This window comes from Crinia signifera, chromosome 11, assembly GCF_055691185.1.
Source record: "Crinia signifera chromosome 11, ASM5569118v1, whole genome shotgun sequence".
Taxonomy (NCBI): Eukaryota; Metazoa; Chordata; class Amphibia; order Anura; family Myobatrachidae; genus Crinia; species Crinia signifera.
In genome coordinates, this window is record NC_139227.1 from 55,826,417 (window position 1) to 55,948,312 (window position 121,896).

Consider the following 121,896-nt stretch of genomic DNA (forward strand, 5'->3'; position numbering starts at 1 on the left):
CCATGCTGCCCCACACCAATAGTAAGTGACTTGAAAAAAAATGAAGGGGGGCATTGGTGTCGGGCAGCATGATTATGTTCATGCTGCCCATCGATGGTGATTTGCACCATCGGTGGGCGGCATGAGCATTACCATGCTGCCCCACACCCATAGTATGTGACATTGAAAAAATGAAGGGGGCATTGGTGTCGGGCAGCATGATTATGTTCATGCTGCCCATCGATGGTGATTTGCACCATCGGTGGGCGGCATGAGCATTACCATGCTGCCCCACACCAATAGTATGTGACATTGAAAAAATGAAGGGGGCATTGGTGTCGGGCAGCATGATTATGTTCATGCTGCCCATCGATGGTGATTTGCACCATCGGTGGGCGGCATGAGCATTACCATGCTGCCCCACACCAATAGTATGTGACATTGAAAAAATGAAGGGGGCATTGGTGTCAGGCAGCATGATTATGTTCATGCTGCCCATCGATGGTGATTTGCACCATCGGTGGGCGGCATGAGCATTACCATGCTGCCCCACGCCAATAGTATGTGGGCTCAATATAAATGAAGGGGGCATTGGTGTCGGGGTGGCAGGGGCCGCACGGCCGTCTTGTGCCCCCACACCCCTGGCAGGAGCGGGGCACTAGCGGCTGCTGCCGCTAGATTATCCTGCCCCTACAAAGATGACCCCTGCTACATCTGTATATACACTATATACACTTTTATTCCCTTCCAGAAGGACTTCCCACAACCCATGTCAATCATAAATGAATTTAAATAGAGGGTAAAAAAAATCTAGTCAAAATTGCTAGCAATTTTCAGGGAAAATTGCTGGTCCCTCTGAAAAACTGGAAACTGAGCAATATATTGCTGAGAAATATATTGCGGAGATATATTGCAAGTACACTGAGCAATATATTACTCAGCAATATATTGCAAGCAATATATTGCTAGCAATATATCTCCCCCGTGTGTACACACCATATCACTAATCCTTGTTTCTATTGTGTTTGTTTGTCTATTATGTTTTTAGCCTCGGCTCTATATAATGTATTTATTGCACTACTGTTGGCATAGAGATAGAGATGTTTTTATGTATATTTTTAATAGAGTTTAGTATTTTTGAATTTTTGTACTTTTATATTTATGTACTAGCTGACCTGCCCGGCGTTGCCCGGGAAAACCTTGGGGTTTTTTTATTTCCAAAATTGCTGAAACATGTCATCTTACAATATGCTGTGCCAAAGACCTAAGATTGTAATTTGTTATAGATTCCACCATAATGTTAGAATGTGTTTGCATTGATACTCAATGATGGCAATGAAATCAGGTGTGGTGTTGTTGTTTGAAACACAATGCTCCTGAGTTGATAACTTGTATGTGTTGATGAATTCCACATCCACTCCTGAGATTTAGCACCTATGACATTCCTTCCAACATCTGAGGGTCAGAAATTGGTACAAAATCAGAAAGGGACGTGGCCACACCTCCATTTCTATACTTTCAATGGTACAGTTTCTAGGGTGTGTAATTACAGGCGCTGAGTGCGTGGAGACCGGGGTGGGCATTACTTACCGTGCCATAATTAATAAAAAATTCACCGCTCCCTGCCAGTGCCGCTCCCCTCACCGATCCTGCCTGCAACAGTCTCTGAGGTCTGGAGATCTGTAAAGCACATGCACCGGGCATCTCTACCAAACAGTGGGGCAGCCACTGAGTGTGGGAGCAGGTCCGCGGGCCTGGCCACATGACATCATGACGCGATGCACGCTAACCGCACCACTGCAGAGCACCACTGGGAACGGGTGCAATGGGCCAAATTCTTCCCTACACCCACGGGCCAATACACCGATCCAGCCATCGCAATCATAAATGGGTGCATTGATAATGTTTGGAGTGTAATAAGTTGAAGAATAAGACTGAGATAAAGATTTGCCATGTTAAAGTGTACAATTTACTTGATAAATTGTGAAAAAATATATACGTGTAAATAGAAGTACAATTAAAAAATGACAGTAGGATTATAAAATAAGTTCTGATTCAAACTGATAATTGTTTGGATGGGGGTGGGTTTCGAAACAAATCTATAGGTGGGGGGGTATGGATATTGTGGGCATAATTGGTGTTTGGTACACCTACAGGGGGTCCTCAATTGATGGGATTTTCAGTACAGTGTCACCATAGCGGGATTCCCAATTGGGGTCCAGGTGGTCTTTTAGGGACCCTTTACAATCCCATAGGTCTCTCCTCCTTGAGCCTACGGTCTCCCTTAATGATAGTCAATCACTGAGGGAGACCGTAGGCTCCAGGAGAAGAGACCAACGGGATTGTAAAGGGACCCCTAAAAGACCACCTGAACCCCAATTGGAAATACCCCTATGGTGACACTGAAGTGAAAATTTCTCATCAACTGGGGACCCCCTGTGGGTGTATAAAACACTAATTATGCCCACAATATCCATACCCCCTCCACCTATAGATTTGTTTTGCAACCCATCCCATCCAAACAATTATCAGTTTGAATCAGAATTTATTTTTTAATTCTACTTTCATTTCTTGATTGTACTTCTATGTACACATATTTATTTCACGATTTATTGAGTAAATTGTACACTGTAATGTGACAAATCTTCATCTCAGTCTTATTCTTCAACTTCTTACACTCATAACTTCAAACAAATACATGCAGCGTTCATGCCCATCGACCAAACATTATCTATGAACCAAAAGAGTCTGGGAAACCCTTAAGGCAGAGCAGTGCCTAACATCCAACTGACTAACAGGGTGAGTGCAGTGTACCCACTTTGTATTGATCAACGGGTGCATTGGCCAGGACAAAGATTTCTCAGTGCAACTGGCCGGGGTGCGCAGAGATGGATATGGGGAAAAAAGAAAAGCTGGTACATTAGGTACAGTTTTTATTAGCCGGTACAGACTGTTAAATAAATGGCAAGTTAATTTTTTTTTTTTTTATAAATTCTTTATTTTTGTTTTATAAACATAATATAGTCCACATACATTGTAGTAATGTCACAACATCGTTTCCATTACTTAATAACAGTAGAAATATTGACAGCTAAAAACATAGCTTTTTACAAATCTGGTTGTGGAAGAAAAACAAACTAATGACCCTGAAACTGAGGTCCAAAACAGACACAGATGCATGGTCAGATTTTCTGACAGACATTAACTTAAACGGGGAAGACAAGGGTATAGAGGGGGAGGAAGGGGTGTGTTGGGGGTAATTTTTAATGTACTGAAGCATAGTCTTTTGGCGAGAGCATTAGGTTAATGTGTTTTTATCTTTTTTTGGCTAAGAGGGTGAAAAAGCGATGTAGGTCGTGGAGGTCTTAAATTCCAGCCAACTAAACCAGGTTGAGGTAAAGTCTGAGTGTTTCTCCAGAGCTGCAAAGTAGATGTCCTCCATACTCATATAGAAATCTATACGTTGGAAACACTCCCATATTGTTGGTGGTTCAGTGGAGCGCCAATGTACTGGAATGACCGCTCTCGCAGCAATGTTTAGATGTTTCAAGAGAGATTTTTTGTATCTTGCTAGGGGGATGTTGGAATGAGAAAGCAACCAGAAGTCAGGGCCTTGTGGGACTGGGAATTCTAGTATTTCTGCGGACAGTTCTCTAATTTTGTTCCAAAATGGGGGTGATTAATGGGCAATCCCACCAGGTATGTATTAGTGTGCCTTTATCTTTACCGCACCTCCAGCAAAGGGGGGAGACAGAGGGATAGCATTTGTGCAATAGAGACGCGCATCTATACCAGCGTGTCAGTAGTTTATATTGTGTTTCTACTACTTCTAGGCTAGTGGAGCAGCGAGCCATTTTTTCACAGTGAGTTTCCCATTTAATTTTTATGCCGCGGTGTGTTAGGTCTTTGTCCCATGCATCACAGAGTGAAGGTTTGTCAGGGAAGTGTCCATGTATAAGGATTTTGTAGATGCCTGATATTACATGGGTGGGTGGTACCACCTGACCGCACATGGATTCAAAAGGCGTGAGACTCTTATGTGGATCAATCCACTCCCTCTGGGAGAGAATAAAATGTCTCAGTTGAAGGTAAAACCAATAATCGTTTGCGTGTATATACTCATTGTCTTGAATTTACCATCAAGGTTTTGATTTTACCATCTGCAGTCAAGTGGTTCACTCTAGTCACCCCAGCTTTTTTCCATCTCGAGGCCACCCCGCCCGCGAGGCCCGGTGGAAACAATGGGTTGTCAAATATGGGTCTAAGTGGTGTTTTTCCCGAGGATATCCCTGGCTTGTGGCGAACTGTCCTCCATAATGCAAGGGTGGTTCCTACTGTGGGGTGTATGATTCGTTTAATTTTGGGGGTCCATGGTATTGAGAACAGGCTAAGATCTGTGGAGGATGTTTCTATGTTGACCCATTGTTGCTTGCAGGGGCCAGGGCGGGACCACTCCAAGACCCTGTGTAAGACTGTGGCTTGGTAGTACGCTGATATCATAGGTAGTTGTTGGCCACCGTTTGATTTATGGCGAGACAGATGTGTATGTTTGAATCTAGGCTTACGCCCACCCCACACAAAATGGCTTATGGCTTTATGGGCTTCTGATAGGAATTGGGGAGAAAGTTTCAGTGGGATGGTTTGGAATAGATATAGTATTCTCGGCAATATGTTCATTTTTACTATATTAATGCGGCCTAGCCAAGGAAATCTCTGTGTGAGCCAGTGTGTCATTTCTTGTTTAAATTTACGGAGAAGGGGGGTGTGGTTAATTGCGACCATCTTGTCAAGTTGTTTGGGAATCAAGATACCTAAGTATTTGATGTGGGAGGGTTGCCAGACAAACGGGAATGACCCCGACAATAATGAAACTGTAGCGGCAGGGAGTGTGATGTTCAGCGCCATGTATTTTGAGTAATTAATTTTAAAGTTGGAAAGATTACCAAAGTACGTGAACTCTGCCATAAGGTTGGGAAGAGAGACAACCGGGTTGGTAATAGCCGCCAGTAGGTCGTCCGCAAAAAGGGCTAAGCGGTAATCGACCTTGTTGACTTGTAGGCCCGTTATGTCGGTGTTATTTCTAATTGCCCTTGCTAAAGCCTCCATACATAGTACAAATATCAATGGCGAGAGCGGACACCCGTGGCGAGTACCATTGGATATCTGTATCGGCTCAGAAAAAATTCCATTAACTCTTACTTGAGCTGAGGGAGACCTATATAGCGAGAGTACTTTTTGTAAGAAGGTATGTCCTAGCCCTAGCCACCTGAGGATAGCCTCCATAAAATCCCAGTCTACTCGATCGAAGGCCTTCTCTGCATCTGTGGAGAGAAGCATCATAGGGGTGTTTGTTGTTTGTGCATGTGCTATTAAATCAATGACTTTAATAGTATTATCTTTCGCCTCTCTGTTCGGGACAAACCCAACCTGGTCTGAGTGGATGACTCCTGGCAACAAAGGTCCAAGACGGTTGGCCATGAGTTTCGCAAACAGTTTCACGTCTACATTTAGAAGAGAGATTGGCCTGTAACTAGATGGGAGTGTTGGGTCTTTCCCTTCCTTAGGTATTACAGTTATATGGGCTCCAAGAGATTGGGAACAGAAAGGATTTTCTAAGGAGATAGTGTTACATGTTTGGAGAAGGAGGGGTGCAAGTTTGTCTTGGAAGGCTTTATAGTAAGTTACTGGAAAGCCGTCGGGGCCTGGGCTTTTGCCATTGGGTGTCGATTTTAGTACCCGCAAGAGTTCGTCTTCTGTAAAAGGAGTTTCTAGGGCCTGTATAGTGTCGGCAGAAAGGGAAGGAAAGTTAATTTTGTCTAGGTATCTCTGTATCTCCTGTTTGTGTGCTATCTGTGTGGAGGGTGTGCGTTTTGAGGTTAGATTATATAGATCAGAATAGTATGCCTGAAAAATCTTTGCCATTTCAGTTTCAGTGGCATGTAGTTTACCATTTACATCTTTAAGTTTGGTGATGTATGTGGAGGATTTTTGGGCTCTCAAAGCACACGCCAAGAGTCTACCTGGCTTGTTGCCCCATCTGTGAAATGTGTGGCGACATTTACGGAAGGCTCTACGTGTGCCGTCACTGAGCAGGCTGTTGAGTGCTTGTCTGGCTTTTTGAAGGTCAGCAAAAGTGTCTGAGGCAAGTGTATTTTTATGTGTAAGTTCTAGTTGCTTGATTTGTTCTATTAAGGCATTTTTACATTCTGCTTTTCGTTTCTTCAAACATGTGCCTAATTGGATACACTTGCCTCTTATGACACATTTATGAGCCTCCCACAATGTGACTGGCGAGATGTCATCTGTTTTGTTTAATTTGATATAGTCATCTATCGCTTCTATAATCTGGGTTCGAGAGTCATTATCTCTGAGGAGCTGTTCGTTGAGCCTCCAGTTCCACTGTTTGGGTGGTGGGTGTCTGAGGGAGAGTGTAAGGGTGATGGGAGCATGGTCTGATGTTACTATTTGGCCGATGGTTGCATCGAGCAACAGCTCAAGGTGGGCATGACTCACACAGTGTTACACTTCTGTCCCGGACCCGCCGGGACAGACAGTGTAGACGAGTGCCGGGGGAGACGTTAGCGGCGTCGCACAGCAACGCCCCTGGCTTCCGTCCCCACGGCATCGTCAGCAGGCATCGGGGCGTTGCCGGGCAACGTCCCCGAGCGTCTCCGTCGGCGTGCCGGCGCGCTGAGGTCATGCGCCCGGCAGTGCGGCGCACGTCAGCGTCAGCGGGGATTTTGAATAAAGAGCCGGCGTCTGCCCAGGACAGACGCCGGTTATAGCTTTTGCACCTCAGGGTCTCAAGTGTTCCTGGTTCCCGCTTGCCCACTGCTCCTGGTTCCTGTGTCCAGTCGTCCTGTGTCCTGTCGTTCATTCCCAGCCGTGTCCTCCGTTCCGTCTCTTGTCCTCCTGGTGTCCGTGCGTTGTCCAAGCTGTCCGTACCCTGGTTCCCGCTGCCGTTGTCTCCTCGGAGCACAGATAAGTGGGGTTTATTCCCAGACTGCCCCTTACTTGTATCTTTATTCTTATGAAACACCTCTGTGTATTGTTACACCTGTTTGGTATAGGTTTGTGTTACATCTCTACGTATTGTTACGTTTACCCAGTTTGCTACAGAACAAGGGTGACCTCGCCTTCTTGGGTTAGTTAGTCATCCCCTTGTTCATCTTTGACATTGGTGGCAGCGTTGTCAACTCTCAAGACCTGGTGGCATCGGGGGCGGAGCCTGACTAACGGGCTCTGTCGAACGCGGCTATTATTGGCGAAGCCTAGCACTAGCACGCAGCCATCAATCCCATTCGATGACAACGGAGTTAGGGTTGGCGAGGACTCCCGGATATCATAACATTATAACCGGCCAGACCATACTCTGAGACTGTTGTTGCCCCTACAGCTCAGAGGTTCGGTAGTCGTGGGGAAACCCAATCATGGATCCGTCACAGCAGGCTGCTGCCCACTCTCTTGCAGGACAGATGCACACACTGACGCAGAAATTGCAAGAGCTCACCCTACGGGTAAACTCACACGAGCAACGGTCTCAGTCTAGCTCCTCCTCCGGTGGGAGTCTGGAGCCCAGGTTAAATCTCCCTGACCGTTTTTCAGGTGACCGGTCTTTGTTTTTTAATTTTAAACAGTCATGCAGGCTTTATTTCAAATTGCGCCCAGGATCTTCTGGTTCTGAGGCTCAACGGGTTGGAATGGTTATTTCACTCCTGCAGGGAGATCCTCAGTCTTGGGCCTTCGGCCTTCCAGATGGTGCTGAGGCTCTCTCTTCTGTGGATGCATTCTTCTCAGCAATGGGGTTATTATATGATGACCCGGACCGGGCGGCCTCGGCCGAGTCAAATCTTAGGGCCCTGCGTCAGGGGCAGGACACAGCTGAGGCATACTGTACTAAGTTCAGACGTTGGGCTATTGATTCTGGCTGGAACGACCCAGCGCTTCGTAGTCAGTTTCGGATTGGGTTATCCGAATCCCTTAAGGATGCATTAGTACAGTACCCCACTCCCAAAGACATTGATGGGATCATGCAGTTAGCCATTAAAGTGGATAGGAGATTTCGGGAGCGGCAGAGAGAAAGACGGTCTGGAGTGTTGCCTTCCTCATCTGTAGACGAGTCTACCGAGGTACCCGGAGACGAGCCTATGCAGTTGGGGGCCACTCGACTATCTTCATCCGAAAAAAACCGCCGACGTCTCAAGGGCCTCTGTTTGTATTGTGGGGGTCCCGGTCATCTTGCTGTTGCTTGTCCGCTGAAGGCGGGAAAAGACAGGGCCTAAGTGATACTTGGGGGGTTCACTTGGGCCTGTCGAGCTTTTCTCCCTCAGATTCTGTATTAATTCAGGTATCAGTCTCTGTTACCGACCGTTCTTGGAACGGATCTGCCTTTGTGGATTGTGGGGCGGCCGGTAACTTTATAGATGAAGGCCTGGTGCAACAATTGGGCCTTATGCCCATACCCCTGGAAAATCCCGTTTCTGTTTGTGGGTTGGATGGCTGTCCACTGTCTAAAGGCGGTATATCTTTTAGGACTCCCTCCCTTCGGCTGTCGGTGGGGGCTCTTCACTCCGAAGATATCACCTTTCTTATTTTTCACTGTCCTCTCACTCCTATAGTCCTGGGGCTGCCCTGGTTGAAAAAACACAACCCTGAATTTAATTGGGAAACTGGTGAGATCACTCGGTGGGGAGGGTCCTGTTCGGATGTTTGTCTCACTCTCCCTCTCCGTGTGATGCACCCCGATTTTCAAGCTCTCCCTCCTCAGTACCGTGATTTTTCAGATGTTTTTTCTAAAAAAGAAGCCAACACCTTGCCTCCTCATCGCCCCTTTGATTGTGCCATTGATTTAGTGTCTAATGCCAGACTTCCTAAGGGTCGTTTATATGCGTTATCCGCACCTGAGTCCCAAGCCGTGGACCTCTACATTAAAGAAAGCCTTGAAAAGGGGTTCATTCGGCCCTCTAAATCACCGGTGGGGGCGGGGTTTTTCTTTGTTGAGAAGAAAGATGGGTCTTTACGGCCCTGTATTGATTACAGAGCCCTTAACAAAATTACGGTAAAAAATTCCTACCCATTACCCCTCATCTCCGTATTATTTGACCAGATTCGGGAGGCAGTGATTTTTTCCAAAATAGACCTCAGGGGGGCCTACAACTTAATCAGAATTAAAAGTGGTGATGAATGGAAGACCGCGTTTAATACCCACTCGGGGCATTTTGAGTATCTTGTGATGCCTTTTGGTCTAGCTAACGCCCCGGCAGTCTTCCAAGACTTTATCAACGAAGTCCTTCGACCGTTTTTAGGGGGTTTTGCCGTAGTTTACTTGGACGACATTCTCATTTTTTCCAAATCTCTTCCTGAGCATCGGCAGCACGTCCGCCTGGTGTTGCAGAAGCTACGGGAGAATCATCTATATGCCAAGTTGGAAAAATGTGAATTCGAAGTGTCACAAGTGACTTTTTTAGGGTATATTATTTCCCCTCAAGGTTTCTCCATGGATCCATCGAAGGTTCAGGCCATTCAATCCTGGGCTCGCCCAACCACGCTCAAGGCCATTCAGCGATTTCTTGGTTTTTCTAACTACTATCGCAAATTTATCCGCTCCTTTTCGGACATCGTGGCACCCATAGTGGACTTGACTCGGAAAGGGGCTGACCCAGGACAATGGTCTCAACGGGCGATGGATTCTTTCATAAAATTAAAGAAAGCGTTTTGCTCAGCTCCAATTCTGCACCACCCAGATCCCAGGCTTCCCTTTTTAATCGAAGTCGACGCCTCTGATGTGGGTGCTGGAGCAGTCCTGTCTCAGAAGGGTCCACTGGATCTAAAGATTCATCCATGCGCTTACTTCTCCCGCAAATTCTCTCCAGCCGAGAGAAATTATGATGTAGGCAATCGTGAGTTATTGGCCATCAAATGGGCGTTTGAGGAGTGGCGTCACTGGCTTGAGGGAGCTCAGCATACCATCACCGTGATCACCGATCACAAGAATCTCTCTTATATTGAGTCCGCCAAACGCCTCAACCCACGACAGGCTCGGTGGGCACTGTTCTTCACCAGATTCCGGTTTATCATCACCTTTAGGCCGGGATCTAAGAACGTGAAGGCGGATGCCCTCTCCCGCAGTTTTCAGACTTTCCAGGGGTCTGAGGTGAAAGCATCTCCCATTGTCCCTTGCTCAGTAATCATGGCGGGCCTGACCCAAGATTTAGCCACCTTAGTCATTTCTGCCCAAGCGTCGGCTCCTCAACAGACCCCACAGGACCGTTTATTTATTCCCCAGAAATTACGGCAGGCGGTTCTCAGGGACTTTCACTCGGCAAAAAGCTCCGGGCATCCAGGTATTGCCAAGACTTTTGAACAGTTAGCCAGGACTGTTTGGTGGCCCTCTATGAGGCAAGATGTCGACAAATTTGTGGCCTCATGTCTGGTCTGTGCGCGACACAAATCGTCTCGACAGTCTCCTATTGGGCCGCTGTTCCCCTTGTCCATTCCCAAGAAACCATGGTCCCATATTTCTATGGACTTTATAGTTGACCTGCCTCCGTCTAGCAAGTTCACCACCATCTGGGTTACTGTGGATAGATTTTCCAAAATGGCTCACTTTACTCCATTACATGGGCTTCCTACTGCAAAAATCCTAGCAAATTTATTCATCACCAACATCTTTAGGCTTCACGGACTCCCGGTCGATATTGTCTCGGATAGAGGTTCCCAGTTCGTGGCCAGGTTTTGGAGACAGTTTTGTGCAGCCTTAGGGATTCAGGTCAGTCTCTCCTCTGGCTATCACCCGCAGTCGAATGGACAGACCGAGAGGGTCAACCAGGCTTTGGAACAATACCTCCGCTGTTTCGTTTCAAAGTGCCAGGACAATTGGGCTGAGCTTATTCCATTAGCAGAGTTCGCATACAATAACTCTTATCATTCAGCCATCAAGAGCTCTCCTTTTTTCTGCAACTCAGGTTTGCACCCCAAATGTAGTTCATTCATGCCCCCGGTTGATCCGTCAAGATCCTCGTCCACTGTCTCGTTTTTTAGGAAAGCCTGGAAGAATGTACACATAGCCCTTAGACAATCCTCAGCCCGGTCTAAGATTTTCTTTGATAGGCACAGGAGACCGTGTCTCTTTAAAGTGGGTCAGAGAGTATGGTTATCCACACGTCATATTAGACTTCGACAGCAATGTCCCAAGTTGGGTCCCAGGTTTATCGGTCCATTTCCGATTATCGGACAAATTAACCCTGTGGCATTCAGACTTCAGCTTCCCAGGTCTCTGCGCATCAATAATGTCTTTCATTGTTCCCTGCTCAAACCTGTCATCGGAACCCTTCCATCCAGCTCTACACGTACTCAAAGACCTGTCTTGGTTCGAGGGCATAAGGAGTATGTGGTGGAACATATCTTGGATTCCAAGGTAGTCAGGGGTCAGCTCAAGTTTCTTGTCCACTGGAAGGGGTTTGGAGATGAGGAAAGATCTTGGGTCCCAGAAAAGTTTTTGCATGCGCCCCGACTAAGAGCGGAGTTCTTTAGAAAATTTCCCTGGAAACCGGGTTCTAAGGGTTCGGTGACCCCTCCTCAAGGGGGGGGTACTGTTACACTTCTGTCCCGGACCCGCCGGGACAGACAGTGTAGACGAGTGCCGGGGGAGACGTTAGCGGCGTCGCACAGCAACGCCCCTGGCTTCCGTCCCCACGGCATCGTCAGCAGGCATCGGGGCGTTGCCGGGCAACGTCCCCGAGCGTCTCCGTCGGCGTGCCGGCGCGCTGAGGTCATGCGCCCGGCAGTGCGGCGCACGTCAGCGTCAGCGGGGATTTTGAATAAAGAGCCGGCGTCTGCCCAGGACAGACGCCGGTTATAGCTTTTGCACCTCAGGGTCTCAAGTGTTCCTGGTTCCCGCTTGCCCACTGCTCCTGGTTCCTGTGTCCAGTCGTCCTGTGTCCTGTCGTTCATTCCCAGCCGTGTCCTCCGTTCCGTCTCTTGTCCTCCTGGTGTCCGTGCGTTGTCCAAGCTGTCCGTACCCTGGTTCCCGCTGCCGTTGTCTCCTCGGAGCACAGATAAGTGGGGTTTATTCCCAGACTGCCCCTTACTTGTATCTTTATTCTTATGAAACACCTCTGTGTATTGTTACACCTGTTTGGTATAGGTTTGTGTTACATCTCTACGTATTGTTACGTTTACCCAGTTTGCTACAGAACAAGGGTGACCTCGCCTTCTTGGGTTAGTTAGTCATCCCCTTGTTCATCTTTGACATTGGTGGCAGCGTTGTCAACTCTCAAGACCTGGTGGCATCGGGGGCGGAGCCTGACTAACGGGCTCTGTCGAACGCGGCTATTATAGGCGAAGCCTAGCACTAGCACGCAGCCATCAATCCCATTCGATGACAACGGAGTTAGGGTTGGCGAGGACTCCCGGATATCATAACACACAGAGATAGTCTATACGAGAGTATGATTTGTGGGGATTTGAGTAGAAGGTGAAATCCCTGTCCGCAGGGTGCAGGAGCCTCCAAGTGTCAATTAGTTGAAAATCATGTAGGATAGATTTAACTTTTCTAGATTCTTTTGGTGTGTGTCTCACTGTCCCCGATGAGGAGTCCAGATGAGGTTCTAATACCCAATTAAAGTCTCCTCCCACCACCAGTACTCCCTCTAAGTGTTGTTCTATACGTTCTAAGGAATCCCTAAGGAATCTGGTCTGTCCCTGGTTTGGGAGATAAAGATTCACGAAAGTGAAATTTTGATTTGCTATAGTTGCATTGACCAAGAGTCCTCTGCCATTTCCTATCGCCGTTTCTGAGACATCGCTAACTCTCATATGGCTGGCGAAAAGGATGGTGACCCCTCTGGCCTTTGCCTCGGAGTAGTCATTAAAGTAACCTTGGGGGAAATAGCGGGAGCGAAGACCTGGGGATGAGCCCTTCTTAAAGTGCGTCTCTTGTAAAAAAACTACATCTGCTTTATCTTTGTGTATGTTATATAGGAGAGGAAAAAGATACTCGCACAAGGCGTGTTTAGGCAGCGCTTATATCAATGAATAAACCAAATTGTTTATAAAGGTATAAATTTTACTGTTTAAAAATGCATATATATACCGTTGTACAATCATAATCATAATCATCTCAGGACAAAGCTGTGAGATCGACTCCATTGTGGACATCCATTTATTGTTGCTTATCTGGACACCATACTAAAGGCGGACACCGTGCTCCTAGACACCGCTGGTAACAACATCTATACCGGTGAGGCTACACTCTTGGGCACGGAAGCCACATCTGATCCATTGCTGGAACTCTCCTGGTCATATCGCCACAGTAACATCCCTCCGGTGTTTGAGACAATCTCCATCCGTCTCACACCACACTACAGAGGACTGATTCCACCCAGCGATCCCTGACCCTTCCAGCGGCATAAAAAGCAGCCGCACATATTGTGAGGATTTTCCAGCTACAAATACCTTTTCTTCAGAAAGATCCAGAACTTCCAATTGGTAAAGTGCACTTACCTTCTTTCCACAATTAAGTGATCACACAAATATGTTCACAATATAATGTCCTTTGAGGCGGGATATCCCTTTTTCACTTGATTTCATTAATTCCAGTTTACTTTTATTCCCCACCTTCTCCATTTTATTAAGTTGTAATTATTGTTTTATTTTATGATTGTACAACTGTATATATATGCATTTTTAAACAGTAAAATTTATACCTTTATAAACAATTTGGTTTATTCATTGATATAAGCGCTGCCTAAACACGCCTTGTGCGAGTATCTTTTTCTTTTCCACCAGTGAGGAGTGACTACCCTCACACCCAGGCAGCTGCTTACATTGCAGGATCAGCTCATTGTCAAAGCGCCTGATTATTCCTAGTGAATATTTCCTTATGCTATATAGGAGGCCTGATCTCTTTTCTGGGACATTCAATCCCTTCACATTATAGGAGATTACCTTTATGGAAGCCATAGGAAAGGACGGAGGGGGGTTCGACTAGCCTGTAGCAACCTCCAGTAACGATGCTCACTCGTCATATCTTCTGAAAATGGGGGATGGGACGGAGGTGGGTGGTAGACACATGAGGGAAGGAAGGGGTTGACAATAATCAAAGTACTAGTAATAATATACATAAAATTAGTTAGAAACATACTGATAGCAATGTCCTCTGCATTAAAAGCCATGGGAGAAGCTAGGTATCCCATGGTCTAACAGATATACAGCAGAGAGAAGGGGGTCTAGGGGGTGACTGTGGTCGCAACTATAACCAACTTCAATATGAATCAGAAGCGAAAGATACAATAAAGAGAAAATAAACTTCTATATATATTTTTTTTGTTTGTTTGTTAATAATCGTCCTTAGAGGACATGGAAATATGCCCAAGGGACAGCCTCAGTTACTCTATGTCTAAGCATATACAACTATAATATCCGTGTCACTTTACAAAACTTCCAGTCCAAAGTAAAACATTTTAACTAGACTAACATTGGTCATGTGTTACACTGTTTAGAAAAGGATATCTCAAGCTGCAGCCGTGGTTCCCTTCAGGGATCAGCCAAGGTGTTATCATCTGGGCCAGCGCGACGTCGTCTTCTGTGGTTCTTAGTTTTTTTCCAGGTGTCCCTCTGTGGAAGAGATGTGGTAGGCAGCTGCAGGGGGTCCAGCCAATTTTGCAGTGGCACCACAGGGAGACCCAGTGCGGCACAAAAAGATGGGACATCTTCATATTCCTGGAGTATGTGCCTGGTGCCCTCCTGTTTCACCTGAATGCTGATCGGGAAGCCCCAGCAGAATCGGATATTTTTCTTCTGGAGTTCTTCTGTGAGAGGGCGGAGAAGGCGTCTCTGTTGCAGTGTTGTCCATGAGAGATCTTGGTTAATCTGTATCTGGTGACCATTAAAGTCAATTGTGGAGACCTGCCTGGATTTCCGTAGGATGTCTTCCTTAACCTTGAAATAGTGCAGACGGCAAATGACGTCTCTCGGTTGTTCCGTGGGCGGACCTTTAAGGCGTAGATGTGCTCTATCAAACTCTATCTGGTTGTCTGGCTTAGCTCCTAGCAACTCATTAAAAATTTTGGTTAGTGCAGCGACAATGTCATGGGGAAGCACATCTTCCGGGAGGCCTTTAATCCGTAAATTGTTTCTTCTGCCTCTGTTGTCGATATCATCTAATCAACGCCTCATGTCCATCGTGGTATGGGTATAGCGGGAGACAAGATCGTGGAGATCTGCGATTTTCGCATCTGTTTCCTCTTTGTGTTCCTCCAGGTCCACCACTCTGTTTGCTACTTGTGTGAGATCAGTTTGTATAGTGGAGATATGTGTTTGGATGGAGTCTTGAATCCTCTTCTCCATATTTAGCATATCTTGTTGAGATGGAAGTGTGCGCAGTTGCGCCATTACTGCTGCTATGTCCATAGGTTCCTTAGAGGTGTTAGTTGAGTGGCGATCAATAGGGTCGCTAGAGTCATCCTCGGCACGTGAGGCCATGGTAATCGGGGGTGTAGGAGAGGCTATGTTGCCAGGTTGGGAGGGCCCAAACAAAGTGTGAAAGGCCACAGCTTGAGAGGATGTAGCTCAGGGTTTTGTTGGTTTTCCAGAGCTACGGCGTTTAGTCATCTGACGGTGCAGAGAGGACGGAATCCAGGGCAGGTCTTTTTTAAAAGAGATCGTCAGTATAGGCAGAGCATGTCTAGGTAAAGTATGCGACACACAGACCCCCTGCGTGGCTTGGTTATTCTATATCATTATCTGTGGCGGGTCCACAGGCATAAGTGGAGGGTTATCCAGCGTTCCCGAGGGGCCAATGTAGCAAATGTTTGGTCACATCGTCCCAGTGGTACAATAACGTGGGGAAGCGACTGCCTCTGCAGGGTATCTGAGTTGCCAGCAAAGTAGACTCACACGTAGGATATGCACCAAGGACTCCTCAGGGAAGCGTTAAGTGTACAAGGAGCTGAGGTTTTCAACCTTACAATATTGCCGTCAGGGCTTCACTTGTGGTCAGCAAAGCAGGGGTTAATGGTATTCAAGCTGGATTGTGTCAGCCCTGGGTGTAGTTACTCCTAGTGGCCACTAGATGGAGCCTGGTCTTAAGAGATATGGGTGAGCTGCCTTGTATTATGCAGGGGTTATGCACGGTACTTTGTGTGGACAGAGAGTATGTTTAGTTTGTGGGTGGCAAGTACTAAGTAGTGCTGTTAGGTGTAAACTGTCTCAGGGGCGCTGGGTGGGATGGATGAGTCTGCCACTACTCAGGGGGTAGCAGACTACTGCAGGGCTGTGGGGGATACTTTCAAGATGGCCGCCGCTCGTCTGTTGGAGACAGTGATTTTCTCCACAGAGCTCCTTCCGTGCTGGAGCCCTGCGGGGCCAGCAAGATTAGGGGTGCAGTGGGGAGGGTTAAGGAGGGGTGCAGCTAACCTCCTTGTGTGTTTTCTCGGCTCCGGCGGCTTCCAAACTCCCGCGATTTCGGCCTGGAGCTCCTGCGCCGGGTGCTGCTTCTAATTGAGGCCGCGGCTTCCGTTCAATGGTAGGCCGCAATCCGCAGGACGCCAGTGCGGGCGTCCCCGACTCCGCAGCTCTTACCACCAGGTAGCGGGGGGTCCCCACAGGGAGGGGGGATGTATATGGGGGTTGGGCAGTGATTTTGTGCGCTGAAGTGGGGCACTTTAGGGTATTAAGTTCGGGAGCTCGCTCAGGGAACAGCCAGTCACCTCCGTCGCTAGGCCACGCCCCCCGCAAATTAATTTTTTATGTGTTTGTGTGTGTTACTGTTTTTGTGTGTGTGTTGTAGTGTATGTGGTTGTGTGTTGTGTTGTATGTATCTGTCCAATGCGTAAGTGTGTGAGGTGTGCTATGTATATACAGTATGTGTATGTGTGTGTTGTGCATTTGTGTATCTGTGCAGTGTTTAAGTATGTGTTTTGTGTGTTGTACTGTTTTTTGGGTGTGTGAGTGTGGTGAATGTGGATGTGTGTTGTGCTGTTAGAGGTATGTTATGTGTGTGTTGTGTGTATCTGCCCAATGTGTAAGTGCGTAAGGTGTGTTGCGTATAAATGTGTGTGTGTGTAGTGTGCTGTTTGTATCTGTGCAATGTTTGTGTGTGTTCTTTGTATTGTACTGTTTTTGGGTGCGTGTTGTAGTGAATGTGGGTGTGTGTTGTACCATGAGTGGTGTGTTATGTGTGTGTGTTGTGTTATGTGTATCTGCTGAATGTGAGGTGCGCTACATATATATGTGCGTGTAGTGTGCTGTGCGTATCCTGACAATGCTTAAGTGTGTGTGTTCTGTGTATTTCTGTATCTGCACAATGTTAAAGTTTGTGTGTTCTGTGTGTTTGTTGTACTGTTTTTGGGTGTGTGTTGTAGTGTATATGGGTTTGTGTTGTACTGCATGTGGTGTGTTATGTGTGTGTTTTGTGTGTGTATCTGTCCAATGTGTAAGTGTGTGAGGTGCGCTACCTATATATATGTGTGTTGTGTGCATATGTGGTGTACTGTGTGTGCGTGTACAATATGTACGTGTGTGTGTGATGTGTGGTCTATGTATAACCTCAGTTATTCCTAATAATTGTTTAAACCCTTCACCATAATGTTAGAATGTGTCATTCATACTCAATGACAGCAATGATATCAGGTGTAGAGTTGTTCCTTCGACTACGGTTTCCCCGATCGTCAATCTTTTTCCCCAGATCATCAATGAAGGGAAATTTAAACTTGGTGTTTTTTTAAATTTCTAAGTGAAATTTCCCAAAAACGGCTTCGAAGTGCACACCACAAGGTCCAGAGGTACCTTGTTGCCAAATTTGGCAGCTCTGAGTGCCACAGTGTACCCGCAATGCAACGGACACACACACACACACACACACACTCTTCAACTTATTATATAGATTTCTGTACGGTTATATTTTCATTTGTATACATTTTATGCAATTTTACTATTATGCTATTTTACTCATTATGCTATGATGTTAAAATTATCATGGGAATGTGCAATATATAGAAATAGTTAATAAGAGCCGGGTCTAGGTACAATGCGGATTGGTGAGAAAACAATCACGTGACAACGGATTCAGCTTTAAATAGTGGTCTGGTGAAATTGAACAGCACGTCTTGAAAAAGGAAGTATTCCGAAATGCGTTGACGTGGTTGGTCTGACGTCACTCGCCGTCAGAAGTCTATTGTGCAGGTACCGGACCGTGTCCTGAGAGACAGCTACCCCTTCAGCGTCTGCAGAGCCGGGGATTCGTAACATCCAGCTGACTTGATGCATCGTGGTGACACCTGTTCATGTGCTGCTGTTTTTAACCTGTGTGTGGATCCTGCGTGTGAATAAAATTTGTTTACCCTGATTTTGGAGTCCTTGGAGTGGAATCTAAAAGATACCGTTACGTGAATGCGTGACAGTATGTTAATGTAAGTCTCGTTTACCTGCTTTTATACAAGAAGTCTGTGGTTCAATCGTTTGTGGTGCAAAAGAAACTGCTATGTGAACGCGAGTGGGGAACATAAAGTAAGTGTGGTTTATATAGCCCACTAAAGCACAGTACCTGTGCCCCGGTTTCTCCTGCTCACAAGCAAGTTTCTACAAGACACTGCGCTGGTTCTTTCCTAAACACAATATTTAATGTGATAAAACAAACATGAAGTCATACAATAAACAACAGATGGATGCAAATGGCCTGTTATCCTTTTTGGTAGAGGAACATGGAATAAATCCAGCCCTCAAACACACATAAAGACTGATGGTGAATCCGGATTTTACCAGCTGGCTTTAGAGATGGTCAGGTATAGGTCCAAAAACGAATCCACAGTGCCTTAGTCCTACGAAAACGGTCCAGACTTCTTAATTTTGTCCGTGGCATCAATCTTTTCTTTAATGAAATTAAATTTAATGAAGTCGTACCCACTTTTAATAAATCTTTGAGCCATATTTGTGTGTCATATGTTGTCTATGACAGCTGCCATCGGTGAACAAGGTTATGTCTACCTCACCTAATGGGCTGTCGCTTTTGTCAGGACATGCTGTAAAGGTCTGATTCAGGTAGGTCATGCAATCATGTTTGTCCTCACTTTCGCCAAATTCTGCCTTACCATTTTCAGCAACATTCCCATCAACCCCCACCCTTTGTGCCTTGGAGGGCACATGAGGTAGGAATGTGGCTGGGTTCAATGTGTTGCATCGTTTTATGGTAATATTTACTGGGGCCATCAGTGCCAGTTCCCACTTAGTGAACCACACTGAGGACACATGTCGAGTTTGGGCAGAATTTAGGAGAGCAGAAACAGCATGAGGAGCATAAACAGTTAAATCGTGTCCTAACACCACATCCTCACTCTTGTTTAATAGTTGTGCTATTGCAGCTATACTTCGTAAACAAGTTGGGAGTGAGCGTGCTACTGTGTCCAATTGGCCACTGTAGTACGCTACTGGTCTGTTGGCATCACCATGTTTTTGGGTACGTACTCCTGCGGCACACCCAGCTGATACCGTACAATTTGAAGGGTTTCCCGTAATCTGGCATTCCCAGGGCTGGAGCCTTTGTCAGGCTCGCCTTTAATTCTTCAAAGGCCAACCCTGATTCCTCAGTATGAGAGACCCGATCTGGCTTAGTAGAGGAAACCATTTCTTGCAGTGGTAATGCCAGAATAGAGAATCCTGGGATCCAGTTGCGACAATATACACACATGCCTAGGAACGTACAGATTTGATGCTGGGTCTGTGGCAGTGCCATGTTTTGAATCACTTGGATTCAGTCGTCAGTGAGGTGTCTCAACCCTTGGGTAAGACAGTGGCATAATTGTAATTTATCCTTTGATACTTTATGTCCTGTCTCTGAGAGATGCATCAGCAGCTGTCGGGTGTCATCCACTGATGACTCCAGTGCGTCAGAACACAACAATAGGTCATCGACATATTGTATTAGTATCGAGCCCCTCAAGGGCTGGAAGGTTTGTAAAGAATCATGCAAGGCCTGGGAGAAGATGCTAGGGCTGTCTATAAATCCCTGAGGGAGTCGGGTCCAGGTGTACTGTACTCCTCCTGTAGGTGAAAGCAAAGAGGTATTGGCTGTCAGGGTGCAAAGGGACAGAAAGGAAAGCAGAACAAAGGTCAATAACAGTGAAATGTGTACAGTGAGGCGGAATTTGCATCAGGATGACAGCTGGGTTTGGCACTACGGGGAATTGGCTCTCAACTACTTTGTTTACCCCTCTTAGATCCTGCACTAATCTTTAGCCCCTCCCTCCACTCTTCTTCACAGGGAAGATGGGACTATTGGACATGCTAGAGGTTCGAACTAGGATTTCCTGTTGAAGTAATTGCTGTATCACTGTGTACACTCCTAGTTCGACTTCAGGTTTTAAAGGGTATTGCGGTATGTTGGGGGCTATCCTGCCTTCTTTTAAGCGGATTTCTACAGGAGCTACATTTGCCATTAACCCAGCATCCTGTCCATCTTTAGTCCAAAAGGGAACTCGGTATTTGAGCTGTAATTTCAGATGGATTAGAATCTATAACAGTTGAATGCAACATTTACCTCTGAGGAGTGTCCAGTAAATCTTGCACTTCTTGTGCAAGGTTTTTAGGAGTGTCCAGAAATACACCATCAGGGGTGCAGTAGATGACACATCCCATTTTACATATTAGGTCTCTACCCAGAAGGTTGGTCGGGGCAGCTGCAGCCAACAGGAAAGAATGTTTGGTATGCAGAGGCCCAATTGTAATGCTGCACTTTTCCTGTTACCCCAATTGCTGCTACTATTTGATTGGTGAAACCCAAATTGAGAGGAGTGTTGAGAACAGACCTGGCCACCCCTGTATCAACCAAAAAGGTTTGTCTTCCACCAGCTACATTTACCTTCACCTGAGGTTCTATTCTAAGGTGTTGTGTCAATCTAACCGGCTGTAGGATACAGGTATGACCTGTTTCCTATTGGCGCAACTGTGCTGCCCTTAAAACTGAGTCAGCCAAAAAATGAGGTGGGGGCATGTTGCGTGACCTGTCTGTCTCCTCCCAATGTTTTGGTGTTGGGTACCTACATGTCTCTCCTTGGTGAGGCTCCCAGTCCCTTCTATGTGTATTGTTTCTCCTGGGAGGTCCTGATCTGCAGTTTCTTGCTAAGTGTCCCTCTTTATTGCAATTGAAGCACACCAGTGGCTTCCTCCCTAAGGCCCTGGTTGTTGTGTTCTGTGTGTTTCCGGTTTGGATATTACTAAAAGCTTGGATGCTAACAGTTATTAATTTTTCTGTTTGCATATCTCGGCTTTTCTTTATGTTTTTGTCGTGGCCGACAGCAGATTCTCTTAGAGCATCTACTGTCATACCCCTCCAATTTGGGAAGGAGGTCTGCACTCTGAGCTTCATGTTTTCACTAAGACCCTCCACCAGCACAGAGACAATCATTTCCCTCAAATGTGAATTGTTCATTGGTTCAGCGACACCAGTGTGATTTGACACTGCCAGTAATGCTTGATTGAAATATGCTCTGGCAGATTCACCATCTTTTTGTTTGATAGTGAATATCTTGCCATATTCCACTGCTGCAGGAAAATGTACACCCAATTGTTGGTTAATTAGGCGTATATTTTCCTGATTGATCTCATCATTAATTTTCTTATTCTCCTTCAAACCACTATCTAGCACGAATTTCTGGATGTTAATGTGAGTAGGAAGACAGGCCCTCCAATAGGATTCTCCAATCCTTATTGGTGGGTTCATCAGAATTTCCAAGATCCTTTATAAATTTCTGACACCGTGCCAGAGCTTTTCTAGGATCAGGGAAATCTGAAATGATGGATCGCAATTCTAGCCATGTCCAAGGATTTAACCTTGTTATGGTCCCCATCTCTGTCTGCGTTACCATAAGGAATCTCCAGTGTGCGTAGAGGGTAAGTTTTTTTTACCAGGTTCACATTACTGGATACTGGCACGGGGAAGATTGTCTCTGTACTGTGTGGTGCTTTCTAACCTGGGTCTCTGACTGTATTGTTGACATTAGCCTTCTCCTATTCTTGGGCTGAAGCCACAGTAGCAGTCTTTGCTGGCTCAGCCTTCCCTTCATGCATATTAATTGCATGGGAGATGGCTGACGTCAACAACATATAATTTTCCTCTGGTTTCCTTATAAGGGGATAAAACAGGGTACAGATTAGTCACATGTGCGTTTTTGTTTGTTTCCCTTTTTACGGTAACTGCCCCCTCTGGTACATATGGAGGAGGGGGTGCAGTTGCATTCCTGGGGCTGATTGCATTTACATCTGCTAAACATCCACTTCCAAGTTGAGCTTGTCCTTCCCTTTGCCACAAGTTTAAAACCTCATTCTGCTTCACCCTCATTTTAAGCAATGAGAGCAAACATATTTTATCTCTAACAGCGGATAGGACTTCTGGATCGAAACTACCAACACCGAGAAATTCTACTTTACTGCCCTTTGTCATTTTAACCCATTTCTTGATATGAGATACTGCAAATTCTCCATATTTCATTTTCATTATGAACGCAGCTGACCCCTTTGGTCTACTAAGCTCTTCCCTACGTAGCACACACTCTCCGTGTAAACTCTTATTTCCCATGGTAAATGAGAATTAATCTTTCACTACTGGCAGATCTTTGTGGGCAATTTTATCTATGAGCAGCACCCAAACACTCCTTCTTCCGTATAGCTTTTCCGAGAAATAAGTGTAGAGTGTGCGTTATGAAGGTTTATTTTCTGTTCTCAATCACTTACTGACTTCTGCTAACAATGTGTTATTAGCACGCCCTGCAGTAGTGCGGCCAAATTACGCAGAATACAAAAAAAACTTGTTTTTCCTGTACTCGGCAAAATCGGTATCTAAATGAGAAGTCAGGCAGATCCTTTGGGTTTGCTATTAGCTTCTTTACCCTATGTGATAGATAACGTTTCTATAGTGTAAGACAAAGACACTTATCTATAATAGGGGCAGTCTTCCTACGGTGCGCCGTCACGCACACACCCGTATTTTCTCCCTGACACACTAACTTCACTTATTTCTATAGCGATCTGGGTCACACCGTCATTCGCCCGTTGGCTTCAGCAATATTCACACGCTGAGCCCTATTCACTCTTCTCTGGGACTTACTAAAAACCAAAAAATATTTCTGTACAGAAAACTTTCCCTGGTTGGCAGTTTCTCACCAGATGCTTATGCGAGTATAAACCCCTTAAATAACTATAGGAATTTATTAAAATACCATTTGAATTGCTTGCTTTGAAAACAGTCCGAAAATACTAAACTTTCTGCTAAAATACTAACATACTGCTTAATAGTGCTTGTAATTAATACCAGCCACCGCTGGGCTACTATGTTCTACAGTGTATTTGCAAGTGACTGTATTTCGCAGAAGCGATGATATTGCGAATGCGAAATTAATCCCGTACTTGTTCCGTAAATTACGCACAAAGGCCCAAAAGCCCAACGTAAGCACGTGTGTGCGTTCCTTACGTAATACACTGCAGACGCTTCAAGTTACCGTATATGCCTAAAACCTGCCGCCATGTGGCGGAGTCCTCAGCCTTGCAGTAACCACTAACAACAGTTTATAGTTTTACACAGAAAGAATCCTCTATGCACTATAATAAACACAGGCCTTTGCCTTCGCTTGTGTGAAAATATCGCACATGCGCATTTACCATGATTACAAGCAAGCAATTCAAACACTATACCCCGTTAAACTACTGGTGGCAGATAGAAGTATGACCCACTTAATATAAACACTGTATATGCTTTAAACACACATTTATTTCTTTTTGAACATCACTTATTGTCCTTCGGATTCATACGCAAGCACCTTTCAAGCTCTGTACCGCTGCCGACTTGGAATTCCAGCAATGGTTAATGACGTCACTTCCACCCTTTTCTCGGATGCAGCCCTCAATTATCAATGTCGATATAAATATAACCAGATGGATAACAAGTGAAGTGCGCAGTTTACGTACAGTGTCCGTAAACCAGTAACCCTTTATTTGCACAGCGTAGCAAACCTTTTCCGTGTATAGTACACGCTATACCGATACCTATGAAGCGGTAACCTTTTGCAGTACTTAGTACCCAATTTGAGTACACCTTTTAAGGATAATGTCCTTATTAAACCTTTGTCGCTTAATGCGAATAAAAGCCAAGACTCAAGTATAAATTACGAAATAAGGAGATAGTGTCTCCAAATAGTGTATTTAGTCCCTAGCGGACAACAGGGGATTACAGAAATAGAGAAACAATATAACACAGTGTACAGTTTGAAAAAACAGACAGTCTAGGATGAGCTTCAACTCTTATAGTGTCCAAAGAGGGGGGCAGTGAGGGTCACCATTGGTCAGGAGATCGGTTGTCGCTTCTCTTGGATTGGTGCAGGAGAATGCACCTAGGTTTCTTTGTCTTCAGGTATCGTCATAGGGGTCATGGCTCATGCTGAGAAACCTGTTACATCCGGATCTTCTGGTTACACTGTCCTCGTGGTGAAATAGCAATGAAATATGTAATAGTTCCATAACTTCTGGCCGTTACAAGATATGAACTTCTAGCTCAGACCGGAGCGCTGCGCATGTGAGACGGAACAAAGAAATGCGAAATATGTACATGAAACTTCATGTATTACCAATTTAAACTATGTGCTACGAATTAAAACCATATTAACTATATTTTATTATGTGTGAGTGTGGGATATGAATTGATGTGTATTAGAATGGCAGCGCACTGGGTTTGCCTTATTACAAAACTTGGTTATTATACTTTATTTACGTAACTCTGCGAACCAAGATGGCGGCCATACCATTCCAAAATGGCGTGTATGCAATTCGACTTTGACAGTATCTATCTCTCATTCCTTTTTTCCCCAAAAATGTAACAGTGTAATGTGGGCTAGGGGAAATGAGGGAGATTGCTAGACTAATGAGTGAGAGAAGGAGATTGCTGTTATTTCAGGGAGTCTCCAGCTGAATGCAGGAGAGTAGGCAGCTATGGTGCCAGAGCATGGTGGAATGTGTACTACCACAACAACTGGAGGGCCATGAGTTTGACACCGCTATTCATCTATTCCATTTACAAGTAAACCTCAAAAGATCAATGTACACCCATACCTATACATTAACAAATACCATTAAACCATGTAAGTAATATTAAAAAACACTTGCATACAAAAAAACAGAGACCTTGGTATGTGTCAATACATTTTTACTCATGTATGTGAAAAATAGGCTCCTTTTAAGTGGGCCACACATTTAGCATGTTTTTCAAGCCAACCATAACAAGTGCTTAGTAACAACGATAGAAATATGTTGAAAAATGGGTCATTTTTTGGATGCGTCAGCATGCGCACATCCTCCCTTGGCACGTGACCCCAGCCCACCCCTGGTCCTAACACTTCATAAGAAAAACGCACCTTCCAGTCACTTTGGGTGCGGCCACTTTCTACCTGCTCCTCTATGGCCATGTCCCCCCTCCTCCTCCAGGCCAGTCTCAGCCTCCTACTCCTCACCTCCCTCTTCATCCACCTCAGGCTAGTCGAGGTCAGAGATGTGGCCCTCCTGCAGCTCCTCCTGGGACTGTGTAGTGAAGAGGTCCTGTGTTAGGGTTGGGGATGCAAGAGGATCCTCCCCCTCCTCCTGCTGGGCCTGCTCCTCCAGGGTCCGGGCTGGGCCTGGCCTTGCTGTGACCATGCTGCCTGCCACACTGCTGCCTCTCCCTCTGAATGTGCTGGTGTCAGCATTCCTCTGCTGCCTCTCCCCCTGGCTCCTCTTGCGCTGCTACTGCCTGTCTGTGGGCCACTGCTCTCTCTGCCACCACCACTTGCTGCCACTCTTCCTCTCCCAAGCATAACTCCTCTCCTCTCCATCTCCTTACTCCCTATCAAATAATAAAATGGTGCCAGTGCCCCTTTATATAGGGGCTGTGATGCATAATGGAGGGGACTTAGGTGGGCCAATAGGTTAATTTGTCATGCGGAGGCAGTTTTGTAATTTGCACTCCGGTTGGCGTTGGCCCTAAACTCGTACATGACCAGCGGGACAAATCGCACTTTTATGTGTCATAATATCACACCACATCACATCTCTTCCCACTTTATCGCACTTTTTAGCCACATATTCGCATCCCATTAAATATGCGAATTACACGGGAAAAATACGAATTTAAAAAGTGCTTTGTGCGGCGATATGGTGCGATTTCAAAAAGTGCGATAAAATCGCATTCTATTAAATGTCACCCATAGTTCCCAACTCAGCCTATGACAAGCAGATTTGGGCTTGTTTTTTTCGGGAGTTTTTTTTTTTGGTACTTGTGTATTATCAGGGTGCCCGCAAAATCAGCCGCTAATCGCATGCAAAAGTCAGATGCGATTTTGTGGCCAATTTTCGGCCGGTTTTTCAAGTTTTCCAGCCGATTTGCATGCTGTTCCATCAGATAGTGTGGCGAGCGCAGCGAGCCACCGATCCGAAGTGTGGCGAGGGGATGCGGAATACATGTAAAGTAATCCGCGTCCCCTCGCGGGGCTCGCCACGCTTCGGGTTCGCTGCGCTCGCCACACTATCTAAAATCAACTCCACGTGGATAGTGGGGGGATGAAAAGGTCGGAGGACGCGTACCGCCGCCCCTCGCAGGCTCTCTGTGCTCGCCACGCTTCGGGTTGGCGTTGATAGTGGGGGTGTCGTTGACAATGGGGGTGCATTTAACATTGCGAATCGCATCGCATGCCACTTGCTGGCATGCAATGCTATGCAATATTTAATTGTACAATCAGGGGCATTTTCCTGAAAATCGCATCGCATACCATCGCATAGTACCTGGGGGTGTGCAAGGATGGAACAGCATGCAAATTGGCAGGAAATGGCCGAAAATATGATGCAAATCTTCCGCTAAATCGCATGGCAGATGGAATCGGTCAAAAATCAGCCAATAAATCGGATGTGATATCGTATACGATTTACATTACATCGGGCGCCCTGATAATACAAAAGTACCTTTTTTTTTTTTTGATGGTTGCTTGTTGCTTTTGGGGCTTATAATTATTTTTAGAAGCTTGTTTTGGGCTTGTTTTATTTTGGGCTTGGGGTTGTTTTTCTTTGTAATTCAGCCATTCAGCAGATAAGGGACAAACACATAGGTGAGAATTAGTACAGATGGAGCTGGCGTTAGCGCACATCACACAGCACAAAAAGCATGTGCTGCACTAAATTGCATTGCATTGCATTCAAAACGCATGCTATACGATCTTTACAATAAATAGTTCTCAGTGCGTACCAAGGACCATAAATATATACAGTAGGCAATGTTCACTTGAGATTTTTAGAGAAAAAATGAATGTAAAATATCTCACTCACAATATCTCATATTGGGGAAGATGTATGAAGGAGCGCTATGGGGAGGGGTATTAGCGCATGTTATGTGCACTGATACCACTTCTCCCTCATGTAAGAAGGAGCCGGGGTGCGCAGGCCAATATGCAAGGCAAATGTATGAACAGTCCACAGCGCTGACAATTCCTCCCCCTGCTGCTATCCGCTTCGACAGTTGCAGGGTGGCGAAGCCCTATCCCCACAACAGCGCTGCCCCTGCTGCTGGCTTCGGGCTGCGCTGGAGTTCTCTTGTAAGTAGCAAGATCTCGCGCATGCAAAGAACAGCCGGCTGGGGGGAAGGAGACAGCACGTCAGCAGGAAGTGTTATAGTCTTCCATACCTCCCAACTTTGTCAGTACCGGAATAGGGACACTCGCGCGACTCGGAGGTTTAGGATGGAGGTTTACCAGATTGTGGTGATTTTTTTTAATCACCACAATCTGGTAAACCTCCATACTAATTAGATTTAGACAGATTACAGTGGTCTTTTATTATTCAAAATTACCCCTTGTTTTTCGAATTTATTGTATTTCCCTATTTTTGAATAAACCTGTTTATCCCTACAATATTATACTAGTTTGGATTTCTATTTCCCTTTATGTCTCCATATTTACATTAATGGAGAGCCTCTGATGAGGTGAAGACACGTAAGAGAAGGAGAGTAACATTTTATTTTATATATACTCACTTTCACTTTATATAAATAAAGAAGGTGTTTTACACCTCACGGTCATGGTTACGTTGGGAGGGTGTCAGTGCACAAAGTCACTTACCACTATTGTATAAATAATGTGTTTGTGTATGTGTGTATGTATATGTGTGTTTGTGGTGTGTGTATATATATATATATATATATATATATATATATATATATATACGGGTAGAACAGGAGAGAAATGGGAAGGATCGCTTCCTAGTGTATTAAAAGAGTATTTATTGCACATAAAAGGAGATACAAACTCCAAGGTACATAACAGTAATGCCCATACCTAAGGAAACAACACTGTGGACTGGTTACCACAAGGCTTGATAATAATACATCAGGCAGAACAGCTCACTCGTATGGGCGACCTCCGTGTCCTGGGGAACTCCGAAACGACAAACGCTGGCTTGCGTTGCAGAAGCGGGGGAGTCCAGTGGCAGGGGCGACCATCGGGAGAGCACAGCTGGTGGAGCGAGGTAGGCCACGCCCTGACGCGTTTCGTCACTGGGACTTCGAAGTCCCAGTGACGAAACACGTCAGGGCATGGCCTACCTACCTTAAAATACTCTTTTAATACACTAGGAAGCGCTCCTTCCCATTTCTCTCCTGTTCTACCCAGATTCACATAATCCCTTGGACCCGGGATTCACCATATGGGACAAGGAAGCTGCAGTCTTACCTAAGACTTTGTGTGTAATTACCATCCCTGCTCAGGTGCAGGTGATTTACTGGACTTTCCGACACTTGGACACTCCTGCGCTCATACACCCACCATCTGTCCATATATATATATACTAGGGCGGAGTGAAAAAAACTGAAATTGAGAAATTCAAAATCGGCTAGTGTGGGAAAGTTGTGACTTGGCCTGAATAAGAAATGTGCAAAAGCATTTTGATCTGAGTCAACATCTTCTGTTCTGGCAAGAGGCCTAAAGTTTCACTTTTTAGGTGAAAATGACGAAACCTATGAAGATGCTCCAATCTAGTTATAATTATGTCAGGATGTCTTAGAGTGGTTCATTAATATACTTTAGCATAGTAAAAAACAGTACGAGCTTGTCCTAGTGCAAAAGTCTCCCACCAAAGTCATTCACTTTGCACTAGGACAAGCTCGTACTCTCTTTTACTATGCTAAAGTATATTAATGAACCACTCTAAGACATCCTAAGGAAATCTAAGTTGCCTACCAAGGGAAGGAATAAGGTATGTCGGTGTTGGAGTTTTAGTGTTTTCCTAGATATCTGCCAGGCCCGCACAGTTGTAGTCAGTAATATATTCTCTTGCATTTGGGAGTGTAAGATAGAGGGCTTGGCATGTAGTAGGTAAGTGAGGGAGAGAGGAGTACATAGTTGAGACTCTAGCGTTACGTCTGTGTATATGTTAGATGTCGTGATCCAGTTTATCGCGAAGCGTAGAAGGCAGGCCAAGTTGTATTGTTTAATGTTGGGTAGGTTAGTTCCTCCCCTATTAACTGTTTGTGTCATTTTCTTGTAGCTAATTCTCGGCCGTTTTTTGTTCCAGATGAAACGGGAGATGGCAGTGTTCAATGTTTTGAGGTCTGGTTTGGTTACCAGAAGGGGGGTCATTTGTAGAATATAGAGGAGTTTGGGGAAGCTAGCCATCTTGACCAAGTTACAATGACCCAACAAGTTCAATGGCAAATCTTGCCAAAGGTTAAGTTCAGTTTGTATTTTGCGTATGATAGGGGTGATGTTATGGGAGTATAGGTCTCGGGTGTGCGGTGTAAGGGCTATGCCTAGGAAGGTGATGTTATTCGTAGCCCATTTGAAGGGAAAAGGGGTGGTCTGGCAGAACCTCGCTCGTCCAAACATGGCTAGTGCTTCCGATTTTTCAAAGTTGATCGAGAAGCCAGCAAAGGTTGAGAACCTGTTAATGGCTGAGACAAGTTGGGGAGTGTCTCGGTTTGGGTTAGACATAAAAATCAGTAAGTCGTCTGCAAAAGCTATAATTCGTAGTTCTCTGTTGCCTATAGTTATCCCGGAGTAGCCTCGCAGCTGTGTGATGTACCTAATGAATGGGTCTAGTGCTAGGTTAAAAAGTAGTGGGGATAGGGGGCATCCTTGCCGTGTTCCTCTCTCCAGACAGAAAGACGAGGATAGCATATTGTTGACCAACACTTGTGCTGTGGGGCTATTTTAAAGGGTAGAGATGAGCTTGCAAAAAGTTTCCCCAAAGCCTTGATAATGGAGTACTCTGGTTAGGTGGGGCCATGCAATTTTGTCGAAGGCCTTTTCGGCGTCTAGATTGATTAAGATGTTAGTTTGCATCTGTTGGGAATAGGTATGTGTGATCACAGCTATGGCTGCGCGGATTCCTTGCACTGACTGCCTGCCTTTAAGAAATCCTAACTGAGCGGGTGAGATCAGGCGAGCTAAGGGATCTTGTAGCCTGTTGGCCATAAGTTTAGTCAAAATTTTAAGGTCTTGGTTCAAGAGTGATATTGGGCGATAGGAACTTGTGAGCGAGGGGTCTTTTCCTGGCTTAGCTATCACTATGATTCTTGCTTCGTTGAACCTAATTGGGGCGGCTCCAGAGGATAGGATGTGATTGTATAATTTAGTCAATGTGGGGGCTATTTCACTACTGAGCATTTTGTAAAATTCCGGGCCAAAGCCATCTGGGCCCGGGCTCTTTCCATTAGGTAATGATTTAATAGTAGCCATAATTTCTGCTTCAGTGATGGGACTATCCAGAAGATCTTTTTCTTCCGGTGTTAGTGTTGGTAAATTGGCTTCTTTTAAGAAAGGGGATCCCTCCGCTTCGTTGTCTGGGTCAGTTGTATATAAGGTTTTGTAGTAATGCATACATTCTTCACATATAGCAGTAGGGTTCGGTAATAATCCTATCTGAGCTATTGATGGCGCTAACCCAAGTCTTGGGCTGTGAGCCCTTGGCAAGGTTCGCCAACAGCCTACCGGATTTGTTACCCCAGCGATGATATTTATTTCTTTGATAGTTGTGTTGAGTTTGAGCTTGTTCCGTAAGATAGGTGTCAAAAAATTTTTTTGCTGTGAGGTAAGCCTCCCTGTGGGTGGGATCATCATGTAGTTTGTAGGCTCTATAGGCCGATGTGAGCTAAGAGCTTAGACTATGGAGTTGGGTTGAGAATTTTTTGCGTTTAGAGTGAATATATGACATTATGTGTCCCCTAAGTACCGCTTTCGAGGCCCCCCAGAACAGCGAAGGGTCATCTTCGTGCACTGAATTATCTGTTGCGTAATTGCGCCAGTGCTGTTTTAAGTGTAGGAGAAAGTCTTCGGAGTGTATAAGATAGGCAGGGAATCTCCAGCTCTTTGAGAAATATTGTGGCATCGTGAGGTGAAGGGTTAAAGATATGGGTGCGTGATCAGAGATAATGATATCTTTGATAGAAGTGTGGGTGATCTTGGGGAGCATATGCTGGGAAGTAAATATGTAGTCTATTCGTGAATGAGTAGAATGCGGGTGTGAAAAGAAGGAGTATTCTCTATGTAATGGGAGGTGTATTCTCCAGGGGTCTACAAGATTTAGTTGGGAGCAGAAGGAGAGAAGAATATTGCTGTCAGTGCCAGTGGTATGTGAGCTTACCTTGGACCTGTCTATGGATGGATCGACGACTGAGTTGAAGTCTCCTCCCAAGATCAGATTCTTGTTTTCCCAGGACAGGATCTTCTGTAGAAGTGCTGCATAGAAAGTTTTGTTAGAAGTGTTTGGAGCATATACATTAACCAACAAGTAATCTACATTATCGATAGTTGCTTCTAATAAGATATATCTTCCCTCTGGGTCTATGAATTTCTTCTTACATGTATACTGTAGGTTTTTCTGAAATATTATGGCTACGCCTCTGGTTTTATTAGTGTAGGGGGCGGATATGCAATCTCCGATCCAGGGGGCTTTTAGAGAATTTCTAGGGTCTGCGGTCCAGTGTGTTTCCTGAAGAAATAGAATATGGGGTTTTAAGCGATTCAGGTGGGATAACACTTTCTTTCATTTTACTGGGGTATTAAGTCCCTCTACATTCCAGGATATTATATTATATGATAGTAATGGGGTATTCCCTATAGATTCTTGGTGGGGATTGTTATGGTCCGTTATATTAACCTATGCCAGTGGATAACATCACGGTAAAAGTAGAGAATGTATTAAAGCAGGGTCTCTCTCCGTCCCAGCGAGCAGAGAGAGAGCACCCCGAGGTGGATCTGGGCTTCAGAGCTAGGCAGGCAAACATAACATTAACAAATACAATTACAGAGAAGAAAAAAATTAAGGGAGAAAAGGAAATAAAAGGGAAAAATGTACTCCAGGTACAGTGTGTGAACATACACGGTATGCCGAAGCATACTCACAGTGTGGCCCATTATGCAGGGCAAGATAGTGACAAGTAGCAGTGCCTCAGGCTAGTTCAGGTGTCAGGGCGGGAAAGGTGAGCTTGTGCAGCGGCTGGATCTTCGAAGAAGATTGGTTTTCCATTCTCGAAGATTCGCAGGCGGGCAGGATATAACAAGGAGAACTTGGTCTTGCTTTCAAATAGCTGTTTGCAGATAGGGGTGAATTCCTTGCGTTTGGCTGCAACCTGGTTGGAGAAGTCCTGGAATATAAGTAGACGTTCACCCTTGTAAGATAGGTTGGCTGTCCTGCGATAGTGATCTAAAAGCGCTGATTTATCTGCGTAGTTCAGGATTCTCATGATGACGGGGCGTGGACGTCCAGAGGCGCTTTTCCGATCCGGGCCGATACGATGCGCCCGTTCAATGGCCAGAGGCACACCCCTCAGATTCATAGTTAGTTGTTCCGGGATCCAGTTGGAAAGGAGGTCAAGTAGTTCAGGACCTTTTATCGACTCTGGGATGCCGATCACTCGCAGGTTATTTCTTCGACTACGGTTTTCGAGATCGTCAAGTTTGTCGGTGAGGTTGGTGATGTCCGCGTGCTGAGTCTCGATTGTTTCTTGAGCTGTATGTAGGTCGTCTTCTAGATTAGAGACTCTCTGTTCTAGCTCGTCTATGCGGCTGGAGTGTTGGGTTAGCTGTGTTAGTGTGGAGTCTATGGCCTCTTTGATACCGGCCAGCTTTTCATCCAACAGGGGGCCCAGCACCGCGGCAATGTCTGCGGGTTTCATTTTCGGTGGGCGGGTGGTAGATGTAGATTTGTGCCCACGTCTGGACCCAGAGCGAGTCGTAGATGAGCCAGTGGGGGTCATGGATGAGGAGACCAGGAATCTTTTCATATAGCTGAAGAGTTGGGCTTTAGAATCAGGTGTGTGCTATGAGGCACAGCGTAACATGGATTATAGGTAGGCCACGACTGTGAGAATCAGTCCATTGGTTACATAATTAAACAAGAGCTGTTGCTTCCTTTCCCATCTGCCAAAATAGTTTTGCAGCAGGTAGTGTGTTGAAGGCAGCAGCGAAGCAGTGTGTATCAGGTGTATAAGTCTCTTTCTCCGAGCACATAGGGGTGCACCATGTGCCGTGCTGTAGGATAAGTGGACTGGGGGGGGGGTCGAGTGCCGGTCGGCAAATGGTTTTATGACAGTATTGGCTGGGTTTGGTGGGGAGCATGCAGGATTTCTTTTTCCTGGGGTGCCTGGCTCAGACTAATATTTGTAGTAAGTGTGGCCTCGTAGGCACTGCTAGCCAGGTGGTATGGGGGGGTCTGTCTGTAGTGTGACAGCAGGTTCCAGGGGCATACCAGTGTGTCCCAGGTTTTGGTCTCTCCCCTTTGCAGGGTCCGGCAGAGCAGATGAGGGTGTAACCAGTTAGATGGCACCCTCCAAATGTTTTATTGCTGCAGCAGGCTTATAGAAGTGGCATGGGGGGGTGGGGGTGGGTATCGTCGGGCGGGTATGGTGTAGGTTTCCCTCTTACCTTCCCAGCAGTGTCGGGCTGAGGGTAACTGGATGTGTGTGTGGGGTCACAGCTCGCAAGATGGCGCCCGGCCAGTAATGTGCTGTGCCTCAGCTCCGTTTCTCGAGGCAGCACAGCGTCAGCGGGGCTGTTGTGAGGAGGTGAGAGCGGGCAGGTGTATTCCGTGTCCCTGGATTATTTCTGTGGCATCAGGTCCCGGTGCAAGGCTGGCGGGGTTGGTGGGGACACCACCTCCAAGATGGCGCCCGGCGTCCGGTCGGCAGTGCGCCGCAGCTCAGCCCCGGGAGCGGGAGCAGCACAGCGTCTTCGAGGTTGGTGTGGGGAGACGAGGGGGGCGGCCAGCGTCGGGTGCATGGTGTCCGCCGTCCCCTCTCTCCCGGCTTGTTCTTTCTCCCGTTTCCCGGGCCGGATCGCAAATTTAGGCCGCGGCTTCAGGGTGTGGGCTAGGCCGCAACCCGCAGAGGCCACCAAGTAACCTCCCGGCTCCGCAGCACACAGCCCGGGTGAGTGGGGTACACAGGCAAGGTAATTTGGACTGGGGGTACCTCCAGAAGCCGTTGTTATGGCCGTTAAGGGGGGTCAGCAGCAGGAGCTCAGCAAGCACACGTCCTGCTGCCTCCCCAGTCAGGTCACGCCCCCCCCAAGATAGTGTTTCTATCTGTAGGTTTTTTGTACAGGGTAGTGACAATTTCGTTAGCTGAATTTATGGACAACTTAACATCAAGGAAATTAATTGACGTAGAGCTGCAGGTGTACGTGAATTTTATCGATTGATCACTGGAATTAGCAAGTCTCATTAGTTGATGAAATTTCTCCTCCCCCGCACCCCAAATGAGAAAAATATCGTCTATGTAGCGATAAAATTAGCTAATGGAAGCAGCAGTGGACGGGTCAGAGAAGAAAATATCTTTTTCTATGTCATGCATGAACATGTTTGCCAAGCTAGGGGCCACGCAGGATCCCATCGCTACCCCTGAGCATTGCAAGTAATATTTACTATTGAAAAGAAAATAATTACGTGACATAGCAAGGTCCAGTAAATCAATGAAAAATAAAGCATCAGGTCCGTTATATACATCGCTACTCAAAACCGACCTCTTAACGGCTTGAATGCCTCTCTGGTGAGGTATAAAGGGATACTACATCAATGGTGCAGATTAGGCTGCCGGGTGGCAAACTGGGCACAGTCAACAGATGTTTCAAAAAGGTATTATGCTGGCCACACATCAGAAAGATATCGTTCCAACTAGCCAACTTTTGGCTGCTTGGAATGATAATCTTTCTGGTGTGTGGGAGCAAACGATTATCAGCCGTTTGCTCCCACACAGGGAAAAACGCTGATAAACGGCCCAAAACGGTCGTTCCAACTTGCTGGGAAAAATCAAACCTGTTTGATTTTCCCCAGCTAATCGTTCTGGTGTGGGGGAAAAGTTCCCCCAACCAAACGATATGTAGGTGGACACTGACAAGCAGTGTCCACCTACTTCTGATGTCTGTCACTGCTGCCGTACCCCTCGATCCCCCACAGCATCCCAGCCCAGTGTACTTACCCCCCGTGATCACCCAGCCCTGGACATGCAGGCGGCAGCGGCAACAGTAACGGCGGTGGGAGGTGAGAGGCCGAGCCAGCGCAGGACATGTGAGGACAGCACACGCAGAATCCCCATTGTCCCATCCCCCTGTGATCCCCGCAGCATCCCCAGTGTACAGTTTGAGACGTCCACTGTCCACAGCGCCGGGTCCCGGGGTCACCTGTCCACAGCACCGGGTCCTGAGAGCAGCGCCGGGTTCCCTGTCATTAGCGCCGGGTCCTGAGGGCAGCACCGGGTCCCGGTGTCCCCTGTCATCAACGCCGGGTCCCGGGGTGTCCTGCAGGCAGCACCGGGTCCTGAGGGTTTCCTGAGGGCAGCGACGGGTCATCATCACCATCCCCTCCTCATCCATCTGCCGCCGCCTCCTCCATCGCCAGCCCAGGGACAGTAACCAGCTACTTCTGCTCAAGGGACCGGGTTCTGCTGCTCGGGTGTAGTTACAGCGGGGTGCTGGGGGTAGGTGTCCTCCTCCGGCAACTTCCACCAGTCCCCGACATTTACCCGTCCCCTGGCAGTGGTAAACTCTCCCCTCCTCATCCATCTGCCGTTGCCTCTCCATCTCTCACCTCCAGCCTGCCCCATCCTTCACCTCCAGCCTCTCCTACACTCCTCACCTCCAGCAATTGTGACAGGGACAGTAGGTGAGTAGGTATATGGCCATGCATAATGGATGTTTGAATGTTCATTAGGCCAATGCCCCTGAGTCCCCTTCTGTCGCTGTTATGTCACTATCTCGCGTCCCCCGCTGTTTCTACCCCCTACATCCCATGCTGTCTCTGCCCCCCCTGCGGCCATCCTTGTCACTGCCCCCGCTTCCCTTGCTGTTACTGCCCCCACGCTGTCACTGTGTCCACTGTCACTGTCCCCGTGTCCCCCTCTGTCACTGTCCCCGCTGTCTGTCCATGCATCCCCCGTTGTCACTGTCCCGCATCCTCTGCTGTCATACCCTCTCGTCCACTGTCACCTTACCCCGCAACCCCCGTTGTCACCTCACCCCCTCTCGACTTCCGTCATCTCATCCCCTCTCGCCTGCCGGCACATCACCCGCCATCACCACACTCGCTCTTGCCCCCCTATCACCACACCAGCTCTTGCCCCACCTTCACCACACCAGTTTTCGCCCTCGTCACCACCACCGCTCTCACCTCATCACCCACCTCACCCCATGTTACCTCACCTATTGCCACCTCATGTTCTCTCACCTCTGGACCTGTCACCTCACCCTCCGTCACCACACTACCCCCTTCACCACACTCACACTCACTCTCGCCCCCAGTCACCTCACCATCCTTTGTTTTTTTACCAAGACCCGTGGATGCTACATGGAAAGAAGAGGACTCGATCTTCGCTGGAAGACCCCCGTGAGTATGGTTTCCTTCCACAAGTAACCATATTGATTTTTTTCAGGACCATCAGATGAATGGATGGACAGACACCTACCTACAGTGACAAGATAGGTAAGTATATATGAATGGGCTCTGAGTGTAATAAAGATTTATTTTTATGCTGTGTGTGTGTGTATTTATTTAACTATTGGTTCTGCTGTGGAACTAAGAGTCTCAGCAAGCCCATTATTGGGCGCATGCTGGGACTTGTGGTTCTCCAAGTCCCAATATGTGTTCCAGGCTTGCAGGGACTTATAGTTCCACAGCAAAACCCAATGTTTTTTTCTATTTTTACACAAATAATCAGTTTGATGCCCACCTCCCAGGGGCATCGAGGACAGCCCCAGGCTTCAGCATGGACAGGTAAGTTCTGGAGGGGAGGGACCCCTTCTTTGGGGGGGTCCCCACTTCCCCAGGAAACCTGCCCATGCTGACCGGTCAGGGGGCAGAACCTGCCCGCCCACTTCTGTGACATCAGAAGTTGGACAGAAGTTGGCTGAACTAAGAAGAAAAAAAAGAAAAGTTTACTGGTTGGAAGAAAAGTTGGTTAGATGTGTGGGGAACAGTTTTTTAGTTGGACTGTCAAGTTGGATGGTTGGAGGTTTGAAGGGTTTTTAAAAAGTTGGACTGAAGTTGGTCTGATGTGTGGCCAGCATTAGTGTCTTTGAGGTAGGTAAATTGGTTCTGTACAACGGGTTGCAGGAATAAATCAAGGAACTGAGCAGTGGTGTAGAAGATGGAGTCTCTTGCCGAGATAATCGGCCGTCTAGGTGGGTTCTGCGGATCCTTGTGGATCTTAGGGATGGTATAGAGCAGCGGGATTTTGGGGTGGTCAACAGTCAGGGCATCACGGATTTTGTCTGGAATAATTCCAGTATCGACACCATGTTGCAGAAGGTCATCGAGCTCTTTTTTATATTTGTCGGTTGGATCACAATCCAATTCTCTGTATACTGCGGCATCTGCGAGCTGCCGGTAAATCTCGTTCTTGTAATCACTAGTATTTTGCACAACCAGTGCACCCCCTTTATCGGCTGTGCGTATAACGATATCTGTGTAAGCACTTAAATCTTTCAAGGCTTTTCTCTCGTCAGAGGTGAGGTTGTGTGGTGATGGGGATTTGTGTCCGGTGTCCGTGCAGATGTTGCTGTCAATGATATCAGTAAAACTTTTAATAGCTGCATTGTTCGATTTGGGGTCAAAGGATGATTTTTTAGAAAACGGCAACTTCTGTGTTTCAAGAGGGGGTCTGTCTGCAAAGTATTCACGTAATCTTAGACGTCTTGCAAATTTGTAGAGGTCTACCTTGTTTTCAAATTGATCAGGTTCAGTCGTAGGCACAAAAGACAGTCCTTTGTTAAGGACATTGCGCTCAGTCTCTGACAAAGTTCTGGAAGATAAATTATGGATCATGTCCTCTTGTTTGTATTTTTTCTTTGCTATCCTTGCCCACTGACCCCCTCTCCTGTTTCCAGGACGTCTGCGGGGCCCTTCCTGGCTCTCGTTAAAAATCCTAGAGGGGGACGATTGCTGCCTCTGCCTTTTGAGGGTCTGGCACATTCTGATTCACTCGAGGAGGGGTGATCGCTCGATCTGTCAGTGTCTCTTTGATATCGGCGACGGTAATCACGTTTTCTGCCCTCTGGTTGTCCATGGCCGTATGCCCAACCATACACTTTGTAATCCTCGTAATCTTTATTCACAATCTCGCATTTAGATTTTTTGAACTGTATCAACTCACTCCGGTATTGCTCAATTTGTTTGTTTAGCAGTGTGTACCAATCCTGTGATTTGTCGTTCTTAATAGCGTTCAGGTTGACTGCTTCAAAAGCTTTTATTTTTTCTTGTGTGACAGTAAGTTCTCGTTTGGACTCTTCTATGACCAGAAGTATAAGATCATAGGAACATTTATTCAGAACTGCTGTCCAGCGTCTGAGGAATTCCGGGTTGGACCTTCCTATTGTGGGGATGTTTTTAATTCTAAACCCTCGGGGAGTTTTCTTTTCCCTGAAGTAATCTGAGAGGGTAACCCCGTGTAAATAGAAGTCCACTTCCCGTTTTTTTAATCTGGTGAGGGCTGTGATCAGTTGCTCCACTGAATCAGCTATGCCCACATCTTTTAAATGGTCAGAGAACAAAATCTGTTCCGCATCTGAGTCAGTAAGAACCAATGAGTCTCCAACTGCAAGGGTAAGCTCCTTGAACCCAGGTACTGTGTTCTGTTCGGACATATCCTTCTGTGTCGAAGCTGAACAACGATCCGTATACCCGGGGGATGCAGCCAACGACTAGGGAAACATACACTGATGTCCTAAATGAATCCAATTGGTGAAGAAGGTAGCGGTGCCTCAGCTCCTCATAGCAGGTAAACCGCAGTGTGGATAATATGCTTGACAAGACTGCTCGGCACTCTGGCGTAGTTGCATCAGCTTGGATGGTGCCTTGGTATTCCAAACAGAAGAAATATATCACACAGCAATCACCGACACTCATCCGAAATAACAGCAGTCGATATGAAATAAATCAGCCCAATACAGTGGGTGCTTAGCCAACGTTTCGGGTCATGGACCCTTTATCAAGACATGCAAAAAACAAATGAAGTACTTACATATATAGGGGTGATCAGTGACAGGGGAGCTCGAGTCACCATCCCCCTCCCTTAAAGTGGGGTTTACCTCACTCCCAATTCTTGAGGGCGCTTAGGATCAATAGTAGATTTGAAGATGCTGAAAGGGAGATTGACTCAATGACCATTGACTTTTTGTCCCGGGGATACCCGCATAAATTACTATTACAAACCAAAAGCAGAGTTCTGAGTCTGGATAGGCTCACGGTCCTGAATTCCACAACAGACAAAAATCTGGGGAATAAAATCGTTTGGACACAAAAGTACAATACACAGAGCAATTCAGTAACCAAATTGGCAAGACAAATCTGGCCGATTATTGCATCTAACAAAACTTTACCCAGCCTACAGGGCAGCTCGTTTCTCCCCTCCTTCAGAAGAGGCAAAAACCTCAAGGACTATGTCGTTCATAATGACATTAGTTCATTTAACACTAAACCACAAAGCCACTTCCTAACCCGCAAAAACGGCAACTACAGGTGCCTAGGTTGCACTACGTGCTCCAATTTGGAGGTGGGTGACAGCTTTTACCATCCTAGAACGGGAGAGAAATTCTCCATTAAATTCCCACTGACATGCAGCAGCAGATTCGTGGTTTATTATATTAAATGTCCGTGTGGATTCCTTTATATACGAAAGACCACAACACAATTTAAAGAACGCATCGCTAACCACAGATCTGCTATCAGAGCTGCGCTAGAGGGGAACGCAGCCATACCCTGCCGTCCTTACGCTAGATGATAGATAGTGTGAGACCCTCTGTCAGAGGAGGTGACAGAGGCAAAGCTCTCCTGAAGCGTGAATCCTTCTGGATCCATCGGCTTCAGACAGTGCAACCACTGGGACTCAGGGCCTTATTCTGGTTGGTGCGGCCGGGCCGTACGCGTACGTTCCGGGGTTTTTCATGATCTGCGCATGCGCAGATTCGCTAATGTGCAGGCGCGACCACTCACCAACGCTTACGGACGGGTCTCTACGTGCGAAAAAACCTGTACGCGAGTGTACGGGTACTGGGGGCGGCATAGGGGCGTGTTGAGGGGAGCGGCCGAAATAATGAGGGAAAATGGGCGTAAATATGGGCGTACACGGGGGTGTGCACCAAAAATGAGCGGTGCTACTACCGCACGATCGCCTAAAGCACCGTTCATTTCGGACACCAGACAGGCGGCCGCCAACCGCCAGCTCAGACCACCCCTACAGATACCGCATGCCAGCGTGCGCCTGAGTTTGCTAATTAACGCTGATTCCTACTCAAACACATACACCTGAATGTAATAAGCAATGCTGCAGTCTATTAAGTCCAAACCATGATTTCACTACCTGCAAGCCACACACAGCACTCAAACACATTGGAAGCTTATCTTTCTATACTTCTCGACATTTAAAGGTTTGTTTAATTTAAGGTAAGAATCTTTTTAAGACCTGCTTATATATGCTAAGGTAGGTATTTGCTAAACAGTTAGACACATTCACTACGTGCTTTCATAGACTTTACACAGTAGCACACTCAATCTACACAAGTCGACATATGTCAACGTGTTCACTCTAATACAAACATAGGTTTTGTATTTAGGATACAATAACATAAACCACATCTAACACCTACAAAGGATGTTTCAGCAATGTTTTAAGCCCATGACCACTATTTAGCACACAATCTTTGTATAGTACCCAAAATACAGAACTGTACCACTATCTCATCTGCTATGAATTGGATTTGACTACACTCTGGATGTAAGATGCCACCAATCTCATTATTGCACTCACATCTCTCTAACAAAGGATTCCTACATCTGCTTATGACACTGTAAAATCATATATATTTAAAAAGTTATACATGTTTGTTCACAAGCAATTTTATCATGTTTGGCCCATTCACACATCTTTTTTTAGGGAGGACACATATGCATTCCTACACAAATTTACCTTTTCACCCTTGTTTGTCTGCCTCACCCACTCCATGAGGAAAGCATTGTTCTGGACCTGCTTTTACCTACTACTGTAGGAGCTACCTCACCTGCACACAAACTGCTTTCTCACCTATTAAGTTGCTCTGCACATGTGCTGACACAAACTAATTAGCAGGGAAAAGTTGGATAGGAACATGGGAATGGCCATGGAGAGGGTTACACATGGGAAACTTCTACCACACTTCAACAAATGTTCAAAAATACCCTGGTCAGTAAGTACACATAAATCTAGTATTTGTTTCACACAAGAAATTACACATACCACAATTTTGATTTAATTGGTAAAATAAATGTATTTGCTGTTCAGCATCACAGCTTATTTCACACTTTAATGTCAGAAATCAAATAAACAAATAAAATAGACACAAAAATAAAAAAACAGCCAGAACAAGAGGTTGCATATCTCCAAACATGTGTTACCCTGCAAATGCAATGGTGAAAGAAATGGGGACACCAGAATACGTACTGCAACAACCAGGGTGAATACTAAGCAAGATACACACCACCAAAAATTTATCCTGCATTTGTAGAGGTCAAAATACGAACTTTAATGCCCATGGCACGCAAATGGATAGATGGCCAACTCAGGAAGTGGATGTCCAGTGCAATTTAAACATTTGGGGTCCAACCACAGAGGAAGTGAACCAGGTCTCATTATTTGGGCCCTTTTTTCCCCCTTTTAGATGGGGCCTTGGGGACAGGGGCCTTTGGCTCAGCTGGCTTGCGGCGTCTTCCCCTAGTGGACAAAGGTGGGTCAGCAGAGGTGGAAGGTTGGGGAGCAGCTTGGGGTGGGCCAGCAGATGGGGGATTGTCCCTTAGGGACCTGGCGGTGGTCAGCTGCTCCGCAAGAAGTTCATTCTGGCGGCTGAGGTGTTGCCAATGCTTTGCATGCCAGCCGCCAGAGTGTCATTAATGCGGTTCAAGGCCTCACACTGCAGCCTGTTTGTGGCCTTCCACTCCGCCATAAATTCCGCCACCTGCTGTTGACGGATCGCAGCATCCACCCCTTGCTGCTCGATCCTCTCCAGCATCACCAACACGCTCTCATCCCATGTCTCCTGTGGCTGGGGCTGGGGGTGACGTCTTGGTGGAGGCTGGACCACTTGCTCCACCTGTGGCTCTGCAGAGGAAGATGCTGCCGGTGCATCCTGGGTTTCTGCTTCTGCTAGGATAATAATTGAAAACAATGTCACCATCACATACGCACTAAAAAATATCTTACAAAATACAATGCATTACTGTGACTTACCATCAAAAGCAGCAGCAAAGACCTCCGCCGGGAGCTCACTGTCCATATTGGAGATCCCCCTGACCTCGCCCACATCAATGACGTCCAAGGCGTCCTGCTCCAGGGGGGTATACTCCAAATGATCGGGAATAGGACCTCTCCCGGTGGACATGCTGTGGTTGTACCGGTCAGTCATCTTCCTCTTCATTGCCGTTTTGAAGTCAGTCCACCTACAAGTTTAAAAATACAAATATCACCATGAGATATGTGCACCACTGTGCTACGTGTAGGGTTACCACCTAGTCCCTTTAATTCCGGACACATGTTAATTACACAGGTTCTGTGGCAGTTTAAAATTAGGTGAAGTGGAGTCTTGAAGTCAGCCAGCCACAGAACCTGTGTAATTAATATGTGTCCGGAATTAAAGGGACTAGGTGGTAACCCTACGTGACATTTCCTAGTGTGGGTGATCTTATGTTTTTTAGCCATATTTGTCCCACACACACATTCATGTCTCCATTAGGAGGCATTTCAGTGTCTCATCTCATTCATTAGGCCACTAAATGCACATACATACATCACTATGCAGAAATGACATCATCCATGGCCAAATTATGCACCACCACCTGTTGTGAAACTACACATTCCACCATAGCTTGACAATGTGGTTATTATGGAGTAATTTAACTATGGGATGGCATACTGGGATGTGCAGTTTCTCACCAGCTACATGTGCACAGTTTGGTCATTCTTGTTTCAGTAGCAGCATATGGAACATGTTACAACAACTCTTTCAAAAACACACTTTCTCTTGTCCCATCACATACTTCACATGAGCAGAACTGTGCCCATAACCTCACATCACACCAATGGTGCATGTTTCATATATCAATGTGGGTTATTAGACATGGTTGTGTTCACATGTGACATTGAAGTGTAGCACTATCTACAAACACACCTTTCTATTATTCTCAAAACATACATGTAACATATGTACACACATATGACATTATCAGGGGGACAAACACCAGGGCTATTTTTCAGCAGGCTCCAGCAGGAACTGAGGCCATTATTCTAGTTCACTCTTTCTGACTAAATATTTCTTAGATGGACAAAACCATGTGCACTGCAGGTGAGGCAGGTGTAAAACCCCACCCAAATCTGATTATCTCTGCACAAGTAACACCTGCCTCACCTGCAGTGCACATGGTTTTGTCCATCTAAGAAATATTTTGTCCGAGTGAACTAGAATAAGGGCCTCAGTTCCTGCTGGAGCCTGCTGAAAAATAGCCCTGACAAACACACTAACCTTTTCTTCACCGCTTGCCAATCTCTGACCACTGGTGACACCTGGTTCACTTCCTCTGTGATCTTGTCCCAAAGCTTTCTCCTTGCACTGGCACCCGGCTTCCTGGGTGCCAATTCTATCCATTCGCGTGCCCTGGGCACTAGAATTCGCAATTCGGCCTCTACAAATGCAGGGTTTCTCTTTCTGGTGGTGGTATCCTGCTCAGTCCTCACCCTCGATGTTGCAGCTTGTTTTCTGGTGGCCCCAGTTCTCTCACCATGCACCTGCTGGGTCACACCTGTTTGGAGAGATGCAACCTCTTGTTCTGGCTGGTTGCTTGGCCCTTGTGGAGCTGGTGGAGGTTGAACAGGGCCTGTTACTGAGGGGCCCGCTTGGTCTTGGGTCCTCCTTGTCCTTTCCTGCTCCCTCTGCCTCAACCTTTCAAGCAAGGATTCTGCTCTTGCTCTCTGGAGAGCGTCCTCAGCTGCGGAATCGTCTGAACTAGACATGTTTGCAGCAATTGTGGCCTGCATCTGACTGAATATTTATATGTTAATCTCCCGCCATGAACAAGGGGGCGTATATTTTTCCCCGCAATGTATTTGCTCATTTACGCCGATATTTCCCGCCGATAATTGCCGCTTAAATTACGCAGGTCTCAACGCACCTGATCAATCACCTGTATATGCACATACACAGGTTGTGGAGCATTGTGTGCTACATCGTGAAATGTGTGCACCTGTCATTCCAATGATGAATGTTGTCAGCTGGTATCTGTTGGAGTTCGTGTATGCTTTGTGAGTCACATTTCAAAACATCACGTTATAATGCTTTCCTTGCATATGTAATGAGTATGAAATTGTCATACACCAACATGTTGCATTGTGCCCCTTTAAGCAGCGTATTTATAAGTAGACGGTTGCGTGTATTATTTTCCGCACACTGTATATACAGTACGTCTCTCCATGGAAAACGGTGTATTGTGCCCCCTTTAAGCAGCGTATTTATAAGTAGACGGTTGCGTGTATTATTTTCCGCACACTGTATATACAGTTCCTCTCTATACATTGAATGCATGCTGTTGGTTTTGGTCTGTGTATATCGGAACGGTCCGCGTAAGATTCTATTCGCATCCAGTTTGTTAATGTAAGAAGGATTAATAAAGTTAATACCAAACAAACAATTTTTTAGACCAATCAGCAAGCACCAAAAGTGATATATGTACCTGCAATTATTAACTGCGCCATTGCCACTATGACTTCAACCAGGGCTAGGCCGTTTTCGACCCAGGAGCTGTTGGCCTTGGTTGAGGTCATGGACCGTCACCTGGGGCCCAGGGGCCCATATGTCTCAAATATGGACAAGCGGCGGGCGTATACTGCTGCCCGCCGCCTAATATACTCCACGACCGGCGTCCGCAGAAGCCTGGGGCAAGTTGAGCGGCGCTGGTCTGACCTGCGCCGGCGGCAGCCAGTGTTGCTTTGCACACTTCGCCGCCATATTGCCCGATGTAAGTTTTTATTACTAGTATGTCTGCGTTTTTTTGCAAATGTTTTCTGTACTTTTTATAAATATGTTCCTGAGTATGTGGGTGTATATGGGGTGTATATGGGTGTATAGGGGGTGTATATGGGGTGTATAGGGGGTGTATAGGGGGTGTATATGGGGTGTATAGGGGGTGTATAGGGGGTGTATATGGGTGTATAGGGGGTGTATATGGGTGTATAGGGGGTGTATAGGGGGTGTATATGGGTGTATAGGGGGTGTATATGGGTGTATAGGGGGTGTATAGGGGGTGTATATGGGTGTATAGGGGGTGTATATGGGTGTATAGGGGGTGTATATGGGTGTATAGGGGGTGTATAGGGGGTGTATAGGGGGTGTATATGGGTGTATGGGGGGTGTATATGGGGTGTATATGGGTGTATAGGGGGTGTATATGGGTGTATAGGGGGTGTATATGGGGTGTATATGGGGTGTATAGGGGGTGTATAGGGGGTGTATAGGGGGTGTATAGGGGGTGTATAGGGGGTGTATATGGGGTGTATATGGGTGTATAGGGGGTGTATAGGGGGTGTATAGGGGGTGTATAGGGGGTGTATATGGGTGTATAGGGGGTGTATATGGGGTGTATATGGGTGTATAGGGGGTGTATATGGGTGTATAGGGGGTGTATATGGGTGTATAGGGGGTGTATATGGGTGTATAGGGGCTGTATAGGGGGTGTATAGGGGTGTATAGGGGGTGTATAGGGGGTGTATATGGGTGTATAGGGGGTGTATAGGGGGTGTATATGGGTGTATAGGGGGTGTATATGGGTGTATAGGGGGTGTATAGGGGGTGTATAGGGGGTGTATAGGGGGTGTATAGGGGGTGTATATGGGTGTATAGGGGGTGTATATGGGGTGTATAGGGGGTGTATATGGGTGTATAGGGGGTGTATATGGGGTGTATATGGGTGTATAGGGGGTGTATATGGGTGTATAGGGGGGGGTTTAAGTAGTTGCTCAGTTTTGGGGTGTAGCATATCAATTAGTTTGCATAATAAATGTCTGAAATATAACAGCAATGATAATTTGGAAGGTTATGAGCATGACTAATGTGAATTTTTCTTTCCCCCTTTTTTATGAAACCCAATCTTCGATTTCTATGCCATCAACATGAACATTTCAGCACGGGCAAGAGCCCGCATAGAAGCCCGGGAGCAGGCAGCCCGGGACCAGGCAGCCCAGGAGCAGACGGAAGAGGAGGAGGAAGAGGAGGAGGAAGAGGAGGAGGAAGAAGAGGAGGAGGAAGAAGAGGAGGAGACAATGGGTCAAGCTGGGGCCCACCCAATTTCGCCATCCCCTTCCCCCACCCCCTCCCCTTCCCCCACCCCCTCCCCAACCCCCACCCCCTCCCCCACCCCCTCCCCAACCTCCACCCCCTCCCCCTCCCCAACCCCCACCCCCTCCCCAACCCCCACCCCCACCCCTACCCCCTCCCCACTCCATTTCCAACCCCCCTACACCTCTCCACCACCCACCCCCAAACCTCTCCAATCCCCACTCACACCCACTAGCAGCATCCAAAGGCCAATCCCATCCACCTTGCTCCTGACCCCCCCCAACCACCGCACACCCAACCAGCGGCGACCAGGATGGCTCAAGTAGCCGTAAGTAAATAATGTGTCTAATGTTTACCTACACATTTCTACACATAAACAATCACAACAACCACATATGTGTATCCAACATCAACATTAGTTGCAACATATCACTGCAGGGCGACCATGAGGTGTGGCCTGTCCTTCTCCAGGAACAAGGGTCCCCTTGGTGGTTTTTTTGAGTGTGGCCATGCCTCACCCCTTGAATAATTGACATAACAGTACATCCAATGAGATATCCGACATTAGTGGTGTTGTAGTTATGTGGCTCCAGGTGTTGGGTAACTCCAGTTCCCAGCATGATGTGCAACATAAATGTAGAGATTGTTTTGTTCATAGTGTGTGAGGCCATGCGGATGCATGCTTTACAAACATAGCTGTAGGCCTATAATTTGTACAGCAATGTCCTAAATTTAAAATAGTAAGGAGTGCTTAAGCCGCAACAATGTCATAACCTTTAAATAGCACAGCCTAATTGTGAGGTTAGAGGACAGTCCCCCAAAACCAAACTACCAATTGGGATACAGCATACATTCATCCAAGAAGGAGTAATTTAATTAATGTTATTTACTATGTACAGTATGTGTGTGTTAACATATTATTTTTTAGTACTGTGTTTACAGCAGACCCATCTTCAATGTAGTTTAAAAATGTATGTGGCCTTCACACATAACTCACAACTTTTTATTATGTACAAATACAACAAACATTTGTGTATGTTATATATTAATTTTTGTTTTTTATCCCTTCACTACAGACACTGAACAGCACCAGGATGATGTTGGCGAAGTTATGCGGGAGATTTTTTTAACCCTGCTCTATTTAAATATTTTGTTTGCCCGATTGGAGGCCCTACTTTAATCCCCCCGCCCCCCTTCAGTTTTGTTACAATAAAAGTTTATGTACAGTTAGAAGTTGCCTGTGTTGTTAATCATAAATATGTTTCATGGTTTGTAAGGGCAGGTACATACAGATGTGTAATGGCAGTTATATTTGTAATTTGAGGTGAGGGGTAACCATTGATGTGTGAATTTGTGTGTTTTTGAGTTAAAGAACACATAGTGAAAATGCATGAATGTTTAATGTTGTTAGATTAAAACATCACACATAACATCAGGGTAGGTATACATGTTACACATTTTGGACAAACTAATTATGGACATAATTTAGTACATATACAGAAACACCAACATAACTTGATTTAAAAGTAACAGCAATATAGGGACACATAGATAGTGATTAAAATGCCACATTAGAACATAACAAATAAACATGTAATGAGGGTTAAAATGTTGTTTTATTAGGGTCTTTATTAAGGTAGACAATTGAGTTAATAGAAAACAATAATTGAATAACAATTAGAATAATTAATTAACTGTCTGATTTGTAGTTGAAAGGCAAGATTTGCAGGTCCATATATGTGAAGGGTATGCCAGCGTGCAGGGACGTACGCTCACTCTCACGAGCGGTGACATAAGCTGAGTTTTCCATTGAAAACAATAGGGACCCGTCCGTGCAAGCTGGCGTACGCTCAGATCTCCGCAAGAAGGCGGTGGGAAGACGGACGAGAGACGTCCGTAAACGGCGGCGTACGCTCAGTTGTACGCCAGTTGTCGGAGTGTAAGGGCTGGCCCGTCCGTGTACGTTGGCGTACGCTCATTTGTACGCCACTCCCCTTCTACGTTGTTTATGCCCGTACGTATGTGGCTGATTTGTGGGTGGACTTAACCCCAACGGCCGCGTACGGCTAGCGTACGTTAATAGTGAACGTACGCACGTTTGGCCGCACCGATCAGAATAACCTCCTTAATGAGCAATTATCATTAGCGTGCTTCCTTTAAACTGACAGTGACCTTTCAGCACCATGTCCAGCTGCGATTCAGCGATCCCTGTTTCTCGCTGACAGCTCGGGCTTCCAGCCACACCCATCCCATTGAGAGTATCAATCCTGTTGCTTTTGCAACTTAATACCCATGACCTTCATAACTGCATTGCTTCAGATCTTTGTGCCCCCAACTGTACTGTAATTTTGCACATTGTTTCATTATTGCCTTATTTGCATTCCTGTACTTGATACGATCTTGTTAACTAAGTTGCTAATAATTTACCTAAGTTGGGCTTGCAGCCGCAGCTACTTTTATTGTATATGTTCACCTTTTTTTCACCAGGTTACGGGCACTTCTGCATTCTCCCTTAACCTTAACACGCCCCCCGCCCCGCTCTGACAGATCTGGCCGGCGCACGGGCGCCCGGATGACGTCACGAAGTCCAGGGTTGGCGCACTTACTGGGAGCTGCTGCATTCACTGGGTTTATGTCACTGATCACCCCTATATATGTAAGTACTTCATTTGTTTTTTGCATGTCTTGATAAAGGGTCCACGACCCGAAACGTTGACTAAGCACCCACTGTATTGGGCTGATTTATTTCATATCGACTGCTGGTATTTCGGATGAGTGCCGGTGATTGCTGTGTGATATATTTCTTCCGTTTGGAATACCAAGGCACCATCCAAGCTGATGCAACTAAGCCAGAGTGCCGAGCAGTCTTGTCAAGTATATATATATATATATATATATATATATATATTATATATATATATATATATATATATATATATATATATAAACACAGACACAAAATAACAGAAAACAGAAAGGGGTAAGGGGGTACAGAAAAGAAAAGGGGTACATTCCAGATCCATTACTTATCCTTTATGTTTTTAACCTTATTTTCATTCCTGTATATTAAGGAGGTACATTCATCTATCTTCCATAGAGCTCTACTTACTTCCTATTATAATTCGTATCCTCAACTGCTCAAATATATATCTCATACTTCAATTCAATTTGGCCACCATTTCCCCATCGATTCTAGTTTTATATCTAAGTGTAACCCTCGTCTTCTAGTATATATTTGCCCCACCTGCTCCATTTCCTCTGTATTGATATAGGGAATATATTGCCCAGTGTGACTTCTGTTTCCATTATGTACTGAAATTGGACTTTAGAGATCACCTTCTGGATGGGGGGTAAGGTGACTTGCTTCCAGCATTGAGCCAGAGCTGCTCGTGCTGCGATACATATATGTCCCAGCACGTACCGATAGCTCACTCTCACCTCTGTTGGGTATATATGTAGGAGGGCCAATTGTGGTGAGGGGGCTATCTGCATCCCCACTACCTTGCTAATAAGTCCAAAGACCTCTCTCCAGTATTGTTGTATTTTTGGACAGAGCCAGAACACATGGTAAATATTTCCAGCCTCTCCGCATTCCCTCCAACAGAACTGTGAACACGTGAGCCAGTACATATGTAATTTTTCTAGAGTTAAGTATAGTCTATTTAACAACTTGACCTGCATTTCTGAATGGTTCAGACATTTTGACATGCTAAAAGAGGTAGTGTATATTGTTTCCCATTGTTTATCGGATAGGTGTATATTCATGTCCCTTTCCCACTTTTGTTGGGCTGAGAATTTAGAGATCTGGGGTACATCTATCAGGAAGTTGTACCAATAGGAAATACACATCCTCGTTCCTTGCTTGTTCAATTGGGTCAGAAGTGCGGCTGGCGCGTATTCCCATGGTTCTAATGTGCTCTTGGCTTTCAGAGTCCAACTCTGTATTTGCATGTATTGCAAGAACTCTGTCCCAGGCAGGGAGAATCGCGTTTGCAAGTCAGAAAACGATATTAATCTTCCTCCCTCAAAAATATCTCCTAACTTTACTAGGCCCACTGTGGTCCATTTCACCACATTCAAGTTTGGGATAAAACGTTGTAATGTTTTTAATAAAATATTTCATGTTGGTAAGGTTAATCGAGGAATCTTTATTTTAATTTTGTCCCAGACTTTTAGTGTGTCTCTAATAGTAGGTAGAAGTTGCAACATACTTGGTCTCAATGATTGTGGGACCCATATGAGATCTTTTAAGGAGAGCCCTGCACATGTGTCTTGTTCCATTCTTGCCCAGCTTGATATGGGGGGGTCTTTGAACCATTCTTGCATTTGAGTTAATATACATGCTTCCCTATATCTGTCTAAGTCTGGAAGGGTTACCCCTCATCTATGTTTTGGGAGAGTCATCCGTGATTTTGCTAATCTAGGTGGGTGGTTCTTCCAAATGTACTTCATCATCACTCCCTGGCATTTTACCATGTACTGACGTGGGAGGGCATATGGAATTGTCCGAAAAAGATACATTAATGTACTGTAGGCAGTATCATCATTTTGAATGCAGACAGTCTGCCCAACCAAGATACCTCATATGCTAGCCATGAATTGGTGAGGTAAGAGACATTTTTTATCATTTTGGGCCAATTTTGTTCAAATACTAATTTAGAGTTAGTGGGGATATTAATACCTAGATATGCGATAGCATTAGTCTTCCATTGGTAGTTATATGTAGCCTTCAGGGCAGATATATCCTTCTTTGATATATTAATAGGTAACGCTTCAGTTTTAGTTGTATTTAGCTTGAAATATGATACCTCTCTATATTCGTCTAAAATATTATGTAGCCTTACCAGGGAGTGATGTGGGTCTGTCACGAATAGTAATATGTCATCCGCGAAGAGACATAGGGCCTTATTCAGATCTGATCGCAGTACAAATTTGTTCTCAAAATGGGCAAAACCATGTGCACTGCAGGTGGGGCAGATGGAACACGTGCAGAGAGAGTTACACTTGGGTGAGTTATTTTGTTTCTGTGCAGGGTAAATACTGGCTGCATTATTTTTAAAATGCAATTTAGATTTCAGTTTCAACACACCCTACCCAAATGTAACTCTCCCTGCACATGTTACATCTGCCCCACCTGCAGTGAACATGGTTTTGCCCATTTTAAGAACAAAATTGTACTGTGATCAGATCTGAATAAGGGCCAATGTTTGTTATCGTTCTGTCCTATCCGTAGCCCTGGAAAGGCTTGGTCAGCTCTAATTTTATTAGCTAAGGGTTCGATAGCTAAAACAAATATTAATGGGGAAAGGGGACACCCTTGGCGAGTTCCATTGGTGATGGTAAATATTTCAGACAAGAACCCATTGCTAAAAACCCTTGCTGAGGGAGCACAATATAGGGCCATAATAGATGTCAAGATACGATCTGCTAAACCGAATTTTTCCAGTAGTGCCTGCATATATGCCCAATTTAATCTATCGAAAGCTTTCTCTGCATCCAGAGAAAGCAACATAAGATCAGTTCCTAAGATCTCATTACCATCTAATACATCAAATACTCTTCTAGTATTATCTGAAGCTTGCCTACCTGCTACAAACCCCACTTGGTCTATATGGATCAGTCCTGGCAGTAAGGGCGCCAAGCGTGATGCAATTAACTTAGCATATATCTTCACGTCTCCATTAAGGAGCGCAATTGGTCTGTAGTTATTGCAGCTTGTTAGATCCTTCCCTTCTTTAGGGAGTGTCACAATTTGGGATTCCAACATTTCTGACGGAAATATACCTTGGTCTGAGACCGATCCATACAGATCCAGTAGTCTTGGGGCTAGGAGTTCTTCGAACGATGTATAAAAATCATTACTAAACCCATCTGGTGCTGGCGCCTTCCCTTTCGGGAGAGATTTTACTACCCTTTTTACTTCGGCTAGTGTCCATGGCAGGTTTATATTTACTAATTGATCTGCAGTTATTGATGGAAGATTCAATTTAGCTAAGAAGGCTTCTATTATTTGTGTAGATGGTATAGTAACTGTTGGGTCTATTGCTAGGTTGTACAGCTGTGAATAAAATTTAGCAAATTGTTGAGCTACAGTATCTTGGCTGGATCCATTATTTTAGTATTTTTAGATGTCCTAATATATTTGATTTTATGTCTGGCTTGATGTGTCCTAAGTATACGGGCTAACGTTTTAAAGTGGGAAAACGGAGTCATAACTACGAGCGTTGATTCATCTGACCCCTCCTCTATCCTTGTCTCCAACAGGTAAATTCAACTTTATCACAGGCATACGTGCAGACTATCTCTCTCTGCTGTAACATCCACATGCTTTTGAACTCTATTGGGTACATTTGCAAGCAAGTGTCTTCACTGCAGAACATTGCATCCTTTGTGTGTGGGATTGTCTTATAGGTAAATTCAACTTTATCACAGGCATACGTGCAGACTATCTCTCTCTGCTGTAACATCCACATGCTTTTGAACTCTATTGGGTACATTTGCAAGCAAGTGTCTTCACTGCAGAACATTGCATCCTTTGTGTGTGGGATTGTCTTATAGGTAAATTCAACCAAATATCTGATCTGTGTAAATAACAACAGTACCTTGCCTGTGTGTAGTGAGGCATGTATTTTTTATTCTAAATGAGATATAGTATCCTGGATGCCAGAACTGTTTTTGTAAGCCACTTTTATTGCTCTGTATAGCAGAGGGTGGGGACTGAGGGTGTAGATTCCAATTATTGGAAATTGGGAAGAAGGCATAGTTAGAGTATATTAGTTCTCATTGCATACGGCTGTGGCCGGATAGGCTGTGGCCATAGTTTAGCTTTGGCCCTGTATTGAAGTGGGCCATTTTAAAGTGGGAAAACGGAGTCATAACTATGAGCGTTATACCTGCGTTGCACCAAAGGAAAACTGAAGGCAAACTACTACAAATCAACAAAAACACACATGGACTGCATTGATACCTCAAGAGTATGTAATTCATCTCCAATATGCTCTCTTTATTTCTGTGTTATGCAAACTCTTGTATGATTTGAAAAGTTCTGATTTAATGAATTGATTGTAATTGTTATTACTTGTTTGGGGAAGTTGTTCAGTGAAGCATAGTTTAGTGTTGCATTCTGCCTGATGTCTACTCAAACACAGTGCAAATTATCTCCTTTGACCATTTGGCCGTTAGTGTACAGGTGTAGCCTGACCTGAACAGACTCACTATATTCTTAGAATTAGTGACCTGCAGCTTTTCTGAACAGTAAAAAAATAAAAACAGACATTGAACAACATCATCAAACAGGTCATTTCAACTTTAGATTTTGATTTTGTACTGTATGAACATGGCTAGGAATAACAGATGCACAGGCAAAATTTTTAAAACTATGTGTGCAAACGCTAGAAGCCTAGGAGACAAAATTCCTGATCTAATTGCAATAATGACAAGGGATGACCTAGACATTGTGGCTATCACAGAGACATGGTGGAATGAGAACCATGGCTGGGACTTAGCTATACCAGGATACAATTTATTTAGGAAGGACAGAATGGGAAGAATCGGAGGAGGGGTAGCAATGTATGTAAAGAAAAACATAAATGCTACTTTAATACAAAACATTGAAGACGAAACTGAGGCCCTTTGGGTGACCATAGAAATGGGGGAGAAGGAGATTATTCGTACTGGGGTCATCTATAGGCCACCAGGCCAGGGGCAGGATTTGGACAGGAGCCTATTGCTTGATGTCACTAAAATGGCTTTAAAGGGAGAAGTCATAATCATGGGAGACTTTAATCTACCTGATGTGAATTGGGAGGAGTCTTTTGCAAGATCATCTACAAGTGGCAAATTTCTAAATTCCATACAGGGAGCCTCTCTCAAGCAATTGGTGAGGGAGCCTACTCGCAAAGACTCAATATTAGATTTAATACTCACAAATGGTGACAGGATATCAGACATATATGTGGGTGAGAACCTGGGATCCAGTGATCATCAAGCAGTATGGCTTAGTATCAAGGCAGGGTCCAACTCCAGTCACACAAAAACTAAGGTGTTGGATATTAGGAAGGCTGACTTTGCAAAAATGGGGAGATGTTTAAGCGACTCATTAGCGGATTGGATGAACTTGAAAGGAGTGCAGGAGAGGTGGAGAAAATTAAAAAGTGCAATACTAAAGGCAACGGACCTTTGTATCAAAAGGGTTAAGAAAAGTACCAGGAAAAGGAAGCCAGTGTGGTTTACTAAAGAGGTATCAACTAGTGTAAAAGCAAAAAAGATGGCCTTTAGGACATACAAGCAGACTCAAAATAATAATGACAAAGAAGTGTATCTTGCCAGACGCAAAGAGGCTAAGAAAGTGATCAGGCGTGCCAAGGCACAAGCTGAGGAGAAAATGGCTCAGTCAGTAGATAAAGGAAACAAAACTTTTTTTAAATATATAAGTGAAAGGAGAAAATCAAATGGAGGAATAATAAGACTGCGGACAGACACTGAGAATTTGGTGGAGGGAGACAAGGCAATTGCAGATCATCTAAATAATTACTTTTGCTCTGTATTCACTATAGAAGGAGAAGGGAAGGGACCACAGTTAAGTTGCAAGGACATTCATAAAAATAAGGTAGATGGAGGTACATTTACTAGGGAGAAAGTCCTAACAGAACTTTCAAGACTGAAAGTGGATAAATCAATGGGGCCAGACGGAGTGCATCCAAGGATACTAAAAGAACTAAAAGATGTGTTGGTAGCGCCATTAACAGATTTATTCAACCAGTCACTAGATACAGGTGCAGTTCCAGAGGACTGGAGAAAAGCAAATGTAGTTCCACTGCACAAAAGCGGAAGCAAAGAAGAAGCAAGTAACTACAGACCAGTGAGCCTTACATCAGTAGTAGGGAAAATAATGGAAACACTATTAAAAGAAAGAATAGTGGAATATCTTAAATTAAACAACTTACAGGATCCAAAACAGCATGGTTTTACTGCAGGGAGATCATGCCAAACAAGTCTCATTGACTTTTTTGACTCCGTGACCAAAATACTAGATGAAGGGGGGGCTGTAGATGTGGCATATCTAGACTTTAGTAAGGCATTTGACACTGTCCCACATCGCAGGCTGCTAAATAAACTTGAAAGTGTGGGATTGGATTATAAAACAATTAAATGGATAAGAACCTGGTTGCAGGATAGGAAACAGACAGTTGTAGTAAATGGAGTGCATTCTATGGAGGGACATGTTACCAGTGGAGTACCCCAGGGATCTGTACTTGGACCAGTGCTCTTTAATATCTTTGTTAGTGACATTGCAAATGGTATTGAAGGGAAAGTATGCCTTTTTGCAGATGATACAAAGATATGCAACAGAGTAGACACACCAGGAGGGGTAAATCAAATGACTGATGATCTAAGTAAACTTGAGAATTGGTCAAGAGAATGGCAACTACAGTTTAATGCTAAAAAATGCAAAATTATGCACTTGGGACTCAAAAACCCAAAGGCTCAATATAGTATCAAGGGTACTATAATGGAAACTACTGAGGAGGAAAGAGATCTACAGTAGGTGTCACTATTTCAAGTGACTTAAAGGCAGGGAGGCAATGTAACAAAGCAATGAGGAAGGCTAGTCAGATGCTTGGTTGCATAGGGAGAGGAATCAGTAGCAGAAAAAAAGACGTAATAATGCCACTTTATAGGTCATTGGTACGACCTCATCTGGAATACTGTGTCCAGTTCTGGAGACCATATCTTCAGAAGGATATAAATACATTGGAGAGTGTACAAAGAAGGGCAACTAAAATGGTGCATGGCCTACATCACAAAACTTACCTGGATAGACTAAAAGATCTTAACATGTATAGTTTGGAGCAGAGAAGGGAAAGGGGGGGACATGATAGAAATCTTCAAATATATCAAGGGTTTTAACATAGTACAGGTGGGAAATTTTCTTCAAAGGAAAACAAGTAATAAAACACGAGGACATGCACTGAAACTGGAGGGAGGTAGGTTCAGGGGAAATGTTAGAAAGAATTACTTCACAGAAAGGGTAGTGGATAAGTGGAATAGCCTCCCATCAGAGGTGGTAGAGGCTAAGACAGTAGAACAATTTAAACATGCTTGGGATGGGCATATGAATATCCTTACAAAGAAATAAGGATTAAAAAGGGTTGAGTTTACCTGAAGGGTAAAAAAAGGGGCAGACTAGATGGGCCAAATGGTTCTTATCTGCCGTCAAATTCTATGTTTCTATGTTTCTATGTAACCTTCTCACTGTCCTATTCCCCATTAGGTAAAAGTTCTGCCTGGTCCTATTTATCATGGCTTGCGTTCTTGCTAATAAATGCTTTTGGAGTTGACTTCTAGTTTCCACAAGTTCCCTGCCAAGTGCTCTAGATGGATTTCTCTGGTTTTGTACCTCTAGTTCTTTAATTCTAGCTTCCAAATCCTTTTGATGTTGCTCGTATTAGTGTTTATAGCGAGCCCCAGCTTGTATTTACTGCAAAATAAGTTTTAATACTTTCTTCAATACGTGACCTAGTGTTTGGATCCCCCAAAAGGTGTGGGGGATCCAAAGGATCTAAGACCAGTAACAGAATTTCTTTATTAAAAATATCGGAAAGATCTGATGGTGAAGAACCTTTATTGAAGGCCCTTATAAAAGAGGCAGGGCACTTGTGAAGCAGTGAAGGATATAATACCAAATCCTCAAGGATCCAATGAGGTAGAAATCTGGGCAAAAACAAAGAGGAAGGTGCGCTTCATGGTGCATTAAAAGGGTTTTTAATGAATAACAAATGTTGGACAAAGGGGAGCAGGGCATTTGCTCGTACCAGAATTAAAACAGGGTGGACTGGATACCACGTGACATGACATATATCAACCAGGCTAGGCAGCTGGGCAATCCTGGTCCCAAAGAACCGAGTACCTCAAATGCGCCCCCCGCTGGGTTGCGGGCAGACGCCTGAAGGAGAGCGGGATCGGGCGGAGAGTCCACAGGAGCAGCAAGCCAGTGATCCGCATTCACTGGCTGGCTTGCTGCTCCTAACCCTGCACCTGCTCCCCACACACACACTATACTATCACCGCTAACCCTGCACCACCTCCCCACACACTATACTATCACCACTAACCCTGCACCTGCTCCCCACACACACACTATACTATCACCGCTAACCCTGCACCTGCTCCCCACACACTATACTATCACCACTAACCCTGCACCCGCTCACCACACACACACTATACTATCACTGCTAACCTGGACACACTCCCCTCATACATTATGCTATCCCCTGCACTCACACACAGCATCGACAATCATCCACAGGCTAATTTAAAAAAATCCTCATGTAGGATTTTGCTTGCCAAAAATCTGGCAGCAATTTTTTTTTCACATAATTTGTAATCACAACAATCAATAGATACATATATTTTTTTTGTGTGTATGCAAGAGTAGGGTAGCAGGCACTCCCTCTCTACCTTTCTGTCTCTCTCCTCCAATCCATGGGTCAGTCTCTCTTCATGATCAGGAGGATGCAGCTTCTCTTCTACCATCAAATGCAGCAGCCCCGATAAGCCCCGGCCCCTATGTCACTCTTGTGCTGGAAAGGAAAGCTGTATCCCTATTGGTAAACGGTGGCCATCTTTTTGTAGCCCGTCATGTGGACAGTAATTTTATGTATGTTAGCCCCTGCCTGCAACATCTTCATATCGCCTAGCTGAGCTGCGCAGAGGACGGAGTCAGGACTCAGGACAGAAGGAGCAACATTCTCCTGTCTGCTCTGAAGATCTGTAGCGGTGGCTGGCTGCTGCCACTGCACACACTGTGAGTGACAGCTGACCTCTCTCTCCTACTCCTCTTAATATACCCAGCGCCCGCCCCCTCTCCCACCCCCACCAGCACTCCCGTCCCCTCTCACGCCACTACACATGCTCTGCCAAAAAAAAACAAAAAACTGTTTGTTTGTGCCCCTGGACCAGGGCCCCCCTGACAGGCCCGGGCCCCGGTAAAATGTACCCGCCCCCCCTGCCTCTCGGCGGCCCTGTATATATATATATAAAATGTGTATGTAAGTTGGTCTTGTTTTGGGGCTTTTTAGGATTAGATTGGGCTTGTGTTGAGTTGCTTGTTTTTCATTTTAGAGTTGGCAACACTGGTCAGACAGGCAATGCTGAGGTAACCTCTTGATATGCTCGGTGCTGCTACTACAAGGGTTGCTACTGCCACAAGACTGTACACAGCAAAACACATGATAGCAGCTGCATACTCTGGGGTGAGGCACCATCAGGTTGGTATAGATGCCGATGGGTATATGAATGGACACATTGCGACCATCGACATAACTCCCAACATGACCCTGGAGTGACACAATGCTCTGCTTCTGGACTTCCCTCTTAATTAATGATTGCTATCAACTGTTTTGAAGTGGTTGTTAAGTAATAAGTAGAGACAGGATTATATGCAACATAAAAAGCTTGAAATATGCATGCAAATATGCATGAAAAATACTTAAAATATGCAAGAAAAGTGTTAAAATATGCTACATTAAATAATAAAAAAAAGTAATTTTTAACTTATTTATTTAAAAATCAGCATACAATTAGTTGCAAATAAACCTCAAAAATAGGCCCACAGCATCTGCAGATGTCTAGTGCTGTACACAGGATTTTTTGTCTTCCTGGCTGCTACAGCAGACTGAATTTAGTCCAAAGCTCTTCTTGCATCAACTACACGGACACTCATCTCCAGCGCCGATGGATCAAATGTCAACTTAGCATGTGAGGGCGGCGCAGTGGAAGGCTTCCTCCCTGCGCCGCATACTCACTGTGACACAGCATTTCCTCCGTCTCTTGGTGTAAAGTCCCAGGGGAGGGGCAGGCAAAGGTTCAGGAGCTTCATGACGGCATCCGCCCCAACTGACTTTTATCAACATGGATTGGCAGCCTAGAGCAGTGTCAGACATAGCGTACATCCAAGGGTCCCCACACTGCGCACATATTGCCCCGGCCTGCACACTCTACCACTACCTGGCCAGCAGCAGCAGGGCAAAGCAGTGCTGTGACTCGCGGGTGGAAAGGGGGCGGTGCCTAAAATATGCACCATCACTAGATTTTAGGTAAAATATGCAATAACCAGTGAGAATAGGCAAAGTATGCAAATGCATATGCAAATATGCAAATGCATATAATCCTGTCTCTAGTAATAAGAATGGTGCATACTTGCCTACCTGACCCTCTCAATGCGGGAGAAAATGCTCTGCTCCTGGACTTCCCTGGTAATGTATGATTGCCAGCACCTGTGGTGAAACACCTTTACCTAGCTCCCCACAGGTGATGGTAATCATACATTACCAGGGAAGCACAGGAACAGAGCATTTTCTCCCGCATGGAGAGGGTCAGGTAGGCAAGTATGGAATGGTGTCTGAACACAGGTGATGGCAATCGTAAATGAAAAGAGAAGCCCAGACGAGGCTGAAGTTGGCTTCTTATTCGAGCTCCAGCTTCTTATTCACTTCTTATTCGAGCTCCAGCTTCTTATTCGAGCTCCAGCTTCTTATTCAGGACAATCACTTTTACAAGGGTTAATGAGTGTTGGACCACAAATTTGACACCAGAAATCAACACAGGGGGGGTCACTTACATATGACCCACTTGCAATTTCTTTTGACCAACAAGGATTTGGGCAAAAAGTGGGCACTAAAATCGGCATAAGTCCCAGATATCATCATTTTGAATAAGTAGTTGGTGTCCTGCAAGGGTTAAACAGCATTGGTCAAAAAATATTACACTGGAAACCAGCACAGGGGGGTCACGTACATATGACCCACTTGCCATTTCTTTTGACCAACAAGGATTTGGGTACTAAAATGGGCAGTGGTCCCAGATATTATTTTGAATAAGTAGTTGGTGTCCTGCAAGGGTTAAACAGTGTTGGTCAAAAATATTACATTGAAACCTATACGGGGGGGGGGGGGGGGGGGGGGTCACGTACATATGACCCACTTGCAATTTCTTTAGGTAGGCATAGGTCCCAGATGTCATTATTTTTTTTTTTTGAAAATTAGTTTTTTATTGGTGTTATAATTTGAAACAACACAAGACACAGATGGAAAAAAAAGCAGCAATAATAACGACAAAAGGAAAAGGGGAAGAGAAAAAAAAAAAAATATATATATATATATACATAAAAATAATAAAGTAAAATTAAAACAGCTGAAATATAACCACAGATAATACACATGTTGAATATGTCAGGTAGATCAGATTTAAGCCGGAAATTAAACATGTCCAATGATAAACAATGCAGGTTAAGAAGGTATGAACCCCACTTTGATAAAATTACATTGTAAGACTGTTAGGACCTGTGGTTCTGCTAGGCGAGTTCAACAGTGATAAAGATAAATCTGTATAGGTGCTAAGGGTACCCGCATGGCCTTCCTTTTCCCTGTATTCAGTCCATTTGAACCATTTAATGTGAATAGAAGATGCTTTAGAGGAATAGGCAACATCAGAGGTTTCAAATAGAAAGTGCTTATGTATCTTATTTTCAATCATTTGAATACTTGGGATATCTGGGGACTTCCAAAATTGGGCAATAGAAGCTTTAGCCGCTACCAGTATATGGCCGAGGAGGTATCTGTCCCCAGCTAGTAGATCCCCTGGGTAGTAGTGGAAAAGTGCAACAAGGGGGTCCATAGGTATGGACTGATTTAGTACTTTGGATATGAGGAGAAAAACTTTTCTCCATAGGGAGCTCAGGACCGGACAGGACCAGAATACATGCAAAATATTTCCCACCCTACCGCATAGCCTCCAGCATTGCGAGGAAACAGAGGGCCAAAACTTATGGAGTCTGTCTGGGGTAAGGTAGGCCCTGTGGACCAGCTTAAAATACATCTCCGAGTGATTAACACACTTTGAGATTTTAAAACAGGTGCGAAAGATGCACCTCCACACCTCTTCGGAGAAAACATTTGGCAAATCCCTCTCCCATTGAAGCTGAGAGGAGAACCTCTTATTCAAACCAATAGAGATCAAGTATCTATACCAGCGAGAGATACCTCCTTTTGCAGTTGTAGCGACAAAGAATGAATGTAACAACCTAGGCATGGAAAGCTTGGCAGGAGGTTTAGGGAGGAAACTACAAAGCCAGTGTCTAATTTGTAAATATTTGTAGAAGTCCCGTTTCGGGACCTGATGTTGCTGTTGGAGTTGGGAAAAAGGGACTACGATTCCATCGGAAAGAAAGTCTTGTATCGACAGTAGACCTAGGGAGGCCCAGTTATCTATGTTTAAATCAGGGATTAGGGCTGCTAAGGATGTTAAGGAGAGTTGTGGGGCGGGCAAACTTATATCTGTGTCTATAGAGGCTAACCTATGCCAAACCAAGAGGGTTGTGAGGACCGCTCTACAGGACTTGGATTGGGGTGTGGAAACTGCTGGGGGTAATCTCATTAAATCTGGGAGGAGAAGGGGGGATAGGAGAGCTCGTTCTATTGCAACCCAGGGTTTAATAATGTCTGTCGCAAACCAATCTCTCGATTGGCTTAATATACAAGCTGAGTGGTATTTTTCTAGATTAGGGTATGCCAGCCCCCCCTCATCTTTAGCAAAAGACAGGGTGGTTTTCGCTATTTTGGGTCTAGCACCCTTCCAAATATAAGCGGACAACAACTTGTTAAATTTGTTACAAATGGCAGATGGGAGGGGTCTAGGAATAGTGCGAAAGATATACATCAGCTTGGGCAAAAGCACCATTTTAGCTGCCGCAACACGGCCAACCCAGGACACCTCCTGCATCATCCACTCTTTAGTGAGGATATCAAAAGCCCGGAGCAAAGGGTCATAATTAGAGTCCAGAATATCACAGTCTCTAGCTAAATTAATACCTAAATATTTAATCGACTTAGTTTTCCATATATATTTATATTTATCTTTTAAGCAGGTTAGCATATTATCTGGCAAGTCTAATGGAAGAGCTTCCGTTTTAGTAGTATTTAGCTTGTAGTATGATATTTTAGAATAAGCATCCAGTATATTATGCAGGTGGGGAAGAGAAGACATTGGATCCTCGATACACAACAGGACATCGTCCGCGAACAAGCTGATCTTGTGTGAGATACCTCCTATGACAGGACCATAGATGAGTTCTTGGGAGCGAATAGACTCAGCCAGAGGCTCAATTGCCAGAGCAAAAATCAAAGGGGAGAGCGGGCATCCCTGACGAGTGCCGTTTGTTATGTCAAAGTGTGAGGAAGAGCACCCATTTGCAAATACCCTTGCACCTGGGGAAGAATACAAAGCCAAAATGGAGCCAAGTATTCTTCCAGAGAAGCCAAAACGCTGTAATGTAGAGCGTAAATAAGCCCAATGTAGCCTGTCGAATGCTTTTTCAGCATCAAGTGACAAGACCAAAAGGGGTCGCCCACGTGTCTGGCAGAATTCTATGATGTCGATAACCCTGCGAGTATTGTCGGATGCTTGCCTGCCCAGTACAAAACCCACTTGGTCAGGGTTGATTAAATTGGGTAATAAGGGGGATATCCTGTTGGCTATCATTTTGGCATACAATTTGATGTCAACATTAAGAAGGGCAATGGGACGATAGTTTTGGACATTGGTAGTAGGTTTTCCAGGTTTAGGGATGGTTATTATACGGGCCTCAAGCATCTCTTTAGGGAAAGAAGTGGTTGAGGAAGCTTCGTTAAAAACCGAAACCAATATAGGGCAGATGTCATTATTTTGAAAAAGTAACTGGTGTTCTGCAAGGGTTAAACAGTGTTCGTCAAAAAATATTAAATTTGAAACCCGCACAGGTGGGGTCACGTACATATGACCCACTTGCCATTTCTTTTGACCAACAAGGATTTGAATAGAAATTGGGCACTAAAGTAGGCATGGGTCCCATATTTCATTATTTTGAATAAGTAGCTGATGTCCTGCAAGGGTTAAACAGCGTTGGTCAAACAGTATGACACTTGAAACCCGCACAGGGGGGTCACTTACATATCACACACCAAAAAATTTCTTTGACCTACAGGCATTTTGGCATCAAAATAGGCAGTAAAGTTGGCATGGGCAACAGATTTGTTTGAATGGACAAAGTAGCTGTAGTTTCAAGGGTTAAACAGGTCATGTCAAATAATGTATACCATTAATGTATAATCAGTTTAAACTTTATATACTTTAATATAAATCAGTGGTGCAAGTAATGGGGTGCGGCGTGGTATGGCGAACCTGTAAGAAATATATTGCAGGTCGCTGTACCACGTCCCCCTGACCCGCAGCCGATGCTTTTGCATGCCGGCTCACCTGACAGTACGGAAGCAATATGACAGCTGGGCAGATAGTGGTAAGCTGTCTTCTGAGCAGGTCCACGGCTATTTGAAATATCGCCAGCCAATAGGAGATTGCGGCCCGGGAGCCATTCAGGAGCAGCTCCTATTGACTGGTGACCCGGCGCTATATTTCAAATAACCATGGACCGTGGCTGCGCCGTGGAGTCACAGACAGATGGACCTGCTCTAAAAGAGACAACAGGGTTTCCACTGCTCTTCCGAGGGGAGACCTGTGGAAGCAAATTATACTCACGGGACACACATTCAGCAGTGACGTCGGCGGCAGGCTGGGGGATGTTCGCAGCGGCTCGGGAGGACTCAAATGCCTAAGTGCTCCCGAGTCCCCCCCGAGCCGAGCCGACCATACCCGAGTCTGCCGCCAACGTCATTGTAAAATGAGTGACTGCTGGCTGGCGGATCAGGGGAGCTTTGGTGTACCGATCGCCGGAGCAAAGGTGATTGGGGGGACTGCAAGTTTGTGACCGGGGTGCTCTCTAGAGGTGCTGCGCCAGTGGTGCACACCTGGACACCACTGGCGTGCACCTATTGTATATTAGTGGTATGCCCGGAAATTTTCCGGGATAGCCCGCTGCGGCAGCGTAGCTGAGCCCGGAAAATTTCCAGGCATACCACACAAGGGGTTAATGCAAATTATGCCCCACAGTGCAATACAACTCAATACCCCAAAAAACAGGACAGTGTGCACCAAAGACGTGCCGCAAAAATTTAGGGCATGGCTTTATACTACAGGGGATTATGCATACCATAATATCCATTACACATTATGCCAGACACAGTAATGCCCATTGCACAATGTCACACACGGTAGTGCCTCTTACATATTATGCCACATACTGTAAGTGCCAGTTACCTACATGCTCATGCTAGAGGTTTCTTGTACGATGCCAGGGTTTACATGCTCAGTGCCAGGGTTTTTTTCGCTTGATGCTGGTGTCACATGCAATGTACCATGGTTCACCTGCACGGTGCCAGGGGTAACATGCACAGTGCCAGGGGTTAAATACATTGCGCCACTGTGTGGCAAAGGCAACAGCCGGGCAGAGCAGTGGAAACCCTGCTGTCTCTCTTAGAGCAGGTCCATCCTCCTGTGACTCCATGGCACAGCTATTTAAAATGACGTGTCGGGTCACCAGCCAATAGGAGCCGCTCCTGAATGGCTGCCGGGCCGCAAGCTCCTATTGGCTGGCGATATTTCAAATAGCCGTGGACCTTCTCAGAAGACAGCCCACCACTATCTGCCTGGCTGACATATCGCTTCTGTGAATTGAGGGAAATTCACTTACTGTTAGGCGAGCTTCTCAACACACGAACGCCAACTGTTCCGGAAGAAGATCCGCCCCAGGGATCAGACGAAGACCGGAGTGACACTAGAGGGGAAAGAGATACCTATAAAACACAGTCGGGCCGTATAGCAAGACGGGGTCACCTACGGACACCCATGGGTGGCTGCGAACTTCGCCGGTTAGACAAAAGTCATCATCGGCCCAAGGCCTCAGCCACCCTAACTTCACCTATTCACACTTTTGCACGTAGGTGGTAGATGTGGTTCTCTCACTGGAGAACCACGGACCAGCGCTCAGGGACGAAACAAAACACACAAAGCTGAAACTCACCGATGGTATTCCTTGTCACCTTGCTAGAATATCTCTGCACCTGGGGATCAAGCACACAACAACAGCCTCTCTACAAACCTAACTTAGCTTAACTAGGACTAACCTGTCCCTGCTATAACACAATGTCTATTCGGCTGAACTAACAATAACAAATGGTCCTTACAGTGCTCTAACTAACAAAACATGCAACGATACAAAAAGGCGACGACAGGAACATATTCATAACACACTATAGCAAATATGTGAGTGCGTACACGGTAGTGAAGTGCCGGGGCCTGAAGGGGAACCGGCGGGGTACTCCTAAGCAGGTCACCAACACCTGGCTCGACATCTATCTATCGCAGCCTCAATATACAGGCAGGAGGCCTGACTAATAGGGGACAGGCAGAGGCCTGACTAATAGGGGACAGGCAGGAGGCCTGGTTAATAGGGGACAGGCAGGAGGCCTGGTTAATAGGGGACAGGCAGGAGGCCTGATGAGTGGGATCAGGCAGGAGGCCTGATGAGTGGGGTCAGGTACCCAGGGGGGTACACGGGGGCCAGGAGGGCCAAACAACTCAGTGCCCACGGGCCTAGTGCCCGAACACCTGGTGGTCTAGGTGGAAAGACGGATGACAGGTCCTACCTGTCACGCTGGGAGAGGGCACCACAGGGAGCTTCGTTTAGCTCTTTCGTTCCCCACTGTGGCGCCACCCTCCGGTCCTCTGCTGGCTGGTTGTCGCTTCCTCCCTCTTCTCCTACTGCTCTGCTGGCCGCCGCTGTCTTCAGGGCCTCTACCGCCGTCTCTGCTGGATCCCGCCGGCCGCCGCAGTCCTCAATGCTCTGCCGCCGCCTTCTTCTCCTGCTCCGCCGCTTCTGCCTTCTCCTTCCTTCCGGGAGGTCTTCTCTGCTCCCTCGCTGCCGACGAACTGCGCTCCGCCGCGTCTAATATAAGACGCTGGCCGCCCCCCGCATATGTTATCCCTGGGGACAGGAGTCACAGTAGCTATGGTGGCGCCGGCGGGAATTTTCTTGGTCACATCCAGAAGGTTGTACAGCCGGACCAATACCTTGCCGTCCCTTACCACGGCCAATGTTCGAGCCAAGATGAGGCCGGAGTCAATCCCCAGATATCCGTTGGGTTCCACCATCACTTCAAACCCATCCAACCGCCGGTGGGTCCTCACCTCGAGGGGAAGAATGATCTCTTGACGGGGAGGCAGCTCTATCTGTTGTCGATTACTAGTTTTGATGATTCCCATGGACTCCTCCGACCATCCAGTTTTGCAAATCTGTCCCACCTGTTGAAATGCCTGTTGCACCGGGCGCTGGACCCCCAACTTCTTCCAGTATTGGGGGCCACTCTCCTGGAACAAAATCCTTCAGGACATTCATACCGACGATCACCGGCCCATGGCTGAGCCCCTTACCTTTAACCACCAGGATTCCTTTCTTCCCCACTTTCTGACCACAAATCTCTATCTCCATCCAGACCACCCCCACGACCGGGATAGGAAGGTTATTGGCAGCCGTGAGGGTAACCCAGCTTTCAAACACTGCCTCCTTCAAGTGGGAATAATGTTCCAGAAAGCAGTCCTCCGACATGGTGGTCACCTGAGAGCCGGTGTCCAACAGGCATTTCTGTTCCTTTTCTGCAAAACATCCTACTACAACAGGACACACTCCCACTAGGTCAGCTGAATCCACGATAGCTGCCTCTCCGCCCATCTCCCCCGCGGGTGGTCCCGTGACCGCGAGGGACTCTAGTTTAAAGGAGGGCCCCGGTCTGCCCCGCACTCCCGGGCGAAATGTCCGAAGCGACCACAGCTATAACATCGGGGGCCTCTGTTCTCTCTAGGCCCGGGCACCACTGTTGCTGCCCTCTCGTGATCCCCCTTGCATGCGCCGGGGAGCACGGTCTTCCGAACTTCCATGACCCCTATGTCGATGAACTTCCTCCCGCAACTGGGAGATCTCTTCTCTAATTTCTAATGTGACTTTCGAGAAGGCCTCCTTCAAATCCTTGATGCATGATTCAAGGGGGTGGGGCTCTTCCCGAACGACTAGGGCCGATACGGGCGTCAGACACTGTGGGGCCATAGCATAGGGGCCAAAGTTGGCATCCCGGTCTCGGGCGATGGCCTCAACTTGGGTCTGGTGAAACGTAAGCGCTTTGTTGTCGGAAATTTTGTCCAATAAAATCTGCCGCAGTGGAACACTCCGTAATCCCAGTGCGAACTGATCCCGTAATACGATGCTGGGATTGGCCAGTTTGCCCAAACATTCCGGGTCACGACGACAAATTTCCCCCAGCATTTCTTGCAGGGCATTGGCAAACTGCGGGATAGATTCGTCCTCCCTCTGCACACGCGTAAACAATCGCTGTCGCAGGTTCCCGCCGGGGGAAGTATTGCCATAGATTCCGTCGAGTATCTCAAACACGTTTTCCAAGGTATCCCGGTCATCCTCGGCGACAAGGATGACGGACCGCCAGGCCTCTCCGTCTAAGGCATTCACTGCAAGTTGATGCTGGAACTCCTCCGGCACCTGGTACATCTGGATGATCCCCTCCAGTCTCTTCTTCCCGTCTCCCAGCGGCATATTCCGCCCATCATACCGGGGCACCCTGGACAGGGCAGAGCCGAAGTTAAACTTTCGGCCTCCTTTCGGAGAAGTTTCCTCTGTCTCCGACATCCTGCCGACTACGCCAAATGTGAATTGAGGGAAATTCACTTACTGTTAGGCGAGCTTCTCAACACACGAACGCCAACTGTTCCGGAAGAAGATCCGCCCCAGGGATCCGACGAAGACCGGAGTGACACTAGAGGGGAAAGAGATACCTATAAAACACAGTCGGGCCGTATAGCAAGACGGGGTCACCTACGGACACCCACGGGTGGCTGCGAACTTCGCCGGTTAGGCGAAAGTCATCATCGGCCCAAGGCCTCAGCCACCCTAACTTCACCTATTCGCACTTTCGCACGTAGGTGGTAGATGTGGTTCTCTCACGGGAGAACCACGGACCGGCGCTCAGGGACGAAACAAAACACACAACGCTGAAACTCACCGATGGTATTCCTTGTCACCTTGCTAGAATATCTCTGCACCTGGGGATCAAGCACACAACAACAGCCTCTCTACAAGCCTAACTTAGCTTAACTAGGACTAACCTAACTCTAACTAACAAAACATGCAACGATACAAGCAGGCGACGACAGGAACATAACACACTATAGCAAATATGTGAGTGCGTACACGGTAGTGAAGTGCCGGGGCCTCAAGGGGAACCGGCGGGGTACTCCTAAGCCGGTCACCAACACCTGGGTAGACAGCCGGGTAGACTATCCCAGCCTCAATATACAGGCAGGAGGCCTGACTAATAGGGGACAGGCAGAGGCCTGACTAATAGGGGACAGGCAGGAGGCATAGTTAATAGGGGACAGGCAGGAGGCCTGGTTAATAGGGGACAGGCAGGAGGCCTGATGAGTGGGATCAGGCAGGAGGCCTGATGAGTGGGGTCAGGTACCCAGGGGGGTACACGGGGGCCAGGAGGGCCAAACAACTCAGTGCCCACGGGCCTAGTGCCTGAACACCTGGTGGTCTAGGTGGAAAGACGGATGACAGGTCCTACCTGTCACGCTGGGAGAGGGCACCACAGGGAGCTCTTTCGTTCACCACTCTGGCACCACCCTCCGGTCCTCTGCTGGCTGGTCGGGGCTTCCTCCCTCTTCTCCTACTGCTCTGCTGGCCGCCGCTGTCTTCAGGGCCTCTACCGCCGTCTCTGCTGGATCCCGCCGGCCGCCGCAGTTCTCAATGCTCTGCCGCCGCCTTCTTCTCCTGCTCCGCCGCTTCTGCCTTCTCCTTCCTTCCGGGAGGTCTTCTCTGCTCCCTCGCCGCCGACGAACTGCGCTCCGCCGCGTCTAATATAAGACGCTGGGAGAAGGCGGAGCTATGACGCGGCAAGCCCGGATTGGTTCGCCGCGTCCCGCGCTGATTGGCAGGCTCGTCGCGAGCACTGATTGGCTCGCGAGAGGCGCGCCATTCGAAATACCGGCTGTTGATTGGAGGAACTTGAATCCTCCCGGACTCAAGTTCCTCCAGGCCGCAATCCCGCCGCCGACGCCGCAACGGAAAACCAGCCGGAGGGAGACGGAGGTAAGCCTCCTCCGTCCCCTCCCCAGCACAGGCCCCCGCCGTCTGTCCCCTCACACTTCCATTCTGTCAGGTGAGCCGGCATGCAAAAGCATCGGCTGAGGGTCGGGGGGAAGTGGTACGGCGATCTGCAATATATTTCTTACAGGTATGCCGTACCCCATTACTTGCACCACTGATTTATATTAAAGTATATAAAGTTTACAGTGATTATACATTAATGTATGGTATACATTATTTGACCAGACCTGTTTAACCCTTGAAACTACAGCTACTTTGTCCATTCAAACAAATCTGAAATTGTATCACCCGATTTCTGCCCAAATCCTGGTTGGTCAAAAGAAATTGCAAATGGGTTATATGTAACTGACCCCCCCGTGTGAGTTTCAGGTGTAATATTTTTTGACCAACGCTGTTTAACCCTTGCAGGACACCAGCTACTTATTCAAAATGATGAAATCTGGGACCCATGCCCACTTTAGTGCCCTATTTTAGCCCAAAGCCTTGTTGGTCAAAAGAAATTGCAAGTGGGTCATATGTATGTGACCCCCCTGTGCGGGTTTCAAGTGTAATACTGATGACTAACGCTGTTTAACCATTGCAGGAAACCAGCTACTTATTCAAAATGATGAAATCTGGGACCCATGCCCACTTTAGTGCCCTATTTCTGCCAAATCCTTGTTGGTCAAAAGAAATTGCAAGTGGGTCATATGTACATGACTCCCCTGTTTCTTGTGTCAAATTTGTGGTCCAACACTCATTAACCCTTGTAAAAGTGATTGTCCTGAATAAGAAGCTGGAGCTTGAATAAGAAGTGAATACGAAGCTGGCCGAATAAGAAGCCAACTTCAGCCTCGTGAACGTGAAGTCCAGAAACAAAGCATTGAGTCCCTCCTCGAGAGAGAGTATGCATCGATGGTAGTAGTTTTATCAATTTAATATTTATAGCGGCATTTCGATTATTACCGCCATCGCATGGTAAACAATTGATAATGTTGCGATGGTGGGCCGACCCTAGCCGGCCAGGGCAGGCTGCAGAAGTCTCATGTGATCACACTGTGATACATTGCCGCCATGTGGGCAGTAGGACATCGCGGTCTCCATGGGAACGTGCGGCCGGCTTGGCGTCTTTGCGTGCTGACGACACCTTCGCTTAGCGTGCTGTAACCTTGACAACTATGGCCGCGACTGGGGAGGCCGATGCGGAGAGTGTAAGAACCGAGTCTCAGGCCGGGGATGAGCTGTATCTGTATGTGTCCGAGCTGAGCACCGAGCAGCTGGAGGCGCTCACCCGGGACATCAGGTACCCGCTACACACGGATAATGTCCTGTCTGGGGTAACATATGTGCGATTCCCCAGAATATGATTGTCTATGTATGAGGGGATGTATGGGTTATATACATATGTATGAGGGGCTATATGGATCTATGAGGTGAGGAGAGGGGTATTTGGATCTATATGAGGTGAGGCGAGGCGAAGAGGGGTATATGAATCTACATGACGTGAGTGTGTGTGTTTATGTGTGTGTGTGGGGGAGTATGAATCTATATGATGTGAGCAGGTCATACTTGCCTACCTGACCCTCTCCATGCGGGAGAAACTGCTCTGTTTCTGGACTTCCCTGGTAATGTATGATTGCCATCACCTGTGGGGAGCTAGGTAAAGGTGTTTCACCACAGGTGATGACAATCATACATTACCAGGGAAGTCCAGGAACATAGCATTTTCTCCCGCATCGAGAGGGTCAGGTAGGCAAGTATGGAGCAGGTGGGGGGGTGGTATATGAATCTATATGACGTGAGCAGGGGAGGGGTATATGAATTTATATGAGGTGAGCAGGGGAGGGGTCTATGAATCAATATGAGGTGAGCAGGGGAGGGGTCTAAGTATCTATATGAGGTGAGCAGGGGAGGGGTATTTGATTATATATGAGGTGAGCAGGGGAGGGGGATATGAGTGTGTGTGTGCAGAGCATTGTGTCCCTCATGGAATTGGTCATGGTGGGAGGTATGAAGTGGGTATATGGGGGAAGGGGGGTGATTATACATTAAAGGGAAGTCCAGGAGCAGAGCATTGTGTCCTCATGGAATGGGTCATGATGGGAGGTATGGAGTGGGTGTATGGGGGGAAGGGGTGGGGAGATTATACATTATAGGGAAGTCCAGGAGCAGAGCATTGTGTCCCTCATGGAATGGGTCAGGGTGGGAGGTATGGAGTGGGTGTTTGGGGGGAAGGGGGGTGATCACACATTATAGGGAAGTCTAGGAGCAGAGCATTGTATCCCTCATGGAATGGGTCATGGTGGAAGGTACAGAGTGGGTGTATGGGGGAAGGGAGTGATTATACATTATAGGGTAGTCCAGGAGCAGAGCATTGTCTCTGTCATGGAATGGGTCATGGTTGGAGGTACGGAGTGGGCTCATACGGGCCATGGGGGTGGGATACATGAATCTATGTAGACACCGCAAACAATCTGGGGGTGGAGTAATGCATGGTCATGTGACCACCATGCTCTGATCTCTTGCAGCAATGCAGTGTCCACCCTCAGGGCAGAGACAGAGATGTTTGAGAAGTTTTATAACCGCTTGGACCCCAAGGACCTGGCGCCGGTTGCTGTGTCTGAGCCATCTGCTTCCACTCTGGACTTCAACCAGGTATACAGTATAGGTCTCATACGTGGCCTATGCACAGGAGCACTTCCATGTACTCACACGACCTGGTTACTGCAAGTTACATGTCTGTGCTCTGACCCACTTGCGGAGCAGAACCTTTTTTGGAACATCGGTGTGCAAAGTGCTGCAATGTTGTATTGTGTGTGTGTGTGTCAGAGCTGGATTAAGCCTTCGGTGGGCTCTGGGTACTTTAGAAAGGGGGGGCCCCCTCCTTGTCATATATATATATATATATATATATATATATATATATATATATATACTTGTATGTATGTATACATATATATATATATATATATTTATATATATATGTATGTATGTGTGTGTATATGTATATATGTGTGTGTATATATATATATATATATATATATATATACAGAAGTACCAACACACTCGCCATTCCTAGGAATGGGGTGTGGCCTAGCATCGATCTGCTGTGTTGGACCACCGTGAGTGTAACCTCTCCACCATTGTGTTAATCACAAAATCCATGCTGTGAAACACTGCGGTTGTGTCAACCGTCAGTAAGGGTACGTTACCCATTGCTTTTATGCTTGTCAAAAGCCATTTTATTACAATAAATTTTCAAACGATATTGCACTATGGAGCGCTCCTTTTCTTGTTGTTTCTATATATATATATATAGAGCAGGGGCCAGGCACTCCCAACGAAGAAATAGCTGTAGCCGGTGCCTTCACAAGAAGGTAATACAGGGAGCAAAGGTGCGGCACTCTCGGCGTAATAAAGAGGCAGGAGACAGTTCCTTTACATCAACGTTTCAATTTCATTTACGAAATTTTCATCAGGATAAACATAACATACAGAACATACCTTATATAACATATCACCACCATGTGAATGAGGCCAGCTCGTACAACACCGGTGTTGTACGAGCTGGCCTCATTCACATGGTGGTGATATGTTATATAAGGTATGTTCTGTATGTTATGTTTATCCTGATGAAAATTTCGTAAATGAAATTGAAACGTTGATGTAAAGGAACTGTCTCCTGCCTCTTTATTACGCCGAGAGTGCCGCACCTTTGCTCCCTGTGCCTGTGCAAAAGGACGCGAACGGCCTGTAAAATAGCAGATTTGGTGCACGCACCCGCAGAGACTTCAAATAAGCTTCAGAGACTCAAATAGCTGTCAAACGTTTTCGATGCTTTATTGCATCGTCATCAGGATAACGAGTGTTGCACATTACAAGAATATATATAGACAGACAAACATTGAACTCACCCCCCGTGCACCCGGTCACCAGCTTCCGGTCAGGTCCAGCACGCCCAGGCGATGACGCGATCAACCAGCTCCGGTTGCTAGGACAACATGATGCCAGCGCTGCGGCTGTGTCTAGTCGCCTACTTCCTGCTGCGTCATCATCTCATCCAGCTAATAGACGCGCACCACCCGCCCGGTAACCATGGAGACCTACAATAAACAAAAATACGTGTGTTGAAAAAAATACAATAAACAAGGTAAAAACTGAAGATCTGTGCAATCGGAAAACATGCATGATATCAAAAAAGACACAGCCGCAGCGCTGGCATCATGTTGTCCTAGCAACCGGAGCTGGTTGATCGCGTCATCGCCTGGGCGTGCTGGACCTGACCGGAAGCTGATGACCGGGTGCACGGGGGGTGAGTTCAATGTTTGTCTGTCTATATATATTCTTGTAATGTGCAACACTCGTTATCCTGATGAGCTTATTTGAAGTCTCTGTGGGTGCGTGCACCAAATCTGTTATATATATATATATATATATATATATATATATATATATATATATATATATATATATATATGCTGTGGAGGCTGGCACTCCTTTTGCTTAAATCTAGTCAGTGCCTGATGCCTTCCACAAATGGCGTGGTCCCACAAGGGGATAGTCCTTGTAATGTAGAAATAAATGGCGTCACTCCAGGTACTTTCAGTCAAAACTTTTTATATGTGAAGAAAAGTCAACACCAATCAGCATCCCCATCCGATATGTACTCACCTGTCTGACGACACATGTCATCTATTTACTATATTGTCCCTGTCATTTACACTACGTGGGCAAGACCATCCGCACTATTCGTGACAGGATGGCCTTGCATCGTTCGGCTATCTCCAATGCCATCAAATCCAAGACAGCGGACCAGCCAGTGGCTCGCCACTTCTTGGAAGCGGGCCATTCCATCAGTGACCTTAAATTCATCCTCATTGACCATGTCCCCCCCTTCCGCAGAGGGGGTGACAGAGACGGGGCATTGCTCAAAATGGAGGCACGATGGATTTATAGGCTGCAGACCAGCAAACTACTGGGGCTGAATGAGCGATTTAACTGGAGTGTGCTATATTAATTTACTTGTACTCTGACAGGAGTCCGATCGGGTGTTGCACAGTTTCTGCATTGCCTCACCAGTGCTTCATGCTTGCTCATATGCCGTAGCTATGCAGTTTTGCAGCATAGTATTTTGTACAGATGTTTAATGTAATATGTTTTCTCTCCCGTCACAATGTAATCTGCGGGATGACGTCCGGCGGCTGGGGACGTCGGCTTCATGCGTCTCCCGGGCAACGGGAGCAGGAAGTTGACGTCAGCACTCTGGGACTCCCCAGTGATGGGAGCGTAACGGCGTGCACCCGGCCGACGGGCGGACCGTGTCAGGTAAGCGCTCATTTAAGCAGTGTATGTTTTGTTGTTCATTTGATTTAACCTACATGTCTGGTCTTGAGAAAAATGTCCAAGTGACATTGAAACGTCGACTTCTTTGACATGTTGGTGTTGACTTTTCTTCACATTTAAAAAGTTTTGACTGAAAGTCCCTGGAGTGATACCATTTATTTCTCTTTCAATGGTCCTGGTGACACAGCTCAACACTGGGATGTAGGAGGGTCCGAAGGAGCCAGGCACCTATCCTAAAGTTTTCAGAGGGTAGGCTCCTCCCCTACTGCATCCCGGACTCTTCAGTTCATGTTAGGTGCCCACTGGAGTGGGTGCTATTCTAAAGGGCTGCAGGAGCAGCTGAAGAAATAGAGTAGTTAGGGGAATTTTATTATTTTATTAATTTTACTCTAGCTAGGTAGGCACAGTGTGAGGATTCTCCTAGTGAATCCTCACACTGCTAGCGCAGCAGGAGCTGACAGAAGCGCGTCCTATCAGCTCACTGTGCACAAGGGAGACGCTGTCTGGCCTCCCTGTGCAGCGCTTACAGCTTCTGTTAAGAAGCTGCCTGGGCTCCGGGGCGTCCTGAAACCGGCTTCACGCTTAGGTGGGGATCATGGGGGACAGGCGCTCCGTGATGGCGGCGGCCATTTTCTGCGGAGCTTACACGCTGAGCTCCTGTATGAGAGGACAGCAGTGTTGTTACAGGCATGTTCCAAGTGGTCCCCAGCCGAGGGGGAGATACTGGAACTAGGAAATCCTACCAAGGGAGCGGCTGACTGGGGGTGGTTGGCGCCAAAAGTCACGGACCCCGCAGCAGCAGGGACTTTGGTCTCTTCCCTCACTCTGTTTTTGGCGCCTTTCAGTACGCTTGCAGTGGAGCTGAGCTGGCTTACAGATCCTGGCAGAGTGTTTGGATTTCCTGGGCATCGTTTCCCCGCATCTGAAACCGACAGACAGCTAAGTGACTAAGTGGTTTAATGCACTATTAAACCTGTATAATCGCTTTTGTACATTGTATGCACTGTGTAGTTCACTTTTCATCATGTCTGAGCAACATGCTGTGGTTTTGGGGGAGGGAGCCCTTATTGCACTGAGCGCTTGTAATGTGTGTACACAAAAATTCGTCCCTGAGCAGATGGCCAAGGGGGGCTTATGTAATACTTGCGCTGCTGTGAGACCCATGGGGAGTGAACCTCAGAGGGCAGAGCAGATTGAACCTGCGTGGGCTAGTGCCCTGGGCAGGTCAGTGAACGCTTTGGTGCAGTCACTCTGGACAGACAGAGTGATGTCTTGGTAGAATCCCAGAGACCTATGCCATCATCTCAGCAGTCCTCTGGCTCCTTGCCTCTTACCCAGGCAGATCCTGCCTTTATTCAGGTGATGCAGGATACTGCAAGGGGGATCAACAGGTTTAGTGAAATACTAGACAAGATTGATGTTGATGTTGCAGGGACCCCTAAAAGGTCTTATGCTATGCCTGTATTGGTAGATGAAGAGGAGGGAGCGTATACTGACATCCCCTGGGATCAGGGTGATGATTTGGAAGATGCCTCTTCTGCAGGGGTAGAGGATCTTATTATAGCTGTGAAACAGGCTTTGAAACTTTCAGTGGAGGATAAGACTCCTGCTAAAGGTGTGTTTAAGCGACAGCGTAAGGAGGCTGTTACTTTTCCTTCAGATGAAGGTTTACAGGAATTGTTGGAAGGGGCGTGGAAAACCCCTGATAAGAGGCTGCAGATGCCTAAGAGATTCCTTAGTCTGTACCCCATGCCAGAGTCTCATGCGGAGCTCTGGGAGAGTGCCAGTTGTGGATGCCTCAGTGGCACGTTTGTCTAAGGCTACTGTATTACCAGTACAAGGCGGTGCAGCTTTCAAAGAGTGGACAAAAAGCTGGAGGGTAACCTCAAGGCTATATTTGAAGGGGTGGGATTCACCCTACGTCCTCTTATTGCTTCAGCCTGGGTCTCTAAGGCCATGATTGAGTGGGCTAATGATTTATGCACCATGCTACAGGCTGACTCTGGTGTATTGCTGCTGGCGGAGAAGCTTAAGGCTGCTGCAGAGTATGTGTCCACAGTTTCTATTAATGCCAGGAGAGTGCTCTGGCTTAAGGCCTGGGAAGCAGACAATGAGTCTAAGAAGGCCTTAGAAACTTTAGCTTTCAAAGGAAAGTTATTATTTGGATCAGAATTAGAGGAGATCATTAAACAGGCCACGGGCGGCAAAAGTACATTTCTGCCGGCTCCCACGGCTAAGCAGACATCCAGATTTTTTGCCTTTAGGCCGTCCTTTCGGCCCTCCCCTAGAGGTGGTGCGTCCTTTCGAGGACAGTCTTTCAGGGGAAAGTTTCAGTCTTCCAGGGGCAAGGCCCCGAAGTCTAAGTTTGGCTCCTTTCACAAGAAGCCTGTCTCCAAAGGAGAGGACAAACCCTCCGCATGACTGTCAGGGGATTTGCCCGGCAGTGATAAAGGTGGGGGGGCGTCTATCTCAGTTCAGGGACGCATGGGCTTCTCTAGACCAGGATGTCTGGGTGTTAGACATTATAGCCCAGGGCTACAAAATCCCTTTCAGAGGTCTTCCTCCGAGAAGATTTATCCCCACGTCTTTGCCAAAGGAAGCTCGGCTCCGTACGGCTCTTGTGAGTGCAGCTCACTCTCTATTAGAGAAGGGGGTGGTAACTCCGGTTCCCAGGGCAGAGTGGAAGAAAGGCTTTTATTCCACTCTGTTTCTGGTGCCCAAACCAGACGGGTCTTTCAGACCAATACTAAATTTGAAGTCTCTAAATGTCCATTTATGGGTAGACCATTTCAAAATGGAGTCTCTACGGTCAGTGCTCCTAAGCCTGGACCAGGGAGGATTTTTGGCGTCCATGGATGTCCAGGACGCATATCTTCATGTTCCTATACACCCAGAACATCAGGCTCTGTTGAGATTTGCAATAGGAGACCTGCATTTACAGTTCCAAGCGTTGCCCTTTGGTCTGGCCATTGCGCCAAGGGTATTCACAAAAATAATGTCGGTGATGGCGGCTGTGCTGCGGCTCAGGGGAATCACAGTGATACCTTATTTGGACGACCTGCTGTTCAAAGCAGAGTCAGCAGCCATGTTACAAAGTCAGTTGGCAGAAGCCATCAGTTTTTTGCAGGCTCACGGCTGGATTTTAAACTTACAAAAATCTCAGTTGATACCGTCACAGAGGCTCCAATTCTTGGGAGTCATTCTGGATACCCATCTCCATCGGGTATTTCTCCCGGAGGCAAAGGCCAGGGATCTGGTCGCCTTAGTCCAGGAGATTCTCAGCGCTCGGAGCATTTCAGTATGGAGGTGCCTCAAGCTGCTGGGGAAAATGGTGGCGTCGTTCGAGACGCTGCAGTTTGCCAGGTTCCACTCTCGGGTGTTCCAATGGAACATCTTGACGGCTTGGTCAGGAAACACACAGACCATGAAGTCGGAGCTGATAGTGCTGTCTTCGGACACTCGAGACTCCTTGAAATGGTGGACAGAAGTGGATTCCCTCCAGTGGGGTCGGTCATTGCAGACCTGGAACTGGCTGGTAGTAACTACCGACGCCAGCCTCAGGGGCTGGGGGGCAGTAGTCTTAGACCTCAGGCTGCAGGGCTTGTGGACTGCAGAGGAGTCGGCTCTACCGATCAACATATTGGAGCTGAGGGCTGTCTGGAAAGTGATTTCCTTGGCTGGAGACAGGTTACAGAACCTCCCTTTAAGGATTCAGACTGACAATGCCACAGCTGTGGCGTATCTGAATCACCATGGAGGTACACGCAGCAAACTGGCCATGTGGGAGGTGTCCAGAATCTTCCTGTGGGCGGAACAGAATGTTCCAGCTGTATCAGCTATATTCATACCAGGAGTGGAGAATATAGAGGCCGACTTCCTGAGCAGGGAGGAGCTCAAGGAAGGGGAATGGAGCTTAAACCCTCAAGTGTTTCAGCAGATCACCTTGAAGTGGGGAACTCCGGATGTGGACCTGATGGCATCCAGGTTCAACCATCAGGTGCCCAGGTTCTATGCCAGAACGAGGGATCCACTAGCGGAGGCGGTGGATGCCATGACTATCCCCTGGGAGGGGAATCTCCTTTATACTTTTCCACCAGTACCAATGCTGGCGAGACTATTAAAGAAAATACAGGCTCAGGCGATTCCGGTGATCTTGGTGGCCCCAGATTGGCCAAGGAGGTCCTGGTACTCGAGGCTTCAGAGGTTGTCTGTGGACTCGTGGCGTCTACCTCTGAGGCCAGACCTTCTAAAACAAGGCCCATTCAATCACCTGGATTCAGCTCGATTAATTTTGACGGCCTGGCTATTGAGACCGCCATTTTGAGAAATAAAGGTTTTTCTGACGCAGTGGTTCACACTATGATTAAAGCCAGGAAGTCTGTATCCTCGGCAAATTATTATAGAGTCTGGAAAACTTACATTCGATGGTGTGAGAGACGGAAGTCACACACATCTCGTTTTAAGTTATCAAAAATGATGGAATTTTTACAAGATGGTTTCTCATCAGGACTAAGCCTTCAGTCATTGAAAGTACAGATCTCGGCCTTGTCCATCTATTTCCAGAAAAGGATAGCCATTTTACCGGAAATTCAGACTTTTCTACAGGGGGTATCTCGGTTGAAACCTCCATACAAACAACCAGTAGCGCCTTGGGATTTGTCGCTGGTTTTGGAATGCCTTCAGAAGGCACCCTTTGAACCTTTGAGGTCGGCGGACCTTAAGTTTCTCACATGGAAGCTGGTGTTCTTGTTGGCAGTGGCATCAGCTAAGAGAGTATCAGAGTTAGGAGCTTTGTCATGCAAATCTCCTTTCTTGATTTTTCATGACGACAGGGAGGTTCTTCGGACAGTGCCTCAGTTTTTGCCGAAGGTAGTCTCTGCCTTTCATCTAAATCAGGAGATAATTCTACCTGTGTTTCAACCCCCAGAGGGTTCTAGAAAAAGGGACAAATTGAGGAATTTGGATGTTGTGCGTGCTTTACGCATTTATGTGGACAGAGTTAAGAGTCAGAAAGACTGACACCTTGTTGGTGTTGTATGACATACACAAAGTTGGTTGGCCTGCATCTAAGCAGACTATTGCTAGGTGGTTGCGGTCTGTGATGGCATTTGCATACACCAAAGTGGGAAGGCCTGTGCCGGCCAGAATAAATGCGCATACCACCAAGTCAGTTGCCACCTCTTGGGCGGTTCGACATAGGGCAACAGCTGAGCAGGTTTGCAGGGCTGCCACTTGGTCATCTGTTCATACCTTTGCCAAATTCTATAGATTCCATGAGTTCACGTCGGAGGACGCATCATTCGGGCTAGCAGTGCTGAGAGCTGCAGACCTGAGCGTACCCACCCAAAGGACCGGCTCTGGAACGTCCCAGTGTTGAGCTGTGTCACCAGGACCATTGAAAGAGAAAAAGGGATTTTTGTAAGAACTTACCGTTCGAATCCCTTTCTCTGATATGGTCCTGGTGGCACAGCGATCCCTCCCTTACGCTCAGTAAGTATGCCAGTGTTCATGATGTTCATGTTAAATTGGTTAAAGAAACAGTTATTGTTTTAAAAAAAATGTGCATATAATATGTGCAGGCGTTTGTACTGAGTTAATGTATTCCAGTGGCTTTGAAAGATTGAACTGAAGAGTCCGGGATGCAGTTGGGGAGGAGCCTACCCTCTGAAAACTTTAGGATAGGTGCCTGGCTTCTTCGGACCCTCCTACATCCCAGTGTTGAGCTCTGTCACCAGGACCATATCAGAGAAAGGGATTTGAACGGTAAGTTCTTACAAAAATCCCTTTTTCTACTTGTCCATTATCTTTTGGATGGCACCCGGGGCACCTCGCAATTATTAAAGGAGTGCCGGCTCGAACACAGCTATATATATATATATACTTGGTGGTGGATCCTCAGCAGAGTAATGCACCGCACGGCACTACAGTAGGTGAAAAAAGTTCAATTTATTTGTGCAAAAGTTTCGGAGCTTAACGCTCCTTCGTCAGGCTTACAGCAGAAAAACCAAGACTGACTTACTCTGCTGAGGATCCACCACCAAGTCTATTAGATTTTTGCAAGGGCACCCGGAGTGCCGGATCTACAAACCCATATATATATATATATATATATATATATATATATATATATATATATATATATATATATATATATCTCTATCCAAGATGATCAAACAAGCAGCGGCACTCTGAGGTCTTGTGAAAAATTCTGTATTTGAGGCATTAACAAATAATGGAGCACAGCATTATTTGTTAATGCCTTAAATACTGAATTTTTCACAAGATCTCAGAGTGCCGCTGCTTGTTTGATCATCTGGGATACCCATTTAGGTACTTGTTTCCTAGCACGGCGCCGGTCGTGGGTCATCATATACCTTAAGTTAAGGTATGCGATGGATGCGACTGACGCGATTTTAGGGTTAATTTTAGCCTTTTCCCCGACAATTAAAAAATCACGTCCATTGCATGCCTTAACTTAAGGTATGCGATGTGACCGACACGATTTAATATTGAATGCATTGTATTCAATGTTAAATTCCTATCTAAAATCGGGTCCATTGTATGCCATTATAATGGCATACAATGCGACCGATGCGATGGATTTTTGATTGTATACCCACCCTGATGGGTAATTTGTATGTAAAATGCCCCCCCCCCCATCGTTAACGCCACCCCACGATGAACGCCAACCCGAAGCATGGCGAGCAGCGGCGATACATGTCCTCCGACCTTTTCATACACCCACTATCCACGTCGGCGTCGAGTTGATTTTATATAGTGTGGCAAGCGCAGTGAGCCACTGAGCCCGAAGCGTAGCAAGCCCCGCGAAGGGACGCGTAATACCTGTGAAGTTATGCGCGTCCCCACGCGGGGCTCGCTGCGCTCGCCACGCTTCGGGCGCCACGCTTCGGGCTTGGTGGCTCGCTGCACTCACCACACTATATAAAATCAACTCCTCGCCGACGTGGATAGTGGGGGTATGAAAAGGTCGGAGGACGCGTACCGCTGCGCTCGCCACGCTTTGGGTTCGCGTTTATCGTGGGGTGGCTTTAACAATGGGGGGGGGGGGGCATTTGACCCATCAGGGTGGGGATACAATGAAAATTGGGGTCTGGGGGGCATTTAACATTGGGGCCAATGTAAAATCGTGTCTCAGGGACCATTTTACATTAGTTCCAATGTCAAAATCGCGTCCATCGCATGCGATTTTGTTGCATGTGATGCGATCAACGTGATTTTTTATGTCCCGATGGACACAAATTTCATCGCTGGCGCTGTGCTAGGAAACAAGTTCCCCCATTTATTCCGGAGGGCATATATATATAATTAGTCCACGGTTCCCACACTTGTCTGTGTAGGATGTGAGACACTCGCCAGAATAACAAGTATTTAAACTTTGTTATAAATTCATCAGGGTTATGGATTTTATTCCAATGATAGGATTGTGCTGCATTAATCTCTTTCCATATGCCCCAACATGTGCAAATGGCTGGACTTCATTAGGAGACTTCATGGCTAGACTTCATCTCTCCTGACGAAGTCCAGCCATTTGCACATGGCTTAAGAGACAAAACACGTTGAGAGCAACCTGTTTACTACTCCAGCACCTTATATTCATGTAAGCTTATGTTGCACTTTAAATAAACACCATTAATTTTAATGGGAGTTTTTTCCTTCTTTACTTGATACTATTGGGCATATGCCCCTGACTGCCTTTGAAACTTGTGGGAGACATCCATGAGGAGTCCAAACTATCCGGGTAGGATCCTGGCAATCGCAAGATCAAAGCCACAAAGGTTATTTGATGAGCATGTTATCCACTTACACACGGTACTCACAATATATTTTCCGCAAGCATGTGAACACTAAAATATTACACTAGCGAGCGCTGTTTCTCACTCCTCTTCCTAGCAAAAAATTATTGAGACAATATAACAAACGTTTCAACAGGACAACCAAGCAGCCACCCATTACACGGGGTTTTATAAGTGCGTGGAAGAATAATCTATCCAAAAAAGAATATACGTTCTTCACTGACTTTAATAAGGATCTAAGACCCAGTGGTTGGAAGCGCAAATAACAGTACCCCCCACTTGAGATATATATATATATATATATATATATATATATATATATATATATATATATATATATATATATATATATATATATATATATATATATATATAGAGCAGGGTATGATATTAATCCAATAACGGAATCTGCTGCGCTATATAAGAAACTGTAAATAAATAAGGGCACTTACCAAGGTCTCATCATGAAAGATTTATTCTGGGTACATTACCAGTCAAACAAAGTGTAGGTCTACGTTTCGGCCACCAGGGGGCCTTTCTCAAGACAAGTCAGCAGTGGACGTCTGCACAGCACAAGAGTCTGACTCTTGTGCTGTGCAGCCTTGGATCTGGGCACAAGTGACACTAGGGCACAAGGGGGAGAGATGACACTAGGACACATAACAGGGCATTGACTATAAATAGGATGCAAGAGAGCATGTATTACACTCACTAGGACACAAGTGTGTGGGTAACAGTAGAACACAATAGGGCACAGGTGACATAAAGGGACATGGGCAACTCTAGTACACAAGAGACCATGGGTGAGAGTAAGCTGTAAGAGGGCACGGGGACACAGACGGCAAAAAACAACACTAAGATGCAAGAGGGCATGTTTCAAGCCCAGAGACCTGGGCTTAAAACATTGGGCATCATCGCATTCCCATAGAAACCTATGGGAGATGCGGCTGGTGCCAGGACAGGAGGATTCACAGCAGGGATCGAAGACTATGAACCCTTGTGATACATTTGGGTGATACTTAATATTTGAGGCTAACCTGTTTTTTTGGGGATATAACTGCAAATATTATATAATTAATGGGCCCACTTTTTTTTACCATGTGAGGTGATGCGTGCTACCGTGCATTGCACAGAACAAAAAGTATGTGCAGCATTCGCGCGCTACTGTAGCACATTGCATTGTGTATGGGCACCCTTAGTTTGTCTGGCTTCTCCACTTTTCCACTTAAATCAATTGGGTAACCTTATGTCACACGTCCTCAGAACCCCACACAGTGCATGTTTTGCAGGTCTCCTCACAGAATCACATGTGAAATAATTTGCTCCACCAGTGATAGGGAATATAGTGTGTAAGCACCACTGGGGCAGGGACTGATGTGACTGATACGCTGTCTGTAATGTGTGTTTACATGTGATAGGGAATATACACATTGTGCTCATAAGTTTAACATAAAATAAGTGTATGGGATCACCCGGGCTAAGCTGGCAAAGTCTAGTAATGTTATTTTCTAAGGCAATTGAAGTATGACATACAAGTGATTAATTAATCATTTAATCTTTATTGACAAAAGTGTGAAACGTCACAAGTAGTATTGTCACATACCCAGACAATCAAGAAACCATGTGTATTGATGTTCTTGTTGTGTGTTTTTGATTGACAGTCAAGACATAACATGTAAAATGACTGATCAACAATCGAAAGAAATTTTAATGAATGCTCCCTACATTTTACATGAAGAGTCCATTAAAAGTTATGTTTTAAGTTAACAATCATGTCATATAATTAATAAATTAAAGAGTGCACCCAAAAAGGCACATTTGTCTTACTGTTTGCCTCTTGCAAACAAACCCCCTTGTATTCAGTGACAATTACTGAATGTGTTGGGCGCACCACCAATCCAAGACTACAAAAATCTATAAAGGTAGTCCAACATATTGGTTCAATAGATGTCTAAGTTAGAATGTTCTAATTGATGGTTGAAGTCTGTGCGGATCCATACACCTCTTTGCCTCCTAAGTTTACATACCCTTGAAGAATTTGTGATTTTCCAGTTTATGCACAGGTTTGTCAGAGAATATGAATGATAACTCACAAACTTTTCTTTCACTCATGGTTAGTGGTTGAGTAAAGCCATTTATTGTCAAACAACAGTGTTTACTCTTTTTAAATCATAATGACAACAGAAACTATCCAAATGACCGTGATCAAAAGTTTACATACCCTGGAGATTTTGGCCTGATAACATGCACACAAGTTGACACAAATGGGTTTGAATTGCTACTAAAGGTAACTACCCTCCCCTGTGATCTGTTTGCTTGTAATCAGTGTGTGTGTGTATAAAAGGTCAGTGAGTTTCTGGTCTCCTGAAAGACCCTTGCATCTGTCATCCAGTGCTGCACTGACGTGTCTGGATTCTGAGTCATGGGGAAAGCAAAAGAATTGTCAAAGGGAAAAGGTAATTAAACTGTATAAAACAGGAAAAGGATATAAAAAGATATCCAAGCAATTGAGAATGCCAATCAGCAGTGTACAAACTCTAATTAAAAAGTGAAAAATCAGTAAGCACCACTGGGACAGGGGCTGATGTGACTGATACGCTCTCTGTAATGTGTGTGTACATGTGATAAGGAATTTAGAGAGTAAGCACCACTGGGGCAGGGACTGATATGACTGATACACTCTCTGTAATGTGTGTACATGTGATAGGGAATATAGGGCCTTATTCTGGTTAACTCCTTCTGGCAAATTCCTTCTTAGATGGACAAAATCATGTGCACTGCTGGGGGGCAGATGTAAAATGTGCAGAGATAATTAGATTTGGGTGAGTTATTTTGTTTCTGTGCAGGGTAAATACTGACTGCTTTATTTTTAAACTGCAATATAGATCTCACTTTGAAGTAAAACCCCACCAAATCTAACTCTCTCTGCACAAGTAACATCTGCCCCACCTGAAGTGCACATGGTTTTGTCCATCTAAGAAGGAATTTGCCAGAAAGAGTGAACTAGAATAAGGCCCAATATAACTCACCCAAATCTAATTCTCTCTGCACATTTTACATCTGCCCCCCTGCAGTGCACATGATTTTGTCCATCTAAGAAGGATTTTGTCAGAAAGAGTGAACTAGAATAAGGCCCACAGAGTGTTAGCACCACTGGGGCAGGGACTGATGTGACTGATACACTCTCTGTAATATGTGTGTGTACACGTGATAGGGTATATACAGTGTAAGCACCACTGGGGCTGAAGGGACTGATACGCTCTCTATAATGTGCGTGTGTGTGGCCTGTTATATACATTGTATGGCCTGTGGCATGGACGGGAACAGAAGCTCAGGTACTTTGTGTCAGGTAAGGACTGGTTTCCATGTCAGATGTAACTATAGAAGTGAAGGGTACATTACCCATGATACGTATGTCCCCATCAGAATAGACCCCGGGTCCGCCTTCCATAAGCCTGCTGATACTGTGGATGGACAGGGAAGACTGACGGATACATGCGTCTTTCTCTCTTCTGTTAGATGCGCAGCCGGCGCCGGTCCAAATCCCGCAGTACTATATCTGAGCGTTTGCTGAGTCTGAGTGTGGATCAGAAGTGTGAGCTGGTGCAACGGGAACTGGAGAATTGTACAGAGGAAGCCCAGAGACACTCAGACAACACTGAACGGATCCTGCAGAGTTATAAGGTGTGTTCCTCCCATTACCCAGTGGCCAGGTTTCCCTTACTAGGAGGAATACGCTGCAATACGGAGATGTGAGTTTTCAGAGCCCTGGCCTAGCATACCGGCGTCCTCTGTGGATCAGCCCTGGCCTAGCATACCGGCGTTCTCTGTGGATCAGCCCTGGCCTAGCATACCAGCGTTTTCTGCGGATCAGCCCTGGCCTAGCATACTGGCGTCCTCTGCAGATCAGCCCTGGTCTAGCATACCAGCGTTCTCTGCGGATCAGCCCTGGCCTAGCAAACCGGCGTCCTCTGCAGATCAGCCCTGGCCTAGCATACCGGCATTCTCTGTGGATGGACAGGGAAGACGGACTGATACATGTGTCTTTATTTCTTCTGTGAGATGCGCAGCCGGCACTAGGCTAAATCCAGCAGTACTATATCTGAGCGTTTGCTGAGTCTTGAGTGTGGATCAGAAGTGTGAGCTGGTCCTGCAGATCAACCCTGGCCTAGCATACTGGCGTTCTCTGTGGATCAGCCCTGGCTTAGATTACAGGCGTTCTCTGCGGATCAGCCCTGGCCTAGCATACCGGCGTACTCTGTGGATCAGCTCTGGCCTAGCATACCGGCGTCCTCTGCGGATCAGCCCTGGCCTAGCATACCGGCGTTTTCTGCAGATCAGCCCTGGCCTAGCATACTGGCGTCCTCTGCGGATCAGCCCTGGCCTAGCATATCTGAGCGTTTGCTGAGTCTGAGTGTGGATCAGAAGTGTGAGCTGGTCCTGCAGATCAGCCCTGGCCTAGCATACCGGCATTCTCTGTGGATCAGCCCTGGCTTAGATTACAGGCGTTCTCTGCGGATCAGCCCTGGCCTAGCATACCGGCGTACTCTGCGGATCAGCCCTGGCCTAGCATACCGGCGTTTTCTGTGGATTAACCCAGGGCTGGATTACCAGCGGCCTCTGCAGATCAGGCCTAACACTTATTTTCTCTTTAAATAGGCCACAATGGAGGAAGCTGAAATTCGGAGCTCAGAGATTAGGAAAGCCATGTACGAGTTTGAGCGGGACTTCGTAAGAGTGGCTATGAGCACCAGAAAGAGTGGCGGGGTATCCCCAGAAAAGATCCTTCGCTACATGGAAGAAAAGACTCGAGCAAGAGTGAGTTGTTCTGTACCTCTCTATGGGGCAGATGTACTAAACCTGGTGGGGGGGATGAAGTGGAAGGTGGTAACACACCAGCCAATCAGCTATGTTTTAAAAATGACAGTTGATTGACTGGTGCATTATAGCCTTTCGCTTTATAATTTCACCGGGCTTAATACATCTGTTGAAACTTACATTTTCCTATAGTATACGTCTGTGATGTGTAAATCCCTGATTTTTCCTATCTAGGACAGTTTGGTGGATAAGCTTCGTCTGAAGAATGCATCATTAAAGATTCAGAAGAAGAAACTGCAGATGCAGCTGAAGCAGGTATTACAGGGCTCCCGCTCACCCTTAGCATTGTACAGTCCCGGCATCTGTTCCTTACACACCTGTATCCTATCGGCTTGTGCAACTGATGCAGTTATTACAGGTCCCGCTGACCCTCAGCATTGTACAGTCCCGGCATCTGTTCCTTACCCACCCCGTACCCTGGTTGTCTGTGCAGCTGTAGCAGTTATTACAGTTCTCCCGCTTACCCTCAGCATTCTACAGCCCGGGCATCTGTTCCTTACACACCCTGTATTCTGGCGGCCTCTGCAGCTGATGCAAGTATTACAGGTCTCCTGCTGATCCTCAGCATTGTACACTCTCCGGCATCTGTTCCTTACACACCCTGTATCCTGATGGTCTTTGCAGCTGATGCAGGTATTACAGGTCCCGCTGACCCTCAGCATTGTACAGTTCCGGCATCTGTTCCTTACACACCCTGTATCCTGGTGGCCTGTGCAGCTGATGCAGGTATTACAGTTCTCCAGCTTACCCTCAGCATTCTACAGCCCGGGCATCTGTTCCTTACCCACCGTGTACCCTGGTTGTCTGTGCAGCTGTAGAAGGTATTACAGTTCTCCCGCTGAGCCTAGGCATTGTACAGTCCCCAGCATCTGTTCCTTACACACCCTGTACCATGGCAGCCTGTGCAGTTGATGCAGGTATTACAGGTCTCCCGCTGACCCTCAGCATTGTACAGTCCACAGCATCTGTTCCCTACACACTCTGTACCATGGCGGCCTGTGAACCTGATGCAGGTATTTTCCTGTTGACCCTTTTTATTCCAGGGCCACAAGTTTACAAATGTCAATTGTACAAGTAGCTAGTACTGAACTGAAGTTTGGATTTTTTTGTCATTATTTTTATTGGTTGGTGAGCTTTTGCCCTCCCCCCATATCCTACAACCCCCCCCTCCCACACACCTACCTCATCCTCCCCTTCCTCCACACTTATGCCTGTGGGGCTTAGTGGAATTCAGGTGTATTGCACATACTTTACTCAGTGATGCTGAATGCAGGGAAATTCTTGTTTCTTCCTGTACAGAAGGAGGAGATGGGAGAAGTGCTGAATGAGGTGGATTTCCAGCAGCTGAAGATTGAAAATGCGCAGTTCCTTGAGCGAATCGATGAGCGTAACCAAGATCTACTACAGCTAAAACTGACCACAGCAGACACTCTTCAAGTCCTGAACTCGTACAAGGTGATTGTTTAGCGCTTGCCATATCTGGCACCTTATATCCTGATAGGTCATCCGAGTACTAGGCAGGACCTCATCCACAGCCATACCTAGTGCTCTGTTCTGAGAGGTCATCCGCATACTATGCAGGATCTCATCCACAGCCATACCTGGTGCTCTGTCCTGAGAGGTCATCTGCGTACTAGACAGGACCTCCCTTGTGGGGATCCACGACCCCCATAGAGGGAGAATATAACCTGTGGCGTGCTTCTTTGCCCTCGCCCCCCTGTCGGAGCCCCAGCAGTCGGGATCCTGACTGTCAGGATCCCCACTGTCGGAGCCCTATACCACACCCACAGCTATACCTGGTGCTCTGTCCTGAGACGTCATCCGTGTACTAGGCAGGACCTCATCCACAGCCATACCTGGTTCTCTGTCCTGAGAGGTCATCTGCGTACTAGACAGGACCTCGTCCATATCCATACCTGGTGCTCTGTCCTGAGAGGTTATCGCTGGTGCTCTGTCCAGAGTGGTCATCTGCATACTAGGCAGGACCTCACCCACAGCAATGCCTGGTGCTCTGTCCTGAGAGGTCATCCACATACTAGGCAGGACCTTCTCCACAGCCATACCTGGTGCTCTCTCCTGAAAGGTCATCTGCGTACTAGGCAGGACCTCATTCACACCCATACCTGGTGCTCTGTCCTGAGAGGTCATCTGCGTACTAGACAGGACCTCGTCCATATCCATACCTGGTGCTCTGTCCTGAGAGGTTATCGCTGGTACCTAGTAATCTCAGAACAGAGCACCAGGTATGGCTGTGGATGAGGTCCTTTCTGGTGCTCTGTCCAGAGTGGTCAACTGCATACTAGGCAGGACCTCACCCACAGCCATGCCTGGTGCTCTGTCCTGAGAGGTCATCCACATACTAGGCAGGACCTTCTCCACAGCCATACCTGGTGCTCTCTCCTGAAAGGTCATCCGCGTACTAGGCAGGACCTCATTCACACCCATACCTGGTGCTCTGTCCTGAGAGGTCATCTGTGTACTAGACAGGACCTCGTCCATATCCATACCTGGTGCTCTGTCCTGAGAGGTTATCGCTGGTGCTCTGTCCAGAGTGGTCATCTGCATACTAGGCAGGACCTCACCCACAGCAATGGGTGCCAGATGATGATCCGACAGGGGGGATCCCGACAGTCAGTATCCCGACTGCCGGTGCTCCGACATGGGGAATCCTGACACACCTGTCCACGACCCCCATAGAGGGAGAATATAACCTGTGGCGAGCATAGCGAGCCACCGGGACCGCAAGGGGCTTATTTGCGCTCGATGACAGTGTGGTCTCCCACCGCCCCCATATCTCGGCAGCGTGGTCTCCCCTGTCCCCATATCTTAGCAGCGTGGTCTCCCCGTCCACATATCTCTGCAGCGTGGCCTCTTCCCGTCCCCATATCTCCACAGTGTGGTCTCTCCCTGTCCCCTTATCTCAGCAGCGTGGTCTCTCCCCCGCCACCATATCTCAGCAGCATGGTCTCCCCTGTACCCATATCTCTGCAGCGTGGTCCCCCCCCCCCCCCCCATATCTCAGCAGCATGGTCTCTCCTGTACCCATATCTCCGCAGCATGGACTCTCTCCGTCCCCATATCTCCGCAGCGTGGTCTCTCCCCATCCCCATATCTCAGCAGTGTGGTCTCTTCTGTTGCTCCGCACAGTCCCCTGAGTGATGCAAGGGATATGTGTTCGGGCTGAATGCAGCTATGGCTGTTTCTCTTACATTACAGATTAATATGTTGGTGTATATTGGGAACAACATGTCAGTCACATAGGTCTGCATATTACAGTACATATCCATAGGCATCTGTAGCTGGTGTCTGACCTGTGTAATGGGGGCTCATGCAACTCTGACAGTGATGGCTATGATGTATTGTCTAACAGAAGAAGCTTCAGAATACAATGATAGAGTCCATACATCTGGCCAAAGAGACTTCTGCCAGGAAGGAGATGCTGCAGCGGATCGAGCTGGAAACCCAACAAGTGGAGCAGGTAGGAAGACTGTGTATGTGGACGGAAATGCAAGAGGTCCAGCTGTGCGAAGGCATAGGGGAGCGTGAGAGGTCCGGCTGTGCGCAGACATAGGGGAACGTGAGCGGTCCAGCTGTGCGCAGGCATAGGTGAGCGGTGCGGCTGTGCGCAGGCATAGGGGAGCGTGATCGGTGCGGCTGTGTGCAGGCATAGGGGAGTGTGAGGGGTCCGGCTCTGTGCAGGCATAGTGGAGTGTAAGAGGTCCAGCTGCGTGCAGGCATAGGGGAGCATGAGTGGACTGGCTATAGGTGGCAAGGAAGAAGCATGAGTTGATCCATATAAGTACTGTTGTAGAAGTGCATCATGTTATTGTTGTTTTTGAAAGGAACGGGCAAAGGCTGAAAGTTTACATAAGAAGCTGAGGACTCAGCTGGGTGACTACCATGTCCCAGAGGTTCTGCAGTATGTGCAGGAGAAGATGGAGCAGGAGGAGCTGGAGAAGAATATCCGAGCCTGGGAGAGGAAGGTGGAGATTGCGGAGGTAACAAAGCACAGATGTGACAAGTAGGTGGTCGTGTGCTGCAGTACACAGAACCAGTATGGGGAGAATAGTGGGATCCGGTCAGGACTAGAGCCGACTGTAGTAATGGCTGTACTCCACTGTGACATTATATTAAATAATGCTTGCTCTGTAGTCGCTAATGATGTATTTGTGACCCACAGCTCTTTCTGAGAACGCAGCGCAGGTCCTGGGAGCAGATGAAGGCAGCAGGACAAAAGTTGAGCTATTCCGAGCTGCTGCACCAGCGATGACGGAGCCACAAGATATATACTGCTATCATCCTGGTGTGTCTGCTCATCTGCCCAATAAACAATGTTCTGTGTAGATATTTGTGAGGATCCCGGGTTCATGCGTGCAATTAATGTCGCCTAGCGGTCATTTCCGCATTGAGAAAGGCAGCTTTTACAGCTGTGCACAGCGCTCGGGGTCACACTGTTCTCGGATCACACAGTAAGCACGCAATAGCAAGGTATAATGACACCTCTATTACATAAAGACTAAATCAAACATGTAAACCATAACCACACTATGTACATATATATACAGGTAGCATTACCATTGATCAGAGTTATCACTAGAAAAATGACCACTGTTCCTAGCCAAACAATAGGCCCCTCAGGGAATACTGCTGCAGGATGTTGGTCGCTTGAAGGGCGATGATGTCTGTCTTGCTAACCTCAGCTGCGCGGCCTGTGTAAATTCAGTATTCTCCTGTGAGTAGGGTACACTGGAAAGTCACCCAGCTCCTGCTGGCACATAAGCAGGGGTACTTGCGATATCTCTGGTGGGGGCAATATGCTTGGCTGCGTTCCCACCTACCAGCATCAGACGGACAGGCTTCTCCTGGCAGCCGCCTGTCTCCTCAAGTACTCCCCAAACCTTGTGCGAGACCCAGGTCTGCCAAGAGAAATCCTGGGCCCGGTACAACAATTTCCCAGGGGCCCACTGGAGGGCATTTTTCTCAGGGCTCTATGTTCACAGTGGTCAAATGGAACTTTTAAAGTGGGAGTATGGAAAAATGAAGCCTTTATTTTGCACCTGCCAAAGGCGCGAATGCTCCAGAAAAGAGGTGTGACCAAATATACCCTCTGGGGGTTATTCTTATTCATTCGGTCCCCCGTGCATTTGCATGTGCAGACGTAGGGTGCGTGCACCCACGGTAAACTTTCGGTTTGCCGGGTGCACGCACCCTAAACGGCGTGCGGGGGGCAGAGAAGGGCGGGGGGGCGCTGGGCTGGTCTATTACCATACGGGAACGCCCAGCATTCCATGGGTGTCCCCATGAGAACCCTGGGCATTCTCATGGTAATGAGGCGGTGACACGGGTGGGGGGCTGGCAGCTGCCCGGCCATATCCGACCCGGCGTGCATGCATATGAAAGTCACTTTTATATGCGTGTACCTTCCACAACTTTCGACGGTCAGCAACCATCAAAACATGTGGGAGGTTACCCACATCATACGAATGGATGTTTATGCTAAACATCCATTCACAGCCTGTACAGGCGAACCCCTGCTGCGAGGGGGGATGGGTGGGCGTACATTCGCTGGGTGGGGTTTGGTGGATTTCCAAATCAACCAGAATAACCCCCTCTATACACCACAATAGTAGGATCCCTTATACTATCTAGTACTAGTGCTCCTTACACATTATGCCTCACGGAATGAGCCAAAATACAACATTATGCCACAGGACAGCAGGGACATAGGGACACAGAGGGAGAGGGACTGCAGAGGCCGAGAGAGGGACATAGGGACAGGGACAGAGAGTGATAGGGAAAGCAGAGGCAGAGAAAGGGACAGAGAGGGGCGGTGGGACAGAGAGAGAGGTATGGCAGGGGGAGAGAGAGGGACGGCAGGGGGAGAGAGGGACGGCAGGGGCAGAGAGAGTTACAAGGACAGAGAGTGACAGCAAGGACAGAGAGGGACAAAGAGAGTGATGACAGATTAAGTGACGACAGAGAAATACAGGCAGCAGGGTAAGATGACCTTACCTTAGGCTGTGATCGGCAATGGCCTTGCAAAGGAGGAGGCTGGGTTCAGTGGCGATGGTTTGGAGGTGGAGACTCTGGTCAGCAGCAACATTGTGGAGGAGGCTGTGGTCGGTGGTGGTGTGGAGAAGGAGGTGGTTGGCTTCTGCGGCGGTGCAACGGAGGCTGTGGTCGGAACAGTGAGAGTGACAGTAGAGTCAAGGAGAGTGACAGCATAGACAGAGGGAGAGAAAGACAGTAGAGACATAGGGATAGGGATGGAGAGGGACAGGGATGAAGAGGGACAGCAAGGACACGGAGAAGGACAGTAGAGACACAGAGAAGGACAGCGGGGACACAGAGAAGGACACTGGGGACACAGAGAAGGACACTGGGGACACAGAGAAGGACACTGGGGACACAGAGAAGGACACCGGGGACACAAAGATGAGCAGGGACACGAAGAGGGACATTAAGGACAGAGAGTGACAGCGGGGACACGGAGAGGGACAGCGGGCACATGGAGAGAGACAGGTACAGCGGGGATGGAGAGTGACAGCAGGGACACAGACAGCAGGGATATAGAGATAGAGAGTGACCACAGGGATAGGTAGGAGAGCTGGGCCACCCCACCTTACATAGGCGCACAGCAGAGACCAGTGCGGAAGATCATCTTACCTGGCCGGGATCCAGCTGTGGGCAGCAAGAGTGAGTAGAGTCGGGAGCAAGAGGGAGTAGAGCTGGGACCATAGCAGGAGGAGGGCCCTCTGTGCAGTGAGCAACTGGTTTTGCAGCTGACAGGTGCATAGAGGGGAATGGAGTCCACCCCGGTGGGTGGGGAGAGGAGTGCGCAGGGCCTGCCTCTCTGTAGCTGATGGGTAGTGAGTGTGGGGCAGATTAAGGCTGAAAGCTCTGCAGGTGGGGAGAGGGGTATGGAGGTCCACCCTGGTGAGTGGAAAGAGGGTTGTGGAGGGCAGCCCGCTTTGCAGCTGGTGGGTGGGGTGAGGGGTATGCTCCGGAGGGGAGGAAGAGGGAAGTGGCATGCTGTCAGCTGTGCAGCAGTCAGTGGGGATGGTGGGAGTGGAGGTCCACATCCCAGGGGCAGCCATCAGGGGAATCCCCACAGGGATAGCGCTGGGTGGGGAGAGGAGATCCGTGTCCCCTGTGCAGCTGCCGGGTGGGGAGAGGAGATCCATACTCTGTGCAGCCGCTGGGCGATAAGGAGGGAGGGTGGGGAGCGGAGTTCCATCCACTGTGCAGCCGCCAGGTGGGACCCGCTGTCCTGCCATAAGGTGAGGAGGCTGGGGCTGCCGCTGGTTGCCTGATGACTGCCACCCACAGTGATCGGGACGCAGCCTCCATGAGCTCCTCCACCTCCCCTCCCTACGTGCATCCGGTCCAGGAGCTGGCTGCTGCAGCTGCAGACACAGAGACTCATGTCTGCAGAGCTCCGCACTCCGAGTCCGCAGCCGCAGGTGGGTTGACTTACTGCTGGCTGCACTGATGTCACGCAGCCGCAGCACTGCCGCCACTAGCTGACCCTGCGGCTGCACTGATGTAATGTCACGGCCGCTAGCTGACACTGTGCTCCGTCAGACCTGGCGCACGGTTGCCCCGTCCGTGCACCCGCCGCCCGCTAAATAAAAAAAAATTGTGTGTTTCTATGGACCCAGGCCCCCCTGACGGGCCCAGGCCCTGGTAAATTGTACCCGCTCCCCTCCCCCCCCTCTCGGCGGCCCTGGCGAGACCTCTTGAAACCTTCCAAACTCCCAGGATTCTGGGCCTTATTCTGATTGAGTCAGACAGATAAGAATTCGGACGGAGCGTGTTTTTCAGCCAACTGCTCATGCGTTCCGTTCGCTATGCGCATGTACGGCCGCCCACCACCGTGACTGGATGAAACACTAAGCCTTGCACGGTCGGACACAGTTAGCGTAATGTGGGTGTATCACAGGGCGCGGCATCAAAAGTGGGCAAAACTGGGGGTTAACCGGGGCGGACATGTGGGTGGTGACAACAAAAGTGCTGGGCGTACGCCTCGCACGAGTCTCTGAGCAGTCGGAACTTCTCATATGAAAAAAGCAAGTCTCAAGTTTCGTTGACCAACCGCATGATCGGGCCCGCATTCGCCCAGGCAATCAACATGCACAATGGCTAAAAAACATTCAGCTGCACTCAATACACTCCCCAGCAGCATAGAGGTTTCTCTCGTTTATCAATTATCTACTTACTTGACAACAACACGGGAAGCATACTTTGCAAGTTTAACCTCTTACACTACTCTGCGTGCCTTCCTATCGCTTGTATATTTCACTGCTTTAACACACAAATGCGCCACTATTCATATTTATTTATTTATTAGCATTTGCTAATATGAGGAAATTTGCTTACTCAAATCTTAATACACAAGTTCTTTTGGTATGTTAGCCCAATACTACACACAATTACAAGTAGATTAGATAATGGCTACAGCAGTGTAAAGGGCCCTACATACGCAGAGATGTGTGCCAGAGATACATAACGGGAGATTCAGCACAAGAGATTTCACTCTTGTAGCTCATTTCAGACAATGAGCCACAAACTGAGAGATTTGTGTCAGAGATTCAAATTGGGAGATTCAGCACACAGCCGCACATGTCATCAAATTGCACTATATATATATATATATATATATATATATATATATATATATATATATATACATACATACACACACAGTATATATATACGGAATCGGGACATCTGTCAGAATGAACTTAGGTCTACAGTCATTAGGTCGACCCCACTAGGTCGACTGGCAGGAAGGTCGACCTGACTTAAGGTCGACATGGTCCAAGGTCGACATGACTTAAGGTCGAATTTGCATAAAGGTCGACATGAGAAAGGTCGACTGGTCATAAGGTCGACATGGGTTTTTCGCTGTTTTTTTATCCGAATGTCGACACAGTTGACATGGACACAGTTGGCAATGAGAATCGGACCCTCGCATTGCTCGCAATGCTTCGGGCACACTATTTTATTCTCCCACCACGCCCTAGTGGATGGTAGGGCATGAAATACCGCCTGTCGGCACATGTCGGCTCAAAAAACAGTGAAAAACCCATGTCGACCTTATGACCAGTCGACCTTCCTCATGTCGACCTTTATGCAAATTCGACCTTAAGTCATGTCGACCTTGGCCCATGTCGACCTTAAGTCAGGTCGACCTTCCTGCCAGTCGACCTAGTGGGGTCGACCTAATGACTGTAGACCTAAGTTCATTCTAATAGATGACCGCATCCCATATATACACATACATACCATGCCACCATAAAAATTGGTTACAATAGTATACACAAGTGTATGTGATTTATATAACACACTGCTGAAAATTTAATTACTCTCAGTTTAAAATCTAGACATTATTGTTGTATTTTAATGCCCTTTATAACATGCATGCTTCTTTAACTTAGCAAAGCTCAATCTTGACCATATAAATTAACGAAGAATGCAACAAAAGCTTCAATAAAATGACTTTATCCTCCAAGCCTTCAAGTTGCAGCTAAATGAGATTTCTTTGAAATGCAGATCAGTTGAACTAGATTAGTGAATTTTAGCTCCTGTCATCATCATAACAAAATACAAATACAATGGCCAGTAAAAGCAGAATGCTGGAGATAATGAAAGCAAGATGTCTCACATGAAGTAAAGAGACTTTCACCCCCCAAACATTGGTGGCACAGTGGGAATAAAAAAAAAAATACTTACCAACTCCGGAGTCCATCATCGCGGAGGGGCGGCGGTCTCCGGCGGTGTGACGTCATCAGCTCGGCGGCGGTGTCCGGCGGTCTCCGGCGATGTCCAGTGTCGGCGGCGGTGTCCGGCATCCTCAGGTGCGTGCAGCTGCGGTGTCATGCGGGCGGTGTCCAGTGCGGCTTCAGTTGCTCAGAACAGCCCTGCTCATCTGCCCGCGGCCACACATGCTGGAGATGAGCAGGAGCTTTCTGAGCGACTGCTCTGAATTGTACAGCCCGTCCTTTCTGAATCTTGGGCAGATTCAGAACGGCGGGTGCGCGCATGTAAAACACTGTGTGGGCTATATACACAGCGATTTACATGCATTTTCAGGCATTTTCTGAGCGAATTAGTAAAATCGCTCAGAAAATGCCTGAAAATTGTGCTGTGTGTGGGGCCCTTAAGAGTTATACAGATTTAGGGGCACATTTATCAAGATTGCATTTACAATGCGATTTGGGTGGAATATTACCGCACTGTAAAATGTGATCATATCACCTGAATGTATTAAGTTTGAGGGCGCAGGGACAGGGCTCTGAAAGGAGCCTGTCCCTGCGATGGCCGGAGCCGGGGGGGTCTGCGCATGCGCAGTTACGCACTGACCCCCCCGTGACCCAGCTGACCGCACTGACGCTCGGGCAGTGTGATGTGTAGCCATAGGCTACAATGGGCTATCGCCATCCCAGAATGGCGATAGCCCAGGGGTGCGAAGCTTCGCATCCCCCATAGAAACCTATGGGCCATGCGGCCGGAGGGCTGCAGGGGGGATCGCAGCAGGGATCGGAGATTCCTGCTGCGGTCCCCCTTTAATACATTTAGGTGATACTTAATATTTGCGATTTAGCTGTAATGTGCCCTTTAATCAGTATGCAATAAGCATAATCTATTAGTGGTGTACAGGTGAAATAGACCAAATTGTGTGACACATAAACACCGCTGCTTAGGAAAGTGGCCAATTCAAACAAACAGAAATGACATGTAGTAAGGGTTAATTTTAATTGCAATTGAGGTAGGCTATTAGTTATCTGAATGCAATAAACAACATACACTTTGGGTAATGGGTTCGAGCATGAGTTCCGTGTGGAATCGTGCCGGTTGTCCAGCCATCCGCACGCTGGAAGTCCGTGTGGACATTGTAAGTGCCGTATGCACACGGGAGCGTACGTGCATTCGTTTGCCACTCCCCTTTGTGTGTTGGTCCATCCAAACGGAATCGGTGGCCTTGTAGGCGTGACTTCGCTCACCGTGTTTGTGGATCGGTTGGATGCGTGTGTACACATACCTGAAGGAATGAACCAGAATAAAGCCCTGTGTATCACTCATACAGGACAGTCACCTGGCTGGGCCTACACTGGACAACAAGATATTACACACATGCAATAAACATCACCATACAGTACATCACCGTGACACATATCCGGCTCAGGGGTATATGCACTGATAGGTGCAACACTTATAAAAACAAGGGACTATTTCCCACCGCAGGCATACAGCAGGTATCTAATAAAGTCCCGTTCTATTACTATAGAACACACAGTCATGTGGATGGCTCCATTAGTGTGAGAAGCACGGCTCCCATGAGATTGCAGGTAGTGGACTGTATTGGGGGGATGCAGTTTAAATCCCGGCGGTCGGGATCCCGTGTTCAAAATCCCGACGCCGGAATCCCGAACACCAAAATCCTGACACTTTCTCCCCCCGTGGGTGTCCACGACACCCTCGGAGGGAGAATAAATTAGTGTGCCGAGCGTAGCGAGGCACCGGGCCCGCTGCGTGGCGAGCGCAGGGAGCCCGCAAGGGGGGGCGATCCACGTCCCCCCCTTGTCGGGATTTCGGTGTTTGGGATTCCGGCGTCGGGATTTTGAACGCCGGGATCCCGACCGCCGGCTTTTCATGCCGAATCCGTATTGGGAAACGCCATTATCTCAGGTTAGAGAGTGTCTTTGTCTCTGGGCTATATTTAGGAATTTTGGGGTGTCTACCCCTGATGATCCAGGTGTGGGTGCTCAGAGGAGGATCATCACAATATTGTGTGTGTTACATAGTGGAAGAATGATTAGTAGAGTGGGGACAGGGTCTATAGAATCTAAATGGAGAGATGTCTCCTAAGAGTTACCAACAAAATATCACTCTCAGTATTCACAGGTTGGCAGGACCACATCATTTCTACACTGTGGTCCCAATAGGATACAGCTTGTGCTCAGACAGAACCAGTGTGGATGAGTAATGTGTACATGCCATGCAGGAAACTGTGGACTTCCCACTGCTACTGTTTAGGCCACTTGGATACACAACCGGAGATTAATCAGAGGTGGCCACTGGGAACAGCTGAGTTTGAGACATGGTCAGGGATAAACTAGAGGTGACCACTGTAAACAGCTGCATAAGAGGAACGTGGCCCCCACTGAGCAACAGGTAAGAGAGACATGGTCAGTGATAAAATAGATGCAGCCACCAAGAACAGCTGGGTGACAGAGATGTGGTCACCAGGAACAGCTGAATGAGAGAGATGTGGTCATGGATAAATCAGATGGCCATAGGGAACAGCTGAGTGAGAGAGAGACGTGCCCTCTTGGAACAGCTGAGTAAGAGAGACTTGGTCGGGAATAAATCAGAAGTTGCCACCATGTGGCTATTCATAGGAGGTGAGAAGCTAGACCAAGCAGAGCAAGAAGTTGCTGGCACTTTGTGGTGGATTGTTAGACCGCTGATGAACATAAAACTGCTATCACTGACTTTTAGGGAAAAATTTATTTTCCGATGGGGGTGATTCGTATTTGGCTGCCGAGTTTGCTGACATCACTGTGGGTGTCCGCCACCCTGAGGCCTGCTACTGTTGATGTCACTGTGCCTGTCACCCCCACACCTGAGGCCTGGGAACACTGCTACTGCTGTGGTCACTGTATGTGCCCGTCACCCCCACACCTGAGGCCTGTGAACACCGCTACTGCTGATGTCACTGTATGTGCCTGTCACCCCCACACCTGAGGCCTGGGAATACCGCTACTGCTGTGGTTACTGTATGTGCACGTCACCCCCACACCTGAGGCCTGGGAACACCGCTACTGCTGTGGTCACTGTATGTGCACGTCATTCTCACACCTGAGGCATAGAGACACCGCTACTGATGATGTCACTATATGTGCCTGTCACCCCCATACTTGAGGCCTGGGAACACCACTACTGCTTATGTCATTGTATGTGCCTGTCACCCCCACACCTGAGACATGGGAACACGGCTACTGCTGATGTCACTGTATGTGCCTGTCACCCTCACACCTGAGGCCTGGGAACACCTCTACTGCTTATGTCATCATATGTTCACCTCACACCTGAGGCCTGGGAACAGTGCTACTGCTGATGTCAATGTATGTGCCTGTCACCCCCACACCTGAGGCCTGGGAACACCGCTTCTGCTTATGTTACTACTGCTGATGTGCCTGTCACCCTCACACCTGAAGCCTAAGAACACTGCTACTGCTGGTGTCACTGAATGTGTCTGTCACCCCCACACCTGAGGCCTGTGAACACTGCTACTGCTGATGTCACTGTATGTGCCTGTCACCCCCACACCTGAGGCCTGGGAACACCACTACTGCTGTGGTCACTGTATGTGCATGTCACCCCCACACCTGAGGCCTGGGAACAACACTACTGCTGTGGTCACTGTATGTGCACGTCACCCCCACACCTAAGGCATAGAGACACCGCTACTGATGATGTCACTATATGTGCCTGTCACCCCCATACCTGAGGCCTGGGAACACCACTACTGCTTATGTCATTGTATGTGCCTGTCACCCCCACACCTGAGACATGGGAACACGGCTACTGCTGATGTCACTGTATGTGCCTGTCACCCTCACACCTGAGGCCTGGGAACACCGCTACTACTTATGTCATCATATGTTCACCTCACACCTGAGGCCTGGGAACAGTGCTACTGCTGACGTCAATGTATGTGCCTGTCACCCCCACACCTGAGGCCTGGCACTGCTACTGCTGATGTCACTGTATGTGCTTGTCACCCCCACACCTGAGGCATAGAGAAACCGCTTCTGCTTATGTTACTATGTGTGCCTGTCACCCCCACACCTGAGGCCCGGGAACACCGCTACTGCTTATGTCATCATATGTTCACCTCACAGCTGAGCCCTGGTAACACTGCTAATGCTGATGTCACTGTATGTGCCTGTCACCCCCACACCTGAGGCCTGGGAACACCGCTTATGCTTATGTTACTGTATGTGCCTGTCACCCCCACACCTGAAGCCTGGGAACACCGCTACTGTTGATGTCACTGTATGTGCACCTCACACCTGAGGCCTGGGAACACCGGTACTGCTTATGTCATCATATGTTCACCTCACACCTGAGACCTGGGAACAGTGCTACTGCTGATGCCACTGTATGTGCCTGTCACCCACGCACCTGAGGCCTGGCACTGCTACTGCTGGTGTCACTGTATGTGCCTGTCACCCCCACACCTGATGCCTGGGAACACTGCTAATGCTGAGGTCACTGTAGGTCCCCTTCACCCCCACACCTGAGGCCTAGAGACACGTCTACTGCAGTGCAGATGTGACTATATGTGCCTGTCACCCCCATAACTGAGGCCTGGGAACACCACTACTGCTTATTTTTTTTTTTTTTTTTTGAGAATAATTTTTTTATTTTTCTTTAAAGTGGGCAAAAAAGAAACAATGTACAAACAATGAAGTTGCAAACAATACAGTTGTACATCCAGTGCACATACTGCACAAAGACTGCACAAAGCATATCAAACAATACATTGTACATTGGGACATTTAGAACACTAGACGAGTGCCTGTAGATGGACTTCACAGGATAGAGAAGTCAAAGTAATATGATAGTAAGTTGTGGTTAGAAATGTCATTTAAAGATAGCACTCAAACGTGTGTTGTATTTTGGAATATTTCTGGGAGGGGTAGGAAGGGAGAGAGGGGTGGTAGAGGGGGGGGGGAGGGGGGTTAGCCGGCTGGCTCAGTTTGTGTATGTTGAGTTTACATTGATATGGACTAGTATGAGAGTATGGGTGTACTCATATAGTGCTTAGAGGGGGTTCGGCCCCAAAGTGTGCGGTCCATGGTGACCAGGTTTTAATGAAGAGGTGAGGAGTATCGTGTAGAATTGCGGTAATTCGTTCTAGTCTGTAGGTTTGCCATATTGCATTAATAGTGGCAACTGTTGTGGGGGGTGTAACGGCTTTCCAATTTGATGCAATTTGACATTTGGCTGTGTTCAGAATATGTTTGGCTAGCTTTTGTTGGTGACTAAGAGCTTGAGGGGTAGGACGGGACAATAGGGGGAGCTTGGGATTGTGATATCAAGAACGTCGGATATTAGTTTATGAATTTTAGTCCAGTAACATCGGATGTGGGGGCAACTCCACCATATATGCAGCAGGGTTCCACGATGTCCGCATAGCCTCCAACATCTATCGGAAGAGGAGGGGTAGAATGAGTGGAGACGGGAAGGGACCAGGTACCATCTGCAATATATCTTGTAGGAGTTTTCTTTTATTCGTACTGATATAGAGCTTTTGGTGATTTCCGTTCTGATTTCTGTCCAGTCTTCGATAGTTAGTGTCTCCCCTATCTCCTGTTCCCATGCTATTTCGTGGGGCTCTTTTTGGGGAGGGGATTGTGTGAGTAAGGCTTGATAGATAGTAGAGAGCAATCCTTTGGTCGTGTGATGAGACTGGCAGAGGGACTCTAGAGTGGTTTTGTCTCTCGTCAGGGGATGCTTAGTTATTGAGTTGTGAAAGTGGCGTAACTGTAGAAATTGATAGAATGCTGAGTTGGGGAAGGCGAAGCGGGCTTGTAAATCTGCAAATGAGGGGAACGCGTTAAGGGGAGCAATGTCTAATGGAAATAGGATATTTTTGCGGGTCCAAGAGTCAAATGTTTGGTGGTTTATACCTGGAGCAAAATTAGGGTTGTTCCATAAAGGGATTAGGAGGGGGTGGAAAGATCGGAGCTGATAAAGCCGGGAGCAGAGGTCCCATATGGATAGGGTAAAGCGAATAGTGGGTAATATGTTGGGGTTTCGTGGGCGTTGTCTCTGAGGGGTCCAAAGAAGGCTATAAGGAGAGTACATTTGGAGAGAAGCTGCTTCTATATGTGTCCAGACTCTGTGTTCTGGTGGAGCATGCCATAGGACACATGCAGTTAGTTGGGTGGCTCTGTAATATTTCAATAGGTCAGGGATTCCGAGACCTCCTGCAGAACGAGGCTTGTGTAGGAGTCGCATTCTTACCCTAGGCTTTTTCCCTGCCCATATGAACATGGTGATGTCTGTTTGGAGCTTTTTAAGTATGATACTGGGCATGTGTATAGGAAGAGTTTGCCATAGGTATAATAGGCGGGGTAATAGAGTCATCTTAACTGCTGACATGCGTCCAAACCAAGATATATAATGTTTAGTCCAGGAGGCAAGGTCTGTTTTAATGGAGGAGAGTAGTCTGGGGAAGTTGGCTGTATAGAGGCTAGAGTAGGATTTGGTTAAGTAGATACCCAGGTATTTGAGTTTGTCAGTTTGCCATCTAAACGGGAAGGTGGCTTGCAGAAGTCTGAGGTCTGGGTTTGGGATATGTAGAGCTAGTAATTCTGTTTTATCAGTGTTGATTTTGTAATTTGAGAGTTGGCTGTAGGTTTTGATTTCTTCTAATAGGTTTGGAAGGGAAGCACAGGGGTCGGTTAAGGTCAATATGACATCATCAGCATATAGTGCAATCTTGTGGTGTCGGTTACCTACGGTGATACCTGATATGTTTTGGCTTAATCTAATTCTAGCCGCTAGTGGCTCCATAATCAAGGCAAATAGTAGGGGGGAGAGAGGGCAACCTTGGCGGGTACCATTTCTAATGAGAAGAGGATCTGAGATTAATCCGTTAACAAGGACAGACGCTGAAGGGTTATGGTAGAGGGCTGATATACCTTTGTAAAAGGCGCCGTGTAGGCCGATGGCCATAAGGGTTTGTTGTATGAAGGGCCAAGCTACCCTGTCAAAGGCTTTCTCAGCGTCGAGGGCTGCCACAAGAGTTGGTGAGGATCTATTATTTGTAAGGTGTATGAGGTTAATGAGTCGTCTGGTGTTATCCGCGGCTTGCCTATTTGGAACGAAGCCGACTTGGTCGGGGTGAATGAGGGAAGGCAGAATAGGGGCGAGTCTACTGGCTAGTATTTTTGCGACACTACTGCTTATTTCATTGTATGTGCCTGTCACCCCCACACCTGAGACCTGGGAACACGGCTAATGCTGAGGTCACTGTAGGTCCCCTTCACCCCCACACCTGAGGCCTAGAGACACGTCTACTGCAGTGCAGATGTGACTATATGTGCCTGTCACCCCCATAACTGAGGCCTGGGAACACCACTACTGCTTATTTCATTGTATGTGCCTGTCACCCCCACACCTGATGCCTGGGAACACTGCTAATGCTGAGGTCACTGTAGGTCCCCTTCACCCCCACACCTGAGGCCTAGAGACACGTCTACTGCAGTGCAGATGTGACTATATGTGCCTGTCACCCCCATAACTGAGGCCTGGGAACACCACTACTGCTTATTTCATTGTATGTGCCTGTCACCCCCACACCTGAGACCTGGGAACACGGCTACTGCTGATGTCACTGTATGTGCCGTTCACCCCCACACCTGAGGCCTGGGAACACCGCTTCTGCTTCTGTAATATGTGCCTGTCACCCCCACACCTGAGGCCTGGGAACACCGCTACTGCTGAGCTCAATTTAGGTCCCCTTCACCCACACACCTGAGGCATAGAGACACCGCTACTGCTGATGTCACTATATGTGCCTGTCACCCCCATACCTGAGGCCTGGGAACACCACTACTGCTTATGTCATTGTATGTGCCCCTCACAGCTGAGGCCAGGGAACACTGCTACTGCTGACATTACTGTCTGCGGCCCTCACAGCTGAGGCCTGGAACCAACCCTACTGCTGACATTACTGTCCGCGGCCCTCACAGCTGAGGCCTGGGAAAACCCCTACTGCTGACATTACTGTCCGCATCCCCACAGCTGAGGCCTGGGAACACCCCTACTGCTGACATTCCTGTCCGCGGTCCTCACAGCTGAGGCCTGGGAACACCCCTGCTGCCGACATTCCTGTCCGCGGTTCACACAGCTGAGGACTGGGAACACCCCTGCTGGGTTACCCGGGCCCAGGCTTGCTGGAGGGGCCTAGCGGGGACCCTGGTCCGACCCCTCCCCCCCACCCCGCCCCATCATCTCTCCCGAGCAGCAGCACACACCTACAGCATGTGCTGTGCTGACAGCTCAGCATGAGCGTCTCACTGACGTCAGAGCTCATGCTGAGCTTGCTGTCAGCACATGCTGTATGTGTGTGCTGCAGCTGCTGAGGGGGGGGTGGGGGTGGGAACACAATATATTTTCCCCGAACTTGCTTGGGTTTCCTCCGGGTACTCCAGTTTCCTCCCACAACCCAAAAATATACTGGTAGGCTAATTGGCTACAAAAAAGCGCTGCAGAATATGTATGCGCTATATAAGAAACTGTTATAAAATATATATATATATATATATATATATATATATATATTTACCAGGGCCCGGCATACCTCTCGGAGTCGGCTACCCTGGACACAGCTGCAGTTATACACCTTTGGTGTGACTGTGTGACTGTTGGACATACAGTACACAGAGAGACCGTATATAGGTCACGTCATACGCCCGAGGACACAGGGTTGTAATGTATCATCTATCTGCGTCACTTCAGCAGCCTCCAGCAGAAGGAGACAGAGAGCGAGCAGCTGCCAGTTAGTTGCTACGGAAACCTCATCCATGTCTCCATGGTAACGCAGCGGGGAGCTCCGATGTGCTTGCGGGAGGGGTGGAACCCGCGGCGTGGTGACGACAGTTGCACGTCATGGTCAGAGCGAGGCTTGAGACGCGGAAGGCGGGAAATACTGTCAGACAGACAGCTCTAGCTGTGTTGGGGTATGTGGGACCCGTATGTACCGGTGGAGGCCAGTCTGGGCCGGGAGGAGAATTTTTTGTCACTGGATGATCTGCTTATGTCCCAGGAGAAGCTGCCATGCCGGGTAGAGAGCGGCTTCCCCCGCCTGGGATTCCTGGAAAAGGGGGGCGACAGTGACAGCATCCCCGAGGTGACCCAAGCATCATACATACTCCCCGTTATATCAAATGTACCCCTTATCTTTTCCTCATACTGTATTACACCCCAATATATCATATGTGTACCACCCCTATATATCATGTGTTCCACACACTGTATTACACCCAAATATATCAACACCCCAATATATCATATGTACCACTCACTGTTACACCCCAATATATCATGCGTGCCCCACATAGTGCATTACACCCCAATATATCACATGTACATGTACCCCATGTGTGTGCCTCACACTGTTATATAACCTCCCCAATATATCATGTACCTCACACTGTGTATAATGCCCAATTGTCATGTGTACCTCACGCTGTGTATAATGCCCCATTATATCATGTGTGCCTCGCGCTGCGTAGAACACCCCAATATATCATGTGTGCCTCGCGCTGCGTAGAACACCCCAATATATCATGTGTGCCTCGCGCTGCGTAGAACACCCCAATATATCATGTGTGCCTCGCGCTGCGTAGAACACCCCAATATATCATGTGTGCCTCGCGCTGCGTAGAACACCCCAATATATCATGTGTGCCTCGCGCTGCGTAGAACACCCCAATATATCATGTGTGCCTCGCGCTGCGTAGAACACCCCAATATATCATGTGTGCCTCGCGCTGCGTAGAACACCCCAATATATCATGTGTGCCTCGCGCTCCGTAGAACACCCCAATATATCATGTGTGCCTCGCGCTGCGTAGAACACCCCAATATATCATGTGTGCCTCGCGCTGCGTAGAACACCCCAATATATCATGTGTGCCTCGCGCTGCGTAGAACACCCCAATATATCATGTGTGCCTCGCGCTGCGTAGAACACCCCAATATATCATGTGTGCCTCGCGCTGCGTAGTCCTAAGCGGGGGAGAAGGGAACCAGTGCGGTAAAGAAGGTCGTAAGTCCCACTGGCATGACTCTATGTGGCATAGATCACTCCCGGCTTAGGACACACGGGAGAACCGCTCAAGTGCCACCATCGATGTGAGAGTATAACAACATTAACACCATTGAATCATTCCAATGGCAAAGGTCTCCATCTAATTCATACCATCATCCACTGATATTCACCTTCCTTCCTTCTGCACCATTTACGCTGGACCTGGGTCAGCCCTGCCTTTCCTTGTGTATGTCATTACAAATGACCTGCAGCAGTAGCACCACATCACCCCCCCCCCCCCTTAGCATCACCCCCCCTAGCAGCAGCAGCATCACCCGGTGCTGAAAAAAACAATAAAAACTGCGACATAATGGAATTACTTTTTTAATAAAATTGATAAAGGGGGCGTGCAGAGGACGTCACTGAATACGTCAGACGCTAGACGCTGCAGAGACGCTGTCGAATGCCGATGCTGGAAGCGGTGCACGAGACGCCCAGAGTGCCGGTACACGGAGAGAACGTGCGGGTAGGCAGAAGCCGAAGGTGCAGACACCAGACGCGGACACTGCCTAAGACGCTACGGGACGAGACCGCAAGAAGCAGAGAAGCTGAAGGTGCAGCTAAGGCACCAGACGCGGACACTCTGCCGGGAAGCTGCTGAGGGTGCCAAAGAAGGAGAGAGCGAGCCGGACAAGTTGCAGCCGGCACTTATACCAGACAGACCCCAGAGGTGGGATAGCGGACGGTAGACATTGAAGGAGAAGAGGAGACAGAAGTTTAAGTTCCCCTTGCAGGGGCCTGTGCCTCCCGCTCTACCTGCTCCCAAGTGCTGAGCTGTGAGTAAAAGCAAACGGCAATAGAAGCTGACAGGAGAGACTCTGCAGCAACAAGCATCTTTGCCGGTCTGCTACAACCAAGGAACAGCTTAAAGGGCTGAGTGGATGGTGGCCATAGGTAGGGGGGAGGTAATATCACTAAAGTACCCCCTGCCTGTGCCTCCCGCTCTACCCGTCAGTATATCCGGCATACAAAAACTGAAGTAAAGCAGAAGCTACTACTAGGATACAGAGAAGTCCCTGTTGGACAAAGACGAGGAGCAAGCAACCCGCAGAGATTAAAAGGGCTCTCCATTTGCTCATAACAATCTGCAAAGCTGCGGCACCAAGACCAGCCAACAGAGAAACCAGCGATCCTATTTCCCACTGGCTATTCCCTGAGAGAGACTGTCCCTCACCACCATCAGTTGGACTCCCTGCAGGGGCTGGTCGAGACCTGTTCAAAACCAGCCTGGAGTATTGATAGAAAGAGGTAGACGGTCGGTCAACATACTCCCCCCTGCCAGTCTGTCTGTGAGAGAAGATAAAGAACAGGTAACAACAATATAAAAGTGATCTGTGTGAGGGGACAGAATCCAGGAAGGGGGGACGGTCAAACAGAGAGGACCGGACAGTACACACTTAATATTTGAAGATACATAGCATTTAAAAGTTAAAGATAAGTGTATAGAGCTATCAGATAAGGCCTTAGAAATCGGCCTAAACTATAGCCGTATATGACCAGTGGGAAACTAAAAGCACTCACACCCAGAAAATCAAGGTGCCGGGAAACATGGGAAGAATAAAAAAATGAGTGACGTCCACCCCATCACCTATTAAGTCCTAGCATAAATAACCTGAACTAGAATGACTAAAACAGAAAAAGTTCTACAAATGTGTTTAAATAAGGGAGAGAATGTCAGAGGAAAGGAAGAGAAATTGAAAGAGGAATAACTGAGATGGCTCCAAAAAGAGATAAGAACCCCCTAAACACTTCAACAAACTTCTTTAAAGCTGCAAGTACAAAGCCGAAAGATAAACAAAAGGAGAGACAATCAACCTCTAGCCAAATAAGCAGTGCCGCAACATCAGAATCTAACCCCTCCTCCCCGGAGGCACAAGAAAAGATGGACGAACCTATAACTTTACGTAAAATGCTACAGCTGTTAGCAGAATTAAAAAGTGATATATCTTCAGAGGTCCGGAGCTCAGTACAAGATCTAACTAAAGAAATAACAGACCTGGGATAACAAAGGCACACAATGATCTGGTAAAAGCATATCAGAATTCGCAACAAGAACTAATTTCCTTAAAAGAAAAAACAATCAGCCTAGAGGATCGAGCACGAAGGAGTAATCTTAAAATAAGGGGTATTCCAGAAACAGTCCAGATAAAAAACTTAGAACAATATGCCCAAGACACTTTCCAGAAGTTACTACCAGAAACACCAAAAACACAAATGCTGATAGTCAGAATCCATAGACTACCTAAATCAAAAAAAGCTCCAGAAGATGCGCCGAGAGATGTAATATTGAAACTTCATTATCCACAAATTAAAGATGAAATCCTAAGAGCAACTAGAGATACAGCGGGCCTAAAAACCCTCGGCCCACTACAGATATACAACGATCTATCAGTACAAACCCTGATGAAAAGAAAGTCATTTGCAAGAATCACAAATGCCCTGAGACAAGCTAATGTCCCATATAAATGGGGCTTTCCAGTTAAATTAATAATTAAACACCAAGGCGAAACTAAGATAGCTGTAACAGAAGAGGAAGGGTGTCAACTCCTACATGAATGGAAAATCCCATACGTTGAAGAAACAACAACAGCACCCCAACAACTTCAACTGGAATGGTGTAAAGTGGGTTAAAAACCAAAAATCTGGTCAGCATGGACAAGATAGAGAAGGAGAAAGAAGGAATGGACTAACTATAACACACTGTCTACCTTAGACATTGGGGAATAATAGATTGGAGACTAATGTAAACAAACGGTTAAGTTTACTGAGTATAAGACCTAGTAACACTATAGCCAGGAAAACCCCAAAATATATTGGATTATCGCCTCTGTAACTGCTCTTTTCCAACCCCCCCCTCTCCCCCCCCCCTCTTTGTACCTACCCTTACCCCCACTTTATCCCTAATCCCTTACCCTCCCTTCTACCATTCCCTCTCCCCTTCCCCTTCCTTCCCCCCTCTTTCTTTTTCTTTATTTATGTATTAGGTATCTATCTATTCTTCCCTCTCCTCCCTCTTTTGTTTATTGAAAACGTTATAAATACATATATGCGACAACTCTATAATACGACACAATATACTAAAACCACTAAGGCTAAGTCACTTTAATGGAGGGGGGAGGGGGGAGGGGGAAAAGGGAAGAAAAAAAAAAAAGGATTATATATAAGGCATGGAACGAATCATATATGTAAAATAGGCGCACTAAAGTTACACTATTAGATGTTTTAAATTCTCAGAAACAAATAAGCACTAAAACCTAAAGAATAGATAAAACTCACAAATATAACAGCTAGATATATCCCATACTAAGAGTAATTAAAAGGAAGGAAAGGGGAAACGGATATTTGAAGACCCTAGCAGACAAAACGTGGAACGTATGTCCCGCCTCCTCTCTTCCCTAAAGGGAAAGGAGGAAGCAGGAGGGAAGAATAGAGAAAAATAAAGAAGAATCTAATTTTTTGTGTTTTTTCCTTTTTTTTTTTTATGTTTGGGGAAAATAAACCACTTCTCCCACATAGCCGGATAGCTAGATAAATAACTATGAGAAAGAGAAGAAATTCTATGTGAACAGGTTATGATTAAGTTAAGATTAAGCATAAGGTGATGGGTAGAACCTAGCACTACCCCTATAGAAATAAAGACAGTTTTTTAAGAAATAGAGACCAAATGTGCTCTTATTAAAGAGCCAGGTATATATGTTCTGTAAAATGTGTATGTATAAGGAAATGTATGTTATAAATGTCAATGTTGTCGCTATAAATGTAATTGTTGTATTGTTAGACGTTTCAGGTCTGTCTCAGCCAATACAAGGTGTAAGGAGAGTGCAAATAACAAAAGGAAAACGATCCCCTAAATGACTAGACAAATTATAAAACTTTTATCCTTGAATATAAAGGGACTGAATGTCCCTCAGAAGAGGAAATCCCTCCTCCAATACTTAAACCTCCAGAAAATAGATATACTGTAGCTGCCATACAAGAGACACACTTCTCAAAAATAAATACACCCAATCTGCAGATTCATAACTACACAAGGGTATATTTCTCCAGTGCACTATGTAAAAAACGTGGAGTCGCAATATTAATAAAGAAAAACCTAAACTGGGTAACACAAACGCAGGTAGTGGACAAGGAGGGAAGATATATTATATTGAAGGGGATATTAGAAGGTCAGCCAATAACATTAGTAACAGTATATGCGCCCAACAGTGCACAGGAGAAATTCTTTAGGAAAGTATTAAAAGAAATACAAAGAGTAGGAGGGAAAACAGTAATAATGTTGGGTGACTTTAACCTCTTCAGTGGCAATCCCGAGAATTTTCCGGGCTGTGCCTCAGTGCCCAGTCTGGCAAGCCCAGAAAATTCTCGGGATTGCCACTGTTTGGAGCCGGGCAGCGCTGCTGAGTTCACTCTGATCTCAGGCAGCGTCGCGCTGCCCGGCTCCCTCCCCTCTGCGGCGTCGCCTCCTCCTCCCCCCTCCCCTCCGGGTGTTCAATAGAAGTCCCCGGCGCCGGCTTATGACAAGCCGGCTGCCGGGGACAGCGATGCGGCGCGGGGGGCGCAGGTCCGGGCAGCCGCTGATTGACAGTTCAGCGGCGCTGCCCGGACCCAGGGGGGTAGTGGTGTTTTTTTTTAAAGGGAGCGCTCCCCATAAAAAACTCGCCCAGTGGGGAGCGCTCCCAAAAAAAAAACCCACCACTGAAGGGGTTAATGTTACAATGGATCCCCAAATGGATAAAACAAATGTAGGGAAACTAAAAACAACACGAGCAGCTTGTGAGCTTTCGAAGAGAATACGAGAAATGCTAGCAGAAGCAGAACTATACGACACCTAGAGGATTAAAAACCCTACTATGCGAAACTATATGTTTTTTTTCGAACGCTCACAAAACTTACTCAAGAATAGACCTAATTTTAACAGACAGAATAACGCTCCAACAAATAAAAAAAGTAGATATACTCCCAACAATAATGTCAGACCATGCCCCGATAGTGACCACGTGGGAAAATACAGCACCAGTAAATAAACAGAGAATATGGAATTTCCCTAAACACCTACTCAAAAAAACAAATAAAAACCCAAATAGTAAACTTGATAGATGAATACTGTAGAAATAATAACCCTGAAGAAACCAATCAAATTAATTACTGGTGTGCTCTTAAGGCAGTACTTAGAGGAAATATTATCCAGATCTGTTCAAGAATAAAAAAAGAAGAAAGAAAACAGGCAGAATTACCGAACCAGATAATAATAATAGAAAGAGAACACAAAAAATCACCAACAAATAACAAAATACTGGAAAACTTAAACAAACTAAGAGACCAAGTAGAAAACAATAATATTAAACAAATAAGGAAAAATATGGTACAATTCCAACAGAAATTCTATACAGCAGGCAATAAGGCCACAAGACTATTAGCAAGGAAAATCAAGGGTAAAAAAACACAAAAAGAAATAAGAGAAATATATAATAAAAATGGAAACAAAATCTCTAATCCAAACGAAATAGCAAATATCTTTGCAGACTATTATAAAAAAACTATACAATTTAAAAGATGACAAAGATATATTCCAACCCACAAGAAATACAATAGAATTTTTTTTAAATAAGCAAAACCTTCCAAAATTAAAGAAGGATCAAATAGAAAACTTAAACCAGTAACTATGCAAGAAATAGAATAAACTATTAAAACACTGAAACAACATAAAACAGCTGGCCCAGATGGCTATATTAATGCGTTTTATATACATTTTCAAGGAAAAATAGCTCCAATTCCCCAAGACACCTTTGAAGCAGCAATAAAGTCAGAAAAATTCCCAGTTGAAATGTTGGAGGCACGCCTGGTGACTATTCCTAAGGAAGGTAAAGACATCAGGTGTGTCCAAAATTATAGGCCGATAGCACTGTTGAATACAGATATGGTACTTGTGAGTTATCCGGGCGCCCGATTTTTTGATTGTATGCCTTAAGTTAAGGCATACAATCAGATGCGATGCGATATCGCATCGCATCGCATGCGACCATCGGATGCGATGACCCGATTTTTCCATAGGAATCAATGTTAAAATGATTCCTATGGAAAAAGGGGTCCTTTTCATACCCCTACTATCCAAGTGGGCATGGAGTTGGATATAAACCTGTGGCGAGCGTAGCGAGCCACCGAGCCCGAAGCGTGGCGAGCGGGCGGTATTCCGTGTCCCCTCGCGGGGCTCGGTGGCTCGCTACGCTCGCCACAGGTTTATATCCAACTCCATGCCCACTTGGATAGTAGGGGTATGAAAAGGACCCCTTTTTCCCATTGAATTCCATGTTAAAATGGACTCAGTCCATTTTAACATTGATTCCTATGGAAAAATCGGGTCATCGCATCGCATCGCATCCGATGGTCGCATGCGATGCGATGTCCCGATCCGACCCGATTTTGAAATCGGGCGCCCGGATAACTCACAAGTACCACAGATATTAAAATTTACGCGAAAATAATGGCAAATCGCCTTAGCCAATATCTCGCACAATTGATAAAAGAGGAACAGGTCAGATTTGTAAGAGATAGGCAGGGAACCGAAAACATAAGGAAAGCAATAAATATAATGGAACATTTCTCAAAAAAAGAACTTCCACTCATGGTGTTGTCGCTTGACGCACAAAAAGCCTTTGACTGTCTCAACTGGGAATACATGGAGGTAGTCTTGAGGAAATTTGGAATAGAAGGAACATTCCTTAATGCAATCTTAGTGCTATACTCAAACCCAACAGCACATGTATATATAAACAATAAAATTTCTTATAGATTTCCCATTACAAATGGGACAAGGCAGGGATGTCCGCTCTCGCCAATTATTTTCGTGCTTTCGATAGAGCCTTTTGTGGAGAGTATAAGAACAACCCAAACAATAAAGGGACCTGTAGTAAACAAAGACCAATATAAAATACTTTTATTTGCAGATGACGTGCTACTAATGCTTACGGAACCAGAGAAATCAATAGAGACACTAATGGGAATTATAGACGAGTACGCAAGAGCATCCTACTATAAACTAAATAAAAAAGACAGAAGCCTTGCCAATGAACATAGAGAATGGAAAACTATTGAAATTGAAAGAAAAATATAGATTTAATTGGAGAGCAAATACAATAAAATATTTAGGAATAAACTTAGCAGAGAAGGATGAAAACTTAATAGAGTATAACTATACGCCAATGCTGGAGCAGCTAAAAAAGAAAACTAAAGACTGGATAAACCATGAGATCAACTGGTTAGGAAGGGTAGCATCTTTTAAAATGTTCCTCTTACCAAAAATGATGTATTTATTCAGGGCAATACCACGACTACTACCAAAATATTGGCTAAACAGGTTTAACACAGTCCTAAATAAATACATATGGAAAAACAAAAATAGCAAAAAAATATTTGGTGAGACCTAAAAAAAAGGAGGGGTAGCACTACCAGACTTAGAAACATATCAACAAGCATGTATAATAAATCAAGTATCAGGATGGGTAGGGAAAGAAAAAAAATCATGGGTAAAATTAGAGGATGACTTAACAGGGCACTTGGACACAGAGGAATTACTTTGGATACCACCAAAAAATAGAAACATAACTAACTCAACCCCCAAAGCAATAAAAGAGACCTTGAAGGTGTGGGACACCATACTAAATACAAAAAACAAATTTACAGCCCCATTAAGGCAAACCGAAACAAGAACAATAGCAAAATGTATTCCACACTTAAACCTAAAAGTATGGATAGCTAAAGGTATAAAAAACTTACAAGATATATACTCAGGAGAAGGCCTACTATCATTTACACAGCTACAGATAAAATATGGTATCTTGACAGTAGATTTTTACAAATATCTACAAATAAGGAGCTTGCTGGCTGAGTCCCCAACATCCGAGGACACATTGGAAAACCTCCCTAACATTCTATTAAATAAAATAAAAAACAAAAACCATAAAGGCAGAATCACATTTTGGTATGGATATATATATATATATATATATATTGAATAATAAACTAGAGGAGAAAATCAAACCCCAATTTAGATGGGAGCAAGAACTGAAGGTGTCCCTGGATGGAGGGGAATGGGCCTGCCTGTTTAGTTCAATCCATGGAATGACCAAATCCAGTTCTCACATTGAAAAATTCATGAGACTGTTCTATGCGGTGTATTTAACACCAGAAAAAAATAATACATTTTGTCCTGAACAACCAAATATATGTTGGAGATGTATGGAGGAAAGAGGTGACCTGCTGCACGTCTTTTGGGCATGCAGCAGATTAAAAGATCTATGGCACGAAATTGAACGCCTAATTTGGCAAGTAACTGGAGTAAAAATAAACTTGACCCCCCAAATGGTATTGCTACACATTTATTTATTTATTTATTAGCAGTTTCTTATATAGCGCACACAGATTCCGCAGCGCTTTACAGAGAATATTTGACCATTCACATCAGTCCCTGCCCCAGTGGAGCTTACAATCTATATTCCCTACCACATGTACACGCACACAGACATTCTAGGGTTAATTTTTGTTGGGAGCCAAATTAGCCTAGCAGTATATTTTTGGATTGTGGGAGGAAACCGGAGTACCCGGAGGAAACCCACGCAAGTACGGGGAGAATATACAAACTCCGCACAGTTAGGGCCATGGTGGGTATTGAACCCATGACCTCAGTGCTGTGAGGCAGTAATGCTAACCATTACACCATCCGTACTGCCATATATATAACAAAGAAGCAAAAGTAAAAAATAAATACGTATTAAATCAGATATATATATTGCAGCTAAAACAGCAATAGCCCAGAACTGGAAACAGAATCAAGCACCAAATTTAAATTTAGTAATAAGCAAAATTAACTATGCGTATAAGATGGAAACACTAGATATACAAGAAAGTAATGCAACTAAAAATGGCAAGTGTGGGAAAAATATATTGAAAAAATACCACTTGGGGGGATCCAAGAATAGTTCCAAGATCAAGGAACCTATACAACTAGAAACAACTGAGACTAGTGAATACGGACCTGTAAATGTTAAATGTTTGTATGTAAATGAACATAAGTGTATATATGTGAGATATAGCACATGCATGTGCATGTCAAATATATCTAAATGTATGTAATTGTTTTAAAAATGTAATAAATAAAAAAAATAAAAAAATAAAATAAAATCTTAAAAAAAATAAAATTGATAAAAATTATATACATTTTGATGAAATCAGGCATATGTAAAATACCTATTCTTTAGATCAATATAGCAATGATTATAAAAAATTAATATACAACGATGACAGAAGGGCATACACCATAATATTTTAAAAATATGTGCCCAATTAGGAAAGAGCAGACACATTTATCCAAGCATAATATAAATGCCAAATGATTTGTTAGTAGAATATTAAGCAAGGTTGTTAGGCATATTGGAGAATACTTATCAGAGTCATGCAGTCATTGAATCCTGCAAAGCAGAAAAGCTTTTGATGTTTGATAAAGCTTGTTAGTGATTTTTGCCAAGCTACGTTCTTTGGTTAATAATGCAATTTTTTAGCAAAGAGGCAGTTTGTTAGTGCAAGCAGCTGAAAGGTATAATTACCACATCCTTGAGGCAGTGTTTGGTTTTCTGTCCATAAGATGATTTTTTTTCAAGTAGTGAACTAATAAATGATGGATGAATGAAGCTGGTAAAGGGCTCCTGGCTCCCGTTTACTGATGGGTTAGCACTCCGACTTCACCATACCAGGGTCCGCCCACAGCCAAATGTCCAAGTGTGAAGAACTGGTACCAGAAAGCACTATATCTTACGTGTTTCTACATCTTCCACACGATCGGCGGCTTCCTCAGAGCGCTCTCAATTATTCAATTCTTTCACTGCAGAGTTCTGGTTACTTTATTGGGAGCAGCACCATAATCAATTGAAGCTGTTTTTAATGGAATATTAACATTGTTAGCTGAGTGGGACAGGACCATTGTTACCTTCTGTGTTACTTATTAGTGTCCTGCATCTCTGACCACAGAGCAGCCCACGTGTGGGGCAACATAGAGATTCCTTGGGTGTAATACAACATACTTCCACTCATTGTAAATCCTGCACTCTGGGATCTGGCTGCAGTGGTCCCTCATGGCTAACCTTGCTGCATGGAGGGACCTACCTATGCATAGGACAAACAGTAATACACCTAGTAACCATACATCGCTGAGGGCAGATATAGATTACATTATGTGCAGACAAGGGGTGCTCATTCTCTGTGTCTTTGTGTACTGTAGTGAGGAGTAAACTGCACACATATATAAGCAGTCCATACATGCTGCTTATACTATAATTCCCTACAGCCATGCAGTGTGTATCACCTACATCCTATCTGTGTAGTGCCAGCAGAGGGCATATGTATATATTTCATTAGTTGTCCCAGGAACTGACTCTTATGGAGGCCTCATGATGACAGTTGGTGCCCATGATGTGCCGGTTGTTGGTCCGTATTGACGGGCTGCCAGCAGATCACAGCTACACAGCAGGCTGTATGTTACATTGTAGGTAATGGGCGCTCCATGTGTTACCCTAATGTACATCTCCGTAAGCATAGGGCCCTCTGCTGAGGTAATGATGGAAGTGAAAATAACAGTAACAATTGGGATGTTCCATCCACCGGCGCCTTTTCAAAATCAGAGTACGTCCTTAGGTAGACAGGAAAGGTCCTCTTCTCCAAATCTTGACAGACATATATAAGTATGTATAACCATATGTTTCGTCACCCAATACAGCGTCTCCTCTTCTCCCAAATCGACTGCTTTATGGATAGTGGAACACAAATTCCTCTCAACCCACAGATCGTTTTACGAATTAGGTGGAGAATCTGAAGTGAATCAGTTCTCATAAGCGCTTGAAAACAAAGTATGATGGTCCAGAATCTGTTATCCAATGTGGGCTGAAGTCGATAAAAAAAGCCCAAGTCCAGATCAGGGTTATATAAAAATACCAAGTCCAGGAGGACTTGGTATTTTTATATAACCCTGATCTGGACTTGGACTTTTTTACCGACTTCAGCCCACATTGGATAACAGATTCTGGACCATCATACTTTGTTTTCAAGCGCTTATGAGAACTGATTCACTTCAGATTCTCCACCTAATTCGTAAAACGATCTGTGGGTTGAGAGGAATTTGTGTTCCACTATCCATAAAGCCAGGGCTGGGCAATTGCGGCCCTCCAGATGTTGATGAACTACACATCCCAGGATGCTTTGCAATAGATTTGCTATGTGGCCATGCTGAAACTGATGCAAGGCATGCTGGGATGTGTAGTTCATCAACATCTGGAGGGCAATAGCCCTGCATAAAGCAGTCTATTTGGGAGAAGAGAAGACGCTGTATGGGGAGAAGGAACGTATGGTTATAGATACTTATTGTCAAGATTTGGAGAAGAGGACCGTTCCTGTCTACCTAGGGACGTACTCTAATTTTGAAAAGGCGCAGGTGGAGGGAACATCCCAATTGTTACTGTTATTTTCATTTTAAGGGTATAGGGCCACCCCTGTGGATGTACCCGCCATAGGCTGACCGGCGCACAGAACTTACTCTTTTCTTTTCCAATAATTACCAGTGTCTACGGTGAAATGTAACCTGTGGTCTTGTTTCTGTCAGGGCAGTAAGATGGAGCTGCCATTGTGGTTGGTGAAGGGCCTGTATGACAATAAGCGGAGGGTCCTTTCTGTGGAACTGCCGAAGATTTACCGGGAGGGCTGGCGCACAGTGTTCAGTGCTGATGCCAACGTGGTTGACCTCCACAAGATGGGCCCTCATTACTACTGCTTTGGCTGCCAGCTACTCAACTTTGACAGCCCTGAAAATGCAGAGATTGCAAAGACCATACTACAGGTAATGTTCTGCAGTGGGGAGGCCTTGGTCCAGGATCTGCTCAGAACCATGAAGTTTCCCCACATTTACTTAATGCAATAGTTACTACAGGTAATGTTCTGCAGTGGGGTGGCCTTGGTCCAGACTCTGCTCAGAACCATGAAGCGTTTCCCCACATTACATAATATAATGGTTACTACAGGTAATGTTCTGCAGTGGGGAGGCCTTGGTCCAGGATCTGCTCAGAACCATGAAGCGTTTCCCCACAATTACATAATGTAATGGTTACGCCAGGTAATGTTCTGCAGTGGGGTGGTTTTGGTCCAGGATCTGCTCAGAACTATGAAGCGTTTCCCCACCATTACATAATGTAATGCTTACTACAGGTAATGTTCTGCAGTGGGAAGGCCTTGGTCCAGGCTCTGCTCAGAACCATGAAGCGTTTCCCCACATTAAATAATGTAATGTTCTGCAGTGGGGGAGGCCTTAGTCCAGGCTCTGCTCAGTACCATGAAAGGTTACTACAGGTAATGTTCTGCAGTGGGGAGGCCTTGGTCCAGGCTCTGCTCAGAACCATGAAGCATTTCCCCATAATTTCATAATGTAATGGTTACTACAGGTAATGTTCTGCAGTTGGGAGGCCATAGTCCAGGATCTGCTCAGAACCATGAAGCATTTCCCCACATTACATTACATAGGGGTTTATTCACGTTTGTTCGGTCCCGATGTTGCGCGTCTGCGGGTTTCTGCGCATGTGCAGACGTATGGTGCGTGCACGCACCCATGGTGGGGGGCGCCGGGCTGCCCCATTACCACATGGGAACGCCCAGCGTTCCAATTCGCAGCCTTGCGAATCAACCAGAATAACCCCTATAATGTAATGTTTACTAAAGGTAATGTTCTACAGTGGGGAGGCCATGGTCCTGGATCTGCTGAGAACCATGAAGCGTTTCCCCACATTACATAATGTGACGGTTACATAAAATCCGATGCCCCCAATGCCGATTCTCACCGATGCCGGCGCCCTGACTCATAGAATTGTACTCTGTAATGGATGCCGCGCTTTCACCCCATTGTTCCTTCTTGCCATCTGTAGTTGGTGGCTGTGTTAGATGGAGGATTAGGAGCAGATTGGGGGTTATATACAGCGGGATGGAGACAGCGATGTCACAGCTGGTGGATTTCATGGTTGCAGTGATGTTTAGTTGGGAGTGGAGCCTTCACGTTCCTTAGTAGGGGGTTATACTGACGGGACAGGATATTGGGGTAACACCTAAGAGCTGATTTAAATTTTTTTCCTGTCAGATGGAATTGCTGTAACACTTATTCTGCCAATATTCTTCATTAAGTGGTGAAAGATCTTAATGTCCCCCCTTCCTCCCCTCTGATAGACCTTCATCGGGCGCTTCCGTCGCATCATGGACTCCTCCCAGAATGCTTACAATGAGGACACTTCTGGGCTGGTTGCGCGGCTGGATGATTTGGAGCGTGCCTTGTTTCGGGCTGGACAGACTGGACTGAATGCCTATCAGAGCTGGGAAAGAGGGACAGCGGCTCAGATCACTGCGTCTAACCTGGTGCAGAGTTATCGGAAGAGGAAGTTCCATGAGACGGACACGTGAGCAGCTCAGACTGTTCTACTTCCTGTGTGTCTTGGTAATGGCCTGAGCTGGATGTCCGCAGTGCTGTAATGAGTCTCCAACCAGTGCATTTGTGTCTTCTGTTCATAATAAATAAACCCAGACGGGCGCTGCTTGTATCTGACTCCTGCTTAGTGTAAGATGGATTATGTTCCTCTGGGGACCCCAGTACTGCTCTATGCATAGAGGAAGGATGGGACATGGGATGTTCCCCCTACACCCCACCAATAAGTAGGCAGCAGTAGCTTGCTCCGGCTGTGACTTCAGGAGCACATGATATGTCCCTGACACCCAAGAGCAGCATGACGTCTCTACCGGGACCTGGATGTGATGATAAAATGCTGTGCAGGGGTCAGGGCAGGCTGATGTTACCCTGTATCACCATGCTAGTAGCCGTGGTGAGACTCGCCTGATTCTGCACATTATATTCTGTCTGCTCCCTGGGCCAAGAGCTTTCACCATACATTCATTACTGAGCCTAAAGCAAGTGAGTACACTGCCCCCGCCAAACAAATATGTTCACCGCCTGACAATACCCCAGCTGTTTAGCTGTCATGTAGTGCAATGGTT

General features: G+C 46.5%; 3 protein-coding genes and 1 long non-coding RNA gene across 7 annotated transcripts; 3 read left to right on the top strand and 1 right to left on the bottom strand.

Moving 5' to 3' along the window:
* Positions 1-24,186: 24,186 nt before the first annotated feature.
* LOC146045004 (uncharacterized) lies at positions 24,187-32,139 on the bottom strand. The gene is made up of 3 exons (XR_014465364.1): positions 31,833-32,139; positions 31,615-31,709; positions 24,187-24,530 (listed from the first exon to the last, which is right to left on the bottom strand). It is a non-coding gene; the product is annotated as an uncharacterized LOC146045004 (long non-coding RNA).
* A 14,812-nt stretch (positions 32,140-46,951) lies between these two features.
* LOC146045049 (uncharacterized) lies at positions 46,952-65,848 on the top strand. Its single transcript, XM_083163742.1, has 3 exons — positions 46,952-49,467; positions 53,076-55,503; positions 65,687-65,848. The coding sequence occupies exons 2-3, from the start codon at positions 54,142-54,144 to the stop codon at positions 65,846-65,848; spliced, it is 1,524 nt and encodes a 507-aa protein (XP_083019868.1). The 5' UTR covers positions 46,952-49,467; positions 53,076-54,141.
* Positions 65,849-70,966: 5,118 nt separating this feature from the next.
* Positions 70,967-92,289, top strand: CFAP263 (cilia and flagella associated protein 263). 3 transcript variants are annotated; one of them, XM_083165546.1, is made up of 9 exons: positions 70,967-71,200; positions 72,426-72,552; positions 86,574-86,738; positions 87,714-87,872; positions 88,107-88,187; positions 89,232-89,387; positions 91,303-91,410; positions 91,775-91,953; positions 92,113-92,289. In XM_083165546.1, the coding sequence occupies exons 1-9, from the start codon at positions 71,076-71,078 to the stop codon at positions 92,120-92,122; spliced, it is 1,110 nt and encodes a 369-aa protein (XP_083021672.1). In that variant the 5' UTR covers positions 70,967-71,075; the 3' UTR covers positions 92,123-92,289. The 3 variants fall into 3 exon arrangements, with proteins under 3 accessions (XP_083021672.1, XP_083021671.1, XP_083021673.1); XM_083165545.1 differs by having other exon boundaries at positions 70,970-71,200; positions 91,775-91,930; XM_083165547.1 differs by having other exon boundaries at positions 71,059-71,108; positions 91,775-91,930.
* A 14,228-nt stretch (positions 92,290-106,517) lies between these two features.
* On the top strand, positions 106,518-121,450 carry GINS3 (GINS complex subunit 3). Of its 2 annotated transcripts, none has more exons than XM_083165367.1 (3): positions 106,518-106,696; positions 119,479-119,707; positions 121,078-121,450. In XM_083165367.1, exons 1-3 carry the CDS (start codon positions 106,626-106,628, stop codon positions 121,306-121,308), a joined length of 531 nt encoding a protein of 176 aa, XP_083021493.1. In that variant the 5' UTR covers positions 106,518-106,625; the 3' UTR covers positions 121,309-121,450. The 2 variants fall into 2 exon arrangements, with proteins under 2 accessions (XP_083021493.1, XP_083021492.1); XM_083165366.1 differs by having other exon boundaries at positions 106,604-106,866; positions 119,474-119,707.
* Positions 121,451-121,896: the final 446 nt, after the last annotated feature.

Excerpts from the sequence above, each read along its gene's own strand:
- LOC146045049 (XM_083163742.1), top strand. The coding sequence starts at position 54,142 with ATGAACATGGCTAGGAATAACAGATGCACAGGCAAAATTTTTAAAACT. Across the intron at positions 55,504-65,686 it reads AATCAATGGGGCCAGACGGA|GTGGTAGATGTGGTTCTCTC; the intron begins GTGCATCCAAGG and ends TTTTGCACGTAG.
- CFAP263 (XM_083165545.1), top strand. The coding sequence starts at position 71,076 with ATGGCCGCGACTGGGGAGGCCGATGCGGAGAGTGTAAGAACCGAGTCT. Across the intron at positions 72,553-86,573 it reads CCACTCTGGACTTCAACCAG|ATGCGCAGCCGGCGCCGGTC; the intron begins GTATACAGTATA and ends CTCTTCTGTTAG. Across the intron at positions 91,411-91,774 it reads AAACCCAACAAGTGGAGCAG|GAACGGGCAAAGGCTGAAAG; the intron begins GTAGGAAGACTG and ends TGTTTTTGAAAG.
- GINS3 (XM_083165366.1), top strand. The coding sequence starts at position 106,699 with ATGTGGGACCCGTATGTACCGGTGGAGGCCAGTCTGGGCCGGGAGGAG. Across the intron at positions 106,867-119,473 it reads ACAGTGACAGCATCCCCGAG|GGCAGTAAGATGGAGCTGCC; the intron begins GTGACCCAAGCA and ends TGTTTCTGTCAG. Across the intron at positions 119,708-121,077 it reads TTGCAAAGACCATACTACAG|ACCTTCATCGGGCGCTTCCG; the intron begins GTAATGTTCTGC and ends CCCCTCTGATAG.